This window comes from Cucumis melo, chromosome 11 (assembly GCF_025177605.1).
Source record: "Cucumis melo cultivar AY chromosome 11, USDA_Cmelo_AY_1.0, whole genome shotgun sequence".
NCBI classification, from domain to species: Eukaryota; Viridiplantae; Streptophyta; class Magnoliopsida; order Cucurbitales; family Cucurbitaceae; genus Cucumis; species Cucumis melo.
In genome coordinates this window covers 1,861,616-1,992,579 of record NC_066867.1, presented here as the reverse complement: position 1 = coordinate 1,992,579, position 130,964 = coordinate 1,861,616, and the positions used below count along the sequence as shown (strand labels likewise).

General features: G+C 31.4%; 10 protein-coding genes and 2 long non-coding RNA genes across 25 annotated transcripts; 4 read left to right on the top strand and 8 right to left on the bottom strand.

Annotated features, from left to right (window-relative positions):
* The first annotated feature begins 7,452 nt into the window (after positions 1-7,452).
* On the top strand, positions 7,453-9,975 carry LOC103497403 (thioredoxin-like protein YLS8). The gene is made up of 3 exons (XM_008459579.3): positions 7,453-7,758; positions 8,927-9,071; positions 9,483-9,975. Exons 2-3 carry the CDS (start codon positions 8,952-8,954, stop codon positions 9,789-9,791), a joined length of 429 nt encoding a protein of 142 aa, XP_008457801.1. The 5' UTR covers positions 7,453-7,758; positions 8,927-8,951; the 3' UTR covers positions 9,792-9,975.
* Positions 9,976-17,978: 8,003 nt separating this feature from the next.
* On the bottom strand, positions 17,979-18,576 carry LOC127144037 (uncharacterized). Its single transcript, XR_007815634.1, has 2 exons — positions 18,393-18,576; positions 17,979-18,280 (listed from the first exon to the last, which is right to left on the bottom strand). It is a non-coding gene; the product is annotated as an uncharacterized LOC127144037 (long non-coding RNA).
* A 9,466-nt stretch (positions 18,577-28,042) lies between these two features.
* LOC107992325 (uncharacterized) lies at positions 28,043-28,783 on the bottom strand. Its single transcript, XR_001764841.2, has 2 exons — positions 28,456-28,783; positions 28,043-28,344 (listed from the first exon to the last, which is right to left on the bottom strand). It is a non-coding gene; the product is annotated as an uncharacterized LOC107992325 (long non-coding RNA).
* A 7,012-nt stretch (positions 28,784-35,795) lies between these two features.
* LOC103497404 (uncharacterized) lies at positions 35,796-36,587 on the bottom strand. Its single transcript, XM_008459580.3, has one exon. It carries the CDS (start codon positions 36,434-36,436, stop codon positions 35,960-35,962), a length of 477 nt encoding a protein of 158 aa, XP_008457802.2. The 5' UTR covers positions 36,437-36,587; the 3' UTR covers positions 35,796-35,959.
* A 13,080-nt stretch (positions 36,588-49,667) lies between these two features.
* LOC103497406 (pentatricopeptide repeat-containing protein At2g22410, mitochondrial-like) lies at positions 49,668-52,279 on the bottom strand. Its single transcript, XM_008459581.3, has 2 exons — positions 50,348-52,279; positions 49,668-50,260 (listed from the first exon to the last, which is right to left on the bottom strand). The coding sequence occupies exons 1-2, from the start codon at positions 52,269-52,271 to the stop codon at positions 50,253-50,255; spliced, it is 1,932 nt and encodes a 643-aa protein (XP_008457803.2). The 5' UTR covers positions 52,272-52,279; the 3' UTR covers positions 49,668-50,252.
* Positions 52,280-52,777: 498 nt separating this feature from the next.
* On the bottom strand, positions 52,778-54,601 carry LOC103497407 (serine/threonine receptor-like kinase NFP). Its single transcript, XM_008459582.3, has one exon. It carries the CDS (start codon positions 54,599-54,601, stop codon positions 52,778-52,780), a length of 1,824 nt encoding a protein of 607 aa, XP_008457804.2.
* Positions 54,602-56,571: 1,970 nt separating this feature from the next.
* Positions 56,572-63,890, bottom strand: LOC103497408 (protein DA1-related 1-like). Of its 5 annotated transcripts, XM_051079525.1 has the most exons (14): positions 63,512-63,794; positions 63,361-63,415; positions 63,087-63,259; positions 62,149-62,285; positions 61,851-61,941; positions 60,728-61,229; positions 59,879-59,999; positions 59,259-59,342; positions 58,213-58,332; positions 57,805-58,017; positions 57,652-57,714; positions 57,435-57,553; positions 57,282-57,340; positions 56,572-57,203 (listed from the first exon to the last, which is right to left on the bottom strand). In XM_051079525.1, exons 4-14 carry the CDS (start codon positions 62,239-62,241, stop codon positions 56,851-56,853), a joined length of 1,818 nt encoding a protein of 605 aa, XP_050935482.1. In that variant the 5' UTR covers positions 62,242-62,285; positions 63,087-63,259; positions 63,361-63,415; positions 63,512-63,794; the 3' UTR covers positions 56,572-56,850. The 5 variants fall into 5 exon arrangements, with proteins under 5 accessions (XP_050935482.1, XP_008457808.2, XP_050935483.1 ...); XM_008459586.3 differs by lacking the exon at positions 63,361-63,415 and having other exon boundaries at positions 63,512-63,890; XM_051079526.1 differs by lacking the exon at positions 63,512-63,794 and having other exon boundaries at positions 62,883-63,480.
* Positions 63,891-71,798: 7,908 nt separating this feature from the next.
* LOC103497409 (serine/threonine-protein kinase SRK2I) lies at positions 71,799-77,465 on the top strand. Of its 2 annotated transcripts, XM_051079523.1 has the most exons (10): positions 71,825-72,230; positions 73,299-73,373; positions 73,508-73,609; positions 73,696-73,749; positions 73,869-73,961; positions 74,444-74,536; positions 75,995-76,099; positions 76,183-76,281; positions 76,691-76,998; positions 77,138-77,465. In XM_051079523.1, the coding sequence occupies exons 1-9, from the start codon at positions 72,054-72,056 to the stop codon at positions 76,982-76,984; spliced, it is 1,092 nt and encodes a 363-aa protein (XP_050935480.1). In that variant the 5' UTR covers positions 71,825-72,053; the 3' UTR covers positions 76,985-76,998; positions 77,138-77,465. The 2 variants fall into 2 exon arrangements, with proteins under 2 accessions (XP_008457815.1, XP_050935480.1); XM_008459593.3 differs by having other exon boundaries at positions 71,799-72,230; positions 76,691-77,465.
* A 7,773-nt stretch (positions 77,466-85,238) lies between these two features.
* Positions 85,239-88,834, top strand: LOC103497410 (L-ascorbate oxidase homolog). Its single transcript, XM_008459595.3, has 9 exons — positions 85,239-85,323; positions 85,416-85,602; positions 86,260-86,369; positions 86,511-86,781; positions 86,931-87,027; positions 87,107-87,452; positions 87,647-88,012; positions 88,110-88,188; positions 88,280-88,834. The coding sequence occupies exons 2-9, from the start codon at positions 85,450-85,452 to the stop codon at positions 88,475-88,477; spliced, it is 1,620 nt and encodes a 539-aa protein (XP_008457817.2). The 5' UTR covers positions 85,239-85,323; positions 85,416-85,449; the 3' UTR covers positions 88,478-88,834.
* Positions 88,835-89,536: 702 nt separating this feature from the next.
* Positions 89,537-98,230, bottom strand: LOC103497413 (uncharacterized). 8 transcript variants are annotated; one of them, XR_007815630.1, is made up of 13 exons: positions 98,081-98,230; positions 97,898-97,963; positions 97,723-97,776; positions 97,549-97,647; positions 97,307-97,393; positions 96,625-97,221; positions 94,960-95,412; positions 94,609-94,670; positions 94,428-94,527; positions 94,215-94,294; positions 93,674-93,976; positions 92,769-93,021; positions 89,537-90,034 (listed from the first exon to the last, which is right to left on the bottom strand). XR_007815630.1 is itself a non-coding variant. In XM_008459598.3 (12 exons), the coding sequence occupies exons 1-12, from the start codon at positions 98,147-98,149 to the stop codon at positions 92,985-92,987; spliced, it is 2,007 nt and encodes a 668-aa protein (XP_008457820.2). In that variant the 5' UTR covers positions 98,150-98,230; the 3' UTR covers positions 92,598-92,984. The 8 variants fall into 8 exon arrangements, 2 of the variants coding, with proteins under 2 accessions (XP_008457820.2, XP_008457822.2); XR_007815631.1 differs by having other exon boundaries at positions 89,537-89,906; XR_007815632.1 differs by lacking the exon at positions 89,537-90,034 and adding an exon at positions 92,069-92,550 and having other exon boundaries at positions 93,645-93,976.
* A 94-nt stretch (positions 98,231-98,324) lies between these two features.
* On the top strand, positions 98,325-100,595 carry LOC103497412 (pentatricopeptide repeat-containing protein At3g50420). Its single transcript, XM_008459597.3, has one exon. The coding sequence runs from the start codon at positions 98,325-98,327 to the stop codon at positions 100,413-100,415; it is 2,091 nt and encodes a 696-aa protein (XP_008457819.2). The 3' UTR covers positions 100,416-100,595.
* Positions 100,596-101,404: 809 nt separating this feature from the next.
* Positions 101,405-120,420, bottom strand: LOC103497411 (uncharacterized). Of its 2 annotated transcripts, XM_008459596.3 has the most exons (25): positions 120,259-120,420; positions 119,954-120,145; positions 119,100-119,209; positions 115,355-115,520; positions 115,143-115,243; positions 114,984-115,056; positions 114,752-114,887; positions 113,542-113,702; positions 112,867-112,991; positions 112,694-112,793; positions 112,061-112,157; positions 109,931-109,982; positions 109,583-109,684; positions 109,346-109,492; positions 109,081-109,243; positions 108,743-108,973; positions 108,484-108,638; positions 106,119-106,247; positions 105,532-105,649; positions 105,178-105,373; positions 104,893-105,004; positions 104,620-104,774; positions 102,731-104,183; positions 102,352-102,546; positions 101,405-102,185 (listed from the first exon to the last, which is right to left on the bottom strand). In XM_008459596.3, the coding sequence occupies exons 2-25, from the start codon at positions 120,084-120,086 to the stop codon at positions 101,715-101,717; spliced, it is 4,881 nt and encodes a 1,626-aa protein (XP_008457818.2). In that variant the 5' UTR covers positions 120,087-120,145; positions 120,259-120,420; the 3' UTR covers positions 101,405-101,714. The 2 variants fall into 2 exon arrangements, with proteins under 2 accessions (XP_008457818.2, XP_016902168.2); XM_017046679.2 differs by lacking the exon at positions 120,259-120,420 and having other exon boundaries at positions 119,954-120,252.
* Positions 120,421-130,964: the final 10,544 nt, after the last annotated feature.

Genomic DNA, 130,964 nt, shown 5'->3' with positions numbered 1-130,964 from the left:
GTAAAAAGGTCATCAATAATTGATTAGGGGGTGGATTATGTTTGTATATTAGGTTCCTTTCCCCTTCAATATGTACTCATTATTGACACATTTGGTCAAACATTACCTAATTTACTAATTATTCTCATCACTATCATTTACCTTTATTAATTAACACATATTTTTAATCATATTGAGTTAATATTTTCTATTTAGCTAACTATTTTTGTTGTTTTGTAATAATGTAAAGTCATGTTAAAAGTAGAAAGCAAATAGGTATGTAAACTTTTTAGATAATTTGTGAGTTACTATGAGAGTTGATTTATGCTTATTTTGATAAATTTTTAATTATTTATTAATATAATTATCACATTATGTACTAAAAAGATAAAAAAAAAAAAAAAAAGATGGAAAAAAAATGCTACCCAAGGTGGAGTTTGAAACCTAATTATAAAAAAAAAATAGCAAAACAAAATAAAAGCGTTAACTTTTCCTATATTAACTTCAAAACATTGGACAAGGGTTTCGGATATTAGAACGTAGACAAGGAAAAGAGTCCGGTGTTTGTGTGACGACCACCGTAGATTTATTTAAAAAGAAGAATGACATTAACCTACAAAACAAAATGTTATGGTATACTCGTTACACACCAACGTTTGAGTTAGATAGTGTAGAAATTCTAGTATTCGTGAGTTAAATTGTCTTACTTTCTTTGGAACTACAATGGTGTGTATAGGAAGAGATGATCCAAGTGTTCCTCCATAGAACTTCAAAACTATATTAGATAACCATTTATTCCATCGATCGGATTGGGTCATGCATGCAAAAGGCATATGCATTATTAGCATTTTACTAGACTTAATTAGTCTTGTCCAAGGTCGAAGTTGAACACCACTCGGCCCATTTTGGTCCTAGAATGATATTATTGTTAGGCATTCAATCCCTTTATATAATCATTTTGTTAGTATTTTAGGTTATATAAGCATTTTTGTTGCCTTTTAGAGGTGCAAAGGATGAAAAAGGGTATTTTTGTCTCCATCTTTTTATATTAATTTTTTTTTTAAAAAAAGGAAAGATGCTTTATCAACGTTTTTTGTTAGGCATTTTGTTAGGTTTGCCCTCGACCAACACCCGAGCATATTGTCTTGGGGTCAAGGCCTAAACCATAACCCTCTCTTCTAAGTCCATTTTGGCCTAAAGTGCTACTTTTGGCTCAAAATCAAGTTATTTTTTCAACCATATGACTTATTTGTTTTATAATGTCGGTAGTGCTTTGTAATTCAAAATTATCCAGATCATTTAATGTCTAAATTTCTAATCACATATTTAAGTTGTTACTATTAAAATTTCTAATCACATACATCGTCATTCAACTTTGTTAATGATTAATTAACCTAAAACAACACCATTAAACATAAAACCCAAACTAATTATATTAATTCACAAACCAATTCAATATCTATAAGTAAAATTATAACTAAACCCAACTATAAGATATGCCATTTGGGTTTTGATCATTGACCATAATATTTAACTTTAAAATCAAAGTTTTAGAGGTAATTAAAGAATAACATATGTAACCCAAAATCATGGAAAATTGGTTTAGAAAAAAAAAAAAAGTTCATAAATGTGGAAAAATTACTTATTGGCTTCATATTGAAGTTAAAAGAAATTGGAGTCCATGTGACTTTGTACCAAATAACATAATAATAATGTTTTTATAATTTTTTTTCCATAAAGATATATATATATATATATATATATATATATATATATATATATATATATATATATATATATTAATTGAAATATCCTAAGATTCTCTTTTTCCATCAAATCTAATAGTTGCACCCTACCATCTGATTCTATATTACTTTGCTTACTACTTTTTCAAACATTTTAAGTTATATGATTAAATCAGAATCTATGGTTTCATGTGAAAATATCACCCAAAAAGAGCAATTGTTGTTATCCATCAAATCTTAACTTAATATATAATAATAATGATAATTATTATTCTCTTTTTCATTTTAAAATATCATTTAAGTTTGGTTTTATATTCTTTACATATTGATATATCGATACATTTTCTAAAATTTCATTTGACAAAGACTACTAATCAATTTTATAATTTATATTAAAAGAATATAATAAATGTGATTATGTTTTTAAAGCTTAAACGGATGAACTAATTTAGAAAGTTATGTGTTTTTTTTTTATAAATATAACAAACCGATGAAATATTTACACTGTTTAAAATAATTTTGGAAAAGGAAAAAACACACGGACTCACGATGAAAAATACTAAAATGCACTACAGTCAACATGCAATTAATTGACCATACATGCACGTGTAATTCTTTTTCTAAATGATTATGATACACAATCATCTACGAAATAGCACACGATCATATAAGTAGTATCAACACCTTACAATCTTATAAAAATATCCTGTGCTGTTTTATTTTGTTATATTTTGTTACATAGACCGTAAATATTTTGGTGTTTTGTTATAGGTATGAAAATTAATCTTTTTATGTTTAAAAAGATTTAGTACTTTTTTAAAAAAATTAATATTGAATTTTTTTAAAACATAGTTAAAAAGTAAAATTAACTTTTTTTTTTGACATATCAACTAAAAAATATTTTTAGCATGAGAATCTCTCCAAATAAATAAATAAATAAAAGGGAAAGAATCTTTTTTGTTTTTTTTTTTGTTTTTTTTTTCTTTGTCACATTGCTTAAGATAATTAAATTTCTTCAAGAAAATGAATATTATGTCACATATTCATACTATAATCAAACAATATCAAATTTAATTAGTGATTATCTTGATTATACTTATATATCAATCAATACCTAATACCTAATTTAAATAGAGCTTACTAGGATTATATTCTATCAAATATTTTTGTACTATGTAAATAAATGCTTTCACATACACATAATAATTATCACTATCAAATCAATTATTTTTTTAGTATGGTCTCAATTCAAATAAATTAGACCACATATAATTGAACAAAAAAATTATATATTCAAATTGATTTGATTTATTTCCTTTAACATTTAATTTTTCACTTTTGAAAATATTTTATTCCAATATATTAACGTTTCAATCTTTCTTAATTAGAATTATTGATTGGTTTTGGAAAAAATTAAATTAGATGGTGACAATCCACTCATATTCTATAGTATTGTTCAAGCCATAAATCAATATGTAATTTGGTAATATTTACATTAAAGAAACATCTTAGAGAATGATCATCATATTATCTCTAACCACTATGTAATTTGTAATAGGGGTTTTAACAACTACGGCCTAAAATTGAACGTCGTATTACAAGTTTGATCTAATATTGTAAATTTTTCGTAGATGTCTCAATGAGCTTTAATTTTACACAAATGTAAAGTCCAAAAGATCAAACTACTCATCTTTATTATTAATAATATATTAAAAAATGAAATAAGCAAAGTGGACCAAGATTTGCATTTATTAGATATCATATATAAATATGATATGCAATGCTTCGAAAATTTCTTAGGGTATATGAAAAATATACTACAAATTAGAGTATATGAAAAAAATATAGTATATTACGAAAAATATATAGTATATTATGTAGGTATATGAAAAATATAAAACGTGGAACGGAAATGTGAAAAAATTTGATGAAATTTTGATATATTTGTATAAAATTATCTTTAAAGTCGGTGATTTTTTAAAAATATTTCTTCTTCTTATTATTACTCCATCACAATTATTTTTAAAACACTGAATAATTCTTCTTATTATTATTCCAATGCAACATCCCTTCTCACCGTTTGATCTTCATTCCCGACCACGATCCCGAACATCTCATCTCCTAGGACGATGATGGAATCTCACTCGTTAATTTTGGCTTACGTGATGACTCCCACATTTAAATCTTTTTTCTGTCCCCTCGATGCCAATGATGGTGATGACATTGAGGCTCACCAATTCTTTTTTACTTCTTCTTCCGACGTCGGATGAAAATTGATGATGTTTTAAGTGGTGATGAAAATAATATTGATGATTTATTATATGTAAAATTTAATAAATAAAGTATTTTTATATTAGAAGAGATTTTATTTGATAATAATTTTAAATCTACCATAAATGATAACGTAATATTAAATATAATTAAAATTGCATTTTCATTATTAGCATAAGTAAGGGAGTAATAAATTACATAATAAATTTAATAGAATGTAAATAAGAAAAGATTTTGTATTTAATTTCAAAAATCATTTATAACTAATAATTATTATGAGGTTATAATTGTCCTAAAAATATACTAAATTCTAATCGATCCTAATCGAGATAATAAATTTTATTTTAGGACATTAATGAAATTTTCTAGCAAAACTAGGTTTTTTCTCATAATTTCTTTTGAAGATTATTTTTATAAAAAATTACTTGAAAAATGTACTTTGTCCAGTTGATTTTAGGTTAAGTTTTGTTTCAATTTGGCCCATCAATTTCAAGATTTACATTTTTAAAATCGATTTTCACTAAAGATACTTTTTTTTTGTCTTAAATGTTAATGACAATTGTATGTTGTCAAGGACAAAAAGGTTCGTGGTCAGAGAATTCTTCATCTCCAATTTGTACTAGAAAGTTAATTAATTCAAGTTACCTTATTAAAATAATGCTCAAATTTCAAAGATGAGATTGTAACACTTTAAAACCTATAGACTAAACTGAAATCAAATTCAAAACTTAAAAGTTTAAAAACGTAACATTTTAAAATGTAGAAGACCAAAGAAAAATGAGACATGATGGTTTTTTTTTCTTCTAAAAAGTATTACGTTTGTTAAGTTTTATCATCACTTAATTTTAACATATATTAATAGTAAAAAAGTTAAATTAAAAAAAAAAATTGAACATAAGTGATAAGAAAATCAACCAGAACCTATCTAGAAATTAATATCTAATAAGGTTTTTTGACATTACAATAAAATAAGATGAATTGTTCTGGAAAATTAGTAGGAGTAAATATAAGGGTATATTTGTGAGTGATTTCGACGGTCAAAATCATGTCCTTTGTCAATATTACTTTTTCTTCAAATGATAGTGTTTCATATGAACTAAAGTCAATTTTTGAAAAATATAAAATCATTTAAAATTAGGCGTTTCTTTTTGTTAAATGATTGACCGAGAATCACTCCAAAATGGTCATCTAATTCAACTTTTGTGTAAAATATTATTGGTTACCATTGTGAATTTTTCTAATTCTAAATATCGGAACAACAAATAATTAATAAAACAAAAAATTATACAAAATATATATATATATATATAGAGAGAGAGAGAGTATATTTTTACGATAATTATTTATTTAATTGAATAATTCTAATTATACTTTTAAAACTAAAGATAAACTATTGAAAATCAATTCCAAACATATGAAAACTATTTTTAAAAGTTTGATATCATACCTAAATTTGATTAACTTAAGTATTAACTTCCAACACTTATGAATACAATAGAGATTAAAATTGAGTGCATTGTAACATTTACTTTGGAATCTCAACCAAAATTTAATTATTAAGAAGACTTTGGAAAAAGGGACTTTAGGATTGGGAAGGTCGCCCTCTTAAAAGACTTTGGAAAAAGGGACTTTTTTTTTTTTTTTCTTTTTTCTTACTTACTTCTTTTTCTTTTCTCCTTTTACTTGATGTGAAGAAGAAAAAAGAAAAGAAAAGAAAAGAAAAGAATTGTTAAGAGGATTGGAAATTGAAGAAGCTGCTAAGGAAAATGCTACAAATGAAGATTTTCAAAGACCACCATGAAAGTCCAAAAGTACATGAGGGTTGACCCTTGAGGTCGATCACCGATCGACAAAATATGCTTTATATATTTACATATTTGATAATTACAATGAGACCCACTACCGTTTTCTATAAGGTCCCTAAGTTTAACACTTAGTTTATCGTATATCAATACTTTCTAAAAATACATATGTTCTATCATATCAGTAGTAGATAACCACATATTCAAAGTCGAATTTCCAATTTAACATTTGTGTTCTGACTATATATCATTGATATATTAAAAACGATTACTAACAAGACAAAAGCGTATTGCCTAAGGAACCTCCAATATCTTTAGGCAAACAAACCAAAAGGAACATTCCCTTTTCTTTTCTAGTGGACAGACCTTGAAATTAAACCAACCATGAAATTTACTAATCTTTTATTCCCCTTTTCAATTAAATGTCTATAAAAAAACTTTTATAAGATTATTAACATCATTTTTTGAGTATGGTATAGGATTCAGATTGACCAAATATATAACTTTTGTTATGAGTAAAAAATTCGACATGGAAAAACCTTAAAAAGATTACGCGAAGGGTTTACCCAAATGGAGTGAGTTATTTGGTTAAGTATGAAAGTCAATTCATACATTAACTATAAGAGCTAAAGAGATCAATTTACAGAATGGATCAAAAGATCGACAAAGACCATGAAATTATCAATCCATAAAGTCGGCTATGGAAGTCTAAAGTGTACATGAAGGTCGACCACAGAGGATATGCTTAATTTGTTTAAACACAACTTTGTAGCTTGAGTTTGTTGATTTGTAACAACTAAATTAAATAAGTGACGAGGAAAATAACCAACATTAATCAATAAGGTGGTTGTTACAAAATTTGGTTAGATGATGTTATTTTTGGATGTATACGAATAGTAAATTCAAATTAGTAAATAAACATTTATGATTTTAAACCAGTTAACATGCTAACACCTTATCATTTATATTTATATTTAGATTAGTGATATTTTGTTAGGATATAGTTATGTCAACTAGGGACACATAAGTCATACTGGACCGAGTTGGAGGAAAATTATGGATAAACCAAAGTATCTGGGTTAGCAAAAAATGAATGCTATCGATTCAATATGCAAGGGTTAACCCAACAAAAAAAAAATCGAGTCCAACTGGGATGGGTTGGTAAGTTGGTTTTTCTTTTCCACCACTCCATAATTTAAACAAACTTTCATATTCTTTTTCAATATACAAGGTGAACAAATTGTTATTCAAAGTGCAACGTAACATATATGTTATACATTCAAATTCTAAATCTACATCGCACATTCAAAAGAAATTTACTTTTAGGTTTTAGATTTTTATATATATTAATATACATAATTGGGTTGAGCCGAGTCAACTTTTTTTTCTCTAATTTTCCAACCCAACCCAACATTTACAGTTTGGGTTAGGTAGCCCGGGTTAGTCGGGTTGCCAGTTTTTGAATACCCCCAATGTCAACTAAGGGGTGCAAAAAATCAAACCAAACCGATGGACCGAACCGATTCGGTCCGGTTCAGATTGGATTGGTTTAAAAGAATAAACAGTATCTAACTGAACCAAACTGAACCGGTTGGGTTCCGTTTGATACGGCGGTTCACCTATTAGGTTAAAATTAAAGAAACCGGTCTACCATCGATCATTATGTTTGTGGAAACTTGGAAGCCGTCTTTCGTACTTCGTGTTCGTGGGTCTCCTCTCCTTCGTTCATTTTCATTCGTGAGTTTCGTACCTCGTGTTCGTGGGTTTCGTTTTCACAGTAGCTCCCGACGGTGTACTGCTGCACCATCCGACGGGACCAACAATTCAAATCGCTTAATTCTTTCGACCCACTCTCCGATCGATCTCAATTCTTGACACCCACGATCTCACGGCTGCAGATCTGCAAGTTTTAACGCCTTTGAACGCAGTTCATCAAGCTCAAGCTCGTTTGGTGAGAAATAGTGAGTAACGATTTACTCTAAACCACTTTCGGACTTTTTTTTTAAGTGTTTTAATTTAGGTTTTAGCCCTTGAAACTATGCTTTTTTGTGGTCTCGAATCGTTCAAACAGGTTGCAAAGGTGTTTAAGGCTAACTTTGGGTTAAAAAAAAAGGAATTGTTACCATCTCCTGAACAACTTTTCCGATTTGATTGAGGATTTCAATCTGTTTTTTAACCCTGGAATCTTGTTTTTCTTGTTTCAAGAGCTAAGAGCGCTTTGATTTAAACTGTGTGCTATTACCAGCTGCTATGTTTTCCGGTGTCATGTTGGGTTATGCTCCTGTGACGTTAAGCGTGTTGTTATATCTAGATTTTCTGAAACTATAGGATAGTGTGATATTTTTTTGCTCAAGTTCATGGAGTTATATGGCTAGAATCTGATCTAGAGAACATGTTTTAGGATGTTCATACTTGGGTTTACTGTGAGACTGAATTGTGAAAGAGGTCTCAGAGGACCTTGGGTTTATGATAAAGGAAAGTGAGGGCAATAGTAGGGCCTCAGACGTAAATGGTCGAGGCATAGTATTGTGTTTAAGAAAGTAATAAAGAAGATTAGAGGTTCATATATAAATTGTTGAATAATGGTATTATGATTGGGTAAGTAAGTGAATATCATAGCCTGGGTCCTTGGGATGGAAAAATGGTCGATGGAAAATGTGTCGCTCTTTGATAATGAGACTTCAGGATAAAGCATTGTAGCCTTTGGTATAATTGGTCAAAGGTCAGTGTGATGAGTCTTGAGGCAGATATTGGGGCTTTCAGTATATATGAATATATGATTGAGGGCCAATACATTGTTGAGTCATTAAGTTTTTGGGTGTAAATGGTCAAGGAACTTGAGGCCTGAGGTATAAATAGTTTAGGATCAAACATTGAGTTCTTTAGAGCAGTGTGGAAGAGTTTGGTAAGAGTTTGATAAGGGAGAATGCTAGAAAGAGTCGTGGTGGACTCGGTGATGTTTGAGAAAGTTTAGGATGAGCATGCATGATGATATAATTAAGACCACGAGTTGAATAAGTCAATAAAGTCACACATATTACTCATTTTCATATATGTTGTATTGTATATGAATAACTTATTTGAGAAGCATGTTGTGATGTATGTTATATGTTGTTTGTCACTCGTTAGGTGGAAGCTAGTTACTGAGCAAGAGATGTCGTACTTGCTGCCACATCTTCATTCAGGATGGGCTGTTGACCAAGCAATCCTTGCAGAAGAAGAGCGTCTTGTGGTCATTCGTTTTGGTCATGATTGGGATGAAACTTGTATGCAGGTCTTTACCTCTTCCATTTCATAATCTTCCATTCCTCTTTCTCAGCATAATTGGTTCATCATCAAATTTAATGTTGACCATGTTGTGTCTCTCTCTCTGAAATTCTTTATTCTTCTTCTTGCTTCCAATGAACTGAATTTATTTTGTTCTGGTCTTTAGTTTCACAAAAGAAGTTTCTATTATCATCGTGTGTTCCCGACACGTTATGCATTCCTACTTGTTTTTAGTATGTAGTATGTACCAAAGATGAAGTTCCTTCATCCCAGTTATGAACTATGATTTTCCCTCTTTTTATGTTAAATATGATTACAGTTCTTCTATCTTACATGTTCAAGATTGGGAAGATGAAGATCCTTAAGTTTCTTTTTTCTTTTTGAGATGTTTCATCTGATTGAGATGCTTTTGTTCTAGATGGATGAAGTGTTGGCCTCAGTGGCAGAGACGATTAAGAACTTTGCTGTAATATACCTTGTGGATATCACAGAGGTTCCCGACTTCAACACAATGTACGAGCTGTATGATCCTTCCACCGTTATGTTTTTCTTTAGGAACAAGCACATAATGATTGATCTTGGAACTGGAAACAACAATAAGATAAACTGGGCACTTAAGGACAAGCAGGAGTTCATTGATATCATTGAAACAGTCTACCGTGGAGCAAGGAAAGGACGTGGTTTAGTCATTGCACCTAAGGACTATTCAACCAAATATCGCTACTAAGATTTTCTGCTGCATCTAAAACTCCTTATTCATCTTAAATATTATGTCCTATATGACATTAATAACCTCCTAAAAAAAGTTATGGTTGATTCAGGCATATTAAGTAAGTTACTACCTTGTTTGTGAATAAAAGTGTATGATACACAATTTTAACGTTTATTTGTAATACTTAATTGAATCTTAATTATGCTATCTATGATTAGATATACTTTGTCTTTTTAGGAAATCAAACTTTTAATTGAATACTTAGGTACGATCCACTTTGTACCATAAACGAATTTGATTATGGAATAAATAGTGAAAGTTTGGAACGTTTGAGATGCATGTGAGATAAAACATGAGGGTTCAAGAGATTTACTAAACATGCAAAGAATTGTTTTAAATGGATTAGGAGGTGTATCAATTTGATTTTGAAATATATAGTGAAAGTTTGGAACACGCGAGATAAAACATGAGGGCCTAAGAGGCTTACTAAACATGCAAAGAATCGTTGTAAATGGATTAGGAGGTGTACCAATTTGATTTTGAAATAAATAATAAAAGTTTGAAAGGTGCGAGAAAAGTGTAAGATAAACCATGAGAGCTTAAACATGCATAAAAGCAATTCAAACTAATGCTCACAATATAAGATTCTATTCCTATTGCTTACTTCTCTTCTATCTGATCCAACTAAATTCTCTAGTTCAATTCATTTTTCACTACCCAAACTTTCTAAGAACCTAAACCAAACTTTGACTAAACTAATTTATAGCAAATAAGTCCATTCCAAAAACCAGACATCTACGGATGAAACTAGCAATTTTTTTTTTTTTTTTTTTTTTTTTTTTTACTTTAGGCGTTCTATGCAAAAGAGAAGGGAAAACGGTTGTGGAGAGAAGGGAAAGGTGGAAGAGGGAAAGGAAAAGAGAAAGAGAAATTTAATGAACGGCATTTTTGTCCATTCACACATAAATTGTCCTAAAGCTCTTCATTTTGAAAAGTAATCGCAAAAGTCATTTAACCCTCCTTTTTTAATCTATTTTTGTCAATTTTCCGATATACTTTGTCTTTTTAGGAAATCAAACTTTCAATTGAATACTAACTTAGTACAATTCACTTTGCACCAGAAACGAAAAAACGAAATAGATACTTAACTGATAAGTTTCATTTATTTAAATTTTATTGTGGATTCAAACTTGAGTTAAAACAAGGATGAATCGTTGTGGTTAAAAAAAAAAGAAAAACATAAGAGAACCTCTTAGTTTAGGTTCGAAAAGGTCAACCAATGACTGGGACTTTAGCAACAATGCCACTGTCATCGATGTAAACAAAGACACGGTTGCAACAGAAATCGAAGATTCTAACCGCCCCTTTTCGGAGGACAACAACACCAACTCTTGGAAGTTCTCCTTCAATTATCTTTTTAGCATACTGCCACGGCTTACCTACTAGGTTAGGCCATCTATAATTCCCTCCTGCATATACAAACACCACCATTAGTGACAAACTAAATTAATCAAAATCTGTCCAATTAATAACCAAATTTCAAAAATAAAAAACTGTTTGTTTGTTTGGAGGAAATTTTGAAAATAAAATATAGTTGTATTTGGTGTTTTGTTTTAAGATATTTGTTTGGTTGTAGCTTATTCAAAGATCATATTATAATTTAAACAATTGTTTAAAATATGTTTAATGACTATAATTATGTTTAATATAAATAATTAGTTCATTTTAAAAAAAATATGTATATTTGATAATCGTTCATAATGGTTTTTTGTTTTTTTTTTTTTTTTTAAATAAGGATAGTTATAAAATAAGTTATTTGAAAATAAACACTTTATCAAAACTAACTTTTAGGAAAATAAATTTTGAATGTTTAATAGCTAATTTTTCCCTAATTTGTCACTTTCACTATGATGTTGTCGCTACCACTGACAATCTACTTCGTTGACCACCAAAAGTGACAATTTTTTAGTGACTACTACAAAACAACTTTAGCTACCATCGTCATGGGCACTTTGGCATGGTCATTACTATAAGAAAAAAAAACCTTAGACCACAAGCTTTGCCAATCACTGTTGGGCTACACTTGATCTGTGTGAACACTAGCCACCACTTTCGGTGATCATTGTCGACCAACTCCTTTCACCACCTACAATAACTATAGCCGACCACCCTTTTGATCGACCGTCAGCCAACTCCGACCACTACTTCTAGAGACCATCGAGGCATTCTATGGCCACAACTTTGAAATACTGCAATCTTTGACCATTGTTGTCATCCAACCTTGACCACCACAAATGACGATAAACTCCAGTGACCACTTTCATACAATCAACTTTGATGACCATAGCTTTAAATTATTAGTCATAGTATTTCTTTTATAGTTGGAATTTTACACTAATAAATTTTTTTTTTAGTATATAACAAACAAAACAAACTTTTATACGAAAAAACACTTTGAGAATGAATTGTTAAAAATATGTGTTTTTATTCATGGACTTCTTATAGAAGTGTAAAAATAAAAACGAATTTTTAAAAAACCTTTTTTAATTCATTCCACAAAAGACAAAAACTATTATTAATTTATTTATGAATATGATTTTATGTCAAAAATAGAGTTTTTATAATCCAAAAGTAGTTTTCAGAAAAAGAATCCAAACTATTTATAACCAAACACATATTTGTTGAATCTCAAAACATAGAATAAAAAATTAAACATAGTTTTTTACCCAATAAGTGAGAATCAATATTTCTTGAGGAAGGAAAGAACACTGCAGTAACTTAAACACAAAACCCAAACGATTACCTACTCTGAAACCATTCTAAAATTTACCGATTCATCATATTAGAAACTAAATAAGTATTCAAAGACTTTAACCTTCAAAAACTAAAACGATTAGAAAAGGGATATGACGAATAAAAATTAAACAAAGATATATAAATATATATATATGTCGAAGATTCTAACCAATATCACAACATTGAGCATCCATGCAACCATCGCTTACACAAGGTGGATAAGGAGGCCAATCATATACCATTTTGAGTACTTTAATATTGTTATCAATTGTGAGATAATATATCGACCCCTTTGCATTATATCTTATATATATATATACATAACCTAAAGTATTGGCATTGAATGCAAAGAAATTGCATGATCACAATGCTATTTATTATTTTTCTTGTTTGGGCATTATTATGCTTTTTGTTTAGAATATGCAAGCATGGAAAAGCATTCAAAAGTCTACACATTTATTTTTAAAATTGGATATCAATCTACCTAAATTAAAAGGGTATATGTTGTTAAAAAGAAATATACTATATATTTGTTATTGTTTTTCTGTTTATGTTTGTAGGTTTTTTGAGGAATTAAATTATTTTAATAACGATTTTCCTTTCTTATTTCTTAAATTTTAGAAACTTTTATGAAAATTAAATTTTTATTAAATTTGTTTCTAATATATGAATTATTAAAAGTAGCCTTGATTCGTTGGAAGATATATACGTTCAAACTTATCCATTCTAGAGTTTCATGATCATGATTTTCTATTTTGTCTTTGGTTTTTAGTTTTTTAAAATTGAGTCTATATATATTTTTTTCCTCTTTAAATTTTTTGTTTTTTTAGTCTATTTTTAATGAATGTTTTGAAAACCAAAGCAAAAATTTGAAAATAAAAAAAATTTAGTTTTTGAAAACTTGTTATTGTTTTTGGAAAATTTAGCTAAGAGTTCAACTACCTTATTCAAGAAAGTTACAAACGGGTTGTAAGAAAACGTAAGAATTAAGTTTAATTTTTCAAAAACCGAAAATAGAAAGAAATGGTTACTAGATGGAGCGAGTTTTTATATTTCTTTTATTATCTTATTTTTGTTTCTTTTATTTATTAATTTTTCATATTTATTTTCATTTAATTTTGATTTTTAAAAGGTAAATTGTCAAAAATAGAAAAATCAACAAAATATTTACACTTCGTAAAAAAATCAAGTCGATAAATTTTGTAATTCGTTGGTCTTTTAGAGAGTAAATAGTTTTTTTTTCTTTCTATTTTTTAAAAATCTCCTTTTAAAAACTTCCAAATATATTTAGATTTATATATTGTTTTGATATTCAAAATTAAAAATTTTAATATCTATATTTAAAATTTAGTTTTTGCAATACGTAGCCATTCACTTAATATGTTATTTTAAAAACGGGTCCTTAGCTAATAAATTTTGTTTACTAAGATAATATATCTCATTTAGCCATTCACTTAATTTTCTACGATCACAACATGTACTTAAGTTGACATCGTTTAAGATAAATAAGTCGGTCGGGTGTACGTATACAAATCAAATTTTAGAAAGATATGAATCCTTACTTTCATTTCAAGATTTAAAGAAAGTCATGAAAATAATATTGTTTTAATCTAATTCCCATTCTCTTTGGAGAGCCAAAGCCTTAACTCAAAGAATGACATTCATTTAATCACAAGATAAAAAGTAAAAAGAAAGCCTAAAACATACCATTTAGATGAAAAGATAATTACAATATGAAGAGTACTCTTTCATGAAATATCAAAAACAAATTCATGTTCAAAACATTAGAGATGTAGGGACAAGAATATAATGATCAATATAATGGACGAAATTTATCTAAAGCAATCACAAATCATATGAAGTAATTGCACTATGTGGGATTCCAAGTTCGTAATAATGCATGATAAATCATATGATTTTTCTCTCGATGAACTTTTTTCCAAGAACTATACACTAACAATGTGTTTTCTTGTGTCGTGTGTGGAGATTTCATATAAGATATGTTGAATAATGGGAACCCTAGTCGAAGCTCTATCTCCACAAATAAAATGCATTTTCGCATTTGTTAGTAAACTCAAACGCGACACCTTTCTACGATAATCATAAGCAAAACAGACTTTCTAAAATCTAATTCGGTGAACATATGCATGTGCGATATATAAAACCCCTACGTGGTCCAAAAAGGATTAGACCTAAATGATTGTTACGCTGTGATATGTCGGTTTTTTTTTTTTTTTCTTTTTGGAACGAATTTTTTGTTGTTGGAATTTTTTTTCTATAAGATGTTATTGGTTTATGACTTGCTAAATTAACAAATTAAACGACGTTTTAAAATAGAGATTAGAGGGTGGTTCAGAAGTGGAGATTCGTTCGAGTGTAGTTTCTTTTATTCTCGGTACTCTTTTATGGTTGTTGCAATGTATGAGAATAGGGTTTATAGATTAATTCGATGATCAGTGGCTAAATATTTTAATTCTAAGTGTGTTTTAATTTTTTTTTTATGGATTATTTAAGTTAATGCATTGTTTTCTTACTATCAGAAATTCTAATCTCTCGACGTCAATTTAAACCGTCGGGAGAACAAGCATTGGGGAGATATGATATAGATATTGTGCTCTTGAATTTTGTCTAAGATTATTGTGGTTAAGATATTGATTGATCCTTAATGCATGTTAAAATAGTGTCCAATCGATAGGTTGTAATTTGTACGTTTAATTGGATATGTAATATTGAAAGTACGTAGTTGGATTGGTAACAAAAGTTGATCATTATTCTTCTTAATGTCATCTTCTTTTCAAATTTTGTCCACATGATTATTAATATATCAATTAGTAAAAGATATAATTTTCAAAGGAAATAGTTTGTAGACTTCAAAATATAATTTGCAATGTAAGTAATAATCTATAAATCACGACTTAATGATCAATCGAGGAAATAAACATCCCCATGAACATCTTCATATCTTGAATTTAACAAAGACCAAGCTTGTCTTTAACTTTGTTTACTTTCATTTTTTAAATTTTAAAATCAAATAATCTACCGTCCGATCATTAACTGAAAAGCACTTAAAATGTTCTTAGCTAGCTAGACTTAGATTTTTGTTACTTTTTGTGCATATGTAAATGAGTTATTTGATGATATGTTCATTTTGCAAAAATCAAGCATTTAGTCCGCAACGAAGTTTAGTAGGATGTAAAATGGCAAAAATATTTCGAGGACCTCTTAAAAGTCAAGAAGAGGTAAAAAAGAAAGTTACGAAATGAAGCAGGCACGACGTGTTATTGAAGGATTAGAGCTTAAATTTTATTGAAGGATTAACTTGAGTACAACACGCTATCGTATGATGTGGTTAAATATAACATAACATAAAGGACCTTTTAAAGTCAACCAATGGTCGGAATTTGATTGACTTTGCCCTTATCATCGAGGTAAACAAAAACACGATTGCAACAAAAATTTTCAATTCTAATTGTTCCAGGTAATAAAAATATAGCACTCACAAAAGACACATCTTTCTCAATTTTACTTTTAGCTTGTTGTCCCTTCATACCTACCACTTCAGGCCACTTAAACTTGCCTCCTGCGTAATAATATACTGATAATATACCAAACTCTAAGATTAATAACAAACACAAACTAATCAATTTGGACAGCATAATAACAAAATAGATAATTAAAGTGATCCTAACCGTTGCAACATGAAGAATCTATGCAACCACAACTTACACAAGGTGGGTAAGGGAGAGGTTTAATAGAAGAACACACCATTCCAACTTTGATATTACGATGAAATAAACTTATCATATATCTTCTTCTTATATATACAAAATTCCATCTCAATGCAATGTATTATTTGATTTCTTGTTTAGGCATATACAATTATGCTTTTATAATTTATTAAGATAACGTACACATTTATTTTTCAAATTGAATACTAATTTACCAAAGTTAAAGAGGTACTTATATATATATTAGTAACCAACACACTCATTATAAAATCAACCATAAAGAGAGCATTTTCACCAAAATACATATACTATGTTCATGCTACATATTTAAACGATTTATTATCATTTAAATAGAGAATAGAAAGAAAAAAAATAGAACTAAAATGGAAAAGGTTAACTATATATATTGAGATTTACTTTTATAGGAAAATAATTACATGTTTTTCATTTAAGAAATTTAGAGGGTTTGATTGATGCTTGCTGCTTTGTTGGTTGTCTCACAAAATTAATTAAATTAATTAAATGTCTCATTGAGTGTCCCTTAGGTTGCTAATGATTCTTTCCTTATTTTAGCTTTAAAGACATTGGATGGATGTAATTATATACCTTTTCTGCTATGCCTTTTTTACAGGAGAGCAGGAATTTAATTTGCTTTAGTATTTTGTTTGAAGATTTTCATTTTGTATCGTTTGTTGATCTTAAACTTGTACTTGTGATCGTGTTGTTGAAGTATGAGCTTCATGAGAAGATTGTTCTTGGTGTTGTGGGGAGCCTAATACTTCATCATTAGTTAGAGAAAGAATTTTCTATCGAACTCTAACTTAGGAGGAACCTAAGAGTGTGTTTTGGGAGTGATTTTGAGATAGTCAAATTCACCTTTTTCTCTTAAAATGCAGGTGTTGACATGAACTAAAGTCGATTTTAGAAAAATCTAAAATCATTTCAAGTTGATTTTGGAGATTAGTTGAGGTGATTTTTGTCAAGTGATTGATAGATAATTGTTTTGAAAATGGTTATCTAATTCAGTTTTAGTGTAAAATATTGTTGGTTAGCTATTTTTGAAATCGTTCGTTCTAAATTCTAACTATTGAAACAAAATACGATAAGGATTGTCTGTCATTAAATTATTAATAAAACAAACAATTATATATGTTTTTAATTTTCTTTCTATATCTATTGTAAACATTTACTTTAATTACTTAAAATATCAATTTTGTTGAATGAAAAAAGATTGTTATAGAAAAAGATAATAACATCCAAAAAATAGTTTCAAGACTGAAAAGTATAATAGACGATATGATAATTCATAGGAATCTTTGCGCAACTTAATGAAATGATTAAGAAAATCAACACTAATGATGAACATTTCTTTGTCTATTGAATTTAACATTTGTTTTTATTTTGTTTAGATTGGTTTTCAAAATCAAATAATCTTAAGTCCAATCAAGAGCATTTGAAAATGTCGTTCTTTTCTAGGCTTAGACAATTTTGTTTATTTTTATTCTTTCATAAATGAGTTCTTTGATGCTCTGTTTATTCATTTTGTAAGAAGGAATTAAGCACTTGGACTGAAACGAGCCAAATAAGAGGTAAAATGACGAAAATATCCCTAAGAAAGATCAAACCATGTGACAAAAATGAAGCAGACACTCGACAAGCTATTGTTGCGAAACAAAGGTTAAGCTTTAGAATTTAAATTTTATTGAAGATTTAACTTCATCAGTACAAAAAGATATGATCATGTGGTAATTAAACATAACGTAACATAATGGACCTCATAAAGTCAACCAATGATTGGGATTTGATTGACTTTTCCATTATCATCGAGGTAAACAAAAACACGATTACAACAGAAATTGTCAATTCTAATTGTTCCAGGTGCTAAAAGTATAACAGTCACAAAAGATACATCTTTTTCAATCTTACTTTTAGCCTGTTGTCCCTTCATACCTACCACTTCAGGCCACTTAAACTTACCTCCTGCACGATAATACCAAACTCTAAAATTAATAACAACCATAAGCCAATTAAAAAAAATAAAATTATAAATTAGGACAGAAAAATAACAAAAGGAGATAAAAGAGATCTTAACCGTTGCAGCATGAAGCATCCATGCAACCACAACTGATACAAGGTGGGTAGGAACGAGATTTAATAGAACACGCCATTTGAACTTTTGATATTACGTTGAACTTTTGATATTACGATGAAATAAACTTACTGTATATCATCTTATATATACAAAATTATGTATCCCAACACAACCTACAATATCTCACATTCAATAAAAATTTCCTAATCTCAATGCAATTTATTATTTTATCTTGTTTAGGCATAATTATGATTTTATAATTAATTAAGATAAATGTTGAATAGAAATTAAAACGTTCAAAATTCCATACATTTATTTCTCAAATTGGATACTAATTTACCCAACTTAAAAGCTATATATATATATATATATATATATTTGTTAAAGTATGCTTATAGTAAACAACATATACTCATTATTATAAAATCAACCCATAAAGAGCCATTTCACCAAAATACATTTACTATATTCATATGTTACTTATCTACATGATTTGGTTTAGGAAATATGTAATTGATTGTTTATTGGGTTTTTTATTCCCCATATTAATTTTTCTTTTCTTATTTGTTTTTTTCGATGATTTAATATTTCAGAGAATTCTTTCCTTATTTAAGCTACGAAAAATCTGAATGGATCTAATTGTCGTTCTTTTTGTGTCTTTTCTAAAAGCAAATTATTGTCTTTCTAACATTGTTGCTCTTTCGTATTTTGTTTGAAAGGTTTCATTTTCGTGAGAGCCGAATACGGTAAAATTGATTTAGAATCATTGTTGATCTAAACATTATAATCTACGGTGGGGTGCAAGTTTACATAAGGTTTAAAAAAATCCACATGTTACAAAATTACACATTCCATTTTTACCCTTTCAGTTCTCTTTTCATTTGGTATTTAAGTTTCAAAAGTTTACCTTTTTAATTTTGATTTTGTTAACTAAGTATATGCTTTCGGTCTTTCATATGAATTTTTTTTTTTTTTTTTTTCATTTTCTTAATTTGTTAATGGGAAAGACGCTTGTGATGTGATGACATACGCGTTAAATCCATTTTGTTAAGATCAAATAACCACACGCTTTGTAGGGAAAAAAATGTAAAAAACGTGAACGTGTAGGATTAAGGTTAGAGGAGTGGAAAAAGAAAAAAGAGGCGAAGAAAATGCAACAAAGTTGTAATAATTATATATATTGAGATTTACTTTTATAGGAAAATAATTTAAGAAATTTAGAGAGTTTGATTGATGCATGCTGCTTTATTGGTTGTCTCACAAAATTAATTAAATGTCTTATTGAGTGTCCCTTAGGTTGCTGATGATTCTTTCCTTAAAGACATTGAATGGATGAAATTATATACCTTTTCTGCTATGCCTTTTTTACAAGAGCAGGAATTTAATTTGCTTTAATATTTTGTTTGAAGATTTTCATTTTGAATCGTTGTTGATCTTATACTTGTACTTGTGATCGTGTTGTTGAATTATGAGCTCCATGAGAAGATTGTACTTGGTGTTGTGGGGAGCCTATAATACTTCATCATAAGTTTGAGAAAGAATTCTCTAACGAATTCTAACTTAGGAGAAACCTAAGAGTGTGTTTTGGGAGTGATTTTGAGATAGTCGAATTCACTTTTTTCTCTTAAAATGCTGGTGTTGACATGAACTAAAGTTGATTTTAGAAAAATCTAAAATCATTTCAAGTTGATTTTAGAGATTAATTGAGGTGATTTTTGTCGAGTGATTGACAGATAATCGTTTCGAAAGTGGTTATTTAATTCAATTTTAGTGTAAAATATTGTTGGTTAGCTAATTTTAAAATCATAATTTTAAAATATTGTTGTTTAGAATTTAGAACCAACGATTTTAAAATTAGCTAACCAACAATATTTTACACTAAAATTGAATTAAATAACCACTTTCGAAACGATTATCTGTCAATCACTCGACAAAAATCACCTCAATTAATCTCTAAAATCAACTTGAAATGATTTTAGATTTTTCTAAAATCAACTTTAGTTCATGTCAACACCAGCATTTTAAGAGAAAAAAGTGAATTCGACTATCTCAAAATCACTCCCAAAACACACTCTTAGGTTTCTCCTAAGTTAGAATTCGTTAGAGAATTCTTTCTCAAACTTATGATGAAGTATTATAGGCTCCCCACAACACCAAGTACAATCTTCTCATGGAGCTCATAATTCAACAACACGATCACAAGTACAAGTATAAGATCAACAACGATTCAAAATGAAAATCTTCAAACAAAATATTAAAGCAAATTAAATTCCTGCTCTTGTAAAAAAGGCATAGCAGAAAAGGTATATAATTTCATCCATTCAATGTCTTTAAGGAAAGAATCATCAGCAACCTAAGGGACACTCAATAAGACATTTAATTAATTTTGTGAGACAACCAATAAAGCAGCATGCATCAATCAAACTCTCTAAATTTCTTAAATTATTTTCCTATAAAAGTAAATCTCAATATATATAATTATTACAACTTTGTTGCATTTTCTTCGCCTCTTTTTTCTTTTTCCACTCCTCTAACCTTAATCCTACACGTTCACGTTTTTTACATTTTTTTCCCTACAAAGCGTGTGGTTATTTGATCTTAACAAAATGGATTTAACGCGTATGTCATCACATCACAAGCGTCTTTCCCATTAACAAATTAAGAAAATGAAAAAAAAAAAAAAAAACTTCGTATGAAAGACCGAAAGCATATACTTAGTTAACAAAATCAAAATTAAAAAGGTAAACTTTTGAAACTTAAATACCAAATGAAAAGAGAACTGAAAGGGTAAAAATGGAATGTGTAATTTTGTAACATGTGGATTTTTTTAAACCTTATGTAAACTTGCACCCCACCGTAGATTATAATGTTTAGATCAACAATGATTCTAAATCAATTTTACCGTATTCGGCTCTCACGAAAATGAAACCTTTCAAACAAAATACGAAAGAGCAACAATGTTAGAAAGACAATAATTTGCTTTTAGAAAAGACACAAAAAGAACGACAATTAGATCCATTCAGATTTTTCGTAGCTTAAATAAGGAAAGAATTCTCTGAAATATTAAATCATCGAAAAAAACAAATAAGAAAAGAAAAATTAATATGGGGAATAAAAAACCCAATAAACAATCAATTACATATTTCCTAAACCAAATCATGTAGATAAGTAACATATGAATATAGTAAATGTATTTTGGTGAAATGGCTCTTTATGGGTTGATTTTATAATAATGAGTATATGTTGTTTACTATAAGCATACTTTAACAAATATATATATATATATATATATATATATATATATATATATATATATATATATATATATATATATATATATATATATATATATATATATATATATAGCTTTTAAGTTGGGTAAATTAGTATCCAATTTGAGAAATAAATGTATGGAATTTTGAACGTTTTAATTTCTATTCAACATTTATCTTAATTAATTATAAAATCATAATTATGCCTAAACTGTTTAGATAAATAATAAATTGCATTGAGATTAGGAAATTTTTATTGAATGTGAGATATCGTAGGTTATGTGTTGGGATACATAATTTTGTATATATAAGATGATATACAATAAGTTTATTTCATCGTAATATCAAAAGTTCAACGTAATATCAAAAGTTCAAATGGCGTGTTCTATTAAATCTCGTTCTTATCCACCTTGTATCAATTGTGGTTGCATGGATGCTTCATGCTGCAACGGTTAGGATCTCTTTTATCTCTTTTGTTATTTTGCTGTCCCAATTGATAATTTTATTTTTTATTGGCTTATGGTTGTTATTAATTTTAGAGTTTGGTATTATCGTGCAGGAGGTAAGTTTAAGTGGCCTGAAGTGGTAGGTATGAAGGGACAACAAGCTAAAAGTAAGATTGAAAAAGATGTATCTTTTGTGACTGTTATACTTTTAGCACCTGGAACAATTAGAATTGACAATTTCTGTTGCAATCGTGTTTTTGTTTACCTCGATGATAATGGGAAAGTCAATCAAATCCCAATCATTGGTTGAGTTTATGAGGTCCATTATGTTACGTTATGTTTAATTACCAGATGATCATATCTTTTGTACCGATCAAGTTAAATCTTCAATAAAATTTAAGTTCTAAAGCTTAACCTTTGTTTCGCAACAATAGCTTGTCGAGTGTCTGCTTCATTTTTGTCACATGGTTTGGTCTTTCTTAGGGATACTTTCGTCATTTTACCTCTTATTTGGCTCGTTTCAGTCCAAGTGCTTAATTACTTCTTACAAAATGAATAAATAGAGCATCAAAGAACTCATTTGTGAAAGAATAAAAATAAACAAAATTGTCTAAGCCTAGAAAAGAACGACATTTTCAAATGCTCTTGATTGAACTTAAGATTATTTGATTTTGAAAACCAATCTAAACAAAATAAAAACAAATGTTAAATTCAGTAGACAAAGAAATGTTCATCGCTAGTGTTGATTTTCTTAATCATTTCATTAAGTTGTGCAAAGATTCCTATGGATTATCATATCGTCTATTATATTTTTAAGTCTTGAAACTATTTTTTGGGTTATTATCTTTTTCTATAACAATCTCTTCTCATTCAACAAAATTGATTACTAATTACTAAAACAAAATTAAGAAGAAATCAAGAAGCATGAGTACATTAAGAACAATCACGACCAACTTTCATTACCAACCTTACTATTTTTATGATATATATAGCATGGTAACAATATAATAAAAATATTATAGATTTAGTTAATTATTGACCATAACTTAATTAACTTGCATTAACCATCAATCTACATATATTAAACACAATAATATTGAACAACATTCAAGAACATGATTACATGTATCTATAGAAATCAACTTAAAAATCCATAAACGAGTTCATCAAACAAATTACCTAGAACTAAAAATTTAGGCACTCATCGATGCTACAAACACATACATTTCTATGTATTGCAAACAATCATGGAGAAGTACCGACAGAATAAAAAGAATAAGAAAAAGTACTTCAAACTAATCTCCACTATCTGAAGTCGTCTTAATAGGTCAATCTAGCCTTAATTCACATGACTTAGGGTAGGAACTTGAACAACTTTATAAATGAACCTCTAAATCTTCCACTCTCTTTTTAAAGCTAAAACACACACACTAAAACGTTGTATTTTCATGGTTTATCTGTTAATTGGGCATGTCAAAACAGTAGATCATTTGCATTGAAGAAACCGTCAAAAAACATATATAAAATTCCAGGTCTAGTCTTTCTTAGATCATGCATGCAAGTTTTAATTGCCAAGATCGTTTTTCTTAAGGGTTTTTTGCAAAAATAGCAAAAAAGATTTATGAAAATAGAGGTCATGTTACTACATTTTCTAAATTATAAAAATAGTAAATTTAAATGCGGATAACCCTCTGATAACCTTATAATAACCATTTCATCGCCATCATATTTGCCATATTTGCAATATGTAAAAAAAATATGTGTTATGGACTGTTTTTTTTTAATATTTTTTATCATCTTATGCAATTTTCCTTTCTCTTGTGTTAATTGATTTCATCAATTACTTTTCATAGTACTAATTTACATATCTTTCATCTAAAACGGAATGTTTTTTTATGCTTTTGCTTAATATTTTTTGACGCTATTGATCGATAAACATTATTTTGCATGTCTGTCTCTAAATATGGAAACGAGAGTAAGGGTTTATGTAGAAATACACAACCATTTGTTTAGGTCTTCAAATTTGATCTTACTTAATTATCATGCTCTCATTACAGAAAGTTTAAACAAAGAAAATAAAATCCACAATATATTATTCCATAAAAAAATCTCCATAAATCCATATAGAAGTGCTCCCCTAAAGTATGATAACATTATATATATAATTAAGCAATCACTTGAATTTTCTCTCTAAAGGTTGAAACTCTCTTCTTGTGAAAACTACTTCACATAGTTAGGAAAGAAAAAGGATTATCTTCAGAATTAACAAATCTCTTTCCATTCTCTATTTAAATGTAATAAATCATTTAGAAATAATGTAGCAAGAATATAATATAGTATATTGTATTTTGGTGAAATTGTTCTTTATGTATAATTGATTTTATAATGAGTATATTAAGGTCAATTACTATAAACATACTTAAAGTTTAAAAGCTTTAATTAACAATGTATATACCTCTTAACTTAGGTAAATTATCCAATTTGAGAAATAAATGTATGAACTTTTTGAACGTTTTAATTTCTATTCAACATTATCTTAATTAATCATAAAAGCATAATTATGCCTAAACAAACATAAATAATAAATTGCATTGAGATGGAATTTTTTTTTTAATTGAATACCAATATTTTACCTCATACGTTCGGATACCATTTGTATATAAGATGATATACAATAAGTTTATTTCATTGTAATATCAATCGGTTCAAAATGACATGTTCTTCTATTAAGTTTCACCCTCGTTTGATAATCATTTTATTTTAATTCTTGATATTGGTTTATTTATTATTAATTTCAAAGTTTTGTATTATTATGCACGAAGCAAGTTCAGGTGATCCAAAGTGATAGGTATGAAGGGACAACAAGCTAAAAGTAAAATTGAAAAATATGTGCCATTTGTAGGTGTAGAATGACGCGCATACGCACCTCGTTGGGAGATTTTTCATTATGTTTATATTTTTTCTATATTGAGAACTATATTTTGTTGTAGTCAACTTATTCGTATTATTAATTTTAATTCTATTTTTTTAATTTGTGTTTGTATATTTATTAATTTATTTTAATTTAATCCAAAACTTCGCGAAATTTTTTTGAGCAATCCGAACATCATTGTGAATGTTTGAGCAAAATATTATAAGGAAAAAAGTAAAAATAAAATATTTAAAAATATATAAAAAAAATATTTCCCGACGTTCATTACGTCGGGAAAAAAAACGTCGGAAAACAGGTTTTCCCGACGCCGTCGATGCCGACGCATCTCCCGGCGTCGGGAAAGCCTTTTCCGACGCCGATTTGGTACGTCGTCGGGAAAGCCTCTCGCGACGCATTTCTCCCGACGTTCTTCCCGACGCCGTTTTGTACGTCAGGATATCCTTTCCCGACGTACTTTGCATTTTCGCCGACGTATTTGTGCGTCGGGAGTACCCCCGTCTCTTGTAGTGAATAAGTCTATTTCATTGTAATATCAATCGGTTCAAAATGACATGTTCTTCTATTAAGCTTCACTCTCGTTTGATAATCATTTTATTTTAATTCTTGATATTGGTTTGTTTATTATTAATTTCAAAGTTTTGTATTATTATGCACGAGGCAAGTTTAGGTGATCCGAAGTGATAGGTATGAAGGGACAACAAGCTAAAAGTAAAATTGAAAAATACGTGCCATTTGTAGATGTTATATTTTTATTGCCCGGAACAATTAGAATTGAAAATTTTTGTTGCAATCGTGTATTTGTTTACCTCGATGATAGTGGCAAAGACAATCAAATCTCAACTATTGGTTGACTTCAAAAGATCCATTATGTTATGTTGATATTTAACCACGTGATGATAGCATGTTGTACTCAAGTTAATTAAATCTACAATAAAATTTAAGTTCTAAAACCTAAGCTAACATTGGTTCGTATAACAATCTGCTTCAATCTGCACTTTTTTGAACTCTTTTTTTTTTTTTTTTTGACTTCTTTTGTCCTACATCACATAATTTGGTCTTCCCAGAGGTACTTTAATTTCGTCGTTTCAAATCATTATTTTGCATGGTTGGCTCTAAATCTTGAAATGATCAGCGTAAAGTTTCATGTATTTCGTCATTTAAATTAATAGCCCAATCTGATAGATGATATTGATATCTAATTAATTATATAAAACTAACGAACAAGTTGGGTATATGATAGTCTGTCAAGCTGCATTAAGCCAGTGGATTGATTGGGATAACAGCTAACTCATTTAATTGGATACATAAAATGATCTAATCCTATGGTCCATTATGTGAAATATGATGAACTTAATTCAACCAAACATGTAAGTAAGTCTTTGATTAAGTCTTCAATTTAATCTACTTATCATGTTGATCATTCTAAAAGTTCAAACAAGGAAAATATCTCGAATCAAAGAATATTTATCGATCAATAGTGTCAAAAAATATTAAGCAAAAGCATAAAAAACATACCGTTTTAGATGAAAGATATGTAAATTAGCACTATGAAAAGTAATGGATGAAATCAATTAACATAAGGGAAAGGAAAATTATTGCATAAGATGATAAAATTGTTTTAGAAAAACAGTCCATAACACATATTTTTTTGCATATTGCAAATATGGCAAATATGATGGCGATGAAACGGTTATTATAAAGTTATCAGAGGGTTATTCGCATTTAAATTTTACTACTTTTGTAATTTAGAAAATGTAGTAACATAACCTCTATTTTCATAAATCTTTTTTGTTATTTTTGCAAAAACCCCTAAGAAACATGATCATGGCAATTAAAACTTGCATGCATGATCTAAGAAAGACTAGACCTGAAATTTTATATATGTTTTTTTTGACAATTTCTTCAATGCAAAAGATCTACTGTTTTGACATGCCCAGTTAACAATAAACCATGAAACTACAAAGTTTTAGTGTGTGTGTTTTAGCTTTAAAAAGAGAGTGGAAGATTTAGAGGTTCATTTATAAAGTTGTTCATGTTACGTTCCTACCCTAAGTCATGCGAATTAAGGCTAGATTGACCTATTAAGACGACTTCAAATGGTTGGGATTAGTTTGAAGTAGTTTTTCTTGTTCTCTTTATTCTGTCGGTACTTCTTCATGATTGTTTGCAATACATAGAAATGTATGTGTTTGTAGCATCGATGAGTGCCTAAATTTTTAGTTCTAGATAATTTGTTTGATGAACTCGTTTATGGATTTTTAAGTTGATGCATAGTCTTTTCTATAGATGCATGTAATCATGTTCTTGAATGTTGTTCAATATTATTGTGTTTAATATATGTAGATTGATCATTAATGCAAGTTAATAAAGTTATGGTCAATAATTAACTAAATCTATAATATTTTTATTATATTGTTACCTATATATATCATAAAAATAGTAAGGTCGGTAATGAAAGTTGGTCGTGATTGTTCTTAATGTACTCATGCTTCTTGATTTCTTCTTAATTTTGTTTAAGTAATTAGCAATCAATTTTGTTGAATGAAAAAAGATTGTTATAGAAAAAGATAATAACCCAAAAAATAGCTTCAAGACTTAAAAATATAATAGACGATATGATAATTCATAGGAATCTTTGCACAACTTAATGAAATGGTTAAGAAAATCAACACTAATGATGAACATTTCTTTGTCTATTGAATTTAACATTTGTTTTCATTTTGTTTAGATATTGGTTTTCAAAATCAAATAATCTTAAAGTTCAATCAAGAGCATTTGAAAATGTCGTTCTTTTCTAGGCTTAGACGATTTTGTTTATTTTTATTCTTTCACAAATGAGTTCTTTGATGCTCTATTTATTCATTTTGTAAGAAGGAATTAAGCACTTGGACTGAAACGAGCCAAATAAGAGGTAAAATGACGAAAGTATCCCTAAGAAAGACCAAACCATGTGACAAAAATGAAGCAGACACTCGACAAGCTATTGTTGCGAAACAAAGGTTAAGCTTTAGAATTTGAATTTTATTGAAGATTTAACTTGATCAGTACAAGAAGATATGATCATGTGGTAATTAAACATAACGTAACATAATGGACCTCATAAAGTCAACCAATGATTGGGATTTGATTGACTTTTCCATTATCATCGAGGTAAACAAAAACACGATTGCAACAGAAATTGTCAATTCTAATTGTTCCAGGTGCTAAAAGTATAACAGTCACAAAAGATACATCTTTTTCAATCTTACTTTTAGCTTGTTGTCCCTTCATACCTACCACTTCAGGCCACTTAAACTTACCTCCTGCACGATAATACCAAAATCTAAAATTAGTAACAACCATAAGCCAATAAAAAAAAATAAAATTATCAATTGGGACAGCAAAATAACAAAAGAGATAAAAGAGATCCTAACCGTTGCAACATGAAGCATCCATGCAACCACAACTAATACAAGGTGGGTAAGAACGAGATTTAATAGAACACGCCATTTGAACTTTTTGATATTACGTTGAACTTTTGATATTATGATGAAATAAACTTATTGTACATCATCTTATATATACAAAATTATGTATCCCAACACATAACCTACGACATCTCACATTCAATAAAAATTTCCTAATCTCAATGCAATTTATTATTTATCTTGTTTAGGCATAATTATGATTTTATAATTAATTAAGATAAATGTTGAATAGAAATTAAAACGTTCAAAATTCCATACATTTATTTCTCAAATTGGATACTAATTTACCCAACTTAAAAGCTATATATATATATATATATATATATATATATATATATATATATATATATATATATATATATATATATATATATATATATATATATATATTTGTTAAAGTATGCTTATAGTAAACAACATATACTCATTATTATAAAATCAACCCATAAAGAGCAATTTCACCAAAATACATTTACTATATTCATATGTTACTTATCTACATGATTGGGTTTAGGAAATATGTAATTGATTGTTTATTGGGTTTTTTATTCCCCATATTAATTTTTCTTTTCTTATTTGTTTTTTCGATGATTTAATATTTCAGAGAATTCTTTCCTTATTTAAGCTACGAAGAATCTGAATGGATCTAATTGTCGTTCTTTTTGTGTCTTTTCTAAAAGCAAATTATTGTCTTTCTAACGTTGTTGCTCTTTCGTATTTTGTTTGAAAGGTTTCATTTTCGTGGGAGCCGAATATCGTAAAATTGATTCAGAATCATTGTTGATCTAAACATTAACGTATTTAAAAATAATCTACGATGGGGTTCAAGTTTACGTAAGGTTTAAAAAAATCCACATGTTACAAAATTAAACGTTCCATTTTTACCCTTTCAGTTCTCTTTTCATTTGGTATTTAAGTTTCAAAAGTTTACCTTTTTAATTTTGATTTTGTTCACTAATTAGTATATGCTTTCGGTCTTTCATACTAAGTTTTTTTTTTTTTCATTTTCTTAATTTGTTAATGGGAAAGACGCTTGTGATGTGATGACATACGCGTTAAATCCATTTTGTTAAGATCAAATAACCACACGCTTTGTAGGAAAAAAAAAATGTAAAAAACGTGAACGCGTAGGATTAAGATTATAGGATTGGAAAAAGGAAAAAAGAGGCGAAGAAAATGCAAAAAAAAGTTGTAATAATTATTAGGTGAATGAACTTTTCATAAGCTTTTTGACGTTTTAGACCAATTGATCAATGTTTTTACCAACTAATGAAATTGATTAAAACCCTATTAACTAAGGAACCTTCCTATCTTAGGGTAAACAAATTAAAAGCACTTTAAGTCTTTTCACCAAAGACATATATTTTAATCAATATAACTTTAGCTAAAAGAGTTTCAATTAATCACTTTAGTGGTTGGTTTTACATTCTTTAATTAGAGTGTTTTAATAGTGTTTTTGGATCAAGCACTAAACACCTACCAATTTCTTTCTTTCTTTTTTCTTTTACATTAACTAAATTATAGAAAATATTCTTAAACTTTTTTTTTTTTGAACGATTTTAAAAGTATCTTTAAACTTTCAAAATTTTGGTAGACGATACTTTTAAACTTGAAAAGAAAAATTAAATACGTTTACTCTTAGTTTTCAACCTCTAAAGAATTTCATGATATCCTTAAACTTTAAAAGAATTTCAAAAATATTTTTGTAGTTATTTTTAAAACTACTTCTAAACTTTTTAAACTTTTTAAACTTGATATGTGATTCTTGCTCGTCTTAAAAGCTTTTAACTGAAAGTTGTCCCCTCAAAATTACACAAACTTGTTTTCAATCACGTCCTATGACTATGCAACTGAAACGGAAGCTGTCACATTGTTAGTACGTACCAGTAGTCATTTTCAATTCTTTTAAGCATTTTCTTAACTATGTTTGCATGTCCTTGAAATTTCTCTTATTTAGATGTGATATCGGTTCATTGTTCTCCCTCTTAAATTCACGATGTTACATTAATATTCATAACTTTTTCAAAAATGAGTTTAAAAAATGTCATCTCATTAGTGTATGGACATAATTGTTTATGTGTATACCTTCTATCACATTCTTAATTATTTCATTTTTCGTTACTCCTCGCTCTTCAAATGCTTCTTAATCCTCTTTTATCATTCCATGATCTCCAAAACTCTCTTCACTAACGGACCAAACAAACAAAACTCTTAAATCAACAATTGACTCGAAAGCTTAAATTAACAGATTGAAGGAAAATTTAATATTATATCATTTCACACTCCCCTCACTTATGACCTAAGAATACGAAAAATGCACCACAAATAGGAAGTAATTTAATTAAGTAATAACATTGTAGAAGCTTGAAATCTAGGGCATCTCGATACAACCTACTCTGATGAGTGATACCATTTTAAAACACTAATCCAAAAACTTAAGTCAATAGATAAGATAAATTTAATATATCATCTAACAAAACCTCTTCTGATCTTTTAAAAAGTCGATTTCAAATGTTTTTCCCTCTCGAATCAACTTATACAATAAATAAATTTTGGTGATTGTCAAAAAACCATTAAAAAGTTATTACAAATAATTAAAAATGAACCAACTAAATTCAATTAATTGGCATAATTAATTATTAAAAGAGTTCTCTAAATGGTGTGAGGGTACGGTTTTGTGAAAATGATAATGCTTTGCAATATTGGTCCAAATGAGAATGGGTAGATGTGTAGACCACATCAATTGTTGATGATAATAATATGTATAATCCAATGTCAAATGTCAATATCAACTTTGGCATTTTTCATTTATTTCTCTAACCCTACATCTTATAAAGATTCCTTCATGGAGTAGTCTCTTCTCTTTTTCTTCAAAGGTAGGCCCAATTATCTCCTACATTATTTTTTGTTCTCTTTTAATACAATATAATTAATTACTAAACTCCCTCTCTCAAAACTAATCTTAATCTCTTTTTAAAATAAAAAATAAAAAAAAATTAAGAACAATTAATTAATTAACATGATCTTAATTTGATAATGCGAGTCATTAATTTTTTTTTTATTGGTGAACTTTCAACTTCATTAGACTAAATCTTCAACATGGTTAAATTGTCCCTAGACTTTTGTTTTAAAAATATAAAGACATTGTGATGAGTAGTAAAAAGGTATATATATATATATATATATATATATATATATATACACATGCAAATGCAACAATAATTTTCTAAACTTCTAAATAGAACAAGTAAAATTAAATATAATTTTTATTTTTTATTACTTCACCATAATATAATGAAATTTTGCTATATCTTATCATTTCCATATATTACATTAATGATAACCACCTATATATTCGCTATGGATAAGCTCACACTAACCCATCAATTTTGGATCCAATTCGAAATTTAGGTATCGGAAAGGAATTGGAATGTAGAATAATATCGATTCATACAAATACTAAAGAAAAGGTTCTCTATTGATTCAAACACTGTACCCGCGGTATAGGAACAGAGAAAGAGGAAAAAAACGAAATACTTATAGAATTTAAAAGTTTGTTATATTTTGTAAAATATTTTCAGCAACTTTATCATTTACAATAATTTTTTTTTATTGATATACTTTATATTTTGATATATCAATAAGAACGAGACATACATTATATATGGTATATCAATCATATGATATACTACTTTATACAAAGTATATCAGTTACTCAGTTTTTTTTTTCTTTTCTTTTCAAAATTGTGATATAATTTTGATAATATGGTACACTACACTAAGAAAATATTAAACGTTTAACGTTTTCTATAATCATTCAAAATTATTTGGTGCTTGAGTTGTGGGAGAGGATTCATGGTAGCTAGCTTTCCTCCTAATTGGAATTTATTTCTTCTATTAAGTTGTTTGGTCGCTTTGTTGTCTCGTTATTTAGATTGTGTGGTTTTATTCGTACGTGTATGGACTTTAGGTTGTGAAATCGAGTTCTATTGTGACTACTAGACAAAATAAATAAAGTAAAACTCACAACCCATCCACTTTTAAATTAGAGCTAGAAGCAATGGATACTCATTATATATCTCTCTTTTCTTTAATTTCAATTGAAATGCTTAATCTTTTTTTTCCCTTCCATTTCAATCTATACTTCCAAGAACATAACCTAAAAAAGAGAAGAGTCATCTTTGTTGTTTTTCCCATTCTATTGTCATGTGAAAAAGTGCTTTAATAGTGACAAATTATTTTATGTCCATTGCCATGTATGGTAATGTGTATTTATATATATTCTTTTGAATGATTTGTTTTTATAGAGATGAAGATCACTTACATGCATTGTATCTACATTCCCATTAATGCATGTTGGGATCATTGTATGTGTACTTTTCTTTCTTCAAATATTATAAATTTGAAACTTTGTATTAAAAATAAAAGTTGGTCCAAACTTTTATATATATTATATATAATGGACAATCAATTTAAACTTATATTAACAACTATTCTTAAAAATGATTCTTTTAAAAATAATATAATTGTAATTAATAATGACGATAAAATTTAGGACGGAAGCGAAAGTATCGTAAAAGATAAGCGCGCGACTTAACTAACAGGTGGACAGTCAAGTCCGTAAGTGCACAAATTGGCCCATTTGTACATGCTACCACCACAGTCACGTCTATTTTATTTTCTATTTCTTAAGATTAATGGATCTACTACTCTGTAAAACATAAAATTTAAATAAATATTAGACATAAAATTCAAGTTTATATCTAATAGAATAATCAATTCATAAATATTTTTAAATTGTCACGAGAAATTCTATTAGATATTTTCAAAAGTTAGAATAACTAAATAAACCCAAATGCTAACCAACTTTATAATTTAATTTTTGAAATATTACTAAACTTTTTTGCAAAATTAGTATGAATGGAATAAAAAAAATGAGAATATAAATATCTTTTCAAACACCATTTAAAGTTAAATTTGATAGAAAATATTTTTAGAAAAGCAATAAATAATGTTTTTGAAATTAAAGAAGAACAACCAAACTCATTTATTTTTTTCAAAAAAAAAAAAAAAAGAAGAAGAAAATCACTTTCTAACAACCCAAGTGTTGGTAGCAAAAGAAGAAATAAAAAAAAAATTAAAAGAAAGAACTTATTTATTTATTTAAAAAAATTAATTAAAATATGATTATCCCTACTTATTATTATTGTTTTGAAATTCATTCAATAGTTTGATTTGAAATTTTGATCATTGGTGTATTAGAATCTTTGAGGATCTATTTTTTGTATCCACAGCCACTGATTTTTCCATTTAATTTATTTGAAATAATTTTTCTTTTGTTTGTTTTTAATCTTTTCTTTTCCATTGGAAATTAATTAAATTAAGAACCGACATAATCCAACACTTCAATATTAAGTAAATTAATTATTGTTAATTAATTTATTAAACTTTTCTTCAAGTTTTGCAAATAATAAAATAATTCAACATCTCATCGACAAATTTTAAATATGTTTTGATGTTGGGTGTTTTAAAAATTGTCTTTACATAACAAAAATTAAAATATTCATCCAAATCTATTTTAATAAATTTTTTTTGTTAGAAAAATCTAATTTTTCATACCCACTCTCCAACAATCTCTTACATTTATACAAAAATAAAATAAATTTATTAAAATTATTTTTATTTTTATCAATTGTGTAATGGATTATAATCATTTGTTTAGTTGTAATATGATCAAAGTATAATATTTTATGTTTAAGGTACAAACTAATATAATACTCAAACAGATGAGAGACGATGAGTATAAAATAGTAAATGTTTTTTTTAAATACCGTAAATATAATAACAAATAAAAATTTGAAATAATATTCATTATACTTCATTGTACACTACAAGGATTTTTGACAATTTTAACACTTTTGTCCCGATGCATCATTTTACGTGGGCAAAAACGTGTTTATCCCGACGAACTTCTAATTCATCGGCAATGTTTTAGGAATCCATACATTTTTTATTCATATTTATGCTGATGCATGATTTGTACATATGGCGATGTAAACAACGTCGGCCGAAGTTTTGAAAAAGAAAAACTAATACATTTTTATACATACTTATGCCGACGCAAGATTTATACATATGAGGATGCAAAAAAAAAATGTCGGCTTAGGTTTTAAAAACAAAAAAACTCATACATTTTTTACATATTTATGCCGACGTAAAATTTATACATTATGACGATACAAAAATAAAAACGTCGGCATAAGTTTTAAAAACAAAAAACTCAATACTTTTTTTTACATATTTATGCTGATAAAATATTTATACATATGTCGATGCAAAAAACATCAGCATAAGTTTTAGAAACAAAAAAAACTCATACGATTTTTATATATTTATACCGATAAAATATTTATACATGTGACAAACAAAAATTGTCGATGAAAGTTATAAAAACAGAAAAAAAAAGAAAAATCCATACATTTCTTTTACATATTTATGCCAATGCAAGATTAATATAATGACAGACGCAAAAGAATGTCAACGTAAAGTAAAATATAAATCTTAATTTTAATTAGTTTTTCCATCATTTCCCAATCCTCCACGATTTCCCTCCTTTCTGGGATGTTTTTTTGGACTTTGACCGATGTTTTTTTCATTGGTAAAGTGAAAAATCTTGTAATAATAATAGGTTATAAATAATTGTAAACACGATTATTATATTTAAATAGCGAAACATTAGATACACGATCATCACTTTCAGATCATCACTTTCACTCCATAAGAATTATGAATAATAACATTATTTTGCATTTGGTTTGTAAACTATTTTAATTTATTCTCTTGTTATTTCTTTTTTCAATTCTACTTCAAATTTGTTTTCTACTTAAATAAGTTAAAACTATTTACAAAATACAGTAAAAAAGAAATTTAAATTAAATATAAAATCTCTTTTATTTCTTTCCTTTTGAGACACTGTTATAAAGTTACCTTTCTGCAAGTTATGAAATACTCTCTAAATCTTTTTCTTAATTGAATGAATGAGTTCGGTCTTTCTTCCTTAATTTACAAATATAACAAAATTTCAACAACTTGATAAGTTATTATAATCCATCGTTAACAATACTATTAAACGTTTATCAATATCCATCATTAGTCAACGGTAAAATTTTACTGCATTCTAAAATATTTTCAAGAATCATATATTTTAAAATATAATTACCCTCTGAGTAATTTATTAAGTTCAGTTTTAACAATACGAATCATTTATTAGTTTGAAATTAATATAATTGGTGTAAAGTAATTGGAGAAATAATTTCTTATACTGAGGGGTAAATATGTAAAAGTAGACAACAAAGAATCAGATGCCATTGCCTATGGGATGCAAAAGAAACGAAACATCCTCAAAGAGCAACATATCATATTTACACTATTAACCCTAACAAAAACTCCATTATTCCGGAATTGCACTCAACTTCGCCCTAAATTTCCTACTTCCACCCTTCTTCTTCAAACCCCCCTTTCTCGGTTCCTTCCTAAACCCCTCCTCCTCCTCGCAATTTCCCACCGGAATAACCGCCGTCCCTCTAGATCCACATTTCTCCATCCCACCACCACCTCCGCCCTTCATTAGCGCCGAACTCGCCTTAACCGCCAATGCTGCCATTTCCTCCGCCTGCATCCGCTGATTCAGCCTCTCCAACGGTAAAGCAAAGTAAAGCTGCCCGAGTTGAAGCTCGTCGTCTTCGTCAACGGCGTAAACGACGTCGTCGAAATCCATATCGTCCGAGTTGCAGATAAAACTCGACGGATGTTTTTGTAGGACGTAAGAAACTTTAACCGGGTATGAATACTCAACCAATGTTCCATCAATAAGAATCAATTTCGCTGTAGCAACGTTGGTAGAATCAGACGAAACACAAATCCCCATTTCTTTTGGTTTCTGAGTGAGTTAGATGTAGATGAAAGGCGAGATGTAATTGAGCGAAGGAGGAAGGAGAAAGGAGAATGAGTATATAAAGGGGAGAGAAAGTGAGTTAGTTCTTGAAAAGGTTTGAAATTAGAGTGCCACGTTGGATATTGTTTTTGTCGTTTTGCTCTTAAGAATCGGAGATTAATTAATTAGTTAAGTGCCAGACTGTAAGTGAGTGATGACAGGCTGGAAGATTGATTTGGTGGAAAGAAATTAGAGTTATGAGAGAAACTCATTTCTTTGGTCAATTTCAAAACAATCTTGAATTTTCAAATTAATTATTGTAATAGTTAGACTTTGTTTTTATGATGCAAATTAAAATTTGTACCTCATTAAAAATGTGTTTTTTAGTACTAAAGTGTTTTTAGAAAATAGAAAAAGGAAATTTGAGAAAGAAAAAAAAAGTGATTAAAGTCTTTTCTATTAATTTTGAAATTTTAAAATGAAAATTTATTTACCCTAATTAGTCTATTTTACTAACGTATTAAATTAATTAATTTAAAATCAATTGAGCTATGTTAATTTATCAACATATTATTTTTTACAATTAGTTGATCAAACTTATTTTAAAAAAAAAAATTATATGTTTATTGATTTTTTTCTTCTGTTTTTCTTGCTCTAATTAAAAATATTATAATAATTTTGTGCATTAGAAAATTTTCTCATATTATATATTTGTAAAGTACTATTTGTTTTCTCATTTTTCTTTATCTTTTTTTTTTTTATTTTTCATAAGAATTCAAGCAATTTCTCATTTATTTAACCTAATTGTTCTAAATTCAAATGGTTACAAATAACTATAGGTTTTTTAAAAAGGAAGTTTAGTTTAACGATTAATTAATATCTATTTCGATTTTAGTTTTTAGTTTAAAATTTATATATATTTTTCTTACGATTTTTATTTCTTGAGAAAAAAAACTTGAATTCTCGATTAGATTAAAAAAACAAAAATTTCACAAGGAAAATAATTTTTAAAATTTAACTTGGGTTTTTTAATATATTGATAAAAAAATAAAAAAAAAACAATACAAAGAAATTCCAATAGTTGATTTAAAATCACTAAAATGAGTGAAAGTACATGGAAGAACCATAAATAAGTGTTTTTTTTTTCTTTTTCTTTCTTTTTTCCTTCACTATAAAAAGTGTACTTGTTTATTTCTCATTATATATATATTAAAGTAACTTTTAAAATAGTTGAAAAGCCAAAATGAAAATAAAATAAGAAAAAAAAGGAAGTACATAGAGATAAAGTCCATAAAGTTAGGATTAATATATAATATTGAGCAGATTTTGTAGTGTCAATATGGTATCCATTGATGTATACATGGAGGGATATTAATTTCATTACTATATGATTTTGAAGAAATCATTTTGGAGATATTAGAGTTACGAAGCAAAAAGCACAGAAATAATAATAGAATGAGATTAAAATAGAAAAGAGGAGTTATGATTTGAAGTAGTGAAGAAGGTGACACGTTTCAACTCATGCAAGTAGCCACGTCGATGGCCTAATAAAAGCACTTTTGGGAATGGATAAAATAAAATAAAATAATTTATTGTTGGTAGGAAAAGGAAAGGAAAGGAAAGCAAAGCAAATTCTTTCGACTTTCCGTATTAAAATAAATATGTATTTCTCTTGTGGTTGTTTTTGTAACGATGCGTCGGTTTTGTCCCCTACCACACTCTCTTTATCTCTATCTCACTCTCTCCTCACTTTCAAAGTTTTAGGTTATAATGTTTACCCAATCATACTAAAAAATTAATATCATTGTAGCAAACTTATATTACATAAATCAATAGTATTCAATTTTGAATCAACAATGTGATCGCATTCCTTTTTGTTTTTTTTATATATATATATATATATAAAAATTTTGAATTTAGTAAAATTTATTTTTATTGACGGTAACAATTACAGTAAATATCTTAAATTTAATTTTTAAGCCTAATTGGATAGAGAACTTTCAATTCATGAATCGAATTATGTTATTTCATTACAAATTTCGATGTATGCCTCGTGTGTTAGTACAATTGCATGACACAAGTAAACAAATCCAAAAATAATAAAATGGGGGTTTTTTCTTTTTTTTTCATTGATGTATTATGTTGCGAGTAAATATACTTTAGTTTCATGAATTTTGAAGATTCAACTAGTCAACCTTTTAAAGAAAGATTGAGGATTTGTTTGGTAAATTGTTAACTGTTGTGAAAATGAATCACAACAGATACACGGATATCGAGAAAAAATAATATTATAATCTGACATTGACATGAAGGAGGAACATCTGTTTAACACATATATCATTATAATATTTATAATATCATCTAAATTATCGAAACTTTTAAAATTATTGTGAATAAAATATTAAATCAACTATTCTGTTTATAAATTATATTTATTTTAATTGTGCTCGTTGTACTCTAAATTATTTTATATTACATTTACCTTTTTAGTCGCATTTATCCACTCGTAATAAATTTGGTGGAATCATAATTAAAGTCTAGTGATAGATCGATTGTAATATATTTAAAATGAAAACTATTATGTAGATAGCTTTTGATTCTTATAATTACAAATCCAACATATATTTTACTTTTATTTTTATAGTGCTAGTAAAAATAACGGTAAAAATAAAAAGAGATATATTAGATTGAGTATACTCCACCACTCAATTAGATTGCATAATATGGTTACAAATATGAAAGAAGATCCCACGATCCATTATAATTATTACAAAAATACAGACAAACAGCAACCGTAATTAATTTGGAGTTCACTTTTTAAATTAGTATCGATTGATTATGTTTTTAGGTAGGAAAATTGGAGTCCACTTTCTCGATATATATGCTCTTTACGAGGTACCCTCTACATGAGAATAACATTTAATTTTTGCTAATATAATATAATACTCAATTTAACTTGAAAACTTATAACAATGTTAATGTCAAGTAAATTAAAATGGAGTAATAATCCATTTCGTGATGGATATGTTTCATTATTTGTGCATCTTAGATGGAAAAATGGAGAGATCTAGAGAGACCGACAAGACGAGTACTCAAGAGAGTTTATATTGTAAGTTAGTTTACAAAGTCTATAACCTTAGCTTATAGTACCAACGGTCATTATTTTGCTTCATCTTTTAAGTCATGCAGTTTTGAACATCATGAATGTTTTTAATCGTAGCTTTTCAATTGTAGTTTTAAGATCTTGTAATTCTTAATTTTCATATTATCGTTTTAATTAAAGAATCCCAAACATATGGTGTTTCCATGTTTTGGATAAATTATTTTATTGGCATTTATTTATTTAAATAAATTTGTTTTAATTAAAGTTGAATTGGTTTGAAATACGTGAAGTAATTAATGTGATATATTATATAGTAAAGTTAGAAAAATCGAGACGTAATAACGCTCTAACATTATCGAATTGTTTAATTTTCTCATAAAACTTATATCTATTTGTAATACTTTGATGTCTTTTAGGGTTAGCCCTTTTGATTTTTAGATTGTATTCCAAGGGTTTTCATTAATCTATGAAGAGGTGTTGTCCTTGTGGACTCTCTCTAGCTATTGGACTACAATGGTTTGTTTGTTAGTTTTTTTTTAAGTGTTTGTTCTTGTATCTACTTTAGTGAAAGAAAAAACTATATTCATTTCATATACTCTTTGACTAAGAAAGTGATTTTCAAGTTTGGGGAGCATATAAACTCTCTTCACTGGAAGTAAGTTGTCTGAGAGTTAATATAGAGGGGTTTTCCAATAGATAAGTATTTCATTGTAGTCATTTAACATATTTTAGTTAAATTATTTTCATCGAACACTCTGCCCCAAACGTAGGTCTCATTGCACCATACTAGATATAATTAATTAATCAACCTATGTGTTTATACGTTTTTGTATTCTTTTTTCTTATTGTCTCAAGTGTTGTGTCTATAACATTGCATTTGACTTGTGTAGACGCATATATTCACCTAGTTTCCAATTTGTATGAAATCTCATGACAAAATCCAAGAATCAAACATGGTTTAGGGTAGGAGGCCGTCAAAATGAACCTAGTTTCGATAATCAACATGCATCATTTACTCCATTAAAGTATGAGATTTTCTCACTCTCCCCATCATTGTTGTATTAAAAAAAAACGTCATAATCGAATTATAATAATACTAATCTGTTAAAGGTGAACATTGCTAACATATTTTTTAAAAATTAAAAGGTAAAGATTGCAAAACGTTCTAACTTGAAATTAAGATAAATTTTAAGAAAGTAATATATGTTATTCAACTTTCAACCTAAATATATATATATATATATATATATATATATATATATATATATATATATATATATATATATATTAACATTCTTTCATTTGATTTGACTAATATATTAGAGAAATCTATACAAGCATATGATCTATCATATCATATATCAATCATGTTTCAATAATTAGACAACTTTTGCAAATACGTAATTACGTTACCCTATTTAATAAACTACACAAAGTATGTATTATATATTCGAAGTGTGAATATGAAAAATCAATATAAGAAATATATTAATATATAAGGAAGGATCCATGAGTGTGTGTAAAGATTTTAGGGCAAAAATCCGACCAAAGAAGATGGTGGTCTGAACAGTGTTGGGTGGATGTGAAGCCTATAAGAGACTAAGTACACAGACACCCACTTGTCTATGTTTCATTTCTTGTGTATTTTTTGTCCAACAACATGTGCATTTTAATTTCTAATAACCAAATTTAATATCTTCCCATGTCCTTTTTTTTTCTTTCGGCAAATTGCATATAGGAATCAAACCCTAAATTATGGTGTGGAAGTTGCCATATTTATATCCTTAAAAGCTTCTTAAAATTTATAACACGATTCGATGGTATCCGTAGAAATTTTGAGAGGGTGTAATTGTAACTACATCTTGTATAAGGGGTGGATTTGCAAATTTTTTTTTATTTCCTTCTAAGTTCTCTGTCTCAAAACAAGACCCATATGAGCATATAATTGAGCAATATAAAATCTCTCCTTTGCACATGCACTATTGATCACTTTCCTTCTTTATTCCTAAGCCCACCAAGCTACTTTTCCACAACCCTAGCTAGTTTAGTTCAATTATTGTCCTTTACGATATATGTATGTATATATATATATATATATATACATACTATTGCTCTATCTCAAATTATTGGTTCAAACTGATCTAGCTAGTTGGTTTGAAAATATAATTTAGCTAATACATGAAAATCAACTTGATTGTGATATTTTAATTTCTTAGGTAGGTTGGTAGAGGAGGAACGAAAATTAAAGCTCTTGTGTCATTGTTTTTGTTTGTCTCGTATATGTAGTACTGTATGTTTCTTTTAGTATAACAAGTGTAAGTATATGATTGAAACCTTCAATCTTGTAGGACGGAGATCATACTAATACCACTAAGGTAAACTCACCTTGACATATATGTATTGTATATGTTAAGTCCTATATGTTATTATTGTTGATGCTTTTTTCGAGGTAATTCCATTGCTTACATACATTATTTCTTCACGTCATAATTGATTATGACACTTGAGGTTGATGTATCTAGAGCGAAATAGAAAAATGCATGAATCTATCTTATAGCTTATAAATCTTTTTGTACATGAAGACATAATACTTACTCTCCAACATGAATAATAGAGATTCTAAAAATGTTACCATATATGATAAAAAATGTAGTTCAAAAAAGGGTAAAGATGATTCATAGATGCATACATATCATAAACAAGGTTTTTTTTTTTTTTTTTTTCACTCAATAGGTCATTCAATTATAATAATGCAAAACTTTTATGGTGGAGCTAATTGCTTAATTCGAAAGTAACATTATTAATTCTCTCTTATAAGTCTTTCTATAAAGCATGTGATTTCTTATGAAAAGAAGCAAAATAAAGAAAGAAGTACAAGCTTATTTTGAAGCAAAAATTCTTAATTAAAGAATGTATATATATGATCAAAGAAACTTGGAAAAGAAAGCTCAAAAATCTATTTACCAAATCTTAACCCTAAATTTTGTTACAATGTGTTAGCAATTATACATTAACAAATAAGTTCTTGCTCCAATGTCGTTGAGAAAAGCTTTGCGCTAGCGTATTGAATGAATAATTAAAAATATGTACGATATAAAATTAATGTTTTTTGTTTCTAAAGTATTTAACGATGTTAGATATTATATTAAATTTATCTTTATCCATCAACTTAAATGTTATGAGTCAATCGATGATTTAAAATGGTATCAGAATATGTTAGCTTTAGAATGTTATAAATTCAAGTCAATCCATTATTATTTCATCTCCAATTAAATATCTATTTCCATTCCATTTGTTTGACTCTTTTTAATATTACAATTTAAAGATAAAAAAAAGGTTTTGAATTTAAAAGCCATTTTTATTATTACAAATTTCTTTTAACGTTGTAGGTTATTGTGTATATCCAATAGTTTCCAAATACTTTTTACATGAAAGTGTTGTTAATGAATGACTTGAATGATTTGACTCAACATGTATGTATATCATTATATTTTATTTTTTTAAAAAAAAGATACATTGAGTGAGTAGGTGCACCAGGACATCTCCACTAGGTGGACACCCTCTTAGCACTATCATCATCCCGCTTCATTAATGATAATAAAAAGAGTACAGGAAGTTGAGATAACAAACACAAAAAAGGGGCTAGAGACAAGTCCGAACAACCGAAAGAAAAGTTAATAGAAAGCATTTAAATTAAGTGCAATGATGCCAGCAGTGTAGTTATGAAGCTTTGGAGATCTGATAGTCCATAGGCAGGTGAGCGCACGAATACCTTCCTAAGTTTATATCGGAATGTATATCATTATATTCAATGCAAATTTTATGGCAAAGCTTGCTTAACTCGGAAGTAATTTTGGTTGAATTAATTCTTATAAGTCTTCCTAAAAATAACACATATGATTGAGAATAAAGTATACATGCATATTGAAGGATTCTTTTTACAAAGGTTCTTATTTTAACTTATAAGGGAAGTTATTGTAAAAGGTAATTAAAATTATCGAAAGTATTAATAAAATATATCAAAATTTTATATTCTATCAATGATAGATACCGACAAATAACGCTAGAGTCTTTAGATATATAAAACAATTTTTTTCTAGAAAGACTAAAGAAATTGAGTAAAGAAGCTTATATTATAAAAAATTGTAAAACTAAAATAAATGAGGCATGAAAAAGAAACTCTTAGATTATCTATTTACAAGTGTGTTAAGAAATTGAAAATAATACGAGGTGAATTTAATCAAATGTCATCGAATATCTAGATTTAAACGAAGAAGAAAATAACATTGTAAGAGTTTGAACACACGATCTCTCTATTGTGTCAGATCTTAAATCATCACTTTAACCCAAATGTTTAAGTTAGTTTTCTTAAATCACTGATTGACTCAAAAACTTAGGATGATGGGTGAATGTAAATTCAATTATATATTACTTAGTATAGTCGCAAATGAAGATGAATTTATTTATCTATCATCTAAAACCTATAATTTTTTAGCATAAAAAATTTGTCTATGGTTGCATCAATTCTAACTCTAATTTTATATATATATAATTTCATTAAGTTACCCATCAAATTTATGAGATGTGCCAATCTAATATTAACCCAAAATTTTATCCTCTAATAAATTCTTGCTCAAATGTTGTTAAGAAAGTTTTCTCTCTAATACATTCTACTAATAGTATACAAACATATATACAATATAAAATTGATATACAATTGGAAAGAAAGTGACATTCAAACTAAGTTTTTAGATGAAATTTATTTGTATATTCAATGACAATTAATTAGTGAATTGATCGAACTTTTTTCTTTTTTTGATGTTAAACTCTTTAGCTTTCGATAAAACTTGATACCAACAATGATAAGGTGAGACAATATTGATTTCTTTTACGTAAAAGCTATTTTCTTCTGACTACCTCCCTACCCGTAAGAAGAATACCTTTTTTTTAGTAGCTTTTAATTTTTATAAATATTTTTTAGGATAACTTTCCTAATTATATAGGTAATAAAGTTGGTAATAATATATATATATATATATATATATATATATATATATATATATATATATATATATATATATCAAGAAGGCTTACACTTTAGAATGAAAAAAATATTAAAACAGAGACACAATTATGAATAAATACAACCAATGTTAACACTACACACCACATGCAATCTATATTTTGTTGCATAGATATGTGTGTGTGTGTGTGTGGTTGTCTTTAGTCTCATACACTAATTTAATAAAAGACATTGCATGGGGTTTTGTGATTGAGGCCAATAATTGAAGCAATCTCCCAAAGCTAAACCCAAAATGGCTTTGTGATTTCTTTCATATTATTCAATCATTAGAAACAGTCATACACACACACACACCATCCAAAATCCTTTTAAAAAGCCATATTTCATCGATATGAAACCCTTTTTCACTTCCAGATGTACTCAATAATTCACGTTCTTTAGTATTTAGAAGACAAACAACAAATCCCTCTCACCATGAACAATTTCGAAAAGTGTTAAAAGTTGGTCTTCAAATCTGAGATAGTGGTACAAATTAGACTTTTAAGTGATAAAATTTAACCTTTAAGATAGTTGTACGATTATTTAAGATTGAGTGGCCAATTTTTACCATTAAAAAATATGAGGATGTAAACAATTATCTTTCCATTAAAAAATGTTAGGATGAGAAGTTTTAGAATGGATGTTAATAATGAACCATCATTAATTATTGTTGGGTTTGCCCATGTTACTTAACATATATACATATATATATATATATATATATATATATATATATATATATATATATATATATATATATATATATATATATATATATATATATATGAGACTAAAGACATCTCTCCGCTAAAAAAGAGAGAGACCAATGCCTAAATTCTTGTTTCCAACTCATATATACTAAGCTCCTACCAATATGGTACACAAATTTAAGTATTGGATGATTGTACTAAGCTTCATACTCATCATTTTTGTATTACAACAAATTGACGAGCCAATTGTTGGAATGACTTGACATGAAATTGAATTTTTTTGTCGTTGACTCATATTAGATTCGATAATATTTAGTTCCACAAATTCTAAATAACTCAAAAGGAAAACTTTCACAGATAAAAAAAATGTTAAGCTATTTACAAAAATGATAAAAGAAAAATTGATAGACTACTATCAACCTGATCTAGAAATTATATGTATATGTATAAGTTTTTATCACCGATAGTATCAATGTTAAACTTTCTATCAGTTTCTATCACTAATAGACACTGATAGATTTCAATTAGCCTCTATCAATGATAGATTATTAGCTTCTATCACTAATAAACTCTAATAGACTTTTATCAACATCTATCAATTATAGACTTGTATCCATTTTCTCCCCTGTCTATCTAGGCCGAGTTGTAAGGAAAAAAAAAGTAACCTCTAAGTTCTTTAAAAAGTAACTCACAATTTCTACATATTGTCACCTTTGTTTTTCATGCCTTTGAAAAGTTTTCATTTTAATCCAAAGAACGGGTGCATATTTGAGAAGCGTGTCATGTTATCTTTGAAAACAACAGTCAATAAACGATTTAACATAGACATTATATCATAATTTCCTTTCAAGACACTGATCATTTTACGGTACAACAATTAATTTGTTTAAAGTTATGTTTCTCATAAATCGAATCTAGGAGTACCGCAAGAAACACATGATTTGTTGTTGTTTTTTTTTTTTCTTTTTTCAATTCTAAGTGAAGTGAAGACACAAAAACTTATCATTTGTTGGCAAAGCAAGAAGAGTATAACCTCACCAACCGGCAAAGCCAAACAATGTGAACAGATAGACTCCCAATATTATAGACAATGAGATATAATATGGTATATATAAAAATAACAAAAAGAATCTGATCTTAAATTTTAATTTTAAAAAATTTGTTCATTGAATAGATTTAACAAAGGAAGAAAGAAGACAAAACATTATAATTTGAAGAATAATAGAAAAATATGTGTCCTTGCAATTGCCTTGAATCTTCATTCCAATTATTTAGTTTCATAAATCATATGCCCTAAGTTCCAAAGTCAAATATATCATCTTTTTTTAATGTGTATATCCAACTCAAATCCATATGATCTTTCATTTCTCTCTACATTTATTTATTTAAGTGTAAATAGAAACAATCATCTTTGATTTTCAACCCCACGAATGGCAATTACTTTATAAGTTTCTTGATTATTTTTTTAGGAGCAAATAGAAAAAAAAAAAAACAAAAAAAACCCAAAGAAAAAATAAGAATATAATGAGTGTCATATAATGGTTGAGAATGTGATGAGCCATAAGAGGACAACTTAATTTCTATTATTGAACTTTGGAATGTTTTGCTCAGCCAAAAGAGTGCCATTCCTCCTCATGTATTTCTTGGCATCTATTTAGGTGTCATTGTATATATGTTTTCAACAACAACGTATTTGTTTAGATGAAATTGCACGTTAAATTATCAATTCACCCAAAAACTTAAGCGGATGAATTATAGTAAATCTAATCAACATTTTTAACCTATATTGTTAGCACTAATAAATTATAAATGTAAGTATGTCTTACACAATGATAGTTGATTATAAAGATTGGACTCAATAACATCTATTTTATTGTAATTGTAAATGACTAATAATTGTAATTGCCTATCTTTAATTGTAAATCAAAGTTGCTTGTGCAAAGGTGCTCACAAGAGTTTGAGTTGGTTGTTGCTAGGGTTCTGTTGAAGGCGATTGCTAGAACTTAAAGTTGGCCATGTGAAAGTGATCAACAAAGTATGTCGTCAAAATTGTTTGTGTAAAGGTGGTTGCAAAGTCGTTGTTCAAAGTGGTTGTCAAAGCTCAAAATTGATCTTCAGAGTTTGGCTGCACAAAAGTGGTTGTTGTAGTATATTGCCAAAGTGTGGTAGGGATAATCACCGACAATAGTCGATAGTTAGAGCCAGAAAAAATATAAAGAGGACCAAAAAGTTATTGGGTGAATCGGTAAAATTAACCTTTGATCATGAATCAAACATTGATCGATAATTTATATCAAACTCTCTTAATTAGTCAATAGTCGGGAGTTTTTTCTATTTTAATTGTATGTGATGTGATAATATAGAACTAAGTAAGTCATCTGAGGCTATTGCCAAAGTTGGATACTCATACCAGCGTTAAGTAAATCAAATTTATTTTCTTAATTAGGAGAGCTAATAAGATTTTATTATAGTTTAATATATATCTATATCTACGGTATATATAAAAGGAGGAAAAATGGAGAAAAATTTTAGCCATATTTTATCTTTTCGTTATAATCTTTTTTAGTCTTACGTTAGTGACATTTTTGTCATTCACATAGATTTAATGTTTGTGGTCATTTTCACATTCAACAAAATAGAAGTATAGAAGTGACCATTTCTTAACTTTTCATCTTCTTATTATAACATTTTTCAAAAATTTAAAATTTTCTTTCCAATTAATTATGTCATTTAAATTTATCTAAATTCACCACTCTCCCTTAATCTTCCATCTCCCAACTATTCACATTTCATTATCTTGTATTAACTCTTTTGTATCTTTTGGCAACCTTTCAAATTCTTCCTTTTCAAATCTTTGGATACAAATACCTCTTTTTTTTTTCATTCGTGTTCATAAGTCACAACAAAATGTTAAGGATGAAGAATAAATAAAATCATGCTTTTCTATTCTCTTCTCTTTTTTTATTGCTTTTTTTTATATAGAAGTATATTTATGTATATTCCTTTATTTATAGGTTCTTTTTTTATTACACAACAGAAGTTGGAGAAACTTGAACCACCAACTTTATGATTAGCATGTACATATGCCTATGCTATTTATGTTTAAATAATGTAATATTGAAAATCTTTTTTTGATGTAACAATGAGAATCTTACTCGTTTTTTTCTTCATTTATTTTTTTATATCAAAGCTATTTTATTAATGAAATGGTTGAGTGACTTATACTTTGATTTTGTTAAAACAATGTAAATATTGTTGGAATTTATAAAGTACGCATAAAGGTAATAAAATGTGTAAGTAAGAAATATTAAAGTATTTCCTTTAATTTTTTAGCTACAAAATCATTAAAAAATTATGACTTCACATTTATAGTTTCATAATTTCGAAATAAATATGATTTTGGTGGATGATTACCCTTTTATATATTATAACTTTTTTTTAGTCTTGTTTTAGTGGTAATTTTCTCATTTACATAGATTTAATATTTATGATCCTTTTTACATTCGACGAGATAAAAGTTACACTTCGTTAGCTATTATCTCCTTATTAAAAAAAAAAAGTTTTGATTCCATAACTGATATTAGTTAATGTTCTATGTTATTAAGGTCATAATGTGACTTTTATATCTTCCACAACAACGTAATTGATATTACATAATATTATACGTTATTACACAATTTTTATATCTTCCACTTTATTTCGATAGATATAGATTAGATGGTTAAATTTGCAAGGTGTAAATCAAATTTATTCAAACGTTAAGTAAATCAAATTTATTATTTTTAATTAGGAGAGCTAATAAGATTGGATTATAGTTTATATATATATATATGTTTTGCAATGACAATTAACAAAGCACAAAGACAAACAATTCCTAATGTTGGAATATATCTTCATGAAAAATGTGTAAAAATGTGTTTTCTCATGGATAACTTTATGTTGCACTATCTAGAAAAATGAGAGTAAAGACAACAAAAGTTTGGATCAAGTCCATAGGTGACAATAAGTTGCCTTCAAATTATATATAAAAAAAAAAGATTGTTTATAAAGAAATCATTTTGTTGATATATGCAAATCTTACCTTTAAATTCTTATATTTTAATCTAATTATTATAATTTCTTCTCATATACATCTAATTCTATTATCTTTTGAATTTCGTACCTTTAAAATTAGTACAGTCTAAATATATATATGCAATGTTTACTATAATCTAAAATTACGCATTGTATGTGTCATGCACGTATCTTTTACTAGTCTTGTTCCTAATTATATATATTTATGAAATCCCTATTAAATCTTAATAACATTTTTCTATTCAATGGATACTTAAATCGTAATAAAATTTAAAATACAAGAAATAAATGGTTACTCTATAAAATTACACACCTAAATTGTTCTACAAAGTTAGTAGTTTAGTGATTAAATTATTATATAGCTAAAATTTAGGAATTAAATTGTCAAATAAGCAACTACTCTCGCATTACCCAATTGAAATTTGCATAACTTCCATTTCCTTTCGCTGTATTTTTTTCTAAAGTTGCTAAAGTCCACGAATGGCTTCAAGTTTACTCACAAATACCATAGTTTGAAATGCCCTCTTTTCCTCCCATCAAGAAAGCTTCAAACTGCTACTTTCTTGGATGAACAAAATTGCTATGTCCAAAGTCGAAACTATAGGTTATTCAAATGCCACAAGGCTCGTGCCACACTAGCTAGAACTTCGTGCTAGCGAGTGGTTCCTTCCTTCGACGTTGCAGTGCCCATCTACTTGGACTTCTCTTGGTTTTAACTTAGTCGATCTCGGCTTGGATGGAGCATAATTGAGCTCAGAAGACCCGACAGATATGGCAAGAATGCAAGGTGAACTGTTGGACTTCTCCCCTCTTCATATACAATGAGCATATATAATAAAACATCTAGAGATATTGGTAACGTTAGCCTCCTAAATCCAAAAAGGAAATTGAGTTATTAGACGAATACCCAACAGACTTCAAATGATCTGTTAACTGATCCAACAAGGGATATATACCGTTTGTTTCATGTCTCTTGTCATCAACCATGAACTCTATAATACACTCATCAATCTCAACGAAGCTAACAGCTTTACACTTGATGATCCCATGGCCACTCATCAGCTTTCTTACATTTTTTGCTTCCTTCCATCTCATTGCTTCAAAATATATGTTCGATAGAAGAACATAGAGCCCGGAACTATCTGTCTCCAACTCTAGTATCTGTTTCAAGATTATATTCGCAATGTCTACATCTCCATAAGTCCTACAAGCACCAAGCAAAGCGCCCCACATGACGACATCAGGCTTCATTGGCATTCCTCCAATGAGTTTTATTGCTTCCTGCAACATCCCTCCTCTTCCTAGCAAATCCACCATGCATGCAAAATGCTCAATTTCAGGTAAAATACCGTAAATCGAACTCATTCTCTCAAATAAATATTGTCCCATGTTGACAAGTCCACTATGGTTACAAGCAGATAGCAGTCCCATGAATGTGAATTTGTCGGGCCAAATTCCTGTTGTATGCATCATATTGAATAGTTTCAGTGCATCCAATCCATGGCCATGTAAAGCAAGAGCCTGGATAACGACATTCCAGGAAACTAAATTCTTATCTTTAAACTCAAAGAAGAAATCCAAGGCGGTTTCAAGGGCACCACATTTCGCATACATGTCAACAAGGGCATTCAAGAGAGTGACAGTAATCACGATATTATGTCTGCATATGTAACAATGTGTTTTTTCTCCCATGGCTAAATCACCAATTTGACTGCAGGCTGAAAGAACACTAACTAGAGTAGTCTCATCAGGAATGGTGGTGGTCTCACACATTTGTTGAAAAAGAAGCAATGCTTCCTTGCATTGGCCGTCTTGGACATAACACGACATCATTGAGTTCCAAGATATCACGTTCTTCTCAGGAATTTGATCAAATATCTCACGAGCATGGTGAATAAGTCCATGGTTTGAATATGCACTAATCATGGAAGTAAAAGAAACAACAGTTTTGTGAATCATTCTATGGAAGATTGTCTGAGCGAAAAGCAAATCCCCAGATTTGGCATACATATCCAACAGAGCATTTCTTAAAATTTGATCAACCTCAATCCCAGTAATCTCTACATAATGATGCACACATTTACCTATGTCTAATCTACAACTTTTTGAACACATGGAAAGTAGATGAACCAATGTGAACTGATCCGGCTGAAATCCCGACTCTCTCATCTCTCGAAACAACAAAAACGCTTCCTTACAAAGCCCATTCCTAAAGTACCCACCAATCATCGAATTCCAAGACACCAGAGTTCTATTAGACATTTCATCAAACACTTGGTATGCACATTGAACAAAACCAAAAACAGCATAAGCATTAATCAGAGCATTATGTACATACACATGAGACAACATCCCCAATCGAATAGCATGGCAATGGACAACAAAAGCTTCCCAATACGCAAGCTGAGAAGCACAAGCCTTGAGTACAAAAGGGAGAGTAAATCGATTGGGTAAAAACCCAGATCGCATCATTTTAATGTAGAGAAGAATAGCATTGATTGGATGTGGAGAAGTGGAGTAACCCCTTATCAAGCAATTGAACATAAACTTATTGGGTTGGAGAAGGTGATCAAAAACAAGCTGGGCATATTGAAGATCCCCAGCTTGAGAAACAGAGCAAAAAGAGATCAATTTTCCAAGGGTGATATTTTGAGAAACCAATCCTTGGAGGATAATTTGGGCATGAAGAACCTTGAGTTCTCTCATGGAGGCGCATTTTTCTAATGAAAAGTGAAGAGATTGATGAACAGAGGAGTTGAAATGAAGAGGAGAAGTGCTGTTCTCAGCAGAAGGATGAGTGGGTAAAGAGTGAAAACGAAAGAGGGAGCGGTTGAGGCGGGAACAAACCGTAGAATATTTGAGAGAGAAGAGCATGACCATAATGAATGATACTGCCAACATCTGATTTGGAGTTTGAATCTCCAACCTAATATATCACCTTTTCTTATGGGCGTATTCGATTTTTTAATCTACATTTACCGATTCGTAATGAAAACTTGTGTAATTGTAATGAAATTTGACTCATGATTTAATCGTAAAGGACACTTGTTTGCAAACGTAATCGAAATGTTTCTTTTCTATCACGTCTACTTAAAATTATGAAATTGTCGTAGGGGTGAAATGACCATTGTTTATTTTTCAAATGAGATCGTCAGATACAACAAAAACTTGTATGCATTAGTCTTTTCAATTTTCACTTTTTCGATGACACATTTGATCTTCTTTATTGTTCTACAAATTTTTTAGATTCTATAACCTATGATATGATTGGGTGAGTAGAAAGAGATTAATTTAGTGGCAGTTAGTAAAATAAACTTTTTTTAGTAGAGTAGATATATACTTGTTTTACATGTTTGTCTTTGATCAACTTGTTGAACAAAAGATCATCATCGAGCCAAAACTGTATCAACCTTTTCACTAATCTCTATCGATTCCAAACCTAAAACCCAAGATCTTTCAAGTGATATTAAAGAAGATGATTGAGTGAGAACAGAGAGATTAAACACAATCTCAGTCATGCTTGGTCTAACCATTGGCAAGTCATGAGTACACGTCATGGCTAAATCTATCAAGTTCAAAGCTCCATCAATAGGATAGAAGTTTTTAAGCCTTGGATCCATCCATGTCCTTAGCCCTCCTTCCTTCGTCTCCTCACCATCCATCACCTCTCTTATGACCTTCCATAGCATCACAGCGTCATCGTCGCCTTTCATTTCGGTCGCATTTTTCCCAGAAAGTAGTTCTAATAAAACAACTCCAAAAGCAAAAATATCTATCTTATGTGATGTAGTGTTTAGTGCAGGCTTTGCCATGGAGAGATTTGTTATCTTTGCCCTCATTCTCGAGTCGAGAAGTATGTTACTCATTCGGATATCTCGATGAACAATGCTCGGTTGAATGTGTTCGTGCATATATTGTAAACCATTGGCCACATCTAATGCTATGGAAATCCTTTGATCCCATGTAAGGGTGGGCAACGAAGAAGAGGACAACCATTTATCAAGTGAGCCGTTTTCGGCGTATTCATAAACTAGGAAGCAACTCCAGTTGACATCGGTAGAGAAGCCGATTACTTTTACTAGATTCACATGGTTTACTTTCTGCAAAATGTTCAGCTCCTCTGTTATATCTTCCTTGCTTTTCTTTATCGCAACAACTTGCTTGTCGATTGTAGCTCGATACACCGATCCTCCAACTCGAGTGCACCGATTTAGGTTCTTGGTTGCTTCCATGATCGCATTGATGTCATACCTGATTGGCTTGCTTAGATAGTCTGAAACCTTAGGAAGCAATCTATCATCTTTCAAATCAGTCTTAGCTCCAAAGCCTTTGTTCCTTGTAGGAGTACTAGTAATTTCCACAGAAACCTTGTTCCATTTCACTGACTTCCTATTCTTATGAACAAAATGAGCACACACCAATCCAACTATTAAAACAACGATAAAAATCGAACTTCCGACACTTATTAAAACGACAATAATCTTCCTGTGTTTACCGTTCGTCTTCGTCTCATTCGGACTCACATGAGAGAAAAGAGGCAATCGTGACAAGGGAATAAACACCGGAAGGTTCGCTGCATCTTTCATATCCGTGTAGTTATTTTCAGCTAATACAGCATCGCTCGAGACATTAAACTCATTGCTAACAACAGAAATGTTATCGGTCGGCCGCCATATGTATGTAACGAAGTAATTGATACGCTTTTCAATGTCAGTTTTTGATGGACACTTGCAGTAGAGAGGGAAAGTTACTTCATCTCCTTTGTGAAGTAAGCTTGGACCCAAATTGGGATTTGAAGCATTCACTAAATGCCATTCAGTAAGATTCTGAAAGGAAGTCATTGCTAAAGTATAATACACATCACCCTCTTTAATTTGGTAAGTAATGTTGGCAAAGTACTGATTTCCACTGCAGGTACAGTTAACAGGAATCAACAAGAGCTCCCCCGGGAATAGACGACGACCGTTCTCGGCATTCAAGTTACTAGCATCAGCAATCAACGATCGACGAACTCCAAACAAATCAGACACATTGTCCAAATCCAAAAAGTCAGGAGACTTTGCAAAGAAAGTCAAATAAGTTTTACAAACAGATGTCAAATCACACGACGAGCCAACAACCGACGAATTCGATGAACACAAAGAGAAGAAGAAGAAAAGAACAACAACGAAAGCTCGAGCAGGCATGAAGTGGAGAGCCATCATTGCCATGAGAGCTTGGAAAAAAAAAAGGATTGGAATGAGAGCTAAGAAAGCCAAGTTCTTTGAAATGAGAGACGATCAAAAGAAAAGTCTCTCATATGGGGTATGTGAAAAGGCATCAGTTTTAAGAGTTTGCCATTTGGAAAAGTCTGATAAGAAAAACAAAAGAACACATCAGAATTAAGCTCTTGTTTGCATCAGAAAGATTAGAAATTTCAAATCCAATATAAAAACGAAGGATCAATGGACGGCAAGGCTATTTGTTTTAGTGTAAATAAATTTTGTACAAATGACAAGTGAGTGTAAGAAAAAGCCAACAGAGAACTTTAAGCTTTAGGAGAAAGAATTTTATAACAAAATTCTATCCCATTATGATCCAATGAAAATGGCTAAATGGTAAAAGACAAAAGTTTTACTTTTTCATATGTTTTATGATTATGATTATTTCTTTATTTTAACTCACTTGAAGGTGAGTTACATGTTAATCAATCATTTCCTTTTTCTATTAGATTTGGTCAGATTTTGTGATTTAAGTTAAAATATTAAAACATATGATTTTTAATGCCTAAAAAGTTTGTAAAAATAAATTAATTAAGTTTTTACATACTTGAATATATAATAAAATTCAAAATGAAGCCACTCAAACAAGTGCAACCATAAAACTAAACAAAACCCAACCACAAAATTAAACAAGATCACCAAAGTCAATGCTCCCACAAATAATCTCACCTACTCTTAATAATTATTATTAATTAGCCACAAATTGTTGAAATTAAAAATATTAACAACCATCCTAAGTCGGTGAAGTAGTCAAAAACGAGTACGACTCTAAAAAAGTCGAATGTTGACACCTAAATATTGTAGGAAATGATGCTTAATCAGACAAATTGTGTATAGCTTGACCATAACATTCATGAATATAAAAGATGATAATAATAATAATAATACCAAAAAAAGAAAAGAAAAATTGCATAAGATGACAAAAAAATTTAGAAAAAACAGCTCATATTACGTCTTTTTTGCATATTGCGAATATGCCAAATATGATAGCTATCAGACGGTTATGAAAGGGTTATCGGAGGGCTATCAGAGGTTATCAGAAGGCTATCAGAGGGTTATCAGAAGGCTATCAGATAGTTATCTACTTTTAAATTTGCTACTTTTACAATTTAAAAAATGTAGTGACGTGAGCTCTATTTTCATAAATTTTTTGTTGTTCTTGCAAAAGCTCCAAAAAAAATTATTGAAAATAGCAAAATTGCTGAAAATATTTACAAAATATCATATTCTATCGACGATAGAGAGTGAAAGAAGTCTATCAATTTCTATTAAATGCACTAATCGATGTCTATCATCGATAAAATCTGAAAGTTCACTATATTTTGTAAATATTTTGATTCATTACGTTATATTTGAAAATGCCCCTAATAAAAAGTTGAAACTATTTACAATATTGATAGACAATAATAAAATCTATTCGGATAAATTAGCGACGATAAAAATTAAAATTTTACTGTATTTAAAAATGTCTCTTTTAAAGAAAATGAGACATTAAAATTTATTTATAAAAGTACCTCTAAAATTTCCAAATTTTCAAATGTCTTTTAACTAAGAAAAATCTAAGAGTACCTTTATCATTAGTAATTTAATTTGTTTCAAAGATACCCTTACCTATACTTTAGTCAAACAAAAACTTTTTTTTTCTTACCTGAAATTTCAAAACATACCAACTCATAGTGCTCGTAAGCTTAATTCTCAATTATCAAACCGAATAGAAAATTTAAGGTTGATTAGTTCACTCATTAAAATGTTAAATAAAAACAAATATAACAAAGTATATAATCTATCTACTATTTTTGTTATACTTTATAAATATTTTAGTTCATTTTGCTATATTTGAAAATAGTCTATAAAAAATAGACCATATTTTGTAATTGAACTACTGCTGTGGTCAATCAGTGGCAGAACAGACAAAGATGGACACAAAGAAACATCCAGCCTTCCATTCAAATCAATATGAATTCCACAACCCAATGATACCAAAACTTTGTATCATCCTTACACTTGTTTGTAAATGCCAATACAAGTAACATACTTACATTTATGCTACAGCTTCACAATAATTGCACATAATTTGTCAATGCTTATTTTGATTTTTTTTTTCTTTTCTTTTTCATTATGTACTATATAATGTGTTTTTGTATAAACTGGGATTATATATCAAAGCTAAAAAGCTTAATTGAATGTTACTCTTTACTCTATGGAAAGGTTCCAGTCAGCCGAATGTGATCGAGGGTCCTCTTTAAGCCATATTTGGAAACAGCATCATTCCCTTCCCGGAATCCATCTCCATATGCTGATGATGTATCAGACTCAATCTGGTGTTTGAAAAATTCCCCAAGTTTCTTCTCGAAGTCAGATCGTCTACCTTTCTTTGAAGACGTTGAGGAAGAGGAGGACGATGAAGGTGATGAAGAAGAAGACGAAGCTGAAGACGAAGATGTGGAGGCAACACCACTTCCTGTGATGGAATACATCTCAGAATCTAACCACATATGAGCCAATACTTGACATATGCCTTCTTCAACCTCAGGCTTCAAATTGGGATAGCCTGTTTAACGTGGTAACGTGTCAAAACTTATTCGTGAAATCAAAACAAAATTTAAAGAGTACAAAGCAAGGAAATGACCTTTAAGCCTGAGCCATGCGTGCATCATCTCATGAGCCAAGATAGATCCTGTCAATAACCTGAAATGAAGAAGTTACTGCACCATCCTTTGGAAGAACAAATAGCAATACACATCAAGATGTGTACTTGGATACTTTGTCAAGGAAATTATACCTCGGGAGGCCATATAAAACTAGAATAGCAGTAACTTCACATCGGCGGACTAATCTATAAGGCTCCGTAAACATGTCTATTATACGGTAGCCTGCCCCAATTCTTGGCCTCTTTGAGATCTGTAGATTTTGTTGAATATAATAATGTACCAAATCGATGGAATTGAATTAGTGTAATTGGAACTAAGGAAATATCAAATAGAGGGGAAATGTCATACGGTTGCAACAGTTTGCTCTTCTGATAAGCAGAGTCCTCTAGTTTCCGGCAAGTGATGATGGCCCTGTTATCGACGGCAAAGAAAATCAAATGAGTTCTTGATGATGATGATGATGTGCATTGCTCTATACAAACAAGGTCCATTAGACCTTACACTCTTTTCTCCTTCCATGGCCTCATTTAGCGCTTGCCTCTCAACCAACAACATGGGAACTTGTTGTTCCACTTTCATATTCAGACCCTCATAAAATTCTTGAATTTCAAGGTATAGCGGTTGGCATTCATGAGTATCCATGATTGCTGAGTCCAAACACTCTAAACAGAGCTTCCGTCCATCGTCAAGTAAAAGATAACTAGTGTCTCTTGGCTGCATCAATTAGAAAGTTGGTTTAAAGTTGAACTACAACCAACTGATGTGCCGGAAGCAATGATCAAACAGTTGTTTCACATCAAGTTAAAACCAAGATGACGAGAGCTACTTTCTCGAGATATTGTTTCTTCCTAACATGTACATGTGTCAAAAAGTAAAGAGGGAAGGGATAAACATGATGGCGAAAGTTACCTCCATTCTTTCACAGCTACAACATCTCGGAGTTCCATCTTTTTCATGTGAAGGACAATATTGTTGTGACCAGAAAGGATGCTTTCTATACTCTATAAGACCAGAAGAATTAGTAGGAATCTGTGCAGCAAATTAAGGAGAAGATCAGAAACACCGCATTTCAAGGGGTTATACAGATTCATAATCAACAAATATGAAAGATACAAAAGATGCTTCATCTGTCATTTTCGGAAACACTTAAACCAGTCATAATATATCATTTTCAAAAGAATACACACTTTTTATTATTAAGCATCTCAAACTGGATTTGAGGACCTAACTAATAAAGGCAGTGGGTGGTGAAGGAGATCTGGGGTATTCCAATCCAACTCGATTCCTCAGATTGACACCTGATGCTTAAGTTGCTTAAAATTTCTTCACAATGGATCAAGTGAGCTCATTATATTAAACATTACAACAAGTGATTTGAGATTTAAAAAAAAAAAAGATCTACTTCAATTATTTCCACTGTTTGAAGAATTAGAATTTAGATCTAGTTCAATTATTTCCACTGTTTGAAGAATTAGAATTTAGTTTACTGTTTTTCCAATATGAAAAAGTTTCAGAACAGTCCTTGATGAAACATTAACTTAACTTGAAGCAATATGTAATGTCTATGAACGGTCAAAAATTCTCTAGCTCAAATAGACCACAATGATATAATTTTATGAAACTATGGGTCTATAGTTGTATCAAGGTGAACTACTAAAAGTATAAAGAAATTTAAAGTAATGTTATATATCATCAGTTATCACAGTATTCATATACATTCTAATGGAATTTTCTCAAATCTACAATTTACGAAGAACATAAAACCAACAGAGATTTAATTTTCCTTTGATATTGACGTCACGAAAATCATAAATTTACCGAGCACATAATAATATATGGAATATACCTCTTTTGCCTAATTATCGGTAAGAGAAAGATCAATCAAACAAGAGATACAAACAAATAGCATGCTCTTTAGAGATATAAATTGACTAAACAAATGAAGAGAGGCTTACGAAGTTTCGGCAAACGTCACATCTAGGGTGATGTTGCTCCTTATAGCAGGATTTGTGATAAGGTCGGTTATCGGACATAGAGAACTGTCAAAAAGTTAATTCATTATAACAAGCACCAATACCCACACATTCAAAAGGTGGAAACAGTATCTAGTACCAAAGAGAATTAGATTTTTCTGATAGTAAATTAATGTCTCAGTATATTTCAAACACAGTTTACGTTCCAATTGCAAATCAACAGCGCAAATGAATATTGAAGACTATCCTTTAAATAATTGATAGGCCCCAAATCACTAAGGTTTATAACGGTAGGCGTGTGAAGAAGAAAAATGGATTGTAATGGGGTGTAACAGGTCTTCTGTGCATGTTGTTGGCCCATTTATGTTTATATAGGTCTTGTTAGTTACAATGTTTGTGGGAAGAGAGGAGGCTGCTTTAAAAAGGGGAGCGTTTCTTCTAAGGGGATTTTCTGCCGTAATTTTGTTGTGGTTCTCTAAGGAGAATGAGAATTTAGGAGAGATGGAAAGCTCTTAAAACTTCTCTTGACATATGTTGATAAATAAAATCGTTGGCTAAGTCCTATAAAAGGTTTATGCAGAAAACTTCAATTGTATATCCACCTCATAATCTGTTATAGGTTCATTGCAAGCATTGCAGCGAAAACATTCTGGATGCCAAAAAGCTCCCATGCAACTTAGAAACCGCCCGTGACCGATCTCAGTTTGGCAACCAGCACAGACCCTACATGAAATATGAGTTCAGTTTTTGGGACCAAACCAAATGAAAAATTACTTAGTTAGATTTCATTTGGTCTCTGGTAAGTTTTTTCAGTATCATGCTTAAAAGTTTCTTACAAAAATTGAGTATACTATATTCGGCCCCTTTTGACAATAATTCTGTTTTCCGTTGTGTTTCTCCTTATTTCCTAAGGTTGATTCTCAATTTCCTTAGAAAAGATATTTGAATTCATAGCCAAATTTATAAGCTTAGTTTTTAAAAACTGAAAACAAAAAACCAAATGGAGGAACTAACAAACAAGGGTAAGATAGCATATGAATCCTAATTCCCCACTATTATGTTAATCATGTCATAGATCTGTGAAAAGAAATTTAAAAAAATGAACGTCATGTCATAATACTGTAAGTGGGAGAAATACAAGCCCACATTAATCCAGACTACACATGCGTAGACTACTGTTTGAGCCTAAACTGATCTGGCCCAATCTACAAATAATAGGTTCATAAGTTTGACTTGTTAGATTGAAGTTTTGATTCATCCGCTAGATTTGAAATTTTGAACCAATTCGTAGATCTTTTTTAATCTTAAGCCAAATATACACTAGCCTATTCATTAGTATTTGCAACTTGTCATTAAACTTATCAATGACTAGACCAAGGTCGTGAATAGGCTAGTTTTTGGCCAGAACCCCTTTGACGAGGCTAAAAAATATGCATGTTGACCATACGTACCTGTATCCTGATGGATAGAAGAAAGGGTAAGGATTGAAAATATTTCCACTATCAAATCTAGGAGGTGGTGGCTCTATGTTTAGACTTTCTTGGAGAGCTCTAGCTAACTGTTCATCTTCTTCAGCTTGAAATGTGGAGACCTTCTCATGATCCTCCACTAGGGTGCTAGCAATCCGCTCATCTTCCTCCAATTGAGCTTTAGCAAGTTGCTCCTCTTCCTCCATTTGAGCTTTAGCAAGTCGCTCATCTTCCTCCATTTGAGCTTTAGCAAGTCGCTCATCTTCCTCCATTTGAGCTTTAGCAAGTCGCTCATCTTCCTCTATTTGAGCTTTAGCAAGCCGCTCATCTTCCTCCATTTGAGCTTTGTCCAGTTGCTCATCTTCCTCCAAATGAGATTTAGAAATTTGATCATCATCCTCTGACAGGCATTTGATACTTTCTTCATCATCCTCTGATTCAGCTTTGGTACTGTGTTCATCTTCATCACTGTGAGCTTCTTCCTCTGCAATTGATAAGTCACGATGAATAAAATACTAAACTCAGGCTATGAATAGAACCTTGATATAACTTGGCATTGTATTATTGTTGTTAACAATCATGAGAATTAAAAAAACACAATTGCACATTCTCTTGTTTCAGCATTTTCCACCCTTGTTTTCCGTGAGTTCTTCATTTGTTTAACAAGAAACAATATAGGATAATTTGACGACCATTTCAACATCTAAAATAATTCTCCCAGCTGACATGATAGTTTTATCAACAATACCTGCGATTCTTAGAGAGTAATAGCAAGAACAATTTTTGAAGTATTTGGAAGTTTTTTGTATGTATTATATTGTCTCATCATAAAATAAGACATCTCCCACATGTGTTTTGAAGAAGTCAAAGCCAGGAGTTCTTAATTTCTTTGAGTTATTGCATATTGTCAAACATGAGCTAACCATCATTGAAATAATTAATATATAATTGATAAATTAATTTCTCATATCCCTACATTCTGTGATATGCTATCTTCCTGCAGTACCAAACGCACACCAAGTGATGAACACACACGATAGGACTTTAGAAATTCCTCAAAGACATCTCAACAAATCACAGATTGCAAAATTTCAGCCAAATTCACCTATCACTGCTTTCTCTTTTTGATCTTCTACCGAAAGCGAAAGTGCAATTGCATAATCGATTTCCTCTTGTTCATATTCTGTCAATTCCTCCTGCGCTCAAGTTTTCCACGAATACAAATCAGCACTGAGCATGAAGAAGTATTTTATTCTGTATTGTATACGTGATATTGAGCACCATAGCCATTCCTCTTGTTCAACAATGTAATTGTAGTTACTGTCTAAGAAGTGGTCGGATATATCCACCTATGACAAAACAGCAAAATAAAAATAAAATGAGAACTAAAACCAGATTCCTACCACAGAGGTTCGAGGTTCATCCCAAATTCTATCTCCATATCTTTCCCTGTATGAGCTTTTATGGCCTTTGAAAAATTTAGTCCACCAACCCATACTAGAAACCTTAGTATTGGATTGTTCGGCTACTATACTTTTTCCTGCAGCAAGTTATTCAGTCAGGAACTTGAAATCATCCACCCTAAATTCTGAAATGTTTATGTGATGCACAAATCTTTTTTAATAGGTCTAAACGTAGTTGAAACATATAGGTTTGCAGCAAGCAATAAAGCAACAAGAAAATGGTAGCAACAGAATCCATACAGCAGAGAAAGAATAAAAGGCATCAAGTATTCATTTATAGCGTTGTGCAATTCCAACTCTCAACAATGTCTGTCCCAAATTTCTCAAAATGAACCACAGCTAATACAACATTTGCAGGACAAGTAAGACTTCAGCCAATGAAGCTTAATACAGACCCAATGGCATTTCCTAAAAACTCCAAGGCATCGCACAGAGGCATCTACGTTGTACAGAAACATCTAGTAGCTATAAAAATCATTAGAAAGAAAACAGAAATTTAAATTTCCGCACCCAAAGCCATGAAAGAAGAATAAAACAGTGATACTTCACAAAAATGGAACTTTTCACATCCAGAGACATTACACTCTAAACCCAGACCAGAAAAAGAACAAATCTACCCATTGAACAGAAGATTCTAAAATCATGAAATTAATATCTTTCAAACTTGCACGTACAAGAAGCAAATTCTTCTTGAAGATGGTACAAGATAAAAACCAATAGCTTCTTGATAAACCCATCTCTGCTTCAATAATCAAAGCCAAAAGGCTTCGTTTGAAAAGCCACCAAAACCATCATCGAAACACCAGTGTTCAAAGGAAAGGCAACAGGGAATGAAGAAAGAACAATATCAAGTAAAAGAGAAATCAATTCCATTCCACCTGAAAAAGGAAAAAGAAGCTGCAGAGACTGTTGGATCGGAAAAATCTTAGATCAGATAGAACTTCAGAACCCCACCAATGCATAGTCCTCAAAAAAGAAATAAATGACACAAAATTATTCTCCTTAGCATATCCAAAGCCAAACTTTCCCCCTGAAAATAGCTGAAACTTTCCTGAACAAGCAAAGTCAAAAGAACAATTCAACTAAGAAAAAGCAAAAAAAAAAAAAAAAGGGTAATACAAAAGAGAATTCAAAGCGTAAAAGAAAGGATACTTGAATTCCACTCAATTCCAGACTGAAAAGGGGTGATAAAAAAAAACACCAAAAGCTGAAAATTGTATCAAAAACACTTGTTCATCATAAAAAAAAAAGAAAAGAAAAAAAAAGAAGAGAAAAGAAGAAAACAAGGGAAAAAGGATCAAACCCAGATGAGGGAAGAGTCTAATGAGTTCAACAAATTTCTCTTGATCCTCCTCTGCAAGTGGGTCCTCCGCAAAATTTCCACCACATCCCACAAAACGTCAAAGACCTCATGGGTCTTTTTTTATTTTTTTGGTTTGACAAAACGTCACAAAAGGGAAGGGAAGAAGAGGAGTGAAAGTGATTTTTGATCTTCCAGTGAGTCGAGGGTCGGTACTCGACTCGTCCACTGAAAAACCAATGAGTCAAAATCTTGAATTCTGCCGAGTCACTGCCTTTCTGTTAGCTATGGCCAAACTTCCCAAGCGGCAAGGCAACCCACACCAACTCATAATTGGAATACATACTTGTTGGATTGGCTTTCCGAATTCAATCTCATTAATAGATGTTGATGTAAGAGGATAGATGTTGAAAACAAGGACTTACTTATTCAATAGGTTCATACTCAAAAGTCTTCTTTATTAATATATTTCTAACATTGTCAAACTCCTACCAACAAGTAGTAAAAATAATTTATCCAAACATCGAGGTAGTTAATAAAGTGGTTTAAATACTAGTAGATAAGGAATATGAATGAGATTATCGAAGTTTTGAAGATGAATAAAATTGTATGTAATCGTAAACAAAGTAGAGATCTTCTCATACATCGATTTCTACTATCAAAGTTCATGAAAAATTTTGTTTTTATTCCTTCATTTCACTACGTGTGTGATTAAAATGACATTTTTCTTTCTCATTCATTAAAGGATTGAGAAGTTAATTTAGTTGGATAAATGATATAACAAAAACAATTACAGAATGATTGAGGTTTAAACAGTGAAGGTTGAGTAAGTATGAAAAGAAGTAAGTTTATTGTTCTTTTCAAAACTTCAAGTTTAATTTTCACTCCTTACACAAAAATGTGTTAATAAAATCATTAATATTAATTATTTGGGATTTCAAAGTAATATTTAATCGGTAACTACTTTTCTCTTATTTTCTCGTTTATAAATATACACTCAACAAACCACTTTGTTACGAAATGAATACATATATAAAAAGTAAAATAGGAGAGATTAGAAGACAGATTTATGTTGTTTACTAACAATGTATTTGCTATGTCTATGAGTTAGAAGGAAAACAATTTTATAAAATTATTAGGAGTATTACAAAATGGTGTCACTGAGGTTTGAGAGTTTATAAAATGCACTTCTCTTAATCTAGTATCATAATAATAGTAAATAAATCATAAATAATTAAATATGTCAAATACAAATTCTACTCGATTAGATTTTGAGGGTGTAGCTTCTAAATTTTGCCTCGTTGATCAGGCAATTAGACTCTTATACTTGGTTGTTCAATGCGCTATATAACAAATTCAAAACATTCTAACACACTTTTTGAATTAAAAAATCTAATTTATAAGACCCCATTTCATAACTATTTAGGTTGAGTTTTAAATTAACTCAACCTAGGTTTTAGGAATGGTTTCAAAATCAAAGCAAAACTTAGAGGGAAAATAGTTTTTGTTTTTCTTGAAAAAGTTTGACTAAGAATTTAAATGTTACTATTGAAAATAGTTAAATTTGCAAATTTGACTAAGAATTTAAATGTTACTAACAATCGTAAGTTAAATGTGAGAAAACAAGCACATTTTTCGTTTAAAAAAATGAAGTAATTACCGAACCAATGTAAATATTATTTTTCCTTTTATGTAAATGTTAAAATTGGCTAATTGTAGATCAGTTCAAATGACATTCTTAGAATTGAGTTGATACAACTTGAAAAGAAAAAAAGTCCCGTTTTTTTCTTGAGCGCACCTCAATAGATCTTTAGATTAAGGTTGATGTCTTATTTAGAAAGTAATTTCAATATAAATAGTGTGTCATTGTTCAACATCAAAGAAAAAGCCAAAAAAAAAAAAAAAAAAAAAAAAAACAAACTTCATTTGATATATAATTTAAATATCTTTGTTCTTCTCTACAAATAATTTGATTTATGCTCCACTAATAATGGTTGTGTATTAACATTGGCCCATGTTGAGATTTGTCATTTGGCATTTCCTAGCCAAAAATAGAAGCATATGATCATATAATTATTTAGTTGGCCCCAAATTGATCTTAGTAAAATTAGAAAAAGAAAAAGGAGGAAAAAATTGAATAAATACAACAATAAATTTAACATTAAATAACAAAAAAACATAGCATGACGACTCTCTTTGTTGTTATTTGGAAAACAGTTGTCTTCAAACAAAGAGAAAAATTATATCTCGACTCTCACTTCACATACACAAAATGAACAAACAATAAAGAGGAAGTGAAAAAACGATAGCACTTAACATTTAATATGCCTATTCACTTTAACGTTCTCTTCTAAAAAAAACTTTTAATTAGGTGATAGGTTTGGCGAGCAAATGACAAAATCATTTGTTGGTTGGGTAATGAAGTCGATGTTAACATATGTTATTCAGTTTCACGCGTAACAAGTGGTTTTAATTCTTAATTAACACATATATAAGATGATTTCAACAAGTTTTACCCACTTAAAGTCAATAGCTTATATTAAATTAGATGTCTCTATACAAAAGTCAAACATAAATGATAAAAGTTGGTGAGATGTGTATTTAAAATTAAATGACATGAATGATGCAAATGGTAATATAGATAAACATTTAAGCATAATTTGGTTGATATTCATTTGTTTGTTTCTAATAGGTACACAATTCCATTACGTATTCCATTCAATTCATTTTAATGGAGTAGGTAACTTCTCAAGATTTTGAAGAAGTTATATATATATTTGACCATATATGGATCCAAATACTATTTCTCATATAAGTAGAATAGAATCAATGGCTATAGATTGAAGAGGAAATTTTTGTCAATGTTGATTTAATTATTACCTTTACAACAAACATACATTTGACTTGTGTTAGCATTATACGAAGATTAGGGTGCGAAACAGCTCGACTAAGAAGAAGAAGTGCAAAGAATTTGTGGAGAAATTCCACTAAAAGAATTGGACGAAGGACTCGTTTATAAGTCATGATTTAGGCTTCAGTTTGACCTACTATAGAAAATCAAATGAAGCTGTAAATACCATTTTTAAATAACAACATTTGATCTCAAAAATTATGATTCGTGAAATCTAACCAATTTCTGCACCATAGTGACCAATACATGATCCAAAAAGAACCAAAGTTGTTAGTGGAGGGATCAAAATTAAACGACTTTGAAAGTATACAGACCTTAAAGATAAAAGATATCGCAAAAATAAAAAAGTTTAAAATGAACGTTAATTCTAAAAGTATGAAGTGTGGAAGAAAACGACCTTATAAATCTACAATATAGTATATAATATTATTTACTTTGGATATATACTTTCAGAGTTTTATTTTTGAGATTTACCCCAAAAAATTTCTTATTTATATACCCTCGACCCTTCCTTAATATCTAGTAAATGTGGAACGTTGGTCATATTTCAATACGAACATCAAAATGAACCAATTAAGATTGAATAGGTGTCGTGAATCTTTTTAACTAGTAAAAGGACATCTCCTACTCTAAGAGCTCAACATTTGGCCAACCACTAACATAAAATATTGTCCATGAACATCATCAAATAAAGGATTCATGTGCTTTGGACAGACAACAAAAGTGTATATATATAATGGAAAAGGCAACAAAGTCTTAGAGTACTTCACCCTCTACCCATTGACATGATGTAAGCAAAAACTAAAATGTATAAATTTAAAAAAAAAAAAAAAAAAATCTAGATAACTCTAATTGCATCCCAACTTTTTGATGCAAATCAATTTTTAGTACTACCTAGGGTTGCATAAAAAATATTTGTATACTACTACATTTTTTGCTATGAAAGAAAAAAAACATCTACAAATTATGTAGAGTCTATCAAATAAATGACTAATCAATTAATATATCCGTTGACTTAATGGTACGTGTTTAGTTTTGAATGAGAATAGATCATTTTTTTTTCTTCTACAAACTATATGAATTCATGTCATTAATTGTCGTCCATATATCTATATCTATAATCTAGAGAATTTTTTTTTTCAAATATATCATTTCAATAAAATGACTTTTAATCGTACTTTGACGGCAAAATAAATAAACTTTAATTAGTTTCTAATTATTTTTAAAAAATGACATTTACATTATAATTAAAAGGAATGAAATAAATATTCTTATCCATTGTTATTATTATTTTTAAAAGATACTTACTTTCCATCCATTCGACCGTAAAAATAAATTAAAAATAGGGTGGGAGATTTGAACTATATACTTCATGTATTGCACGTGTTTAAAACTATTTCTCTTTTCTTGTTAAGTAGACGGTTATTACATAATGTAAACATATACATATGTATGTTTATTTATATATTTTGGTTAACAAAAAAAGTGACTAAAACTAAATAATCAAATAAATTCGAAAAATGACTAAAGTATTAGAATTTAGAAAATTGGAGGACAACTTTAGTTTAAACAAAAATATTTAAATTGTGATGAGAGGATAATACTATTGAAGTATATTTTTCACTTTTACCTAACAACTAGGGTGCAAGAATAAAATAAAAAGAGGATATGCTCAAATTGATTGGGATTATAGTTGATTCTGGTTATAATTCATTTGTTTGATGTAGGGAAAAATTGATTCTATATCGATTAGTTTCAAAATTTTGATAAAGAAAAACAGTAAATCTAACCAAATCGACTTGGTACGTATCTATATCAAAATTTGTATCTAAATTTATCAACCATCAACAGTTGAGTTGTCCTTAATGTTTCATTGTTATCTTCGACCATTTGACCTCCATGTAATATAGTTAAATATTTACCTACAAAATTTTGTAACGCAGCTCTGTATCCTATCCAAGTTGCCTTGCTAAAGTCCCAAAGAAATGACTTAATTTGTTATAGGCGTCATCTCACCAACAAGTAATATGAACTTTATATAGTATCTGACTAACACACCTCCTTTCATTTGACTATAAACCCTAACATTTGTATTTAAGTAAACTAACGAATTGTCCTATCGAACTAACTAGGGTTTATTAACCAATTCGACTTGGTTTTTCTCCACTTGAATCTCTTCAACATTTGTTGCATGTGGTTTAGGTTTGTTTCAACACTCATTAAACCCAACCAAATTCATTATTAATTAGAAAACATCGAACGATCAAACTAAAGATGATGTATCATATACAAATTTGACATATGTGAAAATTAAACTTGTAATTTTTTCAATTTAAATTAGTTAGGTCAAGTAACAACTAAATTTAGTTAAATTTGACAAATGTTTCATTTTTTTTTTCTTTATTATACCACCTCGATTACGTTTGAGTTTGAATCAACCTTTTTTAGTAGTCTAAAGTGTTGTTAACTCCTAGCTAGGCTCATAGTGTAAGAAATTGACAGGATATAAAATTGACATTTTTTTGTGGTGAACCCACAAACTCCTTAGGTCAAACAAAGGGTAAAGTTCAAAACTTCACTCTTCTCAATTTCTAGCTACTTCCTAACTCTTTAGGCCAAGCATACCATCTATGACAAAAAAGAGTTTAAAAAACAACAAGATTATTATAAAAGAGAAGTATAAATGACTAACAATTGTAATACATGTAATACATAAAAGACACATAAATAGAATTATTTAACATTAATTCAAAACGATATACTAATTTTATAATAAGAGAAAATTTACTCAGAATAAATCGTTGGATTTTGACAAAATATTAGAAGTACAGTTGTCTCATATCTGAAAAACTTCAAAAAGCAATGGAATCTTATTATAAAATAAAAAAGAACAATTTTCAAACTACACTTCCTCTAAGTATTTTTCTAAGAAAAATATTTTAACTCAAATACAATTAACTCCAAATTTATTAACTAAACCTAAATTTAGGATTAAAATAATAAAGAAGCAAAGAGAATTACACAGGAAATGCTTTGACTTTGACCCAACAAGAAAACTTGAAAGCGGGTGGATGGAATCGAACGGCTACAATCTCATCTAATCATTTGGAAGTAATAAGGTCCATCGTAGCCGTCAAAATCAATCCAAGAAGAAGCGGAAACATACCATCATACCCTTTTCTTTGTTACGAAGATCTCTTCACGTTGAGTGAGTGGAGGAAAGTGAAATGAATGAATTTACCATTGTATCCCTCACTTTATCCGTGGACCCATTTTGGAAGTTAGGTAAGTAGAAATCCAACCATAAAAGTTTTATCGATACAATATGAAATCTTCTAATATTTTGTAAATATTTTTAATAGTTTTTCTATTTTTAGTTCTATAAATTTGTTTAAGTGTAGTTTACTGTATGTTTAAATATTCAATTTTAATCACATTGTTTTAATAAAGAAATTAGTAATGTGTTTAGATTACATTTTCAAGTATTTAATTTAAAAATAAGTTATTTCGAAAAAAATTAGAGTGTTTGAAAAAGAAAACTATCTTTTAAGTATATTTTAAATGTTTTTCAAAAACAATTTTCACATAAGTGAGTTTCTTGAAAAACATTTTTTTTCAAGTCAATCTAAACCGACCCTTAGTTGGTAGCAATATAAGTGTCTTACATCTAAATAGGTAAAAATTGTGTCTTTATATTAAAATTTATATTTTCAATTTTTATCATGTATTGACTTAGTTATTATATAAAAAAATTGATTCTTAGTTTATTGATTTATATGCATAAGATATTTCATTAAATCTCTGACAATAACATTTACGATATGAATTGAGATGATACAATGTTTATTATTTTTTTCTAAAACTAAAATAATTTCTACTCAAAACATATACTATTATAATCTACACTAAAATAGCAAATACAAACTATTTTAACACAACTATAATAACCTAGATTATAACTAAAAACGAATCTTTGTCCTAACCGTTCCCTAAATCTTTACCCAAATTATTCTAACCTAACTATATAACAACCTAAACTATAACTAATCTTTGTTCTAACCACTTCCTAAATTTTTATCGTTAAAGTACGTTAACTAAATTTGTAAATTATTGAAATTCAAAGAGTTAAAATCTAGTTAAAGTTTGATTGTTACTTTAAAATTTAAATTTAAAGTATAGAAAATATACATTTGGAAGGAAAAAGTAATGCTTCTACAATTTTGAATTTTTATTTAATTTTTTTTTATACTTAAAAAGACATTACTTTGATAAAGATTGATTCTTTTCAACCCAAAGGTTTCTTTCTTAAATTCCTTTTTCCTAAAGAGAGACTTTAGTAAATTATCTAATGTTCTTCATTACACTATGACTCTTTTTTATTATTATATTTCTTTTTCTATTTCTTTTTCTAAAGTAAGACTTATCAAACGTTTTCCATTATATTACAGATTGATTTTAGATATAATTGATTCAAAGTTTTAAAAATTTCTTCCACAAAACGAAAGGTAGAATGAACTAGAAGTTTTTGTTAATAAAGCAAACGAAATTTCACATTTACTACAAGAAAGTAAATAAGGAAGTGCACGTTGTCTTAACAAGTAGTATAGTCAGAGCCGCACATCTTGACTTAGTCATGTTGATAAAATAATCTTCAGTCAGTGATCAAAGTCTCGCATTAACTTTACACGATGAAGATTATGAATATATATGAGCGAGAGACACCAACCTCATCAGTATGAGACATCTCCCACGAGAGTTTTTATCCAAAAATAGACAATATCACACCACACTATGAAGCCTACACGAAATGTCTTTTATCCATAACAAGTTGGTACCTAATTCACTAGACTTCACCACGTTAATCTATGTCATTTTAAAATGAACAAAATATTGCTAAATCTGGACGATACAATCGTATATATGACTAATTTGACTAAACAGTATGTTCTATCAACCTCAATGAAAACAATCTCTCATTGGAGCTAGTAAAAGAAACGAATGATTAGGATTAGTATTTGACTCGAAACGTGAAATTTGGAGGGTTATGAATAGGAAGATAACTGATGTTATCCAAAAGGGCAATCACAATTGAAAACGTGGGGAGTACCGCACTGGAATTGAGCTCTTAACGGTTTGACACTTTGGATTCACGTGACCCGGACCAGAATTATCCAAATTAAGGATATTTTAGGAATTTAAACCCCCAAAAAAGCCAAAGAAGAAAAGAAAAGGAAAGGTCAATTTCATTGGACAAACAAAGACGGCCAAACACAAACAAATCCAATTCCTCAAATTACGACGTCGTATTACTCCCCCATTCCCCATTAAACGACACAGTTTCGTCTTCATCTCTTTTCTTATTTACTGCCTAAAATATCCTCTCTTAAAAAAATATTAATAATAATAAAAAATCCTATTTCTCCGTTCACTGTCCATAGATATTAATCCGTCGCCGACCATCTCTCTCTCTCTCTCTCTCTCTCTCTCTCTCCGATTGCTTAATCTCCAAATTCACTGACAACCCCTTTCACACTGGACTTCCGATACAAGCTGCAGCTATTCCTAATTCTGATCCACTCAACCCTTTCCATTTCTCTCTTTATGTGATCGGGACTACATCGGAGTCTTTGAAAAATGGATCGGGCGACGATTACTGTGGGGCCGGCCATGGATATGCCGATTATGCACGACAGTGACCGCTATGATTTCGTCCGAGATATTGGCTCCGGGAACTTTGGGGTTGCCAGGTTGATGAGAGACAAGCATACTAAAGAGCTCGTTGCTGTTAAGTATATTGAGCGAGGCGATAAGGTCAACACTGGATTGTTTCATTAACTCTTTTGATTTTTAGCTTTTTTTTTTTTTTTACATGAGCTTCTGGAGCTTAATCTTTCACTTTTTTTGAAAAGTTTTAAATGAAATTTAGGTTTTAGCTTTTTCTTTGTTGGTGTTGTTGATAAGCTTTGGGTGTTTTTTTTAGCTTCCGTTGCTGGTGTGACTTACAGTTGTTTGTTCTGTTCTGTTCTACTTTTAATCATTGGGGTTGTGTGCTTTTATGACTCTTTTTATTTCTTTTTAACTCGAAACAAAAATCTTGTGATTGGATGCTTTTCTTTTTTATCTGTTACTTGGGAATTTGAAATATCTCAATTTGGAATTTGGATTTTGGATTTTTGGGATTTGCCTTCACATTCTCTGGTTTCTTTTTCTTTCCTATTACTCCTTACGTATTTTGGGAAATTTTCTTTTTTAACATGAGAACTAGCTGTAGTCATTGATGCGTATAAGGATGAAATTCCCTGTAAACTGTGGCCGATTGATGAGGAGCTATGTTTGTTTTTGTCCATTTCTTCTTTTTGGAAATTTATATGAATTGACAGTGTGAAAGAGAGTGGCATAAGAATGTTATTTAATGCTCCTAACTTTTCCACCTTTCTTCAGTTATCATAGCTCCCGTGTTTCATTTTGAGGTAGGTTGTTGAGTAATGTTCTGTTTGAGGATTGGCATGTTCTTATATGTAAATAATTGAACTATTCAATTACAAGAGAACAGAACCCATTTGGGATCTTTTGATAAGACAAAGCCACCAGAAAACTTGTACCCATAGACTAAATCTTTAAAAACAATTCCACTTTTTCCTTCAACTTGGGTTTTTTTTTGTTCAAATAATTAGATTTTCTTTTTTCCATTGTTGCCTCTCTTTATGATATTAATTTAAATTGTAATTTTCTTTACTTTTCACTCCTTTTGAAGTTTGTATCTTTTGAGCATTAGTCTCTTTCCATTTCTTCAATGAAAAATGTTGTTTCGTTTGAAAAAATAATAGTTAGTGGACTAGCTCCTTATCAAAGGCTAATTCATATGAAACTGTCTTGTAGATAGATGAAAATGTTCAGCGAGAAATCATCAATCACAGGTCATTGAGGCACCCTAACATAGTCAGGTTCAAAGAGGTAGTCTCTCAAGTTTTTAGTTATTTTTTGGGAGATTTTTCTGTCAACTCACTTTATTACTTGATTCCCTATTGCTCCTAACTCAAGTATTATTGACTTATTTGTACGTTTGGTTATTGCTGTCATGTATGTAGGTCATCTTGACCACTACCCATCTTGCAATTGTAATGGAATATGCTTCTGGAGGAGAGCTCTTTGAGCGTATAAGCAATGCAGGACGCTTTAGTGAAGATGAGGTCTAGACTCCTGAATTTGACCTTCTGTTTTTTTTTTCTTTCTATTTGTTCCCTCTTCTCATGAAGTTATTATTGCCTTGGTGTAGGCTCGCTTCTTCTTTCAACAACTAATATCGGGAGTCAGCTACTGCCATGCGATGGTACTTGAACTGTTATATGCATCTTCAATCTCTATCATCTTCTTTTGTAAAATCCTGTCCTTGAAAGGAAGTGGAAAATTTGTTTTTTTTATTTCTTCTACTTGCTTTTATTGGTGAAGCAAGTGTGTCACCGGGACTTGAAGTTGGAGAACACTTTACTAGATGGAAGTCCAGCCCCTCGTTTGAAGATATGTGACTTTGGCTACTCAAAGGTATTGATTTCTCTTTTTTCCATTGCAACTATTAGTTTCTGTTTAAATTACACGAATTTTAGCTGATACTTCAATCTTTACTTCTTTTCTATTTTCTCTTTGCAACTTCCAATTTTGATATATTTGTTCAATTGTATGGAATGCCTTCCTGTTTGGCCTCCTTTTATAGTAGCTTAGGTTTGGGGAAAATTTCTTGTCTAGATGTCAGCTAACCTTTTATGTTTCTCTTGAAGGTTGATGTGTTCTTTTAATCTTGTTTTATATACATGCAAGATTTGAATCTAGATTTAGTTCTATCTATCAGATTCCAAGCTTCATGGCTGCGGAAGGTCTGTGGTTGGGTAGTCAGATTTTATCTTATTCATTGACTTTATTTCTACTTAAGTCTCTATGTAAAGATATATATGTTGAATCAATTCTTTCAAATCATTGCTTTGTGGCATCATCATGACACAATAACTTATATTCTTCATATTCTTCAGTCATCTGTGCTCCATTCACAACCAAAGTCAACAGTCGGAACACCTGCATACATTGCTCCAGAAGTGCTATTAAGGCAAGAATATGATGGCAAGGTAAGATTCTTCTATATTACTTCTGGTTCTGGTTGCCTTCAATGTGAGACATTTGTTCCTATATGCTATTCTCAATCTCAACCCAACCAACTAGAGCACTTGCTTTAATTGGATACAGTATAGTTTAGTGGCAGTGTAAAATTGCTGCTCCTCTTATATTTATTTATTTTTTTCTTAAAAAATTTATAGCAACCACTTCTTTTGAGAGAAAAGAAGAAAAGGAGAACACAAGGGTATACAAAAGCGAAGTCCCCTAGAAGGGAGGGGCTTTGACAATACAAGAGACGGTGCCTATTTAGTAATTACGAAAATCTTCCAAATCAAATCCCATGGGGAAAACTGAAATCTAACGAGGGCCCACACATTGCTCCATTGTGGTGCTCCACCCTTCAAACACTTGATTATTTCGCCGAAAGATCCCAAAATACATTAATTTTTCCAACAAGACGTATTCTTCCTCTCCCTCACCGCACAATGGATTAAATGAGAGAAAGCAGGAAACTCTTTAGTCATCAAGTGCCTTTAGCCCCAAGTGACAATCATTCAAAAGGGTGGAACCAAACTTTTTAAAATAGAACATATGTGATAAAGAGATGGGTTGAAATGCTAAAGACATTTGGCTAATAGTGCTTTGTTACAAATCCTTAAATTTCCAATTTTTAACTCTCCAAGACAAAAGGAGTCGGGAAAAAATGCTAAACTATAAAAAATAAAATAAAAAAGCCTCTACAAAAGGGGCTCCAGTTATTTAAAATAAGAAGAAAATGATAACTACAAACCAAAGGGGAGGCGTTGAACCTACTAGACAGCATAATATTCCTGCATGACATCACACGTGCCTGCTTTGTTGGGGTGGTTATTGAAATATTTACATGGTATTTTGTGGGATTTGGTAACAAAGCTTTTATCATCCTTTAGGTCTTATTTTTTTGGATTGGACTGCTCGTTTGACTCCCTCTTTAAGGTTTTTTGTTATTTGTTTGTTATTTGTTAGTCCTTTGGGTTTGTTTTTTGCTGTTTGTCCTCCTATTGAATCATTGTTTTTCCATGGAAGTTGGCAATTTATTAAAAACCAAAAACATGGAACTCTTTCAAACTTGAATTTATTCTCAGCTCTCATCCTTGTCCATAACGGTTCAGATTTCCCTGCAAATTTGTGTGTTAAATGAATTTTTTATCCAATCTTAAATTTATAATTTTGTTTAGTTTAAAGACATAAGTTCTTTAATAGACGTAAAGGTGGTGCAAACTTATCATGCTTTAAAATTACACATTATGGTATCTGTACGGGAAGCCTATAGGCAGTCTTTTTCTTATTTTTTGATTCCATCTTACTAGTGAAATAAACTTGTACTCTTAAGTAACAACTCATTGAACTTCATGCATTACACTAAATCTTTGCTAGATGGTAGTTAGACATTGAAAGGGATTTTCTTTTGATTCTATGCTCATCATCAGATTGCAGATGTGTGGTCATGTGGAGTGACCCTCTACGTAATGCTTGTTGGAGCCTATCCTTTTGAGGATCCTGATGAACCAAAGGATTTCCGAAAGACAATACAAGTATGTGATATGGCCCTATTATTATTTTGTTCTTCTGAGTTGAAAAAGCATGACCTCAAGATTCTTCTACTGTTGCATGGCAGAGAATCCTAGGCGTCCAGTATTCCATTCCTGATTGTGTTCAAATATCTCTCGAGTGTCGCCACCTGATATCAAGAATTTTTGAGGCAGATCCTGCAACGGTATGAAGAGCATTTATTATTCTTATTTTCATTTACTCTAAAAGTCAGGTTATTTGTGAGTGCTCCAGAGAAACAAGAAAAAGACAATTTGAAACAGTCAACAAAAGATATTTTCACTACATTTTTTTTATAATTAATCAGAAATCAGATAGCTATTTGAGAAGTCTCCAAAGTCCAAACGATTCCTGAACTTCTGAAAATTCTAAGACCTAAACATTTGCACATTCAAATATGATTCAATAACTCTTTTTGCCCATTTGGATTACGACTTCAAATCCAAGCAGTTTAATTTTTGTTTGAACCTGTCATCTCTATAGTTTTATGTAGTTCAAGTTTCAGCATCGAGAAATTCAATCTCATCCAAAAGCTCACATTTACTCTTTTACATGCGTATCTGTTTACATGACAGAGAATCACTATTCCCGAGATTAAGAACCATTCCTGGTTTTTGAAGAATCTCCCATCGGACTTGATGGATGAAAACACAATGGGAAATCAATTTGAAGAGCCTGATCAACCAATGCAGAGCCTCGATGCAATAATGCAGATAATCGCTGAGGCCACAATACCAGCAGTTGGTTCACATGGCCTTATGTGCATGACAGATAACCTTGACATGGACGACGACGACGACATGGATGATCTGGATGACGAGTCTGAGCTTGATATAGAAAGCAGCGGTGAAATAGTGTATGCAATTTGACAATTGATATTGAGGTGCAGAAACGACAAAAATTATGGGACTTTTCTTTTGGGACTGGTTCTGACTTTCAAAGAATTTGTTTAAGAGGGAAGAACATTAGCTTGTTCTCATCGCTTTGTAGATTATCTTTACAAGTGTTTCTTGCTGTCCCAGGTTTACCTTACCTGCACTCCTTGGACTATGCCATGTCATTAAAACGCAGCTATTAACTCGCGTTGTTGAAAATGATTTAAAGGCTATGAGTTATGAAGAAATCAGGGTCGATGAAAGTGCAACGCTGCCGAAAGTCAGGAGATCTATTCTGTTTTTCCGGCAGCCAGTTGAACTTGATTTCACTGTTGCTTTTGACATTGTCCTGTATTTGTTTGTCGTTATTTTGCATGAATTTGTGTACCTTGTACAAAAGTTATGGACTCTGTTGATTTGTCCCTTTTCCAATGTTACTTCATAAGTTAAGAGTCATTATGTTTTGACAGGAAAAGGTCTATCTATCCTTTTAGTTGCAGCACAAACAAAATCTATTTCATGTCAATTACATAGAGATGTTAGAAGGAATAGGTTATGTGGATTCACTTCCAATTTGGTTCATCAAATAAATTGGCTACTTTTCATGTAAGACTCGCTCCTTTCCACAAGCATATGTGAATTTTGTTTGTATATCACATTTCTCAAGTGTTTTGGCAGTGTTTCTTGTCTGGTGTTCAAGAAAGACTTCTTTTCTTTTCTTTTCTTTATTTATTTTTTTTAGCAGATTACTCTTCTTTCTTATTAATTGGATGTAGAATTTTCTAACATTACCGTTTTGACGTGGGAGATAATTTTTTATTACACAAAAGTCGTTTTTTATTTAAACCATTTTGGTAAAGAAAAAGGCCCTAAAATAATATTTGAAAGGATTTCAAAAGTTATTTAGAGCAATTCTCAAACACTTCATTTTTTTTCTAAAACAACTTATTTTAAATTGAACTAAATATATCTTAAACATCGAACTACCTCCATTGATTTAAATGTCCAAAAAGTTGCTCGTTCATTGCATGATATAACTAACCTCTTTAATTATCTGTTGTTTGTGACAAGCTATGTTCGTGACTAATTAACTTGTCCAATTTGAAATGTGCGGAGAAAAGATTTTAGTATAATGAGAGAAGATTTTAGTATAATGCTTCTAAGTACCACAATTAGTAACTTAGGTTAAACAATCTAAGAAACCCTAAACCTGATGAAGAATAGCTTCTTAATACAAATTGCAACTTGACTTACAAGTACCACAACAGATTGCTATTGCTTGGGACAAAAAGTGGAAGAAACTCTCAAGCAAACAAAGAGTAATTGTCAAGCAACTCGAAAATTACACATACAATAACACTACCACACAAAACAAGAGCTTCAAAATGAAATTGTACGTACGGACAAGAAAAAACCTTAGAATAAACGTAGGTATGTATTTTCGATTAAGAGACTTATGGTTCAAATCGTTTCACTGCCTATTATACTCTAAAAAACGGAAAAGAAAAACTACTAAACAAGTGAAATGATCCGACACATTTTACATTTTCCCTTAATAAAAGCTTAAACTAGTGTCAATATTACAAAAATAGAAACTATTAAATCACCGATTAACCAAAAAATGGTTATTTAAGATAGGTATTAGAGCAAGTGGGTTAAAAACGATATTGTCATTTTCTTCCTAATTAATATTTATTTCCACTTGTTAGCCTCTCACATATTTCTACAGGTAAGAGACAGACAATGTTAAGTGATATAATATTAAATTCGCTTTTATTTATGAGCTTAAGCTTTTAGTCAATTTGATGATCTAAAAGAAATATTATTTTGTTATTTTTACAGATTGTTTGGTTTAAGTTTTCAAGTGTTTAATTATAACGAAAATAAGTCTTAAAAGAATTGAAATGTTTGACAATTATTTTAATAACTTTTAAAAACCTTTCAATTTTATTTTAAAATGTGTTTTCAAAAGAGTTTAACTAAAACTAATTTTCTTAATATATATATATATATATATATATATATATTCTAATCAATCCGAAAAAGTTCTACATTTTTTTTGCGTGTTTGTTCGGTCATTTTGACTCTATAATATGGAAAAATTTCAGAGTTTAGAACTTTGCTATATTTTGTAAGTAATATCAATAGTTTTCTCATTTACAATAATTTATTATTATTATTATTAAAATTGTATAAATTGAGCGACATAACTAAATAAAGACATGTTACTAACTTTAAATTTTAAAAAATCAAATAAATAAAAAACTTAAAACTTAAAAAAGAATCAAATTAAAACACAAGTTTGTAGAAGGTAAAAAAAAAAAAGCAAAAGAAAAGAAAAAGGTAGAATTTAGTCTCAAATTTAGTTAATTAATTAGAAAAAAGAAAAGAAAAAGATGCATATGTATATCTTCATAAACAAGAAATCAAAGTATTGAGGACACTTGAAAATAGCAAAATTAAAATGCATAAATCCCAAGGAGAGATCTCAAAGGGACATTGAAGAAGAAGAAACTATATATATATATATATATATATATATATATATATATATATACATGCAATTCAATTCTTCTCATGTGCCCAAACTCATACAAACTTTTATATATATATATATATGAAAGTCAACCAATCATTTTCTTCAATAAACCACACTGGCTTTTTCCCCATTTTTTTTTCTTACAATTTTATAGTCTTCAACTGTTCATTGTTAAATTAAACAATAATTTTCTGTCTCTAAAAAAACAGTATTACTTTTTCTCTAAAGTACGTACTTTACAAGTTTTTATCAGAAACATTTGATATTCTAATTATTTAGTCAAACAAAGAATCGACAAAATCCTTTGTTCGAACTTTTTTATTTTAAATTTTGTAAAGTACAATCGAAGGAACATTGACGATCTATAATATATAGTTGTCAATCTAATAAATTAAATAACTTCTATGTAACACACCCAACACAAGACCATATCTTGAGACTATAAAAACGTAGTTTATATAGGTTTCAAAGAATCAATAGTTACTACAGATACTAACATCATCGGGTATATATTCTTTCATTTTTTATGGTTCAATCATATATCTTAAATGGAGGGAATAGTCTTGAGGCTATGAAGTGATAGTTCAAACGAGCCTAAAAGTGAATGTATATAGTTATTGTATGTATCCACAAGAGTGTAACGGATCTAATAGTCGTAAATATGTAAGATTTTAAGTTAATTCTTGGTATGGAAAGTTGGCTAAGAATAATCACACCAACATGTAGATTATTGTGTTTGTAAAGTTGTGTGTAACACTCCAACAAAGCCCAAAATTCACATTTTGATACACATGCCCAAAGTTAGCTTTTGCTACTCATCTTTGAAGATTTTATTTGCATAAATTTTTAGGTATTTGTCTTCCATGGTAAAATGGTAAAAGTGCTAAAAAGTATTTTTATATATAACAAAATATCATAATCTATTAGTTATTGATAAATTGTTAGTGATATATGATAATGGTATATTTGTATCTATCATTGATATACAATAATGTTTTACTATATTTGTAAACCATTTTGGTTTATTTTGCTATATTTGAAAGGGAACATTTTTCATTTAACTTTTTGTTTGAATATGCAATAATTTGTTCTAATATAACGTTCTTCAAATGAAAATATAAAATCTGGAAACCAAATTATCGGTATCTCTTGTCTTTAGGTACATATAGGTGTCAGTTAAACTGAATGTTATGTTAGCAATTAAGAATATTCGTTATGGTAATATATTAATCAATTCCTTAAGTTGATATTTAGTCCTCCCTCTCTTAAAATGTTGACGAAACTATTATAATATGAAAAGAATCCTCAAAACCTTAGTTCGAATAGAGGATTGTTAGTGTGTGAAACTATCATGATAACCAATTATATCACCCTTAGGAGTGTGCAAAAATCGAGGAAAACCGATGAGGCCCAAAGAATTTGCGAAGAGAAGCGACTGAAAGTTCAACTGGATGGACCGAACCAAATCGATTGGTTTGGTATGATTTATTGGAAAAATGTGGAACCATCGGTTCTCTAAGAAATAGAATCGAGGGGTTCGGTTCGGTCCTCGGCTCACTACCTTAAAAAATTGTAAAACCCTAAACCGAACCGTAGCCTATTATATTAATATAAATATATCAATATATTATACTAATTAAATATGTATTTTTAATAAAAGTCCAGCCAACCCAATTTTATGGTGTTATTTATTCTTTTCTCTTGCCCAATTTTAAAAGGATAAAACTAAGGAAAATTGTATTGCATAGCATTTATTGAAATATTTTATAGCAAATATATTACATTATTATATTGTTTAAAAGTTTTGTAAATATGATAAAATTTTCATTTTTTAAAATACTCTCGATCTTAAATTTATTATTATTCTCAAACTATCTTTCAATAATTTATTTCTTTTTCCCTTTTTAATGCCCTAATCATCTCGTATTTCTTTCTCTTACCTTTTTAAAGTATTAATCATTCTTTCTGAAAAAATAATTTGTTTCTTCAATAATGTTTGCATTTTTCCTCCCCGCTTTTAAGGCTCTAGAAAAACAATTTGTTCTTCCTATTTTAATCTTGATTCTAGGATATCAATTACACATTATTTTCAATATGAAATATAATGGTTGTTGATTGGAGTAATTTAACTTCATTTGTGGGTTTTATCTACTTTCTTCAATGTATATTTTGAGTTAAATCTAATTTTAAATAATGTTGTTTTATTTTTTTATGTTGGTTTTTTTTTTATTTTACTCTCTATTATATCCTTATATTATAAGTATTAGTTGGTTGATATATTTACTACGTGATTTTTCATTTTTTTAAAAAAAATTTATGTAGTTTATTGATTAAATAAGTATATAAATGATGTAACTCAATTTATCATTGCAAAGTATATCAACAATATATTATTGAAGTATATCAACATATTAGTAAAGTGAATCATTATCAAGTATATTACAAGTGTATGTTAATAGTGTATCAAGTGTATAAGAAAGACTTTAAGCATATCAAGTGATTTAACCAATTGAGTGTATCAGTGAATAATATTAAGTGTATCTGCAGTACATCAGGTATATCAAACAAATCACGTGTATCAAGCTTATCAAATTTGTTGAGCGTACCAATGAAGCATAACAAGTTTATTAGCAAGGCATCAAGTGTGTACTAAATTTATCAGTGAAGCATTTAAGTGTATCAAGACTGAAAGGGCATCAAGTGTATCCAAAAGAATCAAGTGTAACAAGGAGTATTAGGTGAATCAAGGACGTATTTCAAGTGTATCAAAAGGTATAGACTATATCAAAGAGTATCGTTATTGATGAAGTGTATCATGATCCTAAGACTATCAAGAAGTGTCAAATCTATATCAAGTGTATCAGATCTATCAAATGTGTATCAGTAGTGAGGACATTTGTGACATTTTATATCTTGTATATGTGGGATGAGCTTTGTTTTTGCCCATTTTTGCAAACAGTAAATGCATGTGCCACACACTTAATTATTATAACTTTGTTTCGCCTTTTTTACAACTGCCCTTAAAATTAAAACATGAAAAAACCCTAACTTTTAACAACCCTACCACTCATTCACGTCGTACCCTCAAACTCCCTCTCTTCAAGAGTCTCTCTCTCTCTCTCTCTCTCTCAAGAAGCACTCGGAGTGAAGAACTTTTCTTTTTCTTTTTTCTAGAAACGGTTTGAAACCGAACTAAAGTTGATTCAGTTTAACAATGTAGACCGATGGAACTTGGTTTTCAACAGTTCCATGTATATGTAAACTGAGGGATTCAGTTTGGTCCTTGGTTAGTTCATCCTGATTGAAATCGGACAAAACAAACCAAACAGTGCACACCTCTATCTTAACTCTTACAGCGAGGTCTAGAGGATAAAATCGAAAATTGAAGATGAAAGTTTGATATGCTAATTAATGAAGGATCCATACCCGGGTGCGGCAATTCCGGTGGATATGCGGTGAGGTGGTTTTGCTTAGGTTTGTAGCATCGCCAGCCAACTTTTCCACCGACACAGCCAGTAGCCAGTCACTTCGCTTGTAATCAAATTTATTACCCCAACTTGCTATTCACTTTTCCTATTTCCCATTATTTAAATTATTAATCAATATGTTTTGGATCTCACAATAAACTTTATATAATCATACCCCATAATATAATATATATATATATATATATATATATATATATTATGAAAGTACTTTTTTTATATATGTAAAGTTTTAAAATTAATTCTTAATAAATCACACTCCATCCATGTTTTTTTTTTTTTTTCTTTTAAGTTAGTTCTATCTTTTTGCCTTTCTAATCGACTTATTTAGATATAATTCAACTACTTAAAATGCTAATTATTTTTTTTCCTTTTAAAAAAATTTGTATCTTTTTACACAAAAAAAAAAAAGAAAAGAAAAGAAAAGAAAAGAAAAGAAAAGCAAAGCAAAGTTGATAAAAAAAAAAAAAAGTTCTAGTTTTCATTCTTATATAGATAAATATCAGATAAATTATGATATTTTATAAATATTTTAGTTCATTTTACTATATTTAAAAATATATATTTAATATGATATATGATAGATGAGAGAAGAAAATATTAATAAAAAATTCTACATGTGCGTGCGGGTTTTTTCTTTTTGCAATAGAATTATTAGGCAATAATTTCATTTTTAACAACAATAATAACATGCAAGTTGTGTGCGTTCTAGGAGTTACCTACACTTTATAAACTTGTAATTGATATAATTACGTGGAGTTTGATATTTTGAAGAAATTTCTTTTCATCGAAAATACTCGTATTTTTTGTAATAAATAAATTTAAATCGTATTTTTTTAGTATAGAGATGGAAGCCTCCAAGGAAAGGAATTGATGTCATAATACTAATATTATATGGACTATATATTAAAATTTTAGTATCAAATTAAGAATATATTTTTCTTTTTTACTCTATTGGATGTGGGTTCTTATAAAAGCACCTTAAAAGTGTTTCTAAAATTTTGAAAAAATCATAACTATTGTTGTATGTCAAAATTATACCATGAAAATTTTGATACTTTTTAGTTTCTACTCTCCAAAAACATTATGCCAAACTCAATCTAACCCTTTTTCCATTAAACATTTCATTAATCACAAGTACCCTTCTTGTAAATGAAGCAAATTATAAAAATATATATATATATATGAGAAAATTGGACCAAGTTGGTTGAAAACAAGCAAATGAATATATCTATATGTTTAATCTAAGCATAGTTTACTATTTCTTAACTTGAAGGTGAGATCTAAACTCCAAATACATCGTTAGCGTCGTATACTCTTTATTAATATACACTAGTTAAAAAGCACGTGCCAATGAATATATGGTCACAAGGATTTTAAAACATAAACTTTTAGCATGAAATTTGAATATATTGAGGGAATATTTTTCATTTATATATTTCAAAATAATGAAAGAAATACGTAAAATTTAACTACAAAATAACATAGAGTTTGTAATTATTTCTATCTTGGGGTGAACGGATTAGTTATGTCACCTCATAAATTGTAAAATAAAAGGATTACAAACGATTGAAAAGTGAATAAAAAATGTGTTGGGATGTAGTTGAAAATCATTTAATAATATATATCGTATAATGAAATAAATTTCATTCCAATAAGAATGAATCGTAAATATTTGACTTTCATCGATCTTAAAGAAAGGGAAAAAGAGATCAAGATGAAGGAGAGAAAAAACAAGAAAAAGATGGAGATCATGCCTTATTTAATTTTGTTTAGAAAATTTGTAAGTAGATTATCAATTTTATAGGTAGATATCGTCACATCCCTTAAAACAATCGGAAGAGTTTGTATATTGTTTTATTTTGGAGTTCGTTGCATTAAAAAAAAAAGCTAGTTTTTTTTTTTAAATTGAACTTACATCGACATTTAAATCTATGTAATCATAGTACGATCCATGAAAATATTAATAAGATCATTCAAAAGGACAATAAAAACCTGTTTAAGAGATCATGTTCTTAGTTGAAGTAGAGAAGAGTAAGGGGAAATTAAAATAAGAGTTGTTAAGATTTTATGTATAAAAATAAAAATGGTATATTAAGCAGAGAGAAGGCTAAAGTTAAGTTAGCCATGAAATCCGGCGAATACCATTGTAGAACATCGTGGCCCCTTCACCCTCTTCCTTAAATCAAACCCTAAACTGATCATCTTCTTCTTCGCGTCTATCCTTTCCTTAACATAAATATATAATACAACCCCTTCTGTTCTCTCTACTTAATTCCCCATTCACTTTCTTCTCTCTTTCCTTTGAGGTTATTCTCTCTCAACTTCTTCTTTCTCTCTCTCTCTCTCGCCTGCATGCCCTTAAAACTTTGAGATTAATTACTTTTTCTTTTCCATGCAGGAAGCAGCTGCTAAGGAAGTACTTAGAATTAAAAATGAGAGAGGGAAAAATGATAAATTTGAGCTTGGGAATTATGATTATATGGGTTTGTTGTAGTTTGGGATGGGTGAATGGTGAAGACCCATATAGATATTACACTTTTCAAGTCACCTACGGTACACGTGCTCCTCTTGGTGTTGCTCAAAAGGTTTTACTCTCCTCATCTAATTTATGCTTCGTTACACTAATTTCAACCTCATCTGTGATTTATATGTGTATATATATATTTTTCTTTTTCAAAATTATAAATTTTTGAAAATCGACCTCATTTCAAATACTTTCGAGAGTCGAAAACAAAATGAACAACACTAAAAAGAAAAAAAAGTTGTTAATTAAGTTCTAGCTCCATTAATTCTTTTTTCTCGTACAATGTACAACCCAATTTCAATTCCACAGTTTATGTAGTTTCGACTCATTTCTTTATTAACTAGGATTTTGTTATAATTAGAGGTAGCTAATTTTTTAAAAAGTAATTAATTTGTAACTAATTAAACAAACTTAAACTTGTTTAAGTGAGAAAAGTATTACCTTCTAATAATAATTAATAACAACAATAATTGTATTTGGAAAGATTTTAACCAAATTGTAGGAACTAAAAGTGAAAGGAAGTCCAAAATATAGGGAAAATAAAAATTTAAACCTTATTTCAAAATTGTTTCCAAAATTGTTTCCAAGATTCTCTGAGTTTAAATTAAAGAAGAAAGTAACTTCAAGAATTGCACTTTTAGTAATAAAATTTAAAAAAAGAAATCAAATTTTAATATTGTGTTTTAATTTTTTTTTTTTTTTTTTTTTTTTGGGTTAGGTAATCCTTGTGAATGGGCAATTTCCAGCCCCAAAGATTGAGTGTGCGACAAATGACAACATAATTGTAAATGTCATTAACAAGCTTGATGAGCCTTTTCTCTTTACATGGTGAGTCCTCATCAAACTTTAGTATTTATATGAATAAAAAAAAAGACCCTTTTTATAAATGTATTATCAAAATTGATTATACTATGAAAGTGTATACATATTTAATTTGTTATTGGAATTATATATGTTGAATAAATTAAGGAGTGGAGTGAAGCAAAGGAGGACATCATGGCAAGATGGGGTGTTAGGGACAAATTGCCCAATCCCTCCAAACTCAAATTGGACATACAAATTCCAAGTTAAAGATCAAATTGGAACTTTCACATACTTCCCTTCCATCAACTTCCAAAGGGCTTCTGGTGGCTTTGGAGCCTTTGTAATTCAACCTAGAAGCGTCATAACAACTCCCTACCCCCTTCCCCACGCGGAGATCGACCTTCTCATTGGTGACTGGTACGACACCGACCATAAGGTAATTAATTCATACTTTCTTCTCATTCTACCATACATTTCGTGTCTACTAGCTAAGCTAGTAGTAGCTAGATCATAATTTAAACCTTTATGTTACAATTTTAAGTTAGGGAGACGGAGTACTCATTAATAGTATGTCATTTTGTGCAGACGTTGCGTAAGCAGTTGGATTCGGGAGTTTTGCTGCCTTTACCTAAGCATCTTCTTATCAATGGACAACCTAGTTCAACACTAATTCTTAAAAAAGGTAACAATAGTCACTTGTAACTATATATGATCATCAACATAAGTACATAGTTAATTAAATTATATTGTTTTTTGTATAGGGCTAACATACAAGTTGAGGATATCAAATGTTGGGATAGCAACATCAATAAACTTTAGAATTCAAGGACATTTAATGACACTTGTGGAAGTAGAAGGAGCTCACACAGTTCAAGAAGTTTATGAATCATTGGATATTCATCCTGGCCAATCTGCTGCAGTTTTGGTGTCTCTTAACAGATTACCAAAGGATTATTACTTTGTGGTTTCTTCACGTTTTACTAAACCTATTCTTACTACTGTTGGTATCCTTAGATATGAAGGCTCTTCCATTCCTCCTTCCAAGCCTTTGCCCATTGGACCTACTTACCAACTCCATTGGTCCATGAAGCAAGCTCGAACCATCAGGTTCGTTTTGTTTGACAGTACTTCATGTTTCGTTTGGTTTTGAAGATCAGTATGCTATTCTTTTCATATTTTCTATTTAAATGTGTCTTAACAGTTGTTGACCATAACTTGAAAACAAAATGATTTTTCTACGTTGAGTTATACTTCATATAACGTCCTAATCAGTTGAGTTATACTTCAAATGATTTCGACAGATTAAACTTGACAGCAAATGCAGCAAGGCCGAACCCACAAGGATCATTCCACTATGGAAACATAACAGTAGTGAGAAGACTCATATTAAAAAATTCATTGACCAAGATAAAAGGAGCTGTTCGTTGTGCGGTGAACAATGTATCATATGTTGATCCACCAACACCTTTAAAGTTGGCTGATTGGTTCAAAATTGGTGGTGTTTTTGACTTCAAAACCTTCACTGATATCCCAACTCCAAGACCTGCAATGCTTGGAGTCTCTGTTGTTAACGTTACCCTTCATGATTTTGTTGAAATTGTGTTCCAAAACGATGAAAATACTGTCCAAGCTTGGCATTTTGATGGAACAAGTTTCTATGTTGTTGGGTTAGCAATTCCTCTCATAACCCTTTTTCCTTTTTTGTAGGATTTTTATTGGTTTTCTAGACTAAAACTTACTACTTTTTGTTCTCTTTTTGAACAGATATGGTTCTGGTGATTGGAGTTATAAAATGAGGAAACGTTATAACTTAGTGGATGGTATATCAAGACACACTGTTCAGGTACTTTTGTTGACTTCCATTTGTTGTCTATGTCGAATTAAATTCAAAAAAGAAAAAAGAAAAAAAAGATTGATTGTATCTTTTTGGGCAGGTATATCCAAGATCATGGACAGCAATATTAGTATCATTAGACAACAAGGGGATGTGGAACTTGAGATCTACAATATGGTGGAGAAATTATCTTGGTCAACAGTTATACGTCAGAGTTTGGAATGATGAAAAGAGTTTATATACTGAGGCAGATATTCCACTCAATGCTCTCAAGTGTGGCAAAGCATCCAAGTATTAATATATTCATACACACATATATATAATTGTTTGAACAATATTTGTAATTTGTTATATATTCATTTTCTCATCTGTTGAAAAGGTTTGTTTGTGATAATTTTATCTTTAAGTAGAGGTTTAATTTAGTTATGAGTCACAACAGGGTGACTGATAAGAAAGGAAGGAGGAGGGGAAGGAGAAACAGAAGAGGAAGAAAATTTGAAAGGTTGAAGATACCCTGCAGAGAGAGATGAGAGGGTTAGTTCTACTTTAATTTGTTATTATACTTAATCACTGTATTTTCTATGTTGTAATAAATCCTCATTTCACTTGTTTCAGTAGTAAAGTTTCTAATAATTTGTCATTGTTTCTTAGTTAATCTTTTTGGTTTACTCTTGAAAATCTATAATAAGAGCTTTCATTTCTATCTTTATTTTAATTTTCTATTAGATACCCTATTGTTTGTCCAACTTAGAGGAACATTTATTAACGAAGGATCCCACCTCGTTGTTTTATATATATGTGTGTGTGAGTGTCCTCCAACTTACTCATACATTGACTAATCTCACGACATAACTCACTTGACTCTACAACATTTTGATGTCAAAGAAATTCATAGGAAGTTAATTCTTGTATAGGTGACTACCATAGATTAAAACCGTAACTTCTTATTTAGTTATCATGACTATATCTCTTTTTCTCTACCACTAGCCAATCCATTATGTTTAACGATTCCACTCAATATTTAACCGAATCACACCATAAGAACTAGTCTTCATAGCAAGTCCGGGTTGAACACAAGAAGCACGTGAATCTCTAAACTATACAATTTTCAATTGCAAAGAAGGTAAATTGTAAGAAGATAAATTAGATTAAATTCAATAATCAAAAGATCCTAGCGGGTCGAAACAAACTTCTTCTATTGTTTACACCTAATCAAATTAATTAGATAAGCTAACTACATTGTCCTAGATTTTTAATTATTCCAATTCAACAATATGAAAAGCATACAAAATATAATCGCATTAGATTCTTAATTAGGTGAAGTGATCAATTTCCAAGCGTCTAAATGAGCACCCAATAGTCCTAATTCAAGGTTGATTAGATCAATTGTAACGACCCAACTCCTTATACTGAGTCAAAGTCATTACTAAATGTAGAACAAGTGGTTTAAGTCATACAATTTAGTAAAAACGCATAAGGTTTGAGAAATTTATTTATGAACATCCAAACAAAGTAACATGCAAAAAAAAAAGAAAAAAAATGATATTTCGTTCTAAAGTCCTACTCGGGCCCTATCTACTTTAAAAAAAATGGTAAATAGTGAAAAATACTCAAACTCAGGTACTAAAGTCAAAAACAAGAATGAGCGGAAGCAGAAATCCCTATGGCTCGCCACGGTCACTTCTGGTCGCTCGCCAGCTTGCCTTTGCCCTTACCTCGTCCTCTACCTGAAAACATGACATGAAGAGAGTGAGTATAAAATACTCAGTAAGGGACCCACTACTAGTCCCACTAGGTCGCCACGGTCACTTCTGGTCGCTCGCCAGCTTGCCTTTGCCCTTACCTCGTCCTCTACCTGAAAACATGACATGAAGAGAGTGAGTATAAAATACTCAGTAAGGGACCCACTACTAGTCCCACTAGGTGCCTGTTAACTTCCTATCAGAGTCCTGTAACTGGTACCCAATCTCTGGCACGTTCCCGAACACGTGCAACATGCGCTCCCGTAGGAACGTAACTCTGGTCTTCGGTGTCCCGGGGGACATCTAGGACAATCGGGATGCGAGGACCCCGTCGAGTCACTCGAGTCATATCTACATCCATGCTAGACTGGTGTCCCGTCGGACCGCACAGTCCTAAATAGGTGGTGATCCCGAAGGACACCCATGCAGATACGACTCTAATAGGTTAAGCTAACAGGTACCCTAATCACAGCATACATACACATGGCATCATCATATAATCATAACAGATTAATCATCATTTCACTCTCCATCTCAACATCCGTCGTACAGCCATAACAGTTCTCGTCATCACAACATCATGCTATAATATAACCATATCATCAATCGCATCACACTATCATTAATTTCATGCATCGTACAGTCTAGTCCTCAACATGCACAATTGAAGGTATACGTGACCTCATAATTCTAAACATGGAGCTAATAGTAGAATATCTTACCTGGAGATTTACTTGGCGAGTTCTAACCGCGAGGCAAGTGTGCTTTCCAAGCAACGAGGTCCTAACTGCTTAATACGCCAAAATTCGTAATTAAGTCACCAACGACTAACGGTTCAAAACTCAGTGAAATGACTTACCCTAGAAAGAGGTTGCAATGCTGAGCCCCTACTGAAGAAATCCCACGCTGCAGCAGTTACTTGGTCCAAGACGTCCCTTAAGGAAAATAATTTAATTTAATTCCAAATTAAATTATTTAGTGTCCAAAAACATTGAGTCTTACTGGGTAATGCCAAAATAATTAATTTAATTACCAAAAATTGGATGGAAGGAGCCAAATTAGGCTTGGCGGCTCGGCTGGAAAGAGAACAGGGACCGGCTCGGCTTGGCTTGGCGCAGGGATCTTGCGCGTGCGGCTCGGCTTGCAACAGTAAGGAGGCGCGGCTCAGCTTGCAGTGCAGGCGGCGCGGCGCGGCTTGCACGCGGAGAGGGCTGGGCATGTGTGGGCACGGACGCGGGTTCGGGTTCGGGCGAGCGGGCGTAGAGCGGTTCCGGGTTCGGATTCGGACGAGCGGGCGTGGAGCGGTTTCGGGTTCGGGTTCGACGGCTGGAGGCGCGCGGCTGACTACCGTCGACTGCTGCTGCTCGGCGACTCGACAGGACGCGGCTCAAGCGACGGCTGCGCACGGTCCGGCTGGGCTGCGCGACGACTCGGCAGGACGCGGCTCACGCGACGGCTGGCGGCTGCGCACGATCCGGCTGGGCTGCTCGGCGACGCGGCAGGACGCGACTTCACGCGACGGCTGGCGGCTGCGAACGACGCGGCTGAGCTACTCGGCGACGCGGCAGAACGGGCTCCAGGCGACGGAGGGGCTGAGTCGGCTCGGGTGCGCGGCGGCGGCGTGCGGCGGCTAGGGTTTATTTTTCTTTTTTTTTTTCCTTTTCTTTTCCCCTCTTTCTTTCTTTGATTTTTTTCTTCTTCTTTACGCACGAGACCCAAGGCTTTTATAAAACAATATCTCTTTTTTTCCCTTAAATAACCCAAACCAACCATCTTCTCTCTCTCCAAATCTCACCAAATTCAACCAACCCTCCTTTCATTTAACATTAATTCACCAAATAATTTCTAAATACTAAAATAGATAAAATAATAGAAAAAATACTTAATATTTAAACGAAATGGAAAATCTCAAACTTTAATAAACCGGAAAATTCAAAATGATAAGGTTCTCCCAATAATTTGAATTTTCCAAGACCATACATAAATATTAATAGCAAAATGAACAAAAACGAGTTTGTTGGGGCGTTACATCAATACCAATCTAATTTTGACTAATAAGCTATCCTAACCTTTAACTTCTTAACTGAACATATGAAAAGGTGCAACGAATCACACATTAAATTAAAGTACAAATCATACCATGGCCGTCCGAAAATATGATCAATGTTCATTAGAAAACTGACAATATAAAAGTTAATTCAAGTCTTACCAGTACAAAGAAATAGAGAAATTATCTTAGTGACTCAAGCTAAAAATGAGTATCTTAGTCTCTCATCCACACGTTGAATAACGAGAAAATGATAAAGTGCATAAAAGTCATAAAAAGAACTCATAACGTAGGAGGAAGACATCCAAAAGCAGTCGGAATTGGAGATGGGTCGATTGGGTGGCAAAAACATGTTTTTAAATAAACGTAACGACTACATGGAGCTAGGGACAGCATCATGGCATTGACGAGAATTGTTGCATGAACAAACTTCAGAGTGCCAAGACGCTGTAGGGCAGAGGGCATATAAGCCTCTTTTGCTCCTTTGCCTCCAGTTGATGCAACTTGACTTCGTTTTCGCTCATTTCAACTCCAAATCGACGTCAAAACCAAATTGGGAAATTCTACTATTGATTTCGAAGCCTACGAGATAGCTAAATAGGAACATAAAATCATAGAACGACCACAAATTAAGCGGGATTAGATAGCACATTTTGGATTAATTTTTCAAGTGTTTAAAAAAGTGTTTATAAGTGAAAAAAATGTTTATAAATATTTAGAAAGTCAAACCAACGCATTCCAAGCCAAGGAGGTTAGAGTAAAACCTTTCTGAATTGAAAAATACATTACATTTGAATTACCTCAATTGATGATTCACTCTCAAGAGCTCCATGTCAGGAAGGAGATAGCTTGAATATAAGTCATTTCATCAAACCCTTAGTAGTCTTATTTAAAAAACTCGAAAGTGAAGCTTTTAGATTGAAAGGATCTCCAAGCTTGAGGATTATATCAAAATGGGAGCTCCTCCATGCTTCAAGAAGAGGACCTCTGCATGGGGCTGGACGACTCTTAATTACTTAATCTCCAATGGGAAGCTCCAAAAATTTCGTCAAACTGCCATGTAAAAAGAAGGCAATCATACTACTCCAGTTAAAAGAAAGCTCAATTTCAATTATAATTAAACAAACCATTCCACCAGTCAAAATAGGTTAATTTCAATTTTTCTGGTTTCCAAGTAAGTGAGACCAATAGGTTGGTTTTCAGTTTGTACTCCTTAATAAGTGACTCCAACTGACTGATATTCAACCTAAATATGAGCTTTTTCTTGTTCCTATCACCTAAATTCCTAATTCTTCCCAGCAGAGAAGAGACTTCTTTTCTTAAATCCCTTGAAGGTTCATTCATTCCATCATAGATTCAACCAAACTCTAAAGAAGACTCTTGACATACTCTAAAAGGTTCTCTAATTAGGAAAAAAATCTTTTATTTGGCATGGAACACCTATCCGATATGAATAAACAAAATTTTTTCTCGAGGCCTCATGTACAAAATTTCTAATAAACTTGTCAGAATCCTTCATAAGTAATGGGCAAGAGTTTATTTTGCTAAATTTGTTACATAGCCTCTAGATAAAATATTCACAGATTTCTAGGACACATCAAAGGAGATATTGTAAATTACTCGACACTAACAGAAAACTTTTTGATAAATTATTAAAACCAGAGTTAAAATCTTACTCAATAAAGCATCGTGCAGACATGCATACCGTTTTATGAGCACTTTGGGATTGTATGGAAAGAGATTCTCTCTGTGAAGATTTTCCAAGGATGTTTTCAATAAGTGCAAACAATTTTTAGATTTTTTCAGGGATTCTACCCCAACTCTTTGAGGCTTGTAGCCATAATCACAATTTCCAGTGTCCTCAAAGGATGGAAGTGTTTCCTTGCTTCGCTTGGGTGAACCAGACAATCGCTCTTCTGAAATAGTTGAGCTATTCAGCATAACCTTTCTTCTCTTGCCTGATGAATCCACTAGCGCATGCCTGGAATCATTTATTATATGCAGGCATCTACAAAAAGAAAAATTTGTGGTAAGTATCAGGAAGGGAAGGTCGATGCTCATGTCCTAAGGCACCAATTACCACTCACCTGCCCCACACATAATAAAGAGTTACCAGAAAACAAAAGTTTAGACCATATTGCAGACAAGGAACAATTAAATGTCAACTGTACTTCTGAATTCAGTTTTAAAAAGTGACAAAGCAGTAGGGCACACCGAAGAAAATTATTGTTATTAACAATGCATACCTTAGCAGGTATTCCAAACAACATGTTCCTGCATCTTTTGACACGAGGTAATCTAAGAGCATTTCATGATCATAGTTTAACTGCACATAAAAACATTAGTCAAACAACATCTAGAATTCTAGGAAGGAAAATTGAAGCAGTCAAGGAAAATAGAGCAATGAGGGAATTGAAACTTTGGTGTGGATATCGCCTGTCTGGAGTAATGTTACTTGCCTCCTTAAGAAAAATGTGGAACATGTGCTGAGGATCAAAAATGTTTGAAACATGAAAAAGTATATCTTCCTTCACCTCCTGGGATGGTCCTTCACAAGAACTAAATACAAGCATGATCTTCTTAATGCTGCAAGCGGTAGTTAATCAAAATATATGTAAAACCAAACTGATTATTACTAACCATGGCTCTCTATGAGAAGGCAGCTGAAGAAGTTGCAACAGCACTTTGAATAATAAATCATCCTAGAGTTCAAGATAATAAAATTATTAAATATAAGCCTAAACGTATGTTATTTAAATATGTTTTTCTTTCCAAACATTACTTTAGCTCTAGTTTGATAGAGCTTAAAACATACTAGCATTGTTTGATAAGAAACATCAAGAGAGAAAAATGTACAAAGCAGGTGTACCATAAAGCCCAATCGTTTGGAACAATGCAAAAAAAATGTGCGTCAATAAAATAGAAGATAGAACACAATAATTCTAAAGCCTTATTTGACATTGTGAAAACCAGAGAAGAAAATGTACAAACCTCGTGCATATATAGCTGGAGAAACGATGATGCAAACTTGGTGCAGTTTTTTGCATACATATTAGTATCCAGAAAAATATTTGTTGGAAGGTTCCCGAGAAGCCACTTATAAAGCTCCAGTATACCTTTCTTGCTACAAGTGCAGTCATCACTTGTAGCAAGAAAGGTAGACGGATCACACTTTTCAGTTGTTTGTTTACATGTGAAGCTTAAGGAACACCTGAGGAATAGAAAAACAGCTAGTCTTCGCAGATGCAAGGAACATGGACTGCATTTGTCACCAAAATAGCTCACGATCAATGGAGAATCTTCAAGTGAAGTATCAGAGGAAGATTCCAGCTCAAGCTTTGGAAGCAACAAGAGGTTTTGGAAACGCTTTCTGCAAAGTTGCAACCATATAACAAGAGTGGAACACTGAAGATGGCAATGGAAACTAAGCCTGATCATTAATATCTGGAAAGTGAAGAATTACTGAACTTAGTGAACCACTGGGAATTAAACCTTGTATGACTCAAGGGCAGTGCAGCATATCATCAACAATTTTTCAAAACTAAAATTCCTGTTTGATAATCATTTGTTGCTTTTGGTTAATTGTACTTGTTTTCGGTCAACTTCTTAATCATTATTTTCATTATTCCTAATTAAACCGTTGCAAATATTTAAAAGCTACTTTTTTGGGTTTCCAAAACTTGTTTAGTTTTTTAAAACACTCGTAAAAAGTAGATAACAAAACAAATAAATCGTTGGATAAAAGTAGTGTTTATAAGCTTAATTTTTAAATGCCAAAAACCAAATGGTTATCAAATGATGCCCAAGATTTTGGCAAGTAAATCAAACTCACATGATGCAATTAGCACCAAGAAATAAATTATTAAGCATAAATATGATAATTAGTGTATCTATATAAATATTATGACGAAGAAGAGGCGGGGTGGGGCAGGGGACGAAAAGCTAAAGAGGTTTTTCCAAGAGGGGAGTTAATAATAGAAGAAACAAATTTCTTCCGCATAAAAAATGGAACTTTACTAAGATCAAGAGTCAAGCTATCGTTCACATACAAAAATATACAATTCAGGAGTGCAAAAATTTGTGTGACGACTAGAAAACGTCACTCAGACACTTGAACTACCCTTCCACAAAACCCAAAGTTGTGGAAGCAGAAACAGAGTAGTTATCCGACATGTACGGAGACATTCACAGCACAATATCTTACATTGAAATTGAAACCGATTTCAAAACCCTCTTTCCAATTAAAAATTCTTTTAGCACAAACATTGGAGATTACTAAACCAGATACAAAAGTTAATTTAAAGGTGTAGATTTAACTTGATTAAGGTTTAAAAGTAAAAAAGAATCAGAATTATAATAAAAATGTTGTGTAAAAAACTTCCAATAAAACATATGTTCCAGGCACCTATTTCTTTAAATAGAATTCAACTTTCACTATCTACGCCTGTTCTTTGATGTTGGAAGTAGATGCCATTGTCACTTGTGAGAATCAAGCTTCTCAAAAACATCCAACCAAATAAATAATTGAGGCACCATAAAAACCATATCGAACAATCTAGCCAGCCACCAGGTATTCCTATTATATTTTTGCCTTATCTCAAGAAGGCTAATCAAACGTATATTCTGGGGAGGGGGAGAAAAAGGGTAGATCCATACCAGCAACTTGTGACTGAAATATCGGGACAAGCACCTATCAAAGTGATCTACTTGGTTGTTAAGGCACCAATCAAAAAGGTTAGGAATCAGGTTGATGATTGTACCAAGTAGGGGGTGACTCTTAAATGAACCACATGAAGCTTCCTCAAAGTCACTCTGCTCAGCCAAGGAACAGAGAAATTGAACAAAATTTCCTAGGAACAGAAATTTTAATCCTTGCCTCCGATGCAAATTATTAGAACGCATGTCATCGTTGCTCTGGATTTCTACAATGTTACAACTTTTCTCTGTGAGGATCCTACCTAATAAATCCCAAGGAATCTTTGAAAGACAAGAATTAACAGAATCAAACAACTCCCCAATAAAATCACTTTGCTCTTGCTTCAAGAATTTCAAGGTATTTCGCAAAACTTGAAGAAGACCAGCAACCGTGGAAAAATTGGCATTTTTCAGCTTAGGTAGTAAGATTGATAAGTAACAATCTAAATTGTCAGACCCAGCGTTTGAAGGTGCAGGAGAAGATATGATTCTGGCAAGCACTAACTCCATGCCAAAACATAACGAGTGTACTAATTCATACCAGTCGCTTGCGCTTCCCTGCATAATCAAATGGGTTTATTATTAACCCAAAATTATGTGATAGTGATAAAGTAAAATTTCAAACATGAGTAGAGTTACATACAGTTAGAAATATAAATTTTGTAACTGCTGTTAGTACATTGGCTACAAGATGTTTGACATACTTATTCTCAAAAGCAAGTAAAGGTACCTGCACACAAGGGGAAATGTAAAAAACTTCCTTGTTTAATTTAACTATGGAAGAAGTATATGGATAATAGAATGCAAGAACAAATATTTCAGAACAGATAACTCCAAAATTTTGTGATCTTCCTCTCTAAGTCCATCTTGATTGTCAGAAATTACCAATTCAGAAACAATCTTCGTCATATAATGGTGGCTCTCCAAAGATTGGTCCTGCTCATCACTGCTTTTCTCATGAGAGTTCTTCATTTGAATCGCTTCCTGATCGACAATACATCAATAAAAAATTTTGTGTTGTTGAACAGTGCAAGTGTCTAAGAGGTGAGAGAGACTAACATTATCAGAGTCGCCATCAATTTCTCGAGCCCAGCGCTGAACTTCAGTTACAACCTAATGAACGACCAGTCAACAAATTGAGGCAACGAACTAACGTAAAAAACTGAAGATTTCCAAATCAAATAGCAACAACAGAATCACAGGAACCAAGAGAGTAAAGAAGAGCGAAGCAAACATGAGAGAGCGCAATAAGCAGTTCCTTTTCCTTCCCTTTGCTCTCCAACACCACACCATCTTCTTCCTATTCACCAAAAGTGAAAAACATGAACTCCTCTTCAATGAGAATCTAAGAAGACTTGGCGCGCAATATGTAATCGAGAAAAAGAAATGGAAACAATAGAGAACAGCGAAACCTTACTGTGAAAGGATGAAGACAATGATCGACGAGCCGGCTAAGCCGCAAGCGCTTCTCACCGCCGAGCGACATTCTCAGGCACCGCCGATGAGTTCAGCTACTGAAGCTTCGAAATTTTCAGTTTCCATGGCGAATTGCGAGACGAAATGATTTTGGCTCAGAGGGTCTTTCCAAAGGGTGAAAATAGTATAAAAGAGAAACCTTGCGTTCATTTTTTGAAACCCAAAATAAAAGAGTTCCTCTTCACATGACGGAAGCGCTTTCTTTATCAGCGCTTGTCCAAAAATGCACTTCCGTAGCCTCACTGAAGGCGGCGCGTCAGCTCCACGCTCTGATTCTCACCTCCATAGCCACCGCCTCGTCTCTATCTCCTTACGTCTGCAACAACATCTTATCCATGTACGCACGATGTGGTGCAATTTGGGAGTCACAGCAAGTGTTCGAGAAAATGCCGCAAAGAAATCTCGTTTCGTTTAACGCTCTAATCGCAGCCTATTCTCGGTCTCACGGTCATGCTCCATTGGCTTTCAACCTGCTTTCACAAATGGAGCTTGAATTCCTCAGACCCAATAGTTTCACTATAACGAGCTTATTGCAGGCAGCTTCTTCCCTTGAAGATCAATTTTGGAGCTCTTTAATTCATACCCAAGTAGTGAAATGTGGATTTGTTCATGACGTTCGTGTTCAAACCGCACTAATTGGGACTTACTCATATTGCTTGGATTTGGAATCTGCTGGAAAAGTTTTCCAGTGTACGATCGATAAGGATGTAGTGACTTGGAATACCATGATCTTTGGAAATTTGAAGCACGATAAATTAAACGAGGCGCTTCGTTTGTTCAATGAAATGCTGGGGATTGGTCTAATTCCTACTCAATTCACCTATGCAATGATTTTGAATATATGTTGTAGAAATGCAGACCACCTGTTTGGTCGGCTCATCCATGGCCGTATCATCACCTCAAACGCCATTATTGATAGAACTCTGCAAAATGTTCTGTTGGATTTATACTGCAATTGTGGGGATATCCATACAGCATTTTGCATTTTTAACAGCAATGAAAACCCAGATTTGGTTGCTTGGAACACAATCATCTCAGGATGTTCTGAGAATGAAGAAGGTGAGAAGGCTATGAAGCTATTTCAACAATTGAAGAAATCATCACTTACCAAACCAGATGATTATACATATGCAGCTGTAATTTCCACCATTGACAACCTTTTGAGTGGAATGTCTTTTATTGCTCAGGTTATAAAGGATGGATTTGAGGGCAGTGTCTTTATAAGCAGTGTCATTGTATCCATGTTATTTAGAAATGGTGAATCTCAAGCTGCTGCGAGGGTTTTTGTGACTGTTGCAGAGAAGGATGTTGTTCTATGGACAGAAATGATCAGTGGGTATTCAAGAATTGGTGAAGGGGAAAAAGCAATCAAATGCTTTCATCAAATGCGTCAAAATGGCCATGAACTTGACAGTTTTTCACTAAGTTTGGTTTTGAGTTCATGTGCTGATCTTGCCACTCTAAAACAAGGGGAGATTTTTCATTCTCTAGCATTAAAAACAGGGTGTGAAGCAGAAATCTATGTCTTAGGGAGTCTAATCAACATGTATGCTAAAAATGGTGATTTGGGTTCTGCTCAATTGATATTTTCTCAAGTCCCATGTCCAGATTTGAAATGTTGGAACTCCATGCTTGGTGGGTACAGCCACCATGGGAATATGGAACAAGCACTGAACCTCTTCTTCAACCTTCGAAACAATGGTGTCAAACCAGATCAAGTAACATTTCTTTCCTTACTTTCTGCTTGTAATCACAGTAACTCAGTTGAAATAGGGCAGTTTTTATGGAACTATATGAAAGAATGCAACATCATACCAAATTCTAAGCACTATTCTTGCATGGTAAGCTTGTTAAGTGGAGCTGGGTTCATAGACGAAGCAGAGGAAATGATTACCAAATCACCATTTGCAAATAATGATCCAGAGCTATGGAGAACTCTCCTAAGTTCATGTGTTGTTAAAAAAAACCTTAGAGTAGGAGTTAATGCAGCAAAACAAGTGTTGAGAATAGATCCAGAAGACAGCGCAGCACATATATTGCTATCAAATCTTTATGCTGCAGCAGGAAAATGGGATGGTGTTATTGAGATGAGGAGAAGAATAAGAGAGAAACTGGTGGGAAAGGATCCTGGTGTAAGTTGGATTGAAGCCAAAACAAAGATCCAATCATTTTCTTCTGGTTTGCAGTCTCATCCAGAGGTTGATGAAGCACTAACTACACTGCTTAAGCTGAGAGGAAATATGATTGAAGAAATGGATGAATCAAGTGGGATTTGAGGTAAATATTAATCAAGGGCATTTCAAAGATTGAGTTTTATTCAGATTGATGTTAGGAATTAGGGTTCATATAATGGCTGAAATACAATTTTGGGCACATGTAATTAAAAATTGACACTAGTTTTTTTCAAATTAGTTGATATAAGAGTTACATGGTGAGAGATCTTTGGGTTGATGATAGATTCTATATTTTGTTTATGGGTGAGCATCGATACTCGAAAAACAATCTGAAAGATCGAAATCGACCGGACCAACACCCGATGGTTGTATTAAAAATACCATCGATGGTTGGTTTAATTAAAAAGTTTCGAAAAACCGACCAAACTTAAAAAAAATTATATATGTATAAATGTAATATAAATATTATTTTATATTTATTATTTCTGACCAGCTGAAACTTCAAACATTTATATTGAGATATTTACAAATATAGTAATTAGATTCAAAATAACAAAATAATTAAGTTGTATGGAGTTGGACTAAATTAATTGCTCTAACTCGTTGAGAAGGAGATGTATTTCATACAAATCAAGCAATAGCAATGGAAATGCCAAGTAGGTTAATTAGTAGGAAAAGCCTAGTTAATTAACCAACTAATTTAATTCTAATTCTATTTAAAGCAAAGCAAATTCCTTTAAAAAGCAAATTTAAAGCAATAGCAATAAAAAGCAAATTCCTTCAAAAATAAGAAGATTTTATCCTTAAAAACACCCATAATTTACCTTTTATGTGTTAACATGGATGATATTATTATAATTAGTTCTCCAATTCAACCAAAACTTCATTCTTCCTCAAATCCTTATAACCAAAACATATCGAAAAGGTAATTTCCCGTTTTACTTGAGAAATGTTTTAGCTGGCAACTACAAAAGGTTGAACAATAGGTTTTCACCACATTTTACATAACACAAACCTGTATAATAAGTTCGACTGTTAGCATTCCTCAAGACCCAAATCCAACCTAAAGTGCTAAAGGAGGAAAAAAACACTTCATAAAATAATATGCTTTAATATCACTACAGTAAATGAAATGTACAAAAATGATACAACGCTAAAAATCATTTACTACAAAAGAAATTAAAAGGAACTTATACTAAAACAAACAATCACAATGGAGGCCAAAAATTGGAGGGAAAAGAAAAGAAGAAACCCACATACAAACATACAAACTATATAATATAATACATCGAGCAGTTATTCAAATGCAATCTGTTCAGCCGCTTTGTTGGGGAATATGGAAGCAAACTCAGAAATGGCCAAAACCATGAAAGTTCATCCAGAAGAAGTGTCCAAATTAGTTTAACCAAACGGTGAAGGTACAGGTTCTGCAAGAGCATCTGATCTTTTTATGCTTCCCATGCCACAGATTATGCATCCTGGAGACGTCAGAGCCGAAAATTTAGCACCACAAAGATCACATACATCATAACCGATCGTTGACAATCGGCTGAGGGTGGCAGCACAAAACATCGAGGGATCTTCTTGTGGATCAATGGACTTGTTCATCAAACCCCTTTGAACACACATGTCAATGAGGCTCCTCAACTCATCTTGCTTGCTTGCAGGTGCTTTGGAGAAGAGAAGTTCAAGCATCTGTTTGGAATAAGCGTAATTTTGAACCTCCATATTCCGTTTTATGGCAGTTCGAATACAATTTATCCGATGCTTTGCAAGAAGAGGCAAAGAACCTAAATGGCGTGATAGTCTGCCCATTTCATCTTTGGCACTGAGTGCACTTGGTCCTTGTACCTTTTGTAGTCGTCCGATTTCCTGCCGAAAATGCAAATGTTAGACAAACATGATCTGGGATACTAAAATATAGTAATTGTCAAACTTTTGATTCATAAGATATTTGCTTTTATTTTCTAATTGCCAAAACTTCAATGGTTAGAAAAAAAAAATTAGGGTACTACTGAAAGACCTCGAAAATCAATACCTGAAGAAGAGTCACAGCTATCTTGTACTGAGCACATATAGTCGCTTGAGCTTTAATATCAGCTCCTCGAGAATGGTCTTTGGCAAGTGCCAGAAAAGCTTCATCAAAACAAGACAGAGCATCTGAAAGATGATTCTGCTCTAGATGCGCTAACCCAGTCTTGAAGCATATAGAAGCAGCAGCACCACGGGGAACCTGCATGAGGAAATAAAGGTTGAAAATGATAAAGAAGGAATTAAAACAACAATTGAAACGTTACTGTTACAGCTAGAGAGAGGAATGATGCATTGCAGATAGTTGAGCATTTAACCACCGGTTTTTTTTTTTTTTTTTTTTTAAGCAAATTTAAACACCAGTTGATTAAAAAGGATTTGTGAACCTGTCCAGGTCGCACAGAAGTTGCTTGAGGTGGAGGTGGCTTTCCAGAATCAACCGAATTTGGAACTCCTAGGACACTGAGATCAATAGGCTGTGAAGGAAGTGAAGGCTGTGCTGGTTGAACTGGCTGAACTGAAGGCGGCATGGCAGTGGGCTGACCCAAGGATTGTGGTGGCACTCCACCATCAGGTAGTCCAATTGGTTCAAAAGGTACAGCCGGTTGCTGGGAAGCTTGAGGGGGAACACCACCATCTGGAAAGCCAACATTAACTTCAGGTGCGTTGGCCTGGTTGGAAGAGACCTTGTTGCTGTCAACTCCACGAGAAGCTGGATCTAGCTGTGAAAGGTAAGTTCCAGGAGGAGGAAGGGAAGCTGCAATCTGAAGAGAAGGAATTGTATTCTGAAAAAAGTCCTCTGGAATGGGTCTGGCCGCAACTCCTGGACCCGTGCCCTGAGTAGAAGGCTGTAGGACTGGTGCAGGTTGCATCAATGAATCTGTACCAAAAGGATCAACCGGGGTGGCAGAAACAATTGGAGCTGTTAAAGCAGTTGTAGCAGGAGGTTGGGATAAATTTTGTGCAAGGTCCGGGGTGCTGCCAGTCAATGACTTTGTTCTGCTAATGGGTGGGCCAAATCCTTCCCCAAGTTTAAATTGCATCGTAGCTTCTTTGATCTTCTTCACATCAACTGTGGGAGATGTAACTGGTTTATCTCGTATTCTAATGTGTAGCTTTCGAGTTTTTGAAACATTCTCTTCATCGCTACTGCTACCATCATTAGCAGTACCATACATCGTTTTCTTGAACTCTTCTTCCGCTTTAGCCTGTTCATCTGCAGCGGCTGAACTAGAAGATTGTTTCATTAGAGTTTCCAGACCCATCAAATTATCCTTTGAGTCACCATCAGAAGATGCCTTGGATTTATTAGAAATGGATTTTGCTAGAGGTGTTTGAAGCCCAGTGGCCTTATCAACATTTCCACCAGCGGGTGCAAAAGACTTGACCAGGCTGTCATCACTTACTACTTCAACGATACTGCCTCTACCTTTAACTGAGCCAAGGTAAACACCGATATGATCAGCAACAATTGAAGGTATAGAACCATCATCTGTTTTCATATACGGCATCACTTCTGCAGCTAGCTCCCATTGTGGTATAGCCTTCAAGTTGGTGGGAGTTTTGATTTCCCAGTTTCCACCCCCCCATTCTGGACCTTTGGGAACCATGCTCTCGGCAGCAAAATTTGCAAAAATACCCTGTGTCCATCCTGTAGAGCGGACCCTTAAAATTCGCTCACAATATCGCCTCAGTTCAGAATCTGTTCCATCCTCTTCCAATTTTTGAGCTAAACGACGCAATGCACTAGGGTTAAGGTGGCAGATAAATAAATCAAGTATGCTATCATTGTCTGCTATAACTTCAAAAGTTTCTTTGGCACTATCAAATTGACCAAACCTGCAAATTTAACTTGGTCAGATTTTTGGGAAAAAAAAACAAGAACAAACTTATCACAGATTGATGAAAAGGAAGAAAATCGTTCAGAGATACAAACTCCAAAAGGGAAAGAAAAGCAAAACAAAAAGAGACAATCGCAGCCAAAAGGAATTTTCACAAGTTCCAATAAAGGAATCTCGGTAGCACAACTCACAACATTTTTTTAAGAAGCATTTAAAGCAGCATATGACCAAAAGCGACCAAGCCCTCTCAGTAAGAAAATGAATTCAAACAGGATAAATATAAATGCAAAGAAAAAAAGATTAAAAAGATGAAAACCAAAAGGGAGCAATGCCGAATCACATTCAGTACTAAGAGAATAAATTTTGAGATATTGAATCAACATGCTGATGGCAACGAGGAAAACCAAAAGAGAAGTGTGATCTTATCTGCATACTTGATACAAGCATAACCCAACTGCCGAAACCGATGGAACAAATGAGAGGTTGGAGGGCATCTTGGGTAATCTCTAGATCGTAAGAACTCATCCTTTAAAACGGATAAAGCAGTAGAAAAACGAAGAGCTTTAATAGCATATACACCCCGCAACACCTGAGTTCATTGATCAACAGACGGAGAAAGATCACAATTAATAATAAAAAATAATTAAGAGAGACATGTTTGGAAAGTGTAATAGGGTGAGAGAAACAAAACATGATCCATCGCTCACCTGCGTAAACTGTGGACCAGCTTGGGACAAGGACACTGCAAGATCTCCACAGACAGGAGGACCACCAGCTAAAATATCAAGAGACCTTGGAGTGATACGCAAGCTGTCAAATCTTCATGGAGTAACATTCTAAGTCAGGTTTCATAACTTCAGATGAATTCAGCACAGATAAGGTAATAAAAGATCCATTAGAAAGAACGTAATGTTATAAGATCTTTACGATCCAAACCAAGAAGATATCAAATTCCACAAAACTAAAATATCTGCAAATGCAAAAAAGAAAACCTTGATGTGATTTGGTATAATATTTCCGAAAGATCAAGCTTCTGCTCAAATCGTTGTTGCATTGTAGCAAAACCAATAAGAAGCGGTTCAAGAAGTCCAACAAGACAACTCCTTATCTCTACTCCCTTCTTCTGTCTGGGATTTATCTCTGTTGGATTTGCAAGCAGTAACCGGTCATTCAAAGCACCGACAAGAACTGCACAGAAGTATCACCTTTCTGGTCAGACTTATATAAGAAACACACAATATTTGTGGTTATGTCATACATCATAGATAAATATATTATAAATACAGTAAAAGGAAAAATTATATAGTTGGAAGAAGGAAAACCGACAGCTAGATTGTAAAACACACCTGCATAAGGCATACTGATTGAAAGAATGGTCCTCACTTTTCCATCCCAGCCAAGCACACTAATCGCTGTTGACGTAGAAAAGACGAGTGCAGGTCCAATCCACAGCAAAGATCGATAGTGCACATTAGTTAAGTATTCCAACAAGCTTTTGATCAGAAAAGGTCACAATTTGTGGACAAAGTTCTATGCTTCATAAAATGCCTAACTCCTATTTCGAGAATATAATGTAGCACTGGTTAATATTATTTATAATGGTACACACATTTCCTAAGAGTTACAGGATTGCGGTAAATACGACCTGCCCTTCAACATTATTTTCCCGCTAATTATTGAACTTCTAAATTGGTTTTAAATTCTAGAGCTTGCCAAAACAATTTTGATATGCTCCTGAAACAAAAAAAATGTAAGACTCCGCCAAATGTAAAATTTTGTCTTGTATCCTAGTAGGTAAACAACGAACAGCTTATCAACTTTTTTTTTAAGGAAAAAAGACTTTTCGTTGATGAAAAGAAAAGAGACTAACGCCCAAAGTACAATGAAATAGAAAAAGTAAAAAGAACAGCTTATCAACTAATGTCAAGGATATTGAAGGAATTCCCTTATCAAATTTCGCGTAACTGCTTGCCAGTATATCAAGATCAGCTGAAACCATAAGCACTCTCTGGGTGGTAAGTACTCCAGCAACAAGCCCTCTAAGAGTTTCTTGCCAGTGAACCTGCAAAAGCAAAATGATTTACTTTTCCATGAGCATCCTAGAAAAGAAAAATGATTGGTCGCCAGAAGAATAAAATTTTTAAAAGTTGATTCCTCATTCGAAGACAATAAACCTCGTGACAAAATATATGTCAGACAAATTCATTTAACTAATTGATTTATTTATTTATTGGATTATCTCAATTGGGGGGCAGGGTACATGATATAAATGCTATAGTTTGAATAGTATTTAATACATTAACTTCAGCTAATGAGAAACCTTTCAATTATTCCATATAGTATAGATGTTTTCCTTAAATAGTCCTTTCTATAGAAAGAACTGCTTTCATTGCAGTTTAATCCTTCTTTTCCTCCTTTATCGGCTCAATCGCATAAGAGTGGTGAAGATACTAAAGAAACCTGTATTTGAACCGAGCCACTTTGAGCAGACGCGGTCATTTGACCTGCACTCTTTACGGTTGTCGAAGAATTTCGGCTAAGATTCGAGCTTGTTCCCGACCAGTATTTCTAACGAGCCACTTCGGTATCAACTAAGTTGTGGTCATCTTATCCTCAACGTCCACAAGCTTGAACGTGTGCATGTGCATCTCAGTTTGGATATCTTCTTTCAACCAACTCACGAACTTAGTCTCAAGGGCTGATTCAGAAACATCTTTCAATGGTCTCAATAGCTGATCAAACCATCAACAGTAGGACCCATCACAATCCTCTCTTGAGTTAGAGTTAAAAATTGGGCATGTCTATCTCCTTCTTCCGTTGGCAAAATTGTGCCAACAGTTGCTTGCGAAATTCGGTACACATCGTGATTAGGGTTCTAGCCCTTTCATTGGTGCCAATCAAGGCTTCCCCCTTCAAACACAATACCTCTACATCCAATCTGTCCTTCTCCATCAAATAATTCACAACAAAATATCATTCTACACATGGTCAGTGCACCCGACTTGCAAAAACTTATTACCAATTTTCTCCTCCACTCCAAATGCACTGCTATAACCTTTCCATCAATTCTTACTTCCATTCCTGTAGGCCTATTTCTAACCTTGAATCAGTCCTCTCCTTCATACTTTTTTGCATAGTTGCTACCATCATTTCCAAGGTTACACTATGTTGTCCATCTTGCCTCCCACCCAGAACAATACTCTAATACCAAAATGATAAGTTTCAAATTAGATATTTAGAGGGTGCTTGGAGCAAGGAGTGAAATAGTGAACTCCAATGAGTAATGAAGTCTAGGAAGTTGTGAATTTCAAGAGCTCACAACGAGAGGAGTTGCTAAGATATAAAATTGATGCGTGTAAGTAGTGGGACCTACAAACTCGTTGGGCCAAACATGGAGTGTTCACAACTTCATACTTCCCAATTCCTTGGGCCAAACACACTCTTACTGATTTTGCACAACCAAGGACATTTCAAGAGCTGCACATTGCAAAACCAGGCAATTCAAGGGGTACAAATTTTTAGCAAATGCAAAAGATACTCTCCCCCTCACCCTCAAGACCTTAATAAGCCTTCTAACAACCCTATACAAAAAGCGTATAACTAACTGAAACCTAATGGTCCCCACAAAATTACAACACTCACATCCTCCCCACAAACATCCCTCCACTTTACATGTTTATTGTATTGTTTCCAACTGTTGCTTTCTCCCGTTCGTACATGAGTACACCTTTTCAATCAATTTTTTACCACTAAGAAAATTCCAGAAGAAGCCTCTGGGATTGGGATTTCATTTCTTTTCCTGCTCCTACTTGGTGTCTCAACTGACCAAATCTAAGATCGTTGTAACTACTCTATATTTACTTTACACACTAGTTGGAGAGTTCTTAAACAACTCTATTAGCATCAACTTTGTATTTTCATTCACATCAACTTCAATAGGATGTACTCTAATATCTTGTTGGTCTTGTTTTGTTCAGGATATTTTTCATCAACTCCTGAAATTGGTTTTGAACTCTTGTACTGCATTTTTCTTGGTTATTCTCATATTTATAATGGATTCTAATGCTATTTTCTAGTCCTTGTAGGTGTATCATTCTTCTTTGATGATAACCCTTTTCTTCATCATCACCATGTCCAATTTAAATTGATGTCGCATGTGTGTAAATGTATCATTCAGACAAAGTAAATGACAGTATTCTCTTTTGCTCCCCCTTTCATACTAATACGAAAAGCAGAAAGAAAAATGCTTAGACAATTCTTCAAATAAGAACAAGTTCTACTCATCGCGCAGTTCTGACCTGAAGTACAATCTCATTTACTCTCAGCTTAATTGACTTTCTCCCCTCACCCTTCGTTGGTACATAGTTACCATCAGCTGTGGAATTCCGATGTCCCTGAACCAGTTTTGCCAAGCCAATCTGGTCCCCATGAGATGCAAACATTAATGTTGATTCTACAAATGCAATGAATTAATCTATCAGCATAATGCAGCATTCATGGCACTAATTTAATAGAATTAAGCATGAATAGATGAATAGGGAATGTGTGCTATTTTACCTAACGGGGTAGGAAAGATACGATCCACTTCAGTTTCAAACATAAATGGCGTAGGCCCACGGATAGAATTGTCATTAGTCTCTGTACTGTGGTTGTCTTCAAGAACTTTTTCATTGTCATTCTCTTGTGATGTCTTTCCTCCTGGTAGTATATATAATGCAAGTCCAGTCTTGTCGTCATCTAGAATAGCAAACTGATTCTCATTGGGACCAATAAAAGCAGCATCTCGACCTAAGGACACCAAAAATATAGTGATTCAATTATGTTCCCAATCATGCCTGTATTTCTCATATATTTACCATAATGCATTGAAACATATTGAATGTATAAATACATACCTTTGACTGTGGTACATTTACTGTTTGCTGCTTGAGAATCAGTATTTTCCCAATAAAGTACAACTTCATTTGTGGCCCCACTAAACTCATAAGTTACAAGAAATAGACGCTGCTTTCTACTATGAACAATGAACTTAGGATGAAATTCAACATTCCCTGGGATCTGCAAGATTAAAATTTTATCCACATTGAAATCCCACCTTTTGATTTGGAGAAACTGAAGATTACATAATAATTATAGAGAATATATAGGTCAAAATATTACCGATGTATACAGTTTCTTATAGATGCTATCTGAGCCAGAGCATAGGTTATATGCCATGAGGTTTTGACCATCTATATAAAAAGCCCTAACAGGATAATGAAGAACTCGGTTTTCTTTACTGAAGAAATTCAACTCCAAATGAAAGGGCTGTCATTTTATACAATAACGTTAGATATCCCAGAAAACACAATATAAACGTAAATACATACAATACGAGCATTGCACTGGAAAAGATACCTGGCAAACTGGAACATCCCTCAAATGATGTTTAGAATCTAAAATTGTGATGATAGGTAACCGAGAAATAGGAGCATTTTTTGCATGGCCTTCCATAAAATGCTAGAGAATAATGCAAGAAAGATATAAGAGCTCTTTAGATACAAGAAACAATAAACAGAGGAGTTGAATTGAAAAATATATCAAATCTGAAAAGGACATACAAAATCCAAGACTTTGGATCAAAATCTCTCATCAGAGACCTTTATATTTTCTAGAACAAACTTGCACATTTAACTTGAGCTTAAAAGTTGATGGAAAACAAGATCTCTATAACATGAAAAAGCAACAAATAATAATGTAACCTACACTGTGAAGGAAAGCCTTCCGAGCAATGTCCGATATAGTAAGCGAACTATGGCTGCCCAAAATGGTAAAAAAAGATAATCAGAAAGTTATTCAAGAATCCTCGGTTCGAAATGACTTGAAGCATCAAAAGTTTTGACTAACTTGGGTTTATGTTTCCAATAAAAGAAAAACAAAAATAGATAATTTTGACCATAAAAAGATAAGGTTGAATAAAGCCAAAAAGGTCATAACTCATAAGCATAGAAGTACCGCTAGTGTTAAGTTTTATTCTTCTTCTTCTTCTTTTTCCTTTGGGAGAGGAGACAAGTATTCTATTTCATTGAGGAATGGAATTACAAAAAGGAGAAAACCCAACCGCTTGTAGTAGATTACAAAAATGATCTCCAAGAAGTAACCACTAGTGTTAATTTTGAGACATGCAAGCCTTAATATTTTTCAGTTCTCTCTTTCAGAAAAGAGAGATGAAATGAAGGAACCAACATTTCTCATTTTAAAAAAATTAAAAATAAAATAGAATCTCTCTATTTGACAGTATTATAAGTAGGATACATTAAAAGTTGTTAGCCGGGACCCCCACATATCCCGGATCGCACCCCTGTACCACTCTATCCAATGGTATTGATGGAAAAATTTGAATTGTGTATGAAGAAATTTTTTCAAGGAAACAGACGATTTGAAAGGTCATTCATCTGCTCAGTTTTTGAAGTCAGGTGATGGTTAACTCAGGAAATCATCAAGCTCAGAGGTGCACAATCCTTTGTTTATCAAAATGATCCAGTCAACGGGAAAAGAAGTAAATAGTTTGCACCTTGGAAAATGAAATATCTGGCAATGACTCTAATATCACTGTTAGTGGTCTAGATGAGGACGAGATTTGGACCATTTCTTGATTTGTGCATGTCATCTTTGTATGGAGCCAAATCTACTTCGTGTCCTTCCAATTTTGTTGGATGTCCAGGAACTACAGATGAGAAAGAGATTGGATCATTGAGTCAAGAATAGGTAGCCGAAGGGTCATAAAGGAGTCATATGAAGAGAAAATTGGTGCAGCTTTTGAAAATGGATGTGACATTGCATTTCCTTCAAAGTGTTCTCTTAATGTTTAATGAACGGAGAAAATATCAATCCTTCCATCAAAGTATCTGAAAAACGAGGATACAATGAATTATTCCAGATAATTCTGGAATTCCTAGATTATTTTGGGTCAACCGTCAACAAGATTGAAGAGCTTTTGGTTAAGTATCTATAAACAATTTATGTTTGGTTGAGATGCCCACGTGTAACTCCTCATCCATGGTTGCATGCTCATCGTATAATTCTCTTGTACTATGAGCTTTTGTCTCATTATTATTATATTAACATTAATAAAGAGGCTGTCTCCTTTTCGGTAAAAAACAATTTATGTTTGGTTGAGACAATGGGTACTGTGTTTCAGTCCAATTACTTAGGTTGGCATGCATGAGAAGGTTCTGATTGAGAAAGTTAACATGTTGCACCTTTGCTTTTTTAGCTTTTTTCAGTTTAAGTTTTTGTCTATTTGGTGGTTTCTTTCAACAAGATCTTGCATACTACTGAAGATGGCATTTTCTTTGATTTTTTCTCTTTTTTTTTTTTTTTTTTTTTGTTGCTTTCATCAAAGGTTTATGGATGTTCTTTTCTTATTGGCAGCATCTTGCTGCAACTTTTGCAGCTTGATGGGAGTGGTTTTGGTTGCTTCAGCTCATTGGCTTGTCAAGATCTTCTTAGCTGTTTTGCTCTTCAATGTTCTTCCATTTCTTTCGTTCTTTTTTTTTTTTACCTCTTGTAATATTTGGAGGTTTCTAATTTATTTGGTCGTTTTTCTTTTCTTTTCTTTTTTTTTCCCTTTTTCTTGGTACTTCCTCTTTGAACCTTGAAATACCCTTCACCAACTATCACTACTTGACTTACCATTTCATTGATAAAAAAAACCATGTTTCTTAATTCTAAACCTAATATATTTCTAAAAGGCCAATTCAAAAGTTTACTTTCAGCTTCAACATAAATCAAGATCAAAGACCCAAAAGGAAAAGAGAATACACAAAACAAGTAAAGGAGATGCTAGCCCTTTCCCCTTTTTCTTTCAATCGAGTACAAAATGCACAAGCTCACCCTTTCAGATGATGTTCTTGCAGCTGCGCTTGAAGTTGATGGTCAGCTAATATTCCAGATGCACCCAAGGATGAAAGCTTTTCTTTCAAAACAGATGCTGTAATAGCCAAAAAAAACAAACAGGTTGAACATAACGTGAAAGAAGATGGCACACAAAAAGAGGAAAGGTTCTATGTTTCGTGGCATTGTCAGATTGTGTGGGCGTGACAAAAAGCAATCTTACATCAATTAGAAAATGTATGCATATCCTTCATTAAACTATTTTTAGATCTCCGAATTAGAAGAACGACAGTGAACTAGTAACATGCGAGGCCCCTAATTACCATTCAGAATGAAAGAAGGGCCAAGAAGGAAAATATACCCTCGACAATTTAGTTAAGACAATGGGTTAGAGGGTGGGGACCAGGGGAATGTAGACCAAATGTGGAATCTGTGTAACAGGGATGGTAGTACATGTTATGAGGTCAGGTATTTTGTGTGTTTCAGTGCAAAAGGAGAGAGGTTAGCAACCTCTCTAGCCAAGTGAAAGTTACCAATTGGCCAAAGAAAATAGAGGCTGCAAGATCTGAAAGGAGCATAAAGTTTTCACTATAAATATGGCCTAAAAGTCTATGCCGTAAGAAGTGCAATTACCAGAAGATCCTCTTGCACTTTGCAGAACTGCAAATAACTGCTTTCGTCCTTCCCTTGTGTATGCAGCCCTGTTTTTTACAGTATCAGCACCTGACGTGTTCTGTCAACCAAAAATGTGAATCCTTCTGAAAACCAACAAACCATTTAGTTTCTATAACATCAATTCACTTAACTGCAAACAGCAACGCTGCTAAATTGAGTTTAGGATGAACTTGTAATGCTTTGATCCTAGGTAGGGGATAAACTGCTTCTCCACCCTGCTGAGAAAGGATGCGAGGTATATCGATTGATTCAATTACTGCCAAAACATAAATAAATATAAGAAAATTAAAACAATTAGTACAACGAAAACATAAACAGAATGATATTTGTCTTCATTTGGTTGCCTTAATATTCCCTTGTTATAGTCATTTTTCTGCTTTCTGCTCAAAGAAGAATGAAGACAATGCAAAAAATAAATGATCATCACAATCAAAACAATCAATGTGTGTAGGCAAAATGAACAAATCATAAGCCATTTGAATTTCCCAAACAGAAGAAGTAAAGAAACAACAAAGGGATAACAATATTGAAACCTAAAAATTAGAAGTTTTAGAAAAATGCATAAAGCACCAGCAAAACTTTAGCCAACCTTTCATTGGAATAATATATGGAAAAATAATAAAGAGAAAAGGCCAACTCTTTTCAATATGAAAAACTAAGCTTGCATTGTTAAAGAAAATAACTCGTAGAGGTAATTATCTTTCAAGAGGAAAAAACTCAAACAAAGAACCAATATTAGTTCAACACATCAACAAACTTATTTCCCAATAATAGACTTGTGATGAAATTATTCAATACCACCTCACCTGCAGGCTCAAAAAAATTTGCTTGCATGGGAGGTCTATTTGGATTCAGAATGACTCGCGTTTTCCAGACTTGGAGGTTTCCATCTTTGGAAAGACTTACAAGTAACCGCAACATTGGTAACCAAGCAACTGAAATAATTGGCTGAGAGCCCACTTGCGTACTGAAATTCCAATAAAAAAGAAAACTATTACGATATTTCCAACTTCAAGAAGGTAAACTACTTAAAGCGATTAATGCAATAAATGGCTTCTACTCTTCATGATGCTAAAAAAAATCCCAATGAATCCAGCATTTCAAGCACAAACGAACACTCAAAAAACTCTGGTCTGAGGGCTAGTAGAGACTCTAGCTATAGAAGGCTAGGTAAAACCTGGAAAATTAAAAGTAGCTTCTTCTTGAAAAATCAAGCAGACTGACGTTTAATATACATACAAAACTGTACATACACATACCATTCAGGAGTACAATGTTAACAGTATGTTCTATACCAATCTTCTCCTCAAAAAATCACGTAGAATAGGATATCTTCTTAGTGTCTTTCTTCCTTTGAGCCTCTTTTCATTTCTTTTATGTAAAGTTTCACTTCTTAAAAAAGAAATATATCTTTATATCTCCTTCCTAATATGTGGCGAGGATATTTTCTCCTCAAAAAATCGCGTAGGATAGGATATCTTTTTCAATGCCGTTGCTTCCTTGAGCATTAGTCTCTTATCACTTCTTCAACGTAAAATTTTAATTTCTTGATACAAGAAATTATATCTTTTTTGTCCTTAATAATTTGTGGCAAAAAACTTGCAAACAACTCCATGCAAGGTCCTACGATGGTCAAAATGTTCAAACCCACCTCATCAATGCACATCCCTCCCAACTTTTTCCCTCATCAAATGTAAACATCCTTGCATTCAGTAACTTGTCTGTCTATCATGGAATTCTACGAGAACTCTTTCATCACTTGTACTTAAGCCATACATGCCCCATCAAACCATCAAAAATAAATAAATAAAATAAAATAGAAAATTTGTGAAATTAGAAGATGCAGAGTGAGCAATCTTGTCTGAACCCCAGAGTTATGCTTAACGGTAACCAACTCAAGACCCCAAACATTCCCTTAAGAGTTAGAAGTTCTAAAGCACCAGATGGAAAATTTTAAATAATCAATTTGATGGCATGTAAAGCATGCAAATGGAACAAGTAACCAGAATGACTCACATCCCAATCATACTAGGCTTCTCAATTGAAACATCCCATGCCAAAAGTGTACCCCTTCGGTCACCAACAAAAATCCACTCCAGAGTTGGATGAAATGCAAATGCTCCAGCACCAATGAGTTTTATAGTGTTGTCAACTGAGCACAAAATGAAATTAAAACATTTGTTACTTTCATAAATATAGCGAGCACCATCCTAACAAAGAAAAAAGAAGGAATCTATTGTCATCTCACGTTGCAGAGTATAATGAACAGCATAAGTATGAATGTTATATGCTCGAATCAAACCATCAGCATAAGCCACGTACTGCATAAGGAAAAAGAACATATCCTTAGAGTGTCCTTCAAAACAAAAGATGATATTTGAAATTGTACGAAGGTTACAAATATTACCAATAGAGGTAGGCGAGGATGGCATGCAAGATTCACAATAGGCTTCTTCAAGTCAGTCTTAATTTTTGTTGGTGTTCTACCCCCTTCAACCGTTCCAACAACTATCATGTAGGAACAAATATTCGATAGTTACACAGGCAATCATGCATCTTAACAATAAAAAAGACATAATCGCAAAGAATATTGAAATTCATTAATTTATGGTAGCTGACCTGTCACACTCATTCTTTTGTGGAATCCAAAAAACACAACAGGTTGTAGGGGTGTCAAAGCAAGATGCACTTCTGTATCAGATGAAATTTGTTCCATCTTCTTCTCAGGGGAATGCAAGACACAAGTTTGTTCCGAGTCAAAGTCACAAGATCGAATTGTGCAATCCTACAGAAGGGAAGGTAAGAAACTAGGGTCAAAATGATTTCCTACATAACATGGTCCATTCTTACTTCACGGCAGTATTTCTACAACTTCTCCAGCTACTATACCTACTGAATCAGATATAAATTCTAACACAGACTCCCCAGCCACACATTGCATAAACCCTAAAAAAGGCAAAAAAAAAAAAAAAAAAAAAAAAAAAAGTCTCCATAACCTAGCTGATTGAGAGAGAGGTAGATAAAGAAATGTTACAGAACTTTGAAATATCAGTAAGCTGGATTGAACATTGAAGTCATCCAACCCTCTGATCATCCTTTTTTCGTTTTTTGGATAAGAAACAAATATATTCAAGAGGACAAAAGAAGAGCAGCTTAAGGGTAAGGGACGAAGGGACACTCCCCAAGAAAAACCAGCAAATAAGAGCCTTCCAATCGTTAAAAATCATAGAAAGGCTATAATTACAAAAGTGTTTGGTGTAATTGGTACTCCACCAAGAAGCTGTGTCTTGAACCACAGTCCGAAAAGAATCAAAAGAATCATATTTAGCATAAAAAACTATACTATTTCTCTCATTCCAAATGCTCCAAAAAGAGATCGAGTAGCGCATCTCCACGAGATGTTCCCCTTCGGACAAAAAGCTTTACTATTGAGCCCATCAAGCATTCAATTATCAATCTTACTAATAAGACAGAAGTCGAGATTGAAAATTCTGAACAAGAGAGGCCAACCTTTCATTGTGAAGTCACAGTTAAAAAATAAGTGGTCCAAAGTCTCCTCATTTTTAAGGCAAAGGCAGCATATAGATGGGATAAGAGAGGCATTATGAAGCTATCATTGGAGCTTATATGTGAGTATTAAGGTTTCTATAAGCAAGGGACCATAAGAAGAATTAAACCTTTTTCGGGACATTAACCTTTCAAATGGTGCGCACCAGGGGGAAGACGATAGTGGGAGTTCTATTGGTTAAGGAAGGTAGACTTCGTAGTGAAAAATCCAGAAGCATTGAGCTTCTGGTTAAGACTATCGCACTCACCATTTCTCTCCCAAGAGTGAAGAATTTCCAAAATAGCAGTCACATTGCCAAATTCACTGTCCGACACATTCCTTCTGAGGCCCAAATTCCATGAGTGGCTGGCAGTGCACCAACAATCAGCAACAAGAGCATCCTTATTCAAAGATAAGGAAAAAACATCAGGAAATTTCAGGAAAAGGGATTGAACCTCGCACCAGCTATCCTTCCAAAATCTGATGTTTTTCCCATCTCCCAGCATAAAAGCCGAGAAATTAAAGAAAGTTTCCATGTGCTTCAACATACCAGCCCAGGGTCTATAAGACTTTCCCCTATTTGACAATTTGGTAGACCACCCAGTCGCTTCCAATCCTCTGATCATCCATGATTCTACCAAAACTTACACCATTTTTTTTTTATAAGAAACATGTATATTCATAAAACAAAAGAGAACAACCTAAGGGCAAAGGACAAGAGGGCCCTCCCAACAGAAGCTAAAGAATAATGGTCTTCCAGTTGTTGAAAATCATAGAAAGGCTGTAATTACAGAAGTGTTTGGTGTAATTCGTACTCCACCAAGAAGTTGTGTGTTGCAACATAGTCCAAAAAGAATCAAAAAAATTATAGCTATCTTCAAAAATTCTACTATTCCTTTCTTTCCAAATGCACCACAAAAGGGACTGGATAGCACATCTCCATAAGATGTTTCCTTTCGAACTATAACCTATAATGTTAGGCCCTTCCAGCATCCAATTATCAACCTACTTGGAAGACAAAGCTCCAAATTAAAAATTTTAAACAAAGTGTTCCAAGCTTTCCTATTAAAGAGACAATGACAAAAATAAGTAGTTCAGGGTCTCCTCATCTTTGAAACAAAGGCAGCACATCGAGAGGCTGAGCATAGTGTGCTGGAATTTTTTTTGGAGTTTCTCACGTGTGTTAAGACTGCTATAGGTGAGCGACCATAAGAAGGATTTCACCTTTTTTGGGATTTTAGTCTTCCATATGTGGCGACTCAAAGGAGCAGCAATGGACGGAGATCTCTTGGTTAAATTAAGAAAAGTAGACTTTGTAGTAAAGCTACCATTAACGTTAGGAGTCCATTTGAGACCATCACCACCATCTGAGGGGGCATTTCCAGAATTGAGGCCACGTTGTCAAGCTCATTATCAAGCACGTTTCTTCTAAGGCCTTTTCGGTTCTTTGGTAGACCACTCATTCTCCTCTAAGCCGCAAATGGCCACAATTAAGCACCTCCATAAAGAGGCTTCTTCCTTACTAAACCTCCAAAGCCATTTAGTGAGAAGAGTAGTGTTCTTTTGCTTAAACGAGCCAATCCCAAGGCCACCATAACAGATCGGGCGAGAAGTACAATCCCAATTGACAAGGTGGGAAACCGAATCAATGGACCCTCCTTTCTAGACAAAATTCCTAATTATATTTTCCAATATATTGATAACACCAATCGGAGCTTGCGAAAGGGAAAATAAGTAACAAGGAAGGCTGTTGAGAACCGATTGTACAAGAGTTAGCCTGTTCGCTTTAGAGTGTCCCTCCACCTATCAATTTTATATCTAAATCGCTCTTCAAGGGCGTTCCACACCTCTTTTCTATTACAACCCCCTCCAAGAGAAAAGCCCAAATAGTTAAACGGGAGACTATCCACCGAGCACCTTAGGTTATTAGTATAAGAAGCCAAGTCACTATTGTTAAGTTTAATATCGATCAAAGACGTTTTGGAGCTATTAAGGGATAAACCAGCTCCTAGAAGAAAAATATTAATCACCTTCCACCATGTCTCCAAATTTCCATCCTCCCAAGAAGAAAAGAGAAGAGTATCATCAGCGTACTGAAGTTGGGTTAATTCATCTTACAAGTTCTCAAAATAGAAGCCTTTTATAGTCCTTTTCTCATTACAATAGTGAATAAGGCAGCTTAGGGCATCTCCCACGATCATAAAAAGAAAAGGGGCAAGAGGATCGAAGAGTAGAATGCCCCTTTTGGCAAAAATCTTTCCCCTAGGCCTACCCTAAGAAAAAAAGGGTGGGCCCTGAAGTAAAGAACGAAGAGTAGTCACCTCCATTGTTTCCCTATTGGATAGAGCACAACAAAACCTAAAAGAAAAAGAAACAAGTTCCTAGTCCCCAACAGAAAATCATCAGCAAAATCATTTTTAAAAACTGAAAAATGATACAAATGGGAGAACAGAGAAGAAAGCAGTCTCTCCTCCACCCAATGATCTTCCCAAAAATAAGTATCTTCTCCTCCCCCATCACACAATGGAAGAAATAGAAATGGAGCTATTTTGAAATAATCTTCCACGAGTTCCAACGAGAGTCTTTTACCCCCTTAAACAACCACTCAAAAGGGTGGGAGCCATGTTTACTAGCAATAATCCTATGCCAGATGGAGTTTGATTTAGAGGTGTTACGCCAAAGCCATTTAGCTAACAATACTATTGCATTTATTCTTTCAGTTATCTCGATAAAATTTGGTTCTTTGTAAAAAAAATTATAGAGAAAAAAGGGAAACAAAAAACTCAAGAATGTTGAAAATTGTCATAATGGACCAACCTCGAGCATTGCAATCACAGCATGACCACTTGTGGGGCTATAAGACATGCGAACAACTCGAGCACCAATGTCAAGGGAAGAAATCTTGCAACCAGTTAATGCATCACATTCTGAGACCAAAAAGAAAAATTACATAAAAAAGCCTCATCCAAAAAGGAAACGGATTGTGTAACCAGAAAAAGAAAATGCATCAATACGAAATGCTTTTCAAAAACTGGTTAATAAGATTGCTAGACGCTAAGTTTATAAAATTATGGCCAGTCATTATGTTGTTTCCCATTATTTAGGAACGTGTCAACTCAAGTAAAATATAGCATTATGTAACTACTCTCTTAGGGATATTTGTACTAATTGGGAGGTGTTCCTTGTATCCCCAAGTATTTCCTGTTGTTAACAACATTACTTCAATGAAATCCAAAATCCGTTCTCTGTTTCTCTTCCCAAAAGAAAATAAAAAATATCAACTACAACCATATAAACCCTAGTAATAATCAGACCACTCAAGTCGCCAACATGGCTACGAGTATGGTATCATGACTTATTAGATCCCACAATGATCCCAATCCAAGCAAAAATAGTCCGCGAGAAAGACTACACAGCTCACTCAAGTTCCCCTTCTTCCACTCTTAACTTTCATCATCAAGTATTTCCATATTAGAAGTTGATTTACAAAGAATAATCATTGCGTTTCATAAGCCAGCAGCCTATAACATTTGGTGAATAATCTTGTCATTAGAATTTTTACCCAATTATCGTAAGATCCAGAATTGAACCGCTCACTTGGCGTTAGAGAGAGAAAACAGGAACCAAATGAAATTGTTCACAAATGAAGTGAAGCAGAAATAATTACTGACCGACGATGTAAGTCCCGATGGCGACGGCAACGAGTGCCTGATGGGAATGAAATGCAGCAGCATGAGGTTGCAACGGTTTGAGACCTCTCCCAACATGGCGTAGATCCAGATGATGAATCGTGTTCCACTCCATTTTCTACCGAGATTTCAGCCTTACAGCTTCCGCGTCATATAAACATAGACAAAGTACAACTTGAATTCAAGAATAAAAACCCAGTTTAGAAAAAGTTGTAAATCAAATTGGATCAAGAACAATAAGGGAACAATGAATTAGATCTTTAATGCTAAGATGATACAAATGGTACCTGCTGAATTAACAGCAATCGATCTGCTTTGGTTTATTCAACTCCGCGGTAAGAGTTCGATCTCGAGTGGGCTTCAATCCAAGAGTTTCCTCATTTCCGCCCGACCGAAAGTTTGCTAACAGCCGAAAAGTCCATCATCAGTCCCCCAACTAAAATTTAAGGCTAAATTATAAAAATTACTTTTCCAAACTTTTTACTTTGGGTAAATTAAATATCCCATATGATTTTCAAAAGTTTCAATTGAATAAAAATCTTACCATTAGACTTGGATTTAAGATGGTTAGTGTATGTTAAAAAAAAATACTTTCAAATTTAATTTTAATTATTGTGTTTTATCGTATAACACCAAGTGAGAAGAAAGGAAGATAAGGGTTTAGGTTGCTGTCTTATTTGGGCTATAACTAATGGGTCAAAGATCATCTCTCGAGGTTTCCATTCGATCATCATGTCGTTTGATGGTTTAACTGCAAAGAGATTGTGGAAGACATGAAGAGGTAAATTTGATTGTTGTAAGGTTCTTCATGGAAAGAGATTCTTGAGGTTAATGGGTGTGGATGTATGAGAATTTCGACATATCGATCAATCACATAAGTGGCTCTCCTCGACACTAAATAGGGAAGATGGTTCTCAAATAGGGTACAAGGATTTTTTAGTTTGGAACCGTCAAATTTCTAAAGTAGACCTTCCCCGATACTTGATTCTTTTTCTTTTAATTTATGGACACTAACTTTCACATATCTCTTGCAAAAATCCTTAACACACAAAGTGATTAGAATAGAGATCATATACTTGATCATTTGTTATTGGCTACAAAATCCTCCCATTTGCATGAAGTCTCATTACAACTGAGGCATCTACTTCATTATACAGTTTTGACTAAATCTTTCAAAGCTCATTAATTAATTCCCTTATTAGCTTTAGCTTACAAATTAAAGAAGAAAAGGGAAAAAAAGGGGAGAAAAGGGAAAGAAAACCATTGATTTTGTCTTTTATTAGACATTGGTTTGATTCCCATTTTACCAAGTTGGTGGTTTGATTGGGTTTCAATATTGGTCAGAATCTAAACCACCAAATGCCAGCACGAATTCTAATTATGGGATCTTGTTTAAGAGATAAAGTTTCAAAAGTTCATAATTAACTATCCTTGTTCAATTAGAAAAAGGGAAATGGATGAATGGTTGCAACGATATTGGTTAATCAAATTAGCGTTTTCGTATCACTTTAGATCATTTGATTTACTCATTTCAAGTGTCGTCTAGTACGTAATATCCTACTGAAAAATATTGTCGTCTCTTCTCCAATGATTACTCAATCTCTTAATAAAATATGGCTTCGATCTCTTCTCAAAATCAAATAACATCACGTTAAAGTCTCTTCCTACCATTCACAAGAGAGTTGCAAACTCCTTGAGTCTTTCCAGTAACTTTTTGAGCAACTCAATTGTCACAAAACATATAGTAAAGCACCTAAATTTTAGTTTAACACTTTAATCACAACATCTATTTATATTGAAAATTCAACCATAATATTCACATTTAAGAATTTAGGTCATATTTAAATATATGTTTAGGAGTAAATTTTGATCCACACATAACATGAAATGAGTGATGTTAATCATTTAAAGTCATTTCAAACATCCCTAGTTCAGGTGGCTACTACAAGTTTTTTTTCATAATCTTCTCTCTAATATTTGTTTAATGTCTTAGGCCTTTCTAAATTTTCGGCATCATTTGGCTAATTAAAAATTCCATTGATCTTCATATGAATCTAATTAAATATCTTCCATATTTTAAAGGTTAAGTTACAAGTTTAGTTTCTAAACGTGGATGTTACGTAGAAGTGTTCCATAAGCTCCTAGAGGAATCCACTGTGAGTTTTGGCACGTGTTTACAAAAAACAAGTGGAAATTGCAAGCCACATAATCTGGGAGTGTCCTATTACTAAAGTGGTATGACCTAGGTTTATCTCAACTAAAGTAGGTGTGCTTTGGGATCATAGACATCAATGAAACTATATCAAGGCCATTGACGTTGGATTTTTTAAATGTGTGTCTACTATGGATCTGGATAAGGTAGTTTGATCATTGCATGACAAATTTGGAGAAGCTAGGAACAATATGGCGTTCCAAAGGCAACAAACTTAACACTAAGTTAATTTGTGATTCCATAACCAAATACATTTTTGAAGGTTCATCATAATTGTGCAAAATCTACTGATCAAGGCAAATGGGGTAATTTATCTCCTAACATCTCCAGTCATTGAAAAAATAGTTTCTTTTTGGAAATTGTGAACCCAAATGTTGGAATCCAAGATCCAATTTAGGTGGATTAGGGTGGTTGCCTTGAGACAATTTGAGTGTGCTTACCTGTTGGCCTTAATTAAGTTTTTCCCTCACTATCAAGAGTGGAGCTCCTTGAAGCTAAGCTATGATCATTTTATAGTAGACTGAGCATTTCTTACTACATATATCAAATATCTTGGTTGAGTCAAATTTGAACGGAATTAATCTATTGAATGATGATATTGACTTTTTGAAGTCTCTTTCATTTAGGAAACAAAGAATCGTGGCAATGAGTTGGAGATTGTCGCTAATTATAACCATATTTCTTATGGTCATAATACTCTTGCAAACGATGTTGTAGTACGTAAAGCTCTGGAATTTCACATATCTTTAATTCTCAATTCTTTTCACCTATATGCAAAGTTTAGCTTTAAGGATTTTGCCTCTTTGTTCTTGTCCTAACAAGGAAAAAAAAATTACTTAGTTCATTATATATATATCCAAGACCACAAAATAAACCATTAAAAAGTTTTTTTTTTTTTTTGTACATAAATCCAAATTTAGGTAGGATCATTGTTCCATTAATATTATTAATTAAGTTCAAACATCCATTTATTAAAAAAAATGTGTGTAAACACACACACATATATATACATACATATATTCATACATATAAAAAAATAAACTTTGAAAATTGAAATTTATTTTATTTATATATACATACATACACACACGTACGTACACTATATATGCAAGTATAATAATGTGTGTTTTATATTTTGGAATAATATAATATACCAACTTAAATAAATTTCATATAGTGAAGATGCATGGGCAATATATCATTGTATTTATTAAAATATTATGAGAGAGAGGGGGAGGGTTTTGTATATATATCTATATTTGATATGTTATTGTTAAGTTGGGGAGTAGGAAGCAAACTCCATTGGTGTTGTCTTAATAGTAAGACAATTTTAGTACATTTCCCCTAGCACAAGGGACAACTAAAACAATCCTAGCTAATCCAACCAATCAATATCACAACCGTCCACAAATAGCATACATATATATCTTATAATATTTCAATCAAATCAATCACCGACCGAAATTCTATTCGACTATTGTCTAGTAAGATACTTCCAAATTACCCATCGCAAAATTCCTCCGTCAAATTAAGTACCTTAAAATCCACGTTATGATCAAATTGGAGCTATTAGGAGTGTAAACGGATTGGATTGGGAGACATTTTCAACCAATCTATATTTTCAGGTTGGTTGCGTTGTCAACCCGAATAACCCGAATTAAGTTTCCAACTTCAACCCATAATATATGGTTGGTAGTCAAGTTGTATTATTATTATTGGTTTTTCTCATTTCTAAATTTTAATACTTATAAATGGAAATCATCAATCATAAATCAAATATGTTTCGCATCAAGTTAAGCAAAAAAAAAAAAAAAACTCTCGAAGTTCATAAGATTGTTTAACTTTTATTAAATAAATAAATAATAATAAAATATTATATATATATATATATATATATATATATATTATTAATTTGGGTTGGACTAGGTTGATTCGAATTTTTCAACACATACAACCCAAGACTCAACACAACTCGATAAAAATCAAAATTTTCAACTCAACCCAACCCATATAATATAAACTGAATAGTCCGGATTGTCCGATTAGTGATTTATTCTTACACCTGAGAAGCTATACATTTCAAATCCCACACATCCTTAGGTAAATAAAAAAACGAACATACATATAAAATTAAAAAATAAATGATAGAATATACTAGAGTTATTTTATTATTATTATTATATATAGTTGAAGTAATAAGATGTGGGAGAAAAAATGGGATGGATTGGAAGAAAATGTAGGAATATTAATAACTTTATATTATAAGCAATATGCATGCATGTAGATATGATATAATATATATATATATATATATATATATATATATATATATATAATAGAAAGAGAAAGAGAAAGAGAAAGAGAAAGAGAAGGGTTATCCCACAAAAAGGGAAAGAGAGAGAGTGTAGAGATAGGATGGGGAAATGGGAAACCGTTGAAATTATGTGTCAGACCAAACATAGCTTACAATTCATTGCACTTTAGATGTAACGTTATAAAATCATAATTCACAATAATAATTTCTTCAACATAATATATATATATATATATATTATTTACACTATTCAATGCACTTGAAATCTAACCTCTATTTATTTCTTTCTTTTCTTCTAAAAAAAAGAATTATATACCTATTTTTTTAACAAAATTATTTTTTTTATTGAAAAAGCATGAACAAAATAATTTGAAATTGGATTGTTTTTAAATATAGTTAGATCAAGATGGTAAAATTTGAGAAGTTATATTCGTAAATATTTTTAGCGGTTCTATTATTTATGATCATTTTTTCTTTTGAGATTTTTTTCAAGATTTATAAAATTAGTAGAAACAATCATATTTTTATTTAATGATAATACAATCGTGTTATAATAAAATTATCGTAAATTTTTTAATTTGTATTTGGTAATATATATATATATATATATATATATATATATATATATTAAGATTAATAAATTGTTAGATAGTTACCTATTTGACACGAAATCTAAAGTTTAACGATTAATTATGCAAGTTTTTAGAATTTATTATTAAACTCAAAAATCTATTAAACACGTACGCTTTTAATAATTAACTTAGGCACGTTTGGATGAATTTTTTTGTGTGTTTTGTATGATAGATTTATTAGTTAAGAATTTTGTTTTGATATGTCTTTCCAAAGGACCCTAGATTTGAATAGTGAAGGATAAATAAATGAGGGATTAAATATATAAAAATCAAAATGTCCCTCTAAATACAAAATTAAAACTCCATAGATTTTTATCTACTATCATAGTATAAAATTTCCGACGATATTTTCATTGATATTTCCACATTTTCATATAAGTTTAATATCAACATAAGAAGTCAATTGATATTTTCTTTATATTATAGAAAAATTCATGAAATATAATAATTAAACGTACAACAAAATATATCACCGATGTAAATATAATATAATTAAGTAATATAGTTATGTTGTTGTGTTAAAATCATAAAACGTTTATTTACTAATTTAAATTTAATTTTTATAATTTTTTCAGAAATATAAATTGAAATTGAAGCTTTATCGATTTTTCATCAAAATTTCAGTAAAATTAAAACCTCGATATTTCCATCAATATCGATATTTTAAACATCAAAGACAAATTCTGGAAATTCAAAGCCAATTAACTCTAAGTATAAATTGATTCATCAAACCAAGTATAGAAGTGAAAAGAAATTTACTCTAATAAGCTCAATTAGATACAAACTATCTACTTAAAAACTTATGTTGCATGTATACGTATATTTATAACGAAAGAAAGTGAAAATCGTTGAATATTGAAAGATAAAATGAATTTAATTGTTAGAAACTTCTAATGAAATTGAAAACCATCAAATCAAATTAAGATTTGATATAATTTCATAGACAAATTTGACATGCATGTACGGATGTCAAATTTGTAATTTTTTCAATATGAATGAGTTTATATGTTTGCTTTTAGTCGAACAACAATTAAATTGAGTTAAATTTCACATATATTTCAATTTTTATATTTATTTAAATTTTATTTTGTATTTTGGACAGCAACTTAGTTCTTCATTTGTGACATCTCATTCCAAAATTAAAGACTTCTCTCCATTCTTTCTTTTCTGTTGAGAGCAAGTATTCAAGAATTATACAATATCCGAAGTTCAAGGCAACAGTTCTACCTAAGTTAATCATTGTATCCCACTAAGACGATCGTTAAAGTCTGCTTACAAGCCCGTGCATAGCTAATAATTGTCTTTAGGAAAATTCTTATCAGAAGTGTGTGCCTTGATTACGGTTTGAATATACAGAGATTTTAATATTCTTTCAAGTATACTTTATCGTATTAATCCTTGTTATATATCATCTCTCGCTTAAGTATAGTTGCTTCCAATTGAGTTGTAATCAAATTGTTAGTGTATTCAGTTCGTATTATATTCAAAATATTCCCCCAAACCAACGACTTAAGTTTGAATCTAATCTAAATTTTCATCAAGCCTAGGTGTATATATATATTAGCCAAATTTAAATGAAAAACATCATTGTAAAAAATAGTTATGAAAGGGTGTTGAGAAAGTAATACATGTTGGGGATTATTTAATATATATATATATATATATATAAATAATTTGAGGACATGATTTTATGGGAAGAACAGAGATGGGAGAGATGTAGTTTGACTATTTTGGTGAGGTGTTGACTTTGTAGATCTGATTAGAAAGAAAGAAGGAAAATGGTTGTTAGGGAGGCATGATTCATGAGACAACAACAATTTAAAGCTTTGGCTCTGTCTTGGGAGCAACCAAACTCCCTAACCAAATTTCTCCCTCATTTACATTATTATTAGTATTAATGTTGTTACTATTATCATTTCTTAAGTTTAAGTTTAAGGATTATATTAAGTAATTATAATCGATAAAGACAAAAACATTCAGTTTAACGTTAATGAAGTACAAAACAATTCAATGAAATTTGGTCCTATCTAAAATTGTGTAGACTTGGATAAGATGTTAAAAGTAAAACATTGATGTTTCTTATCCACACCATTGATTTTCTTTAACGAAACTTCTTATTAACATTTTTTTTTTGGATAATTTCAATCTTTTAACAGTAATTCATACTATAAATAATGTTTCTTATACATACGTGACAAAGAATTTAATCAAAGAAAGATGTGAGAAGAGATGTAATGACATAAGATATATGATATAAATATGACTTTAAAAAGAAAGTATGTCACATGTGTCACACTAGAGTTTGGTTTGTCTCGTTATGATTTAATCTAATGTATAAGTTTAGTAAAAAAAAACCCTTAATTTCAATGTCATCCTTATGTATTTCACATTATCTACAACTCAAATATGATAAATTAATTAACTTAAACAAAAACAAACACACAAATATTATACTATAAAGATTACTAATTTTAGTTTTACATTTTAACTCACATCTAAATATCCCATGTCATTTTCCTCATAAATAATATAAACAAAATAAGTTTTTTTTTTAATACTCGATTGACGAATGATCATGGTCAATTTTGGTAAATACCAGTAGTGCTTGATCATCAATCAATCAATTGGTTTCTTAATCGAATGCTTACGTAGTAAAGCAAAGTGAATGAAAAAAGTCCATTAATTACCGAGGTCATTTTAATATACATGAAAGTAAGTTTCTCACATGTCTTAGAATCTTCCATACTTTTTATTAAGTTAAGACAGTGTCACATAACACAAAAAGAATCGGAGATAATGATGATAACAATAAGAACGAAGGAGGGCTATCGAGATATATATATATATATATATATATATATATATATATATATATATATATAACCAATAATACAATAATATGAATAATTATAATATATCAAACCCAAAATTAAACTACATTTTCCCTTAAATAAAAAGTAGACAAATTAAAAGCATTTTTCCCCTTTACAAAATTAAAAAAAAAAAAAAAAACACACACACACACACACACAGAATAAGAGAAATTAGATTAGAGTGATAAAAGAAAGAAAAAAACTTAGATAAATTTTCATGACTGCATTTGCAAAGAAGCAGGCATTATTTGACAAGCCTTGAAAAGGGCAGAAGCGTAATTTAAATTCGCCGAATTAACAAAATTATTAAAATTGTTATTATTGTTGTTGTTATTATTGTTATTATTATTATTATTATAATTAAACCCAGCTTGCTCCAGCGTTTGGACTTGCCGTTTCAAAAACTTCACATAATGCACCGCCTCGTCCAGCATCGACGCCGTATCCATCTTCGTCCCCCCGGGCACCAGCCGCTGCAGAATCCTTATTTTCTGGCTAATCCTTTCCCGCCTGTGCCTCGCCGCCACACTCTGTGGATCTTTCGATATTCTCACATTCCGCCGCTTCGGCGCCTTTATCGCCTCCGGATCAATCTCCACCGGCTGCATCGCCGCTATTCTAAATATCATCTCCCTCATCGCCGCCATTCCTCCCCCACTTACCCCGCTCCGCCTCTGCCGCGCCGGAGCTTCCGGGATTATTGTTGGGGTGGTTTGGAATAAGGAGGTTCCGGGCGGCGGGGAGTAATCGGAGAAATAAGGCGGTGGGATTACTGGGAGTAGTTGAGGACAATTGTTTGGGAAGAATGTGGACGACATGTCGGATGGGGAGAGTGTGGATTTCAGAATGTCGATATCGTCCATTGGGATTTGGGGATTTGATTCTTCTCTCGAACGTTTATAAAATGATGTAATTTTTCTTCTTTTGCTCTCTATTGTATTGAGATTTGAAGGGAGGGGAGGGAGTGTGTATTGTATATATAGACCAACCCTAAAACCTCTTTCTTTCTTTTGTTTATTAATTAAATTAATGTTCTCTTTTCTATTTCTCTTATTTAATATAATATTTTTTGTTATTATTATTATTATTATTATTGGAATTATTATATTTTGCTTTCTTAAAATAAAATAAAAAGACTTCCATGCTTACCTTTGTTTCAATAAATGATTACTTGTTTGCTTTTATTGGACAAATGAAATTAGTGGGAGAAGTGTTTTCTCTGATACATTTTGGCTACTTAATACTTTTCTATTTTTTATTTTTCTTGTGACGTTTTTAAATTTTGAATTTGATTTCAATTTAATATTTATGTTTTAAAATTTTATAAATTTACGAGTTTTGTTTCAATTTATATTCTAAATTTCAAGATTTACATTTTTAACTTTAATTTACCCATAATTTAAGGGTAATGAACGAACTAAAGTCACGTCTGAATGAGAAATTTTGAGAATATGATTAGAAAAAGGAAAGATATTACATATAGTAACAAGGAGCATGTTAGATCATTTCTTGGGGAACTTTCTGAGTATTCTCCTACAATTTACGTGAGCAAACACTCTTATTAGTAAAAGTACTCCTAAAATTTTAAAACGTCCAAGAACAAAGTGAAGCAAAAAAAAAAAGTTCAAAGAAATTATTTAGGCTTATTTAAAAATTTAAAAGTATTGATAAAACATCACGAAAAATGTTGTATAATTTAATTAGAGGGATTAAAAATGTTATCAACAAAAAGATTCCTTTACATTTAAGCTATAAAATATGAAGTTTTTTTTTTCTCATAATCATTGGGGTATATGAGGAAGAAGGAAACAAAATTAAATAAAACTTAGAAAAAGAGTTTTTAAAATTAGAAGGCATAGGAAGTTGAAGTAGAAGAAGATCCAATAATAATAATAATAATAATAATAATAATAATAAAAGAAATGTCCTTAACTCTCTATTTATTAATGCATTTATGATCCTCAATGGCAATCCTCCCATCATGTGTGGGCCTATAACTTACCCAACTTTCCTAACCCCTTTTGGATAATATTTCTATTTTCCAATTAAGGACAAATTTTTTCATTATTTTTTTATTACTCCAAATAATATATCTTAACTTTATTTTTTATTTAAAAAAAAAAAAAAGAAGAAGAAGAAGAAGAATTGCATAATCAAATCATTCTCAAGATTCCATAGAAGCAACATATACTAATATGGATTATTAAAGTATCATTTTGATTCTAGAGTTTAGGATTTGTATAATTTTAGTTTTCTTTCTTAATAAATATTAAATTTCTTTTATGAACTTTTTGGGCTACTAGGCTAGATCATATTAAGTGAGTGGACTTTGCTTTTCTAGGTGTCTTATCCCTCTCATCTTCTCTATCCCTATCGTGACATTGTTATTTTTATAAAGTAAGTTCGATATCAAAAGAAAAAAAAGATATGATAAGAAACTCTTGCATCCAGCTCGAAATTTCGATCTCTTTGGTTCTTGCAAAAGAGAGGAAAAAGAACCTCATTTTCTTCTTTCGCTTTTGTAAAGGGTTTAGGGTTAGAAAAGCGACAATTTGTAATCCAATGATAAACCTAATCCAAATCATAAAGAGTTAACACAATTAAATTTTGAACAACATGAAGTTGAATTGAACTTTATATATATAGATTAATGAACCAAAACAATATTTTAATCCCTATATATATATATAGATTCACTTTCGGGATTATATTTTACATTAAGTGAGAAAAGAAATGCAACAAATTAAATATCCGTAATTCATATCAAATTGATCTCAAGCTTAATTTGATGATCTGATATCTCATCTGTCTTCATCTTCTTAAATTAAATTTATTAAAAATCCTCTTAATATATACATCTAATTAACTAATCTTAGCTAATTAAGTTGACAAATTGCTTTTAACTTTTTTTTTTTCTAGAAAAATGTAGCAAAACCCATTAAATATATAGCTGAATAGGTCA

What these genes read in the sequence shown, in the direction of transcription:
- LOC103497403 (XM_008459579.3), top strand. Translation starts at nt 8,952, where the DNA reads ATGTCGTACTTGCTGCCACATCTTCATTCAGGATGGGCTGTTGACCAA. An exon ending in GGGATGAAACTTGTATGCAG is followed by an intron (nt 9,072 to 9,482) that starts GTCTTTACCTCT and finishes CTTTTGTTCTAG; the next exon opens with ATGGATGAAGTGTTGGCCTC.
- LOC103497404 (XM_008459580.3), bottom strand. Translation starts at nt 36,436, where the DNA reads ATGGGGATTTGTGTTTCGTCTGATTCTACCAACGTTGCTACAGCGAAA.
- LOC103497406 (XM_008459581.3), bottom strand. Translation starts at nt 52,271, where the DNA reads ATGGTCATGCTCTTCTCTCTCAAATATTCTACGGTTTGTTCCCGCCTC.
- LOC103497407 (XM_008459582.3), bottom strand. Translation starts at nt 54,601, where the DNA reads ATGGCAATGATGGCTCTCCACTTCATGCCTGCTCGAGCTTTCGTTGTT.
- LOC103497408 (XM_008459586.3), bottom strand. Translation starts at nt 62,241, where the DNA reads ATGGGTTGGTGGACTAAATTTTTCAAAGGCCATAAAAGCTCATACAGG. An exon ending in GTTTTATATGGCCTCCCGAG is followed by an intron (nt 57,341 to 57,434) that starts GTATAATTTCCT and finishes TCTTCATTTCAG; the next exon opens with GTTATTGACAGGATCTATCT. An exon ending in CGCATGGCTCAGGCTTAAAG is followed by an intron (nt 57,204 to 57,281) that starts GTCATTTCCTTG and finishes CACGTTAAACAG; the next exon opens with GCTATCCCAATTTGAAGCCT.
- LOC103497409 (XM_008459593.3), top strand. Translation starts at nt 72,054, where the DNA reads ATGGATCGGGCGACGATTACTGTGGGGCCGGCCATGGATATGCCGATT. An exon ending in GTGACTTTGGCTACTCAAAG is followed by an intron (nt 73,962 to 74,443) that starts GTATTGATTTCT and finishes CATATTCTTCAG; the next exon opens with TCATCTGTGCTCCATTCACA. An exon ending in TTGAGGCAGATCCTGCAACG is followed by an intron (nt 76,282 to 76,690) that starts GTATGAAGAGCA and finishes TTTACATGACAG; the next exon opens with AGAATCACTATTCCCGAGAT.
- LOC103497410 (XM_008459595.3), top strand. Translation starts at nt 85,450, where the DNA reads ATGAGAGAGGGAAAAATGATAAATTTGAGCTTGGGAATTATGATTATA. An exon ending in GGTACGACACCGACCATAAG is followed by an intron (nt 86,782 to 86,930) that starts GTAATTAATTCA and finishes CATTTTGTGCAG; the next exon opens with ACGTTGCGTAAGCAGTTGGA. An exon ending in TATCAAGACACACTGTTCAG is followed by an intron (nt 88,189 to 88,279) that starts GTACTTTTGTTG and finishes CTTTTTGGGCAG; the next exon opens with GTATATCCAAGATCATGGAC.
- LOC103497413 (XM_008459598.3), bottom strand. Translation starts at nt 98,149, where the DNA reads ATGTCGCTCGGCGGTGAGAAGCGCTTGCGGCTTAGCCGGCTCGTCGAT. An exon ending in CCTTCTCATAGAGAGCCATG is followed by an intron (nt 94,528 to 94,608) that starts GTTAGTAATAAT and finishes GCTTGTATTTAG; the next exon opens with TTCTTGTGAAGGACCATCCC. An exon ending in TCCACATTTTTCTTAAGGAG is followed by an intron (nt 94,295 to 94,427) that starts GCAAGTAACATT and finishes TTTTATGTGCAG; the next exon opens with TTAAACTATGATCATGAAAT.
- LOC103497412 (XM_008459597.3), top strand. Translation starts at nt 98,325, where the DNA reads ATGACGGAAGCGCTTTCTTTATCAGCGCTTGTCCAAAAATGCACTTCC.
- LOC103497411 (XM_008459596.3), bottom strand. Translation starts at nt 120,086, where the DNA reads ATGGAGTGGAACACGATTCATCATCTGGATCTACGCCATGTTGGGAGA. An exon ending in TAGCAGCGTTGCTGTTTGCA is followed by an intron (nt 112,794 to 112,866) that starts GTTAAGTGAATT and finishes TTTGGTTGACAG; the next exon opens with AACACGTCAGGTGCTGATAC. An exon ending in TATCTTTCCTACCCCGTTAG is followed by an intron (nt 108,639 to 108,742) that starts GTAAAATAGCAC and finishes TTGCATTTGTAG; the next exon opens with AATCAACATTAATGTTTGCA.